General features: G+C 36.8%; 5 protein-coding genes and 2 pseudogenes across 7 annotated transcripts; 5 read left to right on the forward strand and 2 right to left on the reverse strand.

Moving 5' to 3' along the window:
- Window positions 1–2,309: 2,309 nt before the first annotated feature.
- LOC105058474 (uncharacterized) lies at window positions 2,310–5,258 on the reverse strand. The gene is made up of 2 exons (XM_010941422.4): window positions 4,817–5,258; window positions 2,310–3,197 (listed from the first exon to the last, which is right to left on the reverse strand). Exons 1-2 carry the CDS (start codon window positions 5,187–5,189, stop codon window positions 2,503–2,505), a joined length of 1,068 nt encoding a protein of 355 aa, XP_010939724.1. The 5' UTR covers window positions 5,190–5,258; the 3' UTR covers window positions 2,310–2,502.
- A 12,867-nt stretch (window positions 5,259–18,125) lies between these two features.
- Window positions 18,126–20,718, forward strand: LOC105058473 (glutathione transferase GST 23-like). Its single transcript, XM_010941421.3, has 2 exons — window positions 18,126–18,465; window positions 20,178–20,718. Exons 1-2 carry the CDS (start codon window positions 18,145–18,147, stop codon window positions 20,523–20,525), a joined length of 669 nt encoding a protein of 222 aa, XP_010939723.1. The 5' UTR covers window positions 18,126–18,144; the 3' UTR covers window positions 20,526–20,718.
- A 20,802-nt stretch (window positions 20,719–41,520) lies between these two features.
- Window positions 41,521–43,598, forward strand: LOC140853981 (uncharacterized; annotated as a pseudogene).
- A 4,790-nt stretch (window positions 43,599–48,388) lies between these two features.
- On the forward strand, window positions 48,389–51,401 carry LOC105058471 (glutathione transferase GST 23). Its single transcript, XM_010941420.4, has 2 exons — window positions 48,389–48,786; window positions 50,815–51,401. The coding sequence occupies exons 1-2, from the start codon at window positions 48,421–48,423 to the stop codon at window positions 51,160–51,162; spliced, it is 714 nt and encodes a 237-aa protein (XP_010939722.1). The 5' UTR covers window positions 48,389–48,420; the 3' UTR covers window positions 51,163–51,401.
- Window positions 51,402–54,067: 2,666 nt separating this feature from the next.
- On the forward strand, window positions 54,068–55,175 carry LOC105058539 (glutathione transferase GST 23-like; annotated as a pseudogene).
- A 261-nt stretch (window positions 55,176–55,436) lies between these two features.
- On the reverse strand, window positions 55,437–63,343 carry LOC105058470 (pentatricopeptide repeat-containing protein At5g09450, mitochondrial). 2 transcript variants are annotated; one of them, XM_073249375.1, is made up of 3 exons: window positions 62,857–63,343; window positions 56,212–57,130; window positions 55,437–55,835 (listed from the first exon to the last, which is right to left on the reverse strand). In XM_073249375.1, exons 1-2 carry the CDS (start codon window positions 63,190–63,192, stop codon window positions 56,237–56,239), a joined length of 1,230 nt encoding a protein of 409 aa, XP_073105476.1. In that variant the 5' UTR covers window positions 63,193–63,343; the 3' UTR covers window positions 55,437–55,835; window positions 56,212–56,236. The 2 variants fall into 2 exon arrangements, with proteins under 2 accessions (XP_073105476.1, XP_010939721.1); XM_010941419.4 differs by lacking the exon at window positions 55,437–55,835 and having other exon boundaries at window positions 56,093–57,130; window positions 62,857–63,342.
- A 1,909-nt stretch (window positions 63,344–65,252) lies between these two features.
- On the forward strand, window positions 65,253–95,108 carry LOC105058469 (chaperone protein dnaJ 1, mitochondrial). Of its 2 annotated transcripts, none has more exons than XM_010941417.4 (19): window positions 65,253–65,492; window positions 65,575–65,677; window positions 66,507–66,596; window positions 66,692–66,783; window positions 68,654–68,737; window positions 68,832–68,870; window positions 69,632–69,775; window positions 69,862–69,903; window positions 70,008–70,095; window positions 71,228–71,292; window positions 71,405–71,467; window positions 71,553–71,625; window positions 74,445–74,536; window positions 80,489–80,560; window positions 82,424–82,480; window positions 87,187–87,235; window positions 87,313–87,382; window positions 89,132–89,221; window positions 94,346–95,104. In XM_010941417.4, the coding sequence occupies exons 1-19, from the start codon at window positions 65,433–65,435 to the stop codon at window positions 94,371–94,373; spliced, it is 1,401 nt and encodes a 466-aa protein (XP_010939719.1). In that variant the 5' UTR covers window positions 65,253–65,432; the 3' UTR covers window positions 94,374–95,104. The 2 variants fall into 2 exon arrangements, with proteins under 2 accessions (XP_010939719.1, XP_010939718.1); XM_010941416.4 differs by having other exon boundaries at window positions 65,254–65,492; window positions 94,382–95,108.
- Window positions 95,109–118,414: the final 23,306 nt, after the last annotated feature.

Consider the following 118,414-nt stretch of genomic DNA (forward strand, 5'->3'; position numbering starts at 1 on the left):
AGTCCGGCTCCCGTAGGAGTCCGGACGAAGTCTGCTTGCGGTTGAAGTTGTTGGCGGAATCCGGCTCCCGTAGGAGTCCGGACGAAGTCTGCTTGCGGTTGAAATTGTTGGCGGAGTCCGGCTCCTGTAGGAGTCCGGACGAAGTCTGTCTGCAGCCGCTGGAGTCGAGGACGAAGTCCGGCTCCCGTAGGAGTTCGGGCGAAGTCTTCCTGCAATTAAAGTTAAAGGCGAGGTCCGGCTCCCGTAGGAGTCCGGACGGGGCTTACCAGCAGTTGATGTTGAGGACGGAGCCCGGCTCCCGTGGAAGTCCGGGCGGAGTCTACTTGCGGTTGAAGTTGTTGGCGGAGTCCGGCTCCCGTAGGAGTCCGGACGGAGTCCGTCTGCAGCCGCTGGAGTCGAGGATGAAGCCCGGCTCCCGTAGGAGTTCGGGCGAAGTCTTCCTGCAATTAAAGTTAAAGGCGAGGTCCGGCTCCCGTAGGAGTCCGGACGGGGCTTACCAGCAGTTGATGTTGAGGACGGAGCCCGGCTCCCGTGGGAGTCCGGGCGGAGTCTACTTGCGGTTGAAGTTGTTGGCGGAGTCCGGCTTCCGTAGGAGTCCGGACGAAGTCTGCTTGCGGTTGAAGTTGTTGGCGAAGTCCGATTCCCGTAGGAGTCCGGACGAAGTCTGCTTGCGGTTGAAATTGTTGGCGGAGTCCGGCTCCCGTAGGAGTCCGGACGAAGTCTGCTTGCGGTTGAAATTGTTGGCGGAGTCCGGCTCCCGTAGGAGTCCGGATGAAGTCTGTCTGCAGCCGCTGGAGTTGAGGACGAAGCCCGGCTCCCGTAGGAGTTCGGGCGAAGTCTTCCTGCAATTAAAGTTAAAGGCGAGGTCCGGCTCCCATAGGAGTCCGGACGGAGCTTCCTGGAGCCGATTCTACTGAGGACTTCGACTGTGGATATTTTATACCCAATAGATTTAAAATAATAATATTATAGCCATTATAACAGCCGCTATAATGATTCCAGATCCTACTATGAATTACATTATATTGGCAATAATGAAGGAGAAAAAAAGATAATAGCAAGTATAGCATGTGATTCAATATTATATAAGTCTATTATAATATATATAATAGTTACTATTACTTGTACCCTTTTTTCCAAATAAAATATTATCTATTGAAATTCAAATTTTTTGGATCAAATTTTCTTTCAAAAGTGATTGAACAGTCAAAATAAATATTTTCTGTCTAATGAAAATTAAATGAAAAATTAATGCTATTAATACTGACATAATAGATGTTATAACAGTGATCATTTTAATATATAAAAAACGAATGCCGCATTTTGAGGTAAATTAGAACTATAATAATGATTAATAATGGCTCACTGAGTTTTATTCAATAAAAAGTGAATAAAATGATAAAACTTTGTTATCACCCATTATTTTCTATAGAATTCAGTAGGTATAATACTATTATTTTAATATCAAAAATTTGAAATACTACTTTTGAGGCAAATAACAGCTACTACAATGGCCACTAACTGTTTCAGCAAGATCAATCATAAATAATGGAGGTCTCCAAAATATTAAATATTAAGATTTTATTTTTTGATTAAATAAGATATGTTTTTTAATGGCCCTCTTACTTTTAATATCCCATCTCCTTTCTGTTGCAATAACCCAGTATTATAATTAAAAAAATAATTAGAAATTATACAAAAAGCCGGCAAGACATTTTTCTGTAATATCCAAGCCTTCTAGCACTGCAATTTAGTATATGGTGATCAACTGATCACAAGGATGGCTAACAAGTCATAGTTGTCAAACTTGATATTGATTAACGTTAGATAAAAGAACTGACACTAGAAATCAAACTTACTACTAATATCAGCAAGAGTAAAAAAGTAACAGACAACAAAAATTTGGAGCGATATTCAGCTTTATCCTATTAGGCTACAATCCTGTTGCTAAAAGAAATTATAACAAAATCCAAAACCACCGTTCGAGCCCCCAACATGAAACCAGTTTATTCACAAAGTCATTTAAAGTAAATTATTTCTTAGCCCTATCATAGAGATGTCACCTGTAATGAATTTCGTATCCATAAAAATCAGAAGCAAATTATACGAGATTCCATAACCAACTTGTTGATGCATTATGACTTCACCGTAGAAACACCATATATTTGCCTTCCTACATGCATCGAAGGACATAATAAATAAAGAAGTGAAGTGTCTCAACATCAATGATACAGATACATAATATTAGGCAGAACACATCAAAGTGATGAAGCCAGCAAATCATTTAGATATTCTTATGTTATCATCGATTAATATAAACCTTCTATTTCCATTGATAGAAATGATAGTGCCGCTACCACTAACATTAATATATCACACACACAAATTTATAACTGGACGTCCCAAATAAGGAAAAAATCTGCTGACTTTTCATCATAGTTTCAAGAAAATCTCAATGGTACAGTACCTAACAAGAAAAACAAAATGAATCCATCCAACTACTTATACTATCATCCATGTCAAGTGCCGGCGTCGGACCCACTTGGCAGCAAGATGGATTCCAATAGACAGAGCAGCAAGCAGAAGAGGCAGTGGAAGTCTTCTACCAATGACCGGTGCATCTGTCCTTGCACTTTCTTCTGATAACTTAGAATACTGAACAATAGCAAGAGCCAGATATGAAGCTATAGCCAGGCCTCTTACCCAAGGCTCCCCTACAGCTGCCAACACAGCAGTGGATGGCAAAGCAGCCGAAACACCATCTCTCTTCTTGATAAAATGCGAGTAACAGAACATACCAGAGAGAAGCAACCAAAAGAGAAGCTCGGGAACAAAGCCATTCACAGCCCCAAATCCAATAATCCCAGCTAATGTGAGAAGATGTTGTTGGCTGTTCGCAGAGTCTGGAACTGTAGCTTCAGCAATGGCCACTATTGTTGATGTGAAAAGGATTATTCTTGTCAGCTCTGGAACAGGAGCAAATGCTACAATGCTGGAGTAGATGTATCTAGCAGAATAAAGAGCAAACTCCATGCATCTTATGAGAACAGTGATTGGTTCACCAATGAAATGAAAAACAAAAGCCAGTATAAGCTTGAATAGGTAACTAAAGAAACCTATGACCGCTAGCATTGACTTCTTCCAGTTTGCAAGTTCCCACAAGACAGTCCGCCAAGCATAAACAAGAAAAACCAGGGCTGCAAATTAGCAAACAAAATGTTAAAAAAATAAATGATTTTGCTCAGCGCAATGTAACATAACATAAAGAAATGGTATGGAGTAAAAAGCAAAGACTACCGACATTTTTTAAGAACATAAAAGCTTGCATGTGCAGAATAACTCATTCAAAAAAAAAAGATCCAAGAGAACTAATGAAAAGTCATATAAATAATGCGACTTTTTTGAGGCATAAAAGCTTATAAGGGAAAAGGCTATGGTTGTATGCACCCAGAATGTCAAGAACCGGCCTTCAGTGAAGAAGGCAGGATATGAAGCACATGAGTTTTTCACAATGTTGCAGATCTGACGAAATCCTACTGACGTAGAATCTGCTTTCCAGATAGTTCTTTTGATTCTTCATGTCCAAAAAGAACCTTTTAAGAGTACACTTCATTGTAACTTCTAACTCCAGACCCAGAGAACAATTTTTTTAACACTATGAATTAGATAGCTTGCGACAACAGCAAAATCCATAACCCTTAAAAATATATATATTAAAAAAAAAAAAAAAAGACAACAGCAAAATCCAAGAGATACTTCAGTAAGAGGCAAAATTGACCTTTCAGACCAATAAGTATGGACAGCAATTTCTATCTTCAGAACCCCTGAAAAGTACTGAATGGAAGGAAATAGGCACATGTAAGCAACAAACGTATGTTGCTGCCCATATACTAACAAAGGGACCTTATTATTGCATTTCATTGAAAGCTTGGTTAAACTAGAAACCAAATCAGATGCAATAAACAGGAATTAGTGCCATCAGCAACTAACTTAGCATTATAATGCTAGGTTTAGTTTTATTTATTTTTCCCATTAACCAGTAAAAGTAACCAGGATCAAAGAACCTGGAGCAAATACTGGAATTCAAGTCATAACCCATAAATAATGCAAGCCAAGAGAAAAAAGGAAAATTCATAAAAATTTCTAAGAACAAATATTGGCTTCATGCATGAATTAGATGAAATGCTTTACCATTAAACAAAATCTAAAATTGACTGAAAGATGAGACATCGAAGCAATAAACTCCTGTGCAGGCTTTCCAACATATCCATCCAATCACATTTCCTATAAGAAAACCGATTGTTGAACCTCTAGGCATTCATTCCCACCGTGTCCAATGAAAGATTCATCAGTTTATATCATTCCATAAGAGCGATCCCACTAAGAAACCCAATATTTTCTATCATTTCGAGTAAACCTGGGAAATTTGTCGATGCCGTAACAAAAATAGCAAGACTGAACAAGCGTTTCAATTCCATAAAAAACTCACGTAATAAGACCACCAAAAACAAAATAAACATAAGAATTCACTATCCAACATGTAGAATGTCGCAAACCCTAAAGATACCACCTTTACCTCACCGGCATCAAAACATGATAAAAAAGTAAGATAATTACATCAAACACACAATAAGACCACCAAAAACAAAATAAACATAAGAATGCACTAATCCAGCTTACAAAATGTCACAAATCCCAAAAACACCACCTTTAGCTCAACCGCATCAAAACATCAAACACAAGCAATGCTTGAAACGAAAACACTAGATTACTCCAAAATAACAAAATTTCACGATATTTATGTCTCTTTACTTACCTACAACCCACGGCCACCTCACCGGGCGATCGGGGGCTTCCTTGGTGAGGGGCCGGAACCTCTCAGGCATGGTGCTCTGCCCCCTCGCCGCGTCGGCCTCATCGACGGCGTCACTCTCGGGCGATTCTCCACCCCCATTCTTCCCAACACAGGATAGAAATCCTGGCTCTCTTCTAGGAGAAACTCCCAAAATTATCCAAGATGGAGAGGGCTTCGGAGGAGGGAAACGAACCAAGTCAAAAGCTTTGGAAGAGAAAAGTCTTAAAAGATGAGGAGACGATCTGGATTTAGGATTTAACAGAGGAGAAGTAGAGAGGCGTAGAGAGGTCGCCATGGCGAGAGAATTTAATGTGGAAAGAGAGGTTGAAGCCATGGCCCCATCAGAAGAGCCGGCGCCGGGAAGTAGAAAGAGGCAAGGCGGGAGGGATATTGGGGTATGGAAACATGAGATCGAAGGATTAAAGGGATTTTCCCTTGTGAACCATTAGATCTAGATCCAACGACAGGTTATCAATGGCTAGATCGGATATATCTATTGACAAATTCTAAAAATCGTACATATAAAAAAATGTTAAAATATAATGATTAATTATAAAACACATTATTTGAATAATTACAATATCCAATGCAATAGAATATATAATTATGCTTTTTATATTTTTAGTAATGTCGTGCTAAACATCTCTCACCTAGCCCTAGCTCATTTTGTGCTCGTCTGTAATTTGAGCTCAAAAATCTATCTCATGTTTATTGTGTTTAAATGTGGAGTGAATCAGATTTAAACTAAATATTGAGCAAGATATGAGTAGTTTGTGGACAACTCATTCAATTGACAACCCTCTAGTATAGATCATAAAATTGAATTTGATTGATTTAAAGAGAAAGTTTTGAGAGATTTTTGGCATTTTGGTTCATGGACCTAGAAGTCATCGAAATTATGAAATGATACGATGGTTATCCTACTATATGGCTTTTGAGGTGTCCCTTACATGCCATGAAAAGTTTAAATCCAATTACTTACCAAAAAAAACAAGAAGTTTAAATCCAATTATGTTTGGCAACAAATTGCCACTTACACTAATGTTTTAATTACAAAATTAACTTTCTGAGCTTTTGACAAATTTCGTGGATTTGAATGCGGAATCAGTAATACGTGGTGACTATTCTCCAATCTCCATGGCATTACTTACATTTGGGTCTACCAATCTATCTACGTATCATATGGGCGAACCTATCAACTGTTTTAGACATTATTCTTAGAATATTTTGTATTGAAACACATTAATTGGACATTGACTTTTCTAAAATTATAGTTTTTTTTTTTTTTTCTGGAGATGTCCTTATAAACTCCATCTACCTAGTGAGTCCCGCCAAGCAATCACGTTCTGATTTACTAATCTATATATACCCATCAACTATTTCAGTCACTATCTTTGGGGATATATATATATATATATATATATATATATATATATATATATATATATATATATATATATATATATATATATATATATATATAGTGACTGAAATAGTTGATGGGTATAATATATATATATATATATATATATATATATATATATATATATATATATATATATATATATATATATATATATATATATATATATATATATATATATATATATATATATTATACCCATCAACTATTTCAGTCACTATATATATATATATATGAAGCATGTAGTTAAACAGTTGTATAATATGTGGCTAAAAAAAAAAAAACTTGATCTTGCATCCATTTTTCTCTCCAAATGATGGAGAGAGGGTCGGCCCCTCAACTCTTTACTACCATGGTTACTCCGATAACATTGTTCACATTCTCAACTCACGCCCTCACAACTCTTTTGTGCGTTGCCACGACGCCATGCGGAAGAGGAGAAAGAAAAGATCTAACGCTAAATTCAGCAAGAAGGGGACAAGCGAAGAAACCTTGAGCCTCATCCGAGGAGTTGGAGAAATTTACAATTTTTTCCTCTAAGTTTCTTCTCCCCTCCCTCCTCTATCCAGCAAGCCCTCCAGAGAAAAAAATCCTCGCAACGAGAGCCTGACAACCGTTGGGCAGAGACGAACCAGGTTCGCACGAGCTAGGGGTGGGACGCCTTTGTTTTATTTTGGGCAGCGGAGCAATGGGAACTATTGAATTAGATGTTGCGAATCGATGACGTGGACCATTTGGATGGTAGATGTGGGTTTGAGTACGTTGTGTTTCTTTCTTTTTTTCTGAGTTGTGGTGGGGGACTTGGGAAAGTAGATAATATCGGTGGAGAAAGCGTGAGCTCCTCTCCATCGACAGCATAAAATCAATGATTAATGGGTGCATCTCTCCTCCCACCAGCAAATGGATGGGTGGTCACAGAGCTGTTAAGTGAAAAGATTTTAACAGAATGGTTGCATGGACATAAGGAGAGGCAAAGAGAAAGGTCAATACCTTTTCCCCCTTTGAAAGAAAGGTTAAAGAAGGCGTTGGAAGTTGCTCAGGCAGTGTAATATCTTCATGAACAAAAACCCATGGTCATCCACAAAGACTTGAAGCCAAGTAACGTACTCCTGGATGATTGTTCGCATGTTCGAGTGGCTGACTTTGGGCATGCTCGATTCCTACTTGAGGGAGAGGCAACACTGACAGGTGAAATAGGTAAAGGAAGGAGATGGGCCTAACGGATTCGGGTTTTGGGTCCCAATACGATCTGAAATCCGGCATAGATCCATTTATTTAAATAGAGAATCTTGCATTTAGGTCGTTGATAAAGGTTATATTCAATTTAGCCCTTTTGACAATTGACTGAACCAGACCATGTTGAGTTAATTTAGTTTAAAGGTGTTTTGCAATTAAACTCTAACAAAGTATTTATTATATAAAGATCCTTTTCTACTGAATCTCTACATTTTTGGCTTTGAATCCAAGGGCAAAAAAATATTAATTGGGATTGTCTCCATGGGTCAACTACTACAATCATGTATATAAATACAAATACAATATGACTACTGCCTACCTCCTACTACTACTTAACCATCTATTCTTAAATGCATACAAAATGAACACAAACTACTGATCTCAGATATGTATAGATCATCATTGTCTCTTAGTCATTCTGGACGAAATTCTGAGCTATTGGGACTAAGAAGTTATTAACAATTCAACTATCAGAAAATTTATCTCTACTTTTTCTTTGGAGTAAGTCTTTAATGATGACTGAAAATTCAATAAAATAAAAAATTATATAATAATAAAATATATATTATTTTTATTGATATAATATGAAAAAAAAAAGATATATGTGGGATGTAAATAGGTGGTCATGTTCTGCTTAATGATGAGGATTCCGGAACAATGGATGCTGAAAATGTTGATTCAAGAAATAATTTCTCTGTCAGTAAAAGACAGAAATGATTATGTTACTTCTTATTATTATGTTATTTAAATATTTTGAATTTATATTTTAATTTAAAATATTTGATATCATTTATGATGTCTTTTATATTATGTGAAATTTTTAATTTATAAAATTATTATTTAAAAAAATAAATACATGTTGTGCATCGCACGACGTTCTAAGCTAGTATATATTAAAACGGAGGTCTTTAAGTTGAGAGACTTCTGTCTGACACTTGGATTTTTAGAAGAAGGGAAGAGAGCCACGTGGACGCATGCGCTTCACCTAAGCATCGCTGTTCACCCGCTCTCATACACCCACTTCGCCTAAGCATTCCTAATCATAGCAGCCCCTTCATCCCAGACGATAAGCCAGACCCGAAGCTGCTGTCGAGGCAGTGCTTGGAGGCCGTGGTGGTGGAAGGAGAGGGGAAGGGGTCATTGGGGGCCACCTGAGTAGGATCCAAAGCTGATCACGAGGTGGCACTTGGAGGCCGCGGTGGAGGAAGGGGAGGGGAAGGGGCCGTTGGGAGCGCCGGTGAGTGTGGGGGGCGGCGCTTGGAGGCCAAAGCGGCGAAGGAAGGGGAGAGGAAAGGGCCATTTGGGTCACTGGAGGGGGGCTTGAGGAGCCAATGGAGACCAGCGTGTGGTGGCGGCAAGGAGAGATCTGTGGGAAGGAAAGCATCTAAAGGAGATTGGAGGAGGAGGGCCATCACCGTCTCCGGTTGGACACCATGCACATGGTCATCAATGATTTGCTTGTCTGTGTCATCCTTGTTAGGATTTGATACCTCGAGATTCAGTCTATATTGAGCCCACAGCGAGGTTCATGATGAAAAATGGAGTCCAATGAGCTCAAGATTACCTCAAACAGAGTCTGGATGGTCAAGATACGACCGATTGAAGTTGGCATAAAATTTGGAGCGACGAAGGACCACCGGCGGCCGACAACGGGCTGGCAGAGCGGCGATGGCGCAGCTGCGGGCGGGCGGGCATAGCCCAGGCCCACGCGAGCCCACGTTGGGAGCCCGTAGCCTGATCCATCGTGGACCGAATGGTGCACAGATGGGTCTGTGGACTGAGGGGATATTTTTTCTCAGTTTCTCGTGGTCCACCATGGACCGCATGGTGTTTCACGTACGTTTCTCACAGTCCATGGCTTATTTTGTAGACCGACGTATGATCGGGTGCTCTAGGATGCTTGCAGTCGTGATCCAACGGTCCAAGATCTTTTTCGGGGTGTTGTTAGGAGTCCTAATCATATTCTAAGTCAGTTTTAGCCCTTTAAAAGAGCCCTGATGCGAGAACCGAGTGCTGTGTGGCACGATTTTCTTCAGCAGAAAAAAATAGAGAACCCACGTGGAGAGAGAGGCAGCGTGACACTGAGAGAAGAAAGAACAAGGAGGCTCCTGGACAGCGGATAGCGGTCGCTTCAGGAGTTCAAGGGGTCTTCCTAGAGAGAGAGCTTTTGTGAGGGAGAACTTCCTGTGAGAGAGAAATTGGGTGTACGAGGGTTGAGGGTGAGATCTCTTCTTATAATATTTTTTTCTCATAGTAAAGTTTGCATGCCCCATGGAGGTGAGTCCTTTTTTGGTTGATCCACGTATTTGATTATTTTCTGCTTTATTTTTTCTTTCTTTCTGCTGCATAGTGCGGTATCGAAAAGGTCCTGAGAGGTGATGTCCTGGCCAGACATCCACTAACAATCTTTTGCTGCTGATCTAGCAAAACAAAGACATAATTTAATAGAAGCTAAATTCAAGCAGGGGAGTACATGCGATGGAATGCACAAATGGGGTGGAAGGAGAAAGGATTATCAAGAAATACCCCATCTCCTTTAGTTTTATCTTGCGGCATGACTTTCCCAAATGATATTTTGGAGAAGATCCAGCAGTTGACATGAAACAGCACCGTCTCTGTCTTTGCCTGATTTGCTTTGCCTTCTGCATTTTCTGAAAATCTGGACTACTGCTGCAGTCTGTCCATGATGTGCTCCCAATTTGAGAGGGGAAACTTCAAGCTCTGAACCTGACAGTGCATCCTCAACTTAACTCTTCTCCATTTTGGAGGTTGTGAAAATTTCATCTTCTTTAAAAGTATCCTCACACCCTTTCATCTTCTCCAGTATAATATCACCCAGTTTCACTTTCCTTCAAAATCCTAACTTATTCAGAGGAAATATTTTTTAAAAAAATGAAATATGATTTTTCAAAATTTTTTATCGAGAATGTAAGTAAGATGGGTAGAGACACAGGTAGCTCTAGAAAAATCTGGAATGAAGAAGTTCGATTCTAGATCTATATAATCCAATGAAAAATTAAAGAGAAACCCCATTTCCATCGCACTGAAAAAAGGACTAATTAGAAGAATGCTGATAAAATTGTTGCCACCAAGTTTCTTGCTCCGAGGGAGCAGAGTCTTCAAGTTGGTAGCAGCACTAGCCTGTTTGAACATTATCTTCCCTGATCCTTCCAATAGATGAAGTGAATCTTCCCTTCCCTATGAGCTCCAGGCGACAATGAGATCCTCCTGAATAAGAGTTTCATCAGTCATATGAATAGCATGAACCTGAACAGGCAAAGATATAGAAGCATAAACTAATAGAATGCTATAAAACTATCAGAAAAAAAAAAAACTAAGAAATTTTAAGCATATTGCATACTGTGCAAGTAGATAACCAAGCTGTATAGGTTGATAAAGCAATAGAAAAAATATAGTAAAAATTATTTCAATTTCATAATTATTTCCTCTAGATGTGTATCAAAAAGAGATCCACAACTACCATCATTTAACAGGAATCTGACCAGCCAAAGAAATACAAGTAATTCTTTCAGAGCTCTGACCAGTAATTTCAGAAAATAATGTATGTGAAAATTTGCAAAATTTAATAGGAAAGCACATTTGTATAGACCTTCCTAGGTTGACATTATCCAAATCTTCTATTAACTCCTCAGTAAAACATATAATAGGTCACTTTTACAATCAAATATGTTCATCACTATGCTGTTGGAATAACTGCGGACCAAGCTAGATCAAGTAAATGATTGCATGAAATTACTTTAAGTGTTAGTATCAAGCAAATAAAGAAATAAGTTTCATCAGATAAAATATGGGAAGTAAGAGGAATAGTGATGCTTTAAAAAGGGGAGAAAACAAAAGGGAGTGATTTTTTTTCCATTTGTTACAGGTACAGAACAAAGAAGGTGAAAATCACAGCAATATAACCAAATATCTGCTCGTTCAAAAGATACACACTTCATATATAATTATACATGCGATGCTGTCAGCAACATGAGCATGCATTGATACAAGACTCAAAGCAGAAAGCATGCCAAGAATATTAGGAAATTTTGAAGACCAGAATAAATTAGAAAGCAAGTTGTCGAAGTCTAATCCAATGAATGTTTGATGGAAGCTGGTTGTTGGACAACAGGCCAACAAATGAGAGCGCTATTTATTACAATGCTTTTATGTTGTTAGGTATCGGATCCATTTCAACTTTGAGAAAATAATTGAAAATTAATTTCTGAAAGATATTGTATATAAGCAGATACAGGTTGTCCAATTTGATCGATTATAATTGTCAGGATCACAGATAAAAAATTATGTGCTTCATGAAATTGAATAGCTATTAATTAAAGTTGATAGGTCTTTGAAAGATTTTTTTCAATTATTTTTATCAGATGCAAATCTTCTTGATCAGAAATAAAATCACTCTTGATTTAAGAAGAATTATCTTATAATATTAAAAAAATTATAAAAAAATATCAAAAATTATTTGCTGGTCTTAACACTAAATAATTGGTTATCTATGAAACTGTTATGGGAGCAATCTTGGCTAATAGTGGTAGTTTATTTTTTATTTATGGACATGGTGGCACTTAAAAAACTTATGTTTATAAGACTATTATCACTGCAATTGGAGCTGAAGAAAAAATTAATTGAGTATGTATTTAGAGAATATTCATGTTTAAAACTTGAATGTTAAAAGAAAAAATTTGGAGCTATTGATGCTTGAGTATCTATTTTGCTTAACATATAGTATATAATTTGTATAGAAATATATTATTATCTTTCTGATTTAATATGATGTTTTTGTAGGGAATTGAGGATAAAGATAACTCTCTGGAGTAATACTACATATTACATAAATGAAGCTGAAATTTTGTAGAGTTCCATTCATCCAATTCTAATTATAACATCAACAATGGTTAAAGCATTTTGAGGTATTTAAAAAATATTTTTAATTTTTTTTCTTGATATTAGAATTTTTATTCTTAATGAGATATTTATATTATAGGTGAGCATTATTTTTTCTCTATGAGTGCAATAAAAATTTATATCAACTTGGATATACCTGAAGTGGAAAGTTTTAATCATAGGTATCGTTTATTTATTCATTATCTTACTGTTAAATTACTTTACATAAGATAAACTACTAACTAAATTTGATAATTCTTTTAGTAAAGATTTATCATGTATAAATGATGTTCAAGATATTATATTCTAAAGCCAATTACAAGCTTTTTTTGCTGATCTATTATCTATTATAAGCATGATAATTCAAGAGATAAAATCTATCGAGTGGGATTATTATAGATAGGTCATTGAAATTATATAATACTAAAACTTCATTCGTATACCATATAAATTTTTTAAATTTGATATTTATATTTGAAGATATATAATTATAATTAAATATTGAACTATTTGATTTGTAGGATACTATTTTTAATTGTGAGACTTTAATTAATAATATCAAAATAAGATATGGATGGTGCTATACAGCTTGCTAAGTTTGTCAGAAAAAAATGAGATGCATTGATATTAAATTCTGATATAATCGATGCAATATAGAGCCTAAATATCTAATTTTAAGATTTGTTTCATATTTGATCCTGTGAATTTTCTGATAAAACATAAATATATACTTTAGATCATTAAAAAAAAATTATATATTAGATATTTTAATATCACATCTCTTACTCATGTCCATTACAATTTTTCATTTGTTAGTTATAAATTTTAATTTGGTTCTATTCTTTTTTGCTCTTTAGATATCGATTACAATTTTATGTAGAGGATTATATTAGATTTACATCATTTGTTAATGAATACAATCTCAAAGAAAGAGGACGAAGCTACACTGTTCTTAAAATAATTTCGAATGATGCATGCAACAAATTAGAAGGTAAGAGAAATCAAAAAAAATTTATTGTGTGTGATATATTTTTATTTTTTTATATATGGATAATTATATTTATATATTTTATTTTAATAATTAATAACTAAATTATTTTTACTGATTGAAGTAGGTAAGGATGAAATTTTTATTATTGATATGATTATAAAGAAGAGAGATGTATGTGGAATGCAAATAGATGGTCGTACTCTGCTTAATGATGAGGATTTCGAAATTACTAATGCTGAAAATATTAATTCAAGAAATGATTTCTCTATTAGCAAAAGACAGAAATGATTATGTTACTTCTTACTATCATGTTATTTAAATAATTTAACTTTATATTTTTATTTAAAATATTTGATATCATCTATGATGTCTTTTATGTTATGTTGGATTTTTAATTTATATAAATATTATTTCAAGAAATAAACATATGTCGTGTATCACATGGGGTTCTAAGCTAGTATATATATTAAAATAGAGACTTTTCAACAGAGAGACCTCCGTTTGATACGAGGGATTTTAGGAGTGAAAAAAAGCCACATGGCAAAAAAAAAATTTTCAACGCACTTTGAATTCGAAGACCATAGGAGTGGACACCTCCATGTCAATGGAATCCGATCACGATCTAGCCACCGCCAACCACCATAACAACCCATTGGAGTCTGCCTCTTCATCGGGGCTGGTTCCTCCATAGGGGCCGTCGTCTCAGCAGACCTACTCGGTGGTGAACGCGATCATCAAGAAGGAGGACGGGTCGGGATCCCGATGCGGGCACACGCTCACCGCCGCCGCTGCTGTTGGAGAGGAAGGCACGCCCGGGATAGGGGTTCTGTGAAATCTTCTAAGATTTAATTGGTAGAGGTAGTGGAACTGGGTTGAATGTAATCTCCTAAATTAAAGTATGACTCAAATTCAAAGCTTGATTTATATTTTCAGTCAAAACTAAAACATGTTTCAGCCGCTATTTAGCTTTTACAATTTAAGTCTTAACATATGGTATCGTTGCCTCTCCCTCTCCCTAATCCAAGATCTAACTGATGTGATGAGTATCGAAAACTGATAATCTAATTTAAAAGTCCTCTAAATATTATCTTATTTGATCAGCCTGCTGAAACCTATAATAAAACTTTGAGCGGTCATCAGGAGTATAGATAAATAGCAACATCATTAGCATACCTTAGCACGGGAACAGACATAGAACTGACAACCTATATTTGGGCCTTTCTTCACAGACCGTGCAATACAAGGTTCACGATGACCCTTGCAGAGTGATAAGTTCTTCTTCATTTTCTCTTGAATCCTTTGCCACTCCAATATTGCAATACTATCTTTATCTTTTTTATCAGAGAAGGATGGATATGAATAGTCCTATTTTTAAACATGTGGACTTATGCTAAAGTCATTCCATTCAGAACTATCTTCGACATTTTGGATAAATTTTTTACCTGACCCTTCTATTACATGGGATAAATCATCTCTCGATTGTTCAGTATCCTCTAGAGTAAATGAGCTACTAGCATTCACAGTCTCTATGCCAATGGTCCTAACTACATTAGGTTTCTGAAAAAAGGATGTCAGTGTCAGTTGAGAGTTGGTACCATATCCACCTTTTTTTCTTTAATTTCAATTTACAATGAGATAGAGATCTTGCTATATTGGTCTTTAGCCCAAGTGACGTATTTTGAGTACCATCAACAATGATACCTAAATGTTGAGCTATATTTGAGTTGAGAGAAAAATTGGTCAGAGAGAGACTGAAGGGATGACATCAGCGTAGCCAAGTCAGGGACCAGCAAAGTGCTCTACTTTTAGTTAGAATTTCTAAAACTAGGGGCCTACACCGAACTTTAACTCTAATGACGGTGTGAGACATATGGTAGCAATTGTTCTCGCCAAAAAAAAATGGTAGCGATTTGAACCCATAACCCTCACAGTTTTGATGATAAGACTGAAAATTCTATAAATGTTATGAATAAAATTATAGAATTATAGATTGAATTAGATTTATATTCATAGACCTACTTCACATCAGTCCATTCTGAAGTTATTTCTAGATATCAAAAAGGTTTTAGGTAAGTGAAATTTCTAATTAAAAAGGGTAAATTTGAAAACTCTTATTTTCATATAATTCTAGGAAGGATATATTTTTTTCATGGTGAGTTTGATTTTCTATATATTTTTAAGATTTTTTTTTTAAAATTTGAATAAAGTAGAGCTTTCTTTCTTCTATCTATTCAATAGATATAGAGATTATTACTATAACTTTAGGAATGTCTCATATAAATAAAAGTGTTTTAAGAATATTCTCACATAAAGGGCTCGGGAAGGTTCGAAGCAAGAAAAAGAAAAAAAAAACTCCTAGCATTGTGCGGGTTAATATACTAGTATATATATTAAAATAGAGGCCTCTGCATTGACAGGGCCTCCGTCTGCTAAGTGGCACCAATGTAGAGGTCTCCATCCATCATGTAAAAAAAAAAATACAGTGATAATGTGGGCGCCATCCAACCACTACAACAAAAATGGCCATTAACGACATTTTTAAGTACTGTTATAGGCCATAAAGAATGCCGCAAATGTTTTTATCGATATGTTTATGGTATTTTCTTATGTGCCATCTTAAGATGGTGTCGGAAATTAATTATCAATATTTAAAAAAAATATTGATAAAAATTTTTATTTTAGTGATATTTATAAATGCTTTTAAATTTTAATTTCATCGTATAAAAGTATCTTTGAAATTTTAATATTGGTATTTTTATATACCAATAAAAATTATCAAAAAATAAACTGTTTTAAAAATTTTAGTGGCATTTGTAAGTGCTTTTAAATTTTAATTCCATCATGTATAAGTACTTTTAAAATTTCAATATCAATATTTTTATATGTCAATAAAAAATATCAAAAAATAAATTATTTATCTTAGAATTAGAAGATGGTGTCGGCAATTAATTATTGATATTTTTAAAAAAATATCGATAAAAATTTTTATTTTAGTGGCATTGTTAGTGCTTTTAAATTTTAATTCCGTCATATATAAGTACCTTTAAAATTTTAATATCGATATTTTTATATGTAGATAAAAATTATCAAAAAATAAATTATTTTAAAAATTTTAGTGGCATTTGTAAGTGCTTTTAAATTTTAATTCCATCATATATAAGTAGCTTTAAAATTTTAACGTCAGCATTTTTATATGCCAATAAAAAATATCAAAAAATAAAATATTTATTTTAGAATTAGAATAAAGGATGGATTCAAACCAATAACCTCTTATTTGAATGGTAAGCTCTTAATCACCAAACTATAAGTTATTTTACTAACCTATAAAATAGTTTATTTAACTTATTTAATATTCATTTATGTCATTAAATAAGTAATACTAAGAATATATATGTATAATAACATATTTTATGAGATTGGTATGACTAAATTAAGCTCTATATAAAAGTTAATAATTTAAGATTTAATGGTAATTTTTTAAAATTTTATGAATTATGATATTATTTACCGACATATTAGTTAAATTTCATAATAATAGTTTTGATTTCCGACATTTTAAGTTATATACCATAAAATAAAAATTTATAATGATATTTATAATAAAATATCACTAATAAAAAAATAATTATTAAAAAAAAATAATATTTTTATTTAATATAATAAAAAAATTAACAGTATATAATAAAAAATATTATAAATAGTTTACTGTCAAAAATTATTTTTATTGCAGTGAACGAACGGTGTCATCAAAGAATATCAACCGTTCCATGTGAAAGATACGATTCGAACCCGTCCAAAGTTGTCGAATCAATGGAGATGCCAACGCTAGAGCCTTCCTCCCCCGCATCTCCCCTACCACCATTCGCATCGTGATGTCCATGCGACCGCCACCGCAGCCTATGAACACCCCTGTGATATTTGCCAACATCTTCGGGACCTCCAATAGCAACGCCTCCACTTCCGCCATCAACTTCTCAAGCTCCTACATTCACTCCACTTCCCTCTCCTATCTCCCTCCTCTTCTCTGGTCCTCGGCCTCGGCCATCATCTTCTTGCTGGCCTTGATGAACTTACCAAGAGCCTTCTGGACGGCATTGCGGCCACCGATGAGGAGGTGGGCGATGACTTTGGGGTTGCGCTCGAAGCAGGCGTTCTCCCAATGGACGTCCCACCGTGAGATACCGTACATGGTACGGAGTTATGAACTAGTTTTATATGAAAAGGGTAGCACTGGAGATGGACTTTTTCTGAAATTGGTGACTTTTTTCGGCCTTGTCGATTCCATCCACCTAATGAGTGACGCCAAGCATTTGGCTTAGAAGGAGTACATAGCCCAACATTCCTGGATAAACCCACCATTCAACATCTGACACATCATCTTGTACAAAAAAACATCTGACACATCATCAGCCATGCCAAATTTAAATGATTAAACCATTCAAAATAATGCACACGTATCGGTTCCATCCATGCTATTGTAAAAAATTTCTCCAACAATGATCAGAGGCAAACCCATCGGAGAATGACCCACTTATAAGAAGCCAAGTTTGACACGCAAAACACTCGTACTCGTCAGAAGCAGCTCTTCCTCTTTCTTCTACATACGTGCTTTTGACTTTTTTTTTTTTTCGGTAACATACGTGCTTTTGACTTTGTTGCAACGCCCTTGTACAAGAGTAGAAGTGGGCATGAATTGTTGTTCATTGAGGAATCGGAGAGAGAGAAGGAGTAGTAGGAGCAATGGCTGAGAAGGGAGTGAAGTTATTTGGGATGTGGTGCAGCCCCATCGCCTTGAGGGTGGAATGGGCTCTCAAGCTAAAAGGGGTGGAGTATGAGTATGTGGAGGAGGACCTCTTCCATAAAAAGAGCGAGGAGCTCCTTCGCTACAACCCGGTGACCAAGAAGATCCCTGTTCTCGTGCATGACGGGAAGCCGTTGGCAGAGTCGCTAGTGATCGTCGAGTACGTCGATGAGGTGTGGAAGGATGGGTTCCCTATCATGCCCAAGGATCCCTATGAAAGGGCGCAGGCTCGGTTCTGGGCTAAGTTTGCAGAAGATAAGGTGCCATGCATGATGAACCATAAGATTTTTTTTTTTTTTTTAATGAAACATTTCCTCCTTGTCCCATGATATTTGTTATACCCTTTCTTTTCTTTATAATCCTTGGAATATTTAAAATTTTATACAAACAAGCATACTATATTTCTCAACTGTTTAAGTATAAATATATTTGACATATTTGGTTAGGGGGAGTTGGATTCTGGAATAGAAATGGAAATGTGAATGACTCCCGTTCCAACCCATTTCAATCTTGGAGGAAATGGGAAGGCTCCAATCCCTAATCTTCTTTAGTATTCAAATTTTATTTCAATTTTGATTTTGATTTTGGTCAAAAATAAAATATATTGGAGGATATTATCATTTCGGTTTTTATTCCAATTCATTGCGATTTTGATTTCAGTCATAAACCAAACACACCATTGATATTCTGTAAACAAAAAAAGCATCAATAGAGTTTTATAATAAAAACAATTTACAACAATAGATTGATATGGGTTTTCTTTACTTCAAAGGAGACTATCCCATCGATAGGAAGCCGGCCTGCTAATTTTTGATAGTCAAAATTAGCCATTTCTGCTATACAATTCTATGGAATTGAAAAAAAAAAATATTATTAGTAATAATTTAATTTTGAAAACCCAAAGATTGTGAATACATGAAGATCAAATTTTGGAAAAAAAAAATGATATCCACTGCATCGATCATTGACTCTTGCTTAACCATAATATGTAGCTCTTTTTTCTCAAATGAACTACTATACGTAGCTCTTTGTTATTTGAGCCTTGTTAACCAGTGGGCACTGGTGCAGTCCTCAAGGAGACAGGATCCTCCCCAGTATGGGCTTGAAAGGGAGCTAGAGGTCTAATCTTTCAATCACTGTTGTTTATATACAGTGTGATGACCGTAGTTGATTGGATCCCATATGATAAAAATACTTATTATCTTGAATGACATGTTACCATTTGATCAGATGTTTAATTTGAATTTTTCATAATAACCTTCAATTTTTTTCGACCAACAGTTTTGGAAAAAATATTCATGGTGATACCACGTCAAATCTATAACAAATCAATGAAAATCTTTATATTTTATCGATTATCGTATATTTTATAGATTTTTTTGGATAACATTCCACACTCTCCCTGTATTTCACCTATTTTCGACTGTTGATTGATTTGTTACAATGATGACGTGGTATCAAACAAAAATTTACTCCCAGTTTTGTGAATGCAAAGAGATCACTGTATCATATGGCATAAGATAATTGGTGCAACTCTTGGAAATGCAGTGCGATATATAAGGAATAGTTAATTGCTAGGTTTCTAAGCCAACATGTTGTTGGCAGAAGAAATTTTTTATTTGAACTAGAGGGAGTCATGACAAAGCATGTTCTTTTTCTTTGTTTTCTAGCATTAACAATCCCAAAACTATTTGTTATACTTCATTGAAAAAGGAATGATTGCAATATATTGGTTGGTTGGCAATATTGTGATTGATATGAAGATCTCTGCGCGCAGAAAGCTAGCTGACTAACATATATACTATATTAACTGTTGAGTCTGCAATTAATCAATCGATAAGAATATAGCAGGTTGCTGATGATAAATGATGGCAGTCAACTTAGATAATGTCTGGGGGTATTCATTACTATCTTCTTCATTATTTTGAAGAAAATATAGTAGCTGGTTGCTGACAGATTTCTTTCTTCACAGATAAGCCCAGCAACGTTTGCTGTATACTCCACGACTGGAGAGCAGCAGCAGAAGGCCTTACAAGAAGCTCAGGAGCTCTTCAAGACTCTAGAAGAGGCCCTCAAGGGCAAGAAGTTTTTTGGAGGGGAGACCATTGGGTTTGTAGATATTGCAGCAGGTTGGTTGCCTTGTTGGGTTCGAATAATCGAGGAGATCGTCAGCGTCAGCATAGTGAATGAGAACAATCTGCCTTTGATCAACGCATGGTTTGATGATTTCATGGAATTGGAATTGGTGAAGGGGAGCCTGCCCCCTAAAGATAAGCTCTATGCTTTAAACAAGGCTCGCCGAGAAAAATTACTTGCATGAGAAATCTGCTATCGAACTTGCTGCTCCCTAAAGCTCATATAGGACCATGGAAGGATGTTTGTATTTTGTGTGACATATTGAATAAAAACTAGAAAGTACTTAGTAAATAAAATAAGGAAGAATATGCTCCTCTGTCATGAATGACTTTTTGGGTTATATTTGAAATGAATGAGCAACGCACTCTTTTATACTATTTGACAAAATTGTGGATGAATTAATCGGGTCAATATATTTTTCCATTTGAAAAAATAATTTATATTGATGAAGGATCCAAATTTAGACATTCTTCTAGTTGGGAAGTCCCAAATTTGCTTACTTTAGAATATGTGAAAAGAAAATGATGATTAAGAGTGCTTCTTATTATCCACTTCTAATGTAATGCTCAAGTTCTGCTGAAATGATACAAAACAATATGAATCCCTGAATATGAATCAAATTTATCCTACGCCATCCACATCAATCACCTCTTAACAGATCAGCACCAATAGTAAGACACATCTGAATTGAATAATAAATCTTAATTTCATTTTTTTTTATTTAAAGATAATGTGAGCAAGAAATTAGAACTGTGCATAAAAATAATTCTTAAAAATCATGCTCATGTGTAGAGCTACAAATGAAAAGTATAATCAAAATGATTATCACTGAAGTAGAAAATTCTACTTGAATAACATATTTGTCAAGCAAACCTCTCTTCTAAATAATTGAGTCAATCAACTGTTTGTGTCACCTCATTAAGGAAAAAGTAACAACATGATTGAAGGAAAAAAATGTTAAAAAGGAAAAAAATATTAAGAGCGAAAAAAAAGACTGCGAGGCCAACCCTATTATCAAAAATTTCCTTAGCACTATTGGCTTGCCGTAAGGAACAAAAGATTAATGCTTTATACCATCTATTGCTGTGAAGCTCCAATCGAGTAATAATATGGCTGGAGCTAGGTGTCATCCGGAATCTAAGACGCTGGAGGAAACCTGCAAAAAAAGTTTGTATTATTCGGAGGTTTTTCAATGGGAGATTCTTCGATACCTAAGTTAGTTGGAGCTTGAGAATAGTATAGGAAAAGAGAAAAATGATGAAAGAATGGTAGCTTTTTTCTTTGAAAGTTATTCCTTTTTTCTTGAGGGTCCGCTTCATTCCTCTTTTATAAGGAGGCCAAATCGTGGATTGTTAGCTGGAATCTAGGTTATTAGATCTGATGTTTTAAACCATTGGACTCCATTCTGGCAATTTGTTGGAGAGAAAAATCCATCCACTAATCTTCAAATCAAGATTGTTAATTATGGATGTCAGTTACGAGCTTCATTCATATGGATAATTGAGTTAGCGGCCTGAAATGAACATGAGATTGAGATTTCGAGCCTGTATTCGGTGCAATTTCATTGAGTCACCCTAGACACACCCCTAAAAGAGATGTTATTCTAGCCAGTAGGTTACCTTCACGACACCACCAATTCCTGGTGAATCACATTAGTACTATGTATTGCACCACATGAATACTGCGAATCTCAGCGGTCACCAATCATCCCATCCCACATGGAATGTCGTATGAAACTTTTGGTACTAGTGCTGACTTTCCAACGTTACTATGTTTTGATTATACGTTCCAGTAGACACAACTTTTACCATTTTCTGACTCCAATCCTAACCAGTATAACGTTAGCGTTGGGCATGATGATCAGTCTGACGCCTTGAACACCAATCCAAGTTAATTCTGCTGGAGAAAATTCAAATAGAAAATTTAAAATTTTTCTAAATTCTTCTCCAAAAATTTTAATATTTTTTAATTTTATAATTTAATTTTTTTAATTATCATACTTTTAATGTTTTGATCGTTGGGCCCCTTATTAAGATCTTAATGGGTCAATAAAAATCACAACAGTCACAACGGTCACAAACGGTCATTTTGGATGACTATAAAAAGATTATCTTGAGACTTGATTTTGAACATCCCCATCTAATCCTCTTTCCCTCTTCATTCTATATTTTTCTCTTCAAATATTTTTCTTTATGATTATTGTTCTTGGTGCTGAAAAAGTCTTCATCTACCTCCTTCACGGTCGTGCTCGTAGAGAGAGGATACTGGTCGTATTTTGGAGTGGTATTTCTCGAATTCCTGCACGAAGGATGGAAATGTCTTAAGATAGTGCCTTACATGCTTCCGGTTTGATCAATTTTAATTTTTGTCATTATATTGTATTTAGATTCTTATTAGTCTTCTTAAATCACATCTAATTTTTAAATATTATTCTAACAATCTAAGGCATATCTCCAATTTCGAATGTGATTTAATAAAGGAAGACATGATTTCATCCACAATATATCTTGTAAGCTTTTTTTTTTTTTTTTTTCAGTATTGGACTGCACTATGTTTTTATTCAAACCATTATTAAGCTAATATTGCACTGTTTTCTGCGCGTCCTTAGGCTGTAGTAATATACGTACAGATTTCTTGGGCTTAGTTTTAAAAGAAAAATAGCTTTTACTAACAGTATTTGTTTTCTCTGGTGAGGATTCTGAACCATCATTTCAATCCAATTGTATATGTTGATCTGTCCCTTATGTTTTACTTTATTTTTGCCATGTTCAAGAAACTGTGTTAATGCTTTGAGTTCTGGTGCTTTATATTGCCTTCATTTGGATAGTTGTTTTTCACCTAGTGCTAAGCAAGTATTAGTGAGATTGCAGTCAAGTTGGGTAGCTACTAATTGGAGCAAATCCTGAAAGAAATTGAATGTGATTATGCTGTAAACTTTCTCATCATGCATCAGTCAAATAATAATAAAAAAAAATCACTTATTCTATGATGTAGTAATAAATCATGAAGGGAAACGATAACTGCTTATTTAGATAATGGCCGTTATTTGACCACTGCTATATTATAACCGTCATTTTATAAATAATAGATGCTATTTGACAGTTGCCCTTTTTTGATCCTTAATAAAATAATTATTTATGAATCTTATACTTTTATATTATTTTTCTTCCTAAAATAACTTCTATCATCTGAATTTTCTTAATGGGTGAATAATGTTTTAGACAATAATACCATTATGGTTATTGATTACTGCTATAAGCTGAATTATTTAGCCATAGCATTCAACAAACTTGATCTGTAAATCATTCTAGGCCATAACCCTGTTTGTTGTTTAACTATTAAGATGAATCTATAATCAGTACTCTTTTCTATAAATGGTGCTAAATCTCTGTTCAGTCTTGAGGTTTGAAACTGTTAAAAGTCAAGTCCCACTTAGATATTTGTGAATGTATAGCTGTAACATCAGAAGAGCATGGATCTGTCCTTGAAACACTAATTGCCTTTTGTTAGGCACTTGCTTTTCTATACATGACCATATATCGTAGAGGCTTCAACACCGAATCTCTTAGTTTGCAGAGGTCTTAGGGTGTTTCTAGTAGTATGATTTCAGAAATGCTTATGGATCTTTGGCATGGCTTAATATATTTGCAAATGAATTACATAAAGACATAGAATACTTCATAAAGTTGTATAGAACTATAATTCATAATCAGATTCTCAGAATCATTTGGGGGTTATATTCCATAATCAGATTCTCATAAGATATTTATTTAGCTTCCAAATTTCTTTTCGGCAGAAGTTCTGGTTCTATGTACTATATATGTTTATTTGTTGTCATTTAATCAGATGTTTTGTGTTTTGATGGAGATTCTAACAGATTGTCATTGATAGAATATTTGATTTTCTCTTCATTGGTATTCTTCCATTTCTGAGGTAATTGTTCTTTTGACAATATATTAGGCAAAAGAGCCTTATTATGCTTGAAACATAACTTGAGGGAATTACTAATCTTGGAAAAGCCCATCTTAAAACCGCTATAGCAGTCGCCATGGTTTATGATATTCTAGCCCTTGATTGGAAGATATGACAAAGAAGATTCACAAAGCTGTGATAAGTGTGATAGCTTGTTGGTTTTTATTTTCTTAACCTTAATGATACATAAATACCTCATGAGTACGACATATTGATAGTGGTAGTGTATTTATAATTTGGATCATTTGATTATAAAATCTTGGTTTTGTAAAATAAATAAATAAATAAATAAAAATTAATTAATTATAGCAACTATATGATTAAGTATTGTGCCTTTTTGTACTACCACTGCATAGGCAAAGGAACATCTGGGAGTTACAGTTGTATGTTGATTCAAGTTAAACAATTTACAGACTTAATCAACATATTTCTAATTACAAAAAATAGTACTGTGGCTTAACTGATCAAATATAATGCTTCTGTATATTAAGATTTGATGTCTTGAGATTCGGTCCACATTGAGCCCATAACGAGGTTCACAACGAAAAACGGAGTCCAACGAGACTAAGATCATCCCAAACGGAGTTTGAACAGAGGAGATACGAGCGATCGAAGTGGTGGCACAATGCACGAGGTGGCAGCGGCCAGCGGGGACCGGCAGAGCGCCACCCGGCCCGGTGGAGACACGCCCAGCGCGCGGCCGCGCACAGCCCAGCACAGGCGCATGCGGCCCTGGCGTGGTCGGGCCCAGGCACGCGCGAGCCCAGGTGCGTGCCCGGCCCAGGCACAGGGGGGCCCAACGTGGGTGAGAGCACGGGCTGGCCCAGTGCATGCGGACGGGCCAGCCCAGCGTGCACGGGCGCCAAGCCTAGCGCTCACACGGTCCACCATGGACCACGGGGCGTTGGCAGTCTACGGGAGCCGCGTGAACTGAAGTCACGGTCCACGCATGGTTCAGGGGTCTTTGTGCGCGATCCAACGGTCCAGGAAGCTTTCGGTTGAGATCCAACGGTCCAAAAAAATCTTTGGTTGATCTTAGGACTCATAATCACGTTCTAATACGGATTTTAAGCCTTTTTAAGGCCTGATCTAGGAACAGAGAAGCGTGTGGTGGCTGGTGATCTCGTGGACGCGCAAAGGCTTCAGCAGGAGACCAAACCCGTGGAGAAAAAGAGGGACGCGTAGCGTCAATAGGAGAAGGAGCAGAGGCTTCTGAATAGTGGATAGCGGTCGCTTCAGAAGTTCAGGGGGTCATTCAGAAAAAAGAGCTTTTGTGAGGGAGAACTTCCTGTGAGAGAGAAATTGGGTGTACGAGAGTTAAGGATGAGATCTCCTCTTGTAAAATTTCTTTTCTCATAGTGAAGTTTTCATGCCCCATGGAGGCGAGCCCTTTTTAGCTGATCCACGTATTTTGATTGTTTTCTGTTTTATTTCTTCTTTCTTCCTGCTGCATCTGCAGTACCGAAAAAGTCTTGGAAGGTGGTGTCCTGGCCAGACATCCACCCAACAAGTGGTATCAGAGTGAGATGGTACAAGGATGCAGATTGCAGCGATGGTGAGCAAGACTGAAGATAGAGAAGATAGGAACAATCAAGATGGAGATCAATAAGTTTGATGGTAAGAGCAATTTCTCCTTATGGCAGGCAAGGGTGAAGGATGTGCTCATCCAATAAGGGTTGATCGATGCTCTCTTGTGCGATGAGAAGCCGACCATCGTGGAGGTGCAGATTTGAAAATAGCTACAGATGCAGACGGTGAGTACCATCTGCATGTACCTAGCGGATGAGGTGGTGATTCATGTGCTTAGCGAGACTTCTCCGACGGTGCTATGGTCGAAGCTCGAGGAGTTGTATATAGCGAAGTCTCTCATCAATACTCTTTTCCTCTGGAGGCAGTTCTACCAGCTGTGGATGACTGAGGGACAGAGCATGCAGGAGCATCTCAGCCATTTTCAGAAGATTCTCACCGACCTCCTCAGCATTGGTGAGAATGTTGAAGAAAAGATCAGAGCGTTGGTTTTGCTTGCGTCACTTTTTTCTTTGTACGAGTCTTTGGTGACTGCTCTTCTAGCGGGAAAGAGCACCATCAAGATGGATGAGGTCACCGTGACGATACTCCAGAACAAGGTTCTTAGGAGGGAGAATCCGACTTCGAGCTCAAGTGGTGATAGCTCAGCTTTGGTTGCTTTTGAAGGTGTAGGAGGTGGTAGACGGAGCGACAGGAGATCGCGACGAGGACAGTCCAAGTCCAGAAGGAACTTGAGTAAGACCAGATGTTACCGGTGTGACGAGTTGGGGCATCTAGCTAGAGATTGCTCTCAACTCAAAAATTGAATGATGGCTGCTGTGGCGATGGCCAGCAATGATTCAAAAGGAGATATCCTGGAGATATCTGATGAGGTATCTATTTCTTTCCAATAGTGGATATTAGATTCTGCATGCACCCATCATGTATGTTGCAGAGAGGAGCAGTTTTACCCTTGGAGAACAGTGAGGGCACGTTTACCTACCAGATGGATCGAGCTGTGCGATCAGAAGCATCGAGACGGTCAACTAGAGGACACATGATGGTGCAGTGAGGAAATTGAGGGAGGTCCGATATATATCCGATTTCAGGTAGAATCTTATCTCACTGAGCAGACTGAGATTCGAGAGGCTACAGGACGGTCGCTGGTGAAGGAATCCTAAAGATGCTACGCGGTGATAGGATTGCTCTGGAGGGGAAGAAGGGGAGAAGAGGACATTATTACCTGACGGAAAGTCCAGTGTGAGGTGGAGCTTCAGAAGTCAGGTGGAGCTTTAGGTAGAGGTGGATCGGCCACGAGACAGCAAACTCGGGAGGACGAGAGGCGATGTCGCAAGGTGAGATTCTTATTGCTGCAGGATGATGCTCCGAGCAGATCTTAAGTCAAGAGAAGTACAGCATACGATAGAGATGGGATCAAGCAGCCTGACTCGACTCCCATATTTGCCCATCTATGATCAGCAGGTGATTGTCCCAGGACATGGGGGTGAGGAGATTCAGAATCTCTCAGAGTTAGGAGGAGGCTGAATATCGAGTCAAGATGGAGATTGTTAGGATTTGACGTCTCAAGATTTTCGGTTCACATTGAGCTTACAGTAAAGTTCGCGATGAAAAATAAAGTTCAACAAGATCAAGATCATCCCAAATAGAGATCGGACGGAGGAGATACGAGCGATCGAAGCGGTGGCATGATGCACGAGGCGACAGCGACCGACGGAGATCGACGGAGTGCCGCCCGACCCGACGGAGATGAGCCCAGCGCACAGGCACGCACGGACAGGCCCAGTGCTGGCGTGAGCAACCCAAGCGCAATCGGGCCCAGGCATGCATGCGGCCCAAGCGCGGGCAGGCCCAGTGCAGGTGAGCGTGCGGGCTGGCCCAGTGCACGCAGTCGGGCCGGACCAGCACGCGCAGGCACCCAGCCCAGCGCTCGCACGGTCCACCATGGATCGTGGGGCGCTAGTGGTCTACGGGAGCCGCGTGGACCGAAGTCGCGGTCCACGCATGGTTCAGGGGTCTTTGTGCACGATCTGACGGTCCAGAAAGCTTCCGATTGAGATCCAACGGTCCAGAAAAGTCTTTGGTTGATCTTAGGACTCCTAATCATGTTCTAATATGGATTTTAAGCTTTTTTAAGGCCTGATCTGGGAACAAAGAAATGTGTGGTGGCTGGTGATCTCGTGGACGTGCAGGGGCTTCAGCAGGAGACCGAACCCGTGGAGAAAAAGAGGGACGCGCAACGCCAAGAGGAGAAGGAGCAGAGGCTCCGGAACAGTGGACAGCGGTCGCTTCAGTGGTTCATGGGATCTTTCAGGAAAAAGAACTTTTGTGAGGGAGAACTTCCTGTGAGAGAGAAATTGGGTGTACAAGGATTGAGGGTGAGATCTCCTCTTGTAAAATTTCTTTTCTCATAGTGAAGTTTGCATGCCCCATAGAAATGAGCCCTTTTTGGTTTATGTATTTTGATTATTTTTTATTTTTTTTTTTTTCTGCTACATTGTGTAGTACCGAAAAAGTCTTCAGATGTGGTGTCCTGGCCAGACATTCACCCAACATCTGTACACACATTTATCCTCTGAAAATTAATTTTGCTCCTTGTCCAAATTACCATAATGGACTGCAATACATTTTCTAGCATGCATCTGTACATATCTGATAGGATAATTAGTATCATCAACGTGGCAGCTGATTGTCAAAAGGAAGAGGTTTAGAATATGAAATAGATCTTGTAGGTTGTTTGTTCACTTGAATGATTTGCTTATAGAAACAATTCATGTATTATGATGTAAATCTGTTTTGTTGGCATCCGTAGCTACAATTGCTTATTTTCCAAATTCAACTCTAGCTTTACGGTCATGCCTAATGAGCATTGATATGTTTATTGTGTAGCATATTATTGCAGAGTTATTTTACTGACAAAACTATTGGAGTGTTAGTTTGTTATTTTCAGATCTGCACTTTCAGCTGTCATGGTAGCATCAAAAGCTGAAAATAAGTTCTGTAACTTATCAATATTCCACACACTTCTATCATGCACTGCAGATACTAGATTTCTTTGGATTGCTAATGCAACAAAGTTATGTTTATCTATTGCTCAATGCCATCCAGTTTAATGTCTTGTAATGAATCATTTGTTGGGATCATTCTAATTGGTAAACATCCATTAACCATTGCAGATACTGGTTAACCTTGTTGTTTTAATATGTACAATCTTAATCTTATGTTTCTTGTTTGAGCATTATATTCTGAAATAGTCAACTCTATAAGTTCTAATATACCTCAGAAATTGGAGGGGGAGACCTTATAATATCAGTATGCCTTACAAAAGCTTGAATAGAACTAAGATCCTGGAGTCATCGAGAGGGATGGAGCTTAGTCTATAATGGACCTTTCAATAGTGAGAACCCACTCTTTATGATAGAAAATCCTTTGAAGGAGGTTCAATATGGTAATAACAATCTAATTGGTTAGTCAAAAGAGCACATGTGGTTTATTTAATATAGGAATCATAGACTCTATCCCATCCCTATGATGATTAGTACTCTTATGTAGTAGTTAGGAAGAGCTGTAGCTCTGAATAAGATCCAAGGTGATAATTTCCACGAGATGTGATACTACACGCATCCCTAGAGGAGCTCATCTATATGGTAGTATTCGTACATGACCGCGGATATGAGATTTGAGCAATCTCTAGCAACTCTCATGAAAAATTAAGATACTTGTGCAGGACCACTAATGCACAAACTAGTGATGAAGAAACTCTGTACTATATGTATGATAGTTGAAATCTGGGTCAAAAGAATGTAATTCAAGATCTGGTTCACTCTGTTTTCTTCAAATGAAAACTATTCACACTAAGTAAAATTAAATCACCTTATCCATTGCATGGTATAAGCATCCAAAAAATTATTTTATTTTATTTTACTATTATTTGAAAAATTTTGAGTTTTGTGGGGAATTATTGGAGAAAATTCAAATGGAAAACTCAAAATTTTTCTAAATTCTCCTCCAAGAATTTTAATATTCTTTTAATTTTATAACTTAATTTCTTTATTATCATGCTTTTAATGTTTTGATCGTTGGGCTCCTTATTAAGATCTTAATGGGTCAATGAAAGCCACAACAGTCATAACAATCACAAACGATCATTTTAGATTACTATAAAAAGACCATCTTGAGATCTGATTTCGAACATCCCCATCTAATCCTCTTTCCCTCTTCATTCTATATTTTTCTCTTCAAATATTTTTCTTTATGGTTCTTGTTCTAGGTGCTGAAAGAGTTTTCATCAACCTCTTTCACGGTTGTGCTCACAAGAAGAGAATATTGGTCGTATCTTAGGGTGGTATTTTTGGGGTTCCAGCATGAAGAATGGAAATATGCTTTAGGGCAGTGCCTTGCACGCTTCTGAATTGATCAATTTTAATTTTTATCATTATATTATATTTAGATTCTTATTAGTCTTCTTAAATCACATCTGATTTTTAAATATTATTCCAATAAATTCTTTCAATACTCTCACTGCAAGAAATTTGATCTTTTATGATGAAATTTTTTCATTGCTAAAGATGAAATTTTCGTCTCTAAAACTATTAGCGACAAAAATTTTTGTTGTAAAAAATTTATAGAGAAAATCTTGTAGCAAAAGGTCTTAGTGATGAAAAAATTTTATTTCGTCACCAAAAGTAGTCAGTCGCACTACGAAAAAATTCATAGCATTAGTGATAAAATATTTTCGTCGCAAAAGCTTAAACTTTCATCACTAAAATTATGATGAAAAATATTTTTATCATCAAAAATAAATATTATTCATTTGAAATTTTTATTATTATTTTTTTAAATTTAGGGATGAAAAATAGAATTTCATCGTAAAATTTAGTGATGAAAAAAATTTCGTCGCTAATTTAGCGACGAAATATGAAATTTCATCGCTAAATTTATGATGAAAAAAAGAATTCATCGTAATTTTTGCAATGGAAAAAAAAAAATTCATCATAATTTTTGTGATGAAAAAAAATTTCATCATAATTTTTTTAATGAAAAAAAATTTCATCGCTAAAAAAAAATAAAAAAATAAAATTTATGATAAAAAAATATTTTTAGCGATGAAAATTTATTTCATCATAATTTTAGTGATGAAATAATATATTTCATCATAATACATAGTGAAAATTTAAATATTTTAGAGTGACAAAAATTTTTAATTATTTTTTATGATGAAATTAATATTTCATCACTAAATTAAGTTAGAGATGAAATAAAATATTTTTTACTATTTTTACCATGAAAGCACCTATTTAAATATAAATTTTCATCAGATCAAACATATTTTACATAAAAATATATGAACACAATAAAAATATTTAAATTCTAAAGAATAATAAGTTTCATAGCTATCATTATTAGATACAAAAGTATGAGTTCATACATCATTTAAAATTTTAAAAAAAAACTACAAACTATTCATCATCAAAGTCGTTGGCCTCATTCCCTCCTCCAAGCATCGATCCCTGACCCGATGTGTGTCGCGATAGCTGTGCAAAGACGGCATCATGCGGCTGTAGAGGTGCTAACTCAGATGCATCGATAACGAGCCATCCCGCCATCGCAGCCACGATCCTCTCGAGCGTCTGACTATGATTCATCCAATAAGTAATTTCATCCTGCATCATGCTTAGCGATGTCCTGATTGCCTCTGGCACCGAGACATCATCAGACCGGCCAGACAATGAACTGTGGGATTTTTTTGAGCGCATGCTATGCCCAGACTCTAGCTGCCGTCCGAGGACGGCATCCAAGATCACATCATCTGTCATCGAACAAACAGACTGTGATCCAGCATCGCTGTCAGATCCAACCTCCCTCATCGCCTGCTCTCTCAATTGTAATATTTTTTCTTCACAATAGACCAAGTAACATCATAAATTTGTTTCAAAGGCTTTAAAAGCATTCAAAATGCAGTACCATACTTACATGACACTGCCTCACCTCCTCGATCACAAACTCATCACTTTTGTTCTGATAGAATTTACCATAAGCATCGATCCCGGATAGTTCCTATTCAAATAAAAAAAAAGAAGAAAAAAATATCAAAGTAATTTAAATATTCAATAAGAACTTACAGCATGCAATTGCAAATGTAGTTATGTACCATCCTCTTCATTCCTTGTGCAAAAGAGGTACTTCCTTGCATGTGAATAGAATCAATCTTACTCCTATTCACCTGATTCACCTTCGATCATCACTAAAAAATACATACAATTATAATCAATAAAGGGCATAACAATATCAAAATAATTTGAAACACTAAATATACCTTAAATACCTCACTCCCAAAATGCTCCAATAACCACCGCCAATCATCACTAGACCCAGCTCAATTTCTATAAGATTGGGTCACAGGATCAATCCCCTTCGTTTGCAGCTGATTGCAGTACTTATGAAGCCTACATCGCTAATCTCTATATATGTTTGTAGCCATTTTGAAAATACATGCCATCACTTATTCGTCGGTGCAGTTTTCAAAGTTAATATTATCCGGCACATATGAACATTCATCATAACAAGAAACAAAGATATAGAATTATTCATGCAATAAAGAATTATCCATATAACAAAAAATTATCCATGTAACATCCTTGAAGTGTAACAAAAGAGACTAGAGAAAAGATAATATGGACCATGTAATGATGTGCAAGACATTCGAAGCTAATTCTTACCTTGATGTGAGAGACAAGGGCACCGTGATATCGAGGGACGACATGCTTGAAACTTTCAACGGCCCATGAAAAATGATTTCACATATACAGACTGATCTCATTGGCGACTATACTAGCCTTTGTGCCAATCGGATGATCCCAAAATATATGTATTTTTGGCTTTTCATTGTGTGTATGCACGTATTTCTCTAAACCGAGGTCTCTACTAGGACCACGCACTGTGCATCGCTATTGTGTTCCTACATATGAAAATTCATGAAATGAACATATATCATCTACCAATGGATGTGTATAACAAAAAAATATACATAATTTATAAATTTGATAGAGATGTACCTACAGGGGATGATGCTGCGATGCCATGACCCTTGCTCTTTTTTCTCCAATTTTTTCAATATGAAAGATTGAACAACTTGGTCCTTTTTCTCCAATTTTTGATTCTTGTTCGCATGCCTACTTGGCTGATCGGACCCTTATCAAATATGACATCCTGTGGGTCGGATAGTTGATTTGAAATACTGTTCATAGACCAGAACCTTGGCTGGGCACGTCGTTCATACTTGCCGTTGAACTTAAAACTTCTCCTCCATCTATGATCATCTGACAAGAAACGTCGATGGCTGGTGAAACAAATCTTTCCACAAATACGGTCTAATGTAATATCATCGTTATAAGTTGGGCATGCTTTATACTCTTTTGTATACCACTCAGAAATATCGTTATATGTAAACAAATCGTTAACTGTCCAAAACAGTGCCGCATACATACGAAAGATGCCTCCTGCAATATGATGATATGTTTCACACCCTTCTTCCCACAAATATTGCAACTCTTCGATCAATAGTTCTAAAAATATGTCTGTCTCTTTCAGGAGCATGGAGATCGAGGATCAATAAAACCAGTAGATTAAAAGATGATTTTATGCACTTTCAAGGTGGTAAATTATAAGAAAACACCACAACAGGCCACATACTGTATGTAGTGCTAAGATTATCATATGGATTAAATTCGTCTGTTGCCAACCCTAGCTTGATATTTTTTGAATCAGCTGCAAACCATGGATGTTCACGATCGAAATGTTTCCATGCATCTCCATCTGATGGATGTTTCATGACACCGTCATTGATGTTGTTTCCCTCCTTATACCATCGCATGTCACAGGCAGTATGCCTTGACATGAATAATCGATGCAATCATGGCGTAATCAAAAAGTACCGCAAAATTTTGTAAGGTATTTTTTTTATCCTTATTACGACTTTCTTTCCATCTGCTTGAATGACAAATTGGACATGCTTGTAGATCTTTTTTGTCCTTCTGAAACAAAATACAATCATTCGGACATGCATATATTTTTTCGCAGCATAGGCCCAAGTCATCAACTCCCAACTCGAGTCCTTTCAACAATTTTTTGGCTTCGTAATGACTTGACAGAAGTAATTCTCCCTCAGGTAATAGGTCCTTCAAAAATTTGAGCAGCCAATTAAATGAGTTGTTTGACCACTTACCAAGTATCTTCATATATAATAACTTTATTACGATGAACAATATAGAGTACTTCTTACAATCAGGATAAACGTCACTTTGTGTATTTCTTAATAGATGCTCGAATCTATCATTCACAAGCATGTTACTGTCCTTTTCAGCTTCTTGTCTTGGGATGGAATGTTGATGTTCTGATTCTGCTTCCGTATTTGCTTCAAATAACTCTGGATGGAGATCCTCCAGAATTTTTCTATCTTCTGCATTGAGTGTTTGCCTTTCACGACTGGATGATCCGCCTACTGACGATGTATTTATGGAACTTCTGGACAACATGCTCGAGCCAGTCGACAAATCTTCACCATGACAAGTCCATCTCTTGTAAGTCACATCTATATCGTATTCGTATCAATAATTTTGAGTATTTGATAGGGTACATCAAAATAAATTTCTATATCGACGACATGGACAACGAGCTTTCCATCTTCTCTAGTGTGATTGGATGTCACATTCATGAAAGACGTCATATCCGCAATATACTCGGGACAAAACTTATTGCGCAATAACATCCAACTACGATCCATGCCTACATATTTATGATGCAAACTATACAGTCAATTTTATGTAATAATAGTTGACTAATGCCTTATATCCCCTACCTATAGGATGATGGTCCTATCCCATTCAGGAACACAAGAATTTAATATTGCCATACATATCTTCTACACCAAAAAAATTTTGATAGCATTTTGACGCAGTTCCTCAGATACACAAATGCTAAAATTGTGCTATGTACCCAGAGAACATGATCGAAAATACTGACGAAACTCTTCGATGTAGAAGCACATGGTATGCAATATAAAATTTACTCACATGCCCAAACTATCCACAAGGATAATTCGAGGATAGTGTGTACGATACCAATATTTTTTTTCATTAAAAGATAAATATTAGTTCATACATGCTATCCTCGAACGAAAATTCTAAGATTTATAGATTTGTTATGCTAAGATTAATATATTATTATAACTATTTTTATTTTTAAACTATTTTCAGATCGTGAACTATGCTTCGTATAAAGAGTAGACCAATAAAATCAATGACAAAAAGAAAAAGAAAAACTAAAAAGGAGAACAAAAATTAAAAAAATTATAAAAATTAAAAATTATGGCCTGTTGATCTTCTAACTCTCCCGTAAATCTCACACAAAGAGAGAGAGATGGGTATCGAGATGGAAGTGGACAACGACAGCTGTGCAGCAATAGCAACGGTGATGGTGGTGCGACGACGGCGACGACCTGCAGGTGGATTGTGAGAGAGAGAGCGCCAGAGAGAGAGCCAGAGAGTGCTAGAGAGAGCTGTACTTGAGAGAGAGAGAGATCCTGACGGACTTCAAAAAGGGACGGCGATGGAGGCAGAGGTGGTGGTGGACTGTGGCGGCCTTAAGGGAAGCAAAAATCGTAAGAGAGGGAGAGGGGGAGAGAGAGAGAGAGAGAAAGTGAAGGAGGGAGAGGGAGAGAGCCGTACCTGAAAGAGAGGGAGAGATTTCGACAAACTTCAAAGAGGGATGGCGGCGGAGGCAGAGGCGGACTGTGGCGGCCCTAGGAGAAGCAAAAATCGTAAGAGAGGGAGAGGGAGAGGGGGAAAGAGAGAGAAAAAGTGAGGGAGGGAGAGAGAGAAATCGGGGAGGGAGGACGACGATCAATGCGGTGGCGTGGAGGGAGGACAATGATCGGAGAGGGCTCAATCGACCGACTGATGGCACGGAGGGATGATGCCGATCGAGGGACGACGATCGAGGGATGGCTTCAATCGATCAAAGAGGGGGATGGCTTCAATCGATGGCCAGTGGCATGCTCGATGGCATGAGAGAGCGAGAGAGAGACGCGTGTGAAGGATTTTGGGGCACGATTTTGCCCTAAAACCTCTTTTTTTTGATAAAAAATATTTTAGTGATGAAATATTTTCATCGCTAAACATAAAAAATTTTATCGCAAAAAATTATTTTTTTGCAACGAAAGTTATTTCATCACAAATAATTGATTTTTAGCAAAAAAAATTATTTCATCACAAATAATTAATTTTTGATGATGAAAAATTTATTTCATCGTAAAAAAATAAAAACTCTAGCGATAAAAAAAATTATCATTAAAAATTTACTTCTAGCAATAAAATTTAACATTTCATCATAAAAAATTCAACAAAAATTTTTCATTACCCTAAAACCTTCTTTTTTTTTCAACAAAAAATATTTTAGTGATAAAATATTTTCGTCGCCAAACATAAAAAATTTTGTCACAAAAAAGTATTTTTTACAACGAAGGTTTTTTCATCACAAATAATTAATTTTTAGTGATAAAAAATTATTTCATCATAAATAATTAATTTTTGATGATGAAAAATTTATTTCATCGTAAAAAAATAAAAACTCTAGTGATAAAAAAAAATTCATCGTTAAACATTTACTTCTAGCAACGAAAATTAACATTTCATCGTAAAAAATTCAACTTTTAATGATTAAAATTTTTTCATCATAAATACTTAATTTTTGGTAATAAATTTTTTTTCATCATAAAAACATACTTATTTGTGATAAAAAAAATTTTCATCGCTAAAATTTCGTCACAAAAAATTAGATTTCTTGTAGTGTCTCCTACCATGTTGAATAGGGACTAAGCAAGGAACATAATGATGCAGCATATATATATATAGAGAGAGAGAGAGATTTAGATACGGTCGGTCAAATTTGGACTCAGATTTGATCAGATCAAAACTAGACAATATGAGTTCTACATCGGTGATCCAAACTGTTAGATGTAATCTACTATCTGAAAATTATTTGCACATCAAAAATTATATGATTTGAAGATCTCTAACCTATGCATCAAGTGATCAAAAAATATATCTAATTTAATTTTATTTAGACTGTTCAATTTTGACTACTTGATGCATAAGTTAGAAATCTCCAAATCATATAATTTTTTGTATGCAAGCAGTTTTAAGCTAGTGGATCATATTCAATTTTATAAGAGTTTTATCTGATCGGATCTGAGTCCAAATCTGATCGATCTGATTCTGTTCTGACTCTCTCTCTCTATATATATAAATAGTATCTTAATTTTTAGATCTTAGTTTTTTTTTTAAGAAAAAGTTAAGAAAATCTCTTTCATTCTTGGTTCTTGTAGAATATCAGGACTGGAGCAAAATCCATCTCATGTTTAGTGTGTTTAATAGTTGAGTGAGTTAGCACTACAGCAAAAGGGGGGGTTGCTGACCATTTTTTGCCGATGCTTTTTGAAAGCGTCGGCAAGTTGCGCTGACTTGCCAACACTTTTAAAAAGTATCGTGATTCAATGATGCTTAAAAGCATCATAAAATTTTATCATTTTCAATGCCGACGCTTATAGCAAAAGCATCGTTAAATACAGGAAATGCCGATGTTTTTTGCGTCATTATTTAACGACGCTAAAAAATATCGTTAGGTTCGATTAATACCCCCATTCTCCCGTGCCCTGATCTATCTGCCGCCGCCCCCTCCCACCCATTCCTCCATCTCCATCTCTGCCGGTTCTTCGCCACCGGCACCGCACCCGCCGTCCATGCCGCACCGCCGTCCGCCGCTCCCCTCTGCTGTCGTGTCCGTCCATGCCGCACTCGCTGTCGCTGCCATCATCATCACTGTTCGCCCAATCTCCCACTTCTTTATCTCGTCTCGCGCCAGCCTCGGCCTCTACATCTTTGTTATCATTCTCCCCTTCATTGGTACTCCCCTTCTTTTCCTTTTCTTCTTTCCTTAATTTCTTGAAATTTATAGAATCATATGGGTTTATAGATTTTTTTTTTCTCGATTTTCTTGAAAATTTCTGGCATATGCCTGGAGGATATCTATCTTATTTTTGTTCCAATGTTATGCCCTCTGTATTACTACCATCAGACGCACCCGATGAATTATCCACTCCTTGGAATTTTTACAGTGTCTACATTCACCCGGCTTGTTCCTCAGCCGGGTGAATGAATACGATCCAATCAGCAAGCAGAGACATGCATGGTTTGGATCCTATTGATTTGAAATCAATTTTCAAATTAAAATAATTTGAATTGATTTTTTAAAATTAAAATTAAAATCAAATATACTATATATAAAAATCTATTTCAATCGAATCAAAAAAATTAGTTCGATTTAATTTGATTTTATCAGATTGTAGACTATTGAACTTCTGTCAAATAAAATTTTTAATATTCATCAAAATAGTAAATGGACTTTTTACATTCATCAAAACGGCAAATGTAGAAGAATTCTTTATGTGGACATACAATAAGTAATTTATTAAAGACGTGTTTCTAACATTCATCAAGACAGTAAAATGCAGATAATATAAAAGTAATATACTTCCAAGCGACAACTATGAAAATTGGCCTAGATTGAACTAAAGTAGCATCCTCTCCAATCTGGAGGTGGATAAATGATCAGAATATTATGGTAAATCAGAATTTAGCTGAATGCATATAAAATTTGGTGTGAGTGTACTAGATAGAGCATGGCCGGTTCATTTATAGTTAATAGACTGTTAAACAGGATGAGATGAACTAATAACACTCAATTAGAAAGTAGGAAACGAAAATATATGACTACATTTAAAGGATATTTTGAGAAAAACTTGGACAATTTGTCGCCCATAATAATGATTGGTAAAGAATTATCCATCAGCCTTGCACCATTTACAATATTTTAAAATCAAATAATCAAAATCAATCAACTTCAGTATAAATAATAGTATAATAATAACCTGACAGTGATCACATTTTCAATGTTACATCAACATCGCCCAACAAAATAAATAGATTAAGAGAATCAAAAAAGAAAAAAAAAACATCCAATTGTTTAGCCAAACGCATGGTTGGTAGACCATACTAACTGTAGCAATTGAACTAGAACTAATTCTTTTCTTTTCTATATGTTTTCAATAAGAAACTTTTACCTGATGCCATTCTTTAGCTGAAAGCATGGTTGGTAGATTATACTAACTGTAGCAATTGAACTAGAAGGATGTTACCTTATCTTATTATCCCTATGGAGTGGAAAATGCTTACAACTTTATAAGCATAATGAATATTTCAAGGCTAAATTAGAAGGATATTTTGGACAGAGAGAGGGGTTTTATATGGTGTAAAATTTGTGATTCAACAAAAATAGGAACCATGATCTAGTGACACCTAGAGTATCAATCAATTTATATGATGAAAAATCCTCCTCGAGCCAAAGCCAGCAACTGATGCCAGCGTAAGGGGAGATCTCCTAGAAGAAATAGACCAAATTTATGGGAATACTTATAGATATTAAGAAGAAATGGTGCAGAAAATTAGGATTTTGAATGAATCAATTAATGTTCCTTAGGACTGCCGCAGAGAAGAGCCACATAAGGTTTAGTACTCCTCACCTGCTCTCTTTGGGAGGTCTCTCCATTTGCCTTCGCCATGGGCTTTTATGTAATCAGCGAGGATCTTATCCTCTTGAGCAGACCATGATCCTCGATTGAGTCCCACCTTGGAGCAACAAAGTCCAAGCATATTCTCTAGCCTCCCCAAATTGTGCTTGTTTCACTCTAAAAGATGATACAACCATAAGGAGTTTGTGATTAACCTTGTACATAGCAGAATCCCTAGCATTTCTACTCCAAGCATGGGCAATAACATCCCTTGCCAGAGGATACTCCCTTGGAAAAATCTCAAAAGACAAATGTTTAGAACATCTATGCCTACCAGAGTCAAGATGAAGCAACAAGGGGGCATTGAAGGCATTGTGATCAATATGGGACCCCATAGTATTAGAAAAGAATTGTAACTAACTAGAGTTATTTAAAGCATGGTCAAGCTGGCCCTGACCTAGCAAGCCCTAGGTGATTGCTACACCAAGGGGGACCAAAGAAACCAAGTTCATGAAACTCTTGATCAGCCACAAAATTATGAAATTGATGCACTTTCCAAGAGATTTTGAAGTCCCTACCACCCCTGTCATCATGCATGGAGAGAACAACATTAAAACCACCTATTGTAAGAGAAGGAATGTTGAGAAAAATTACTTTACCAAGCTCTCTCTACAATACTTGATACTAAATTGACCTCTTTTTCCATGCCACAATTATCCCACTGAGAAATAGGGGTGGCAATCAGATCGAGCCCGATCATAAACGGATTGGATCAAAAATAGGCTGGGTTAGAAATGTCTAAATCTAAATCTGATCAGTTGATTAAATATGTCAGATTTTGAAATTTGAACCAACCCCATTTAATAAACAAGTTAGCTGATCCAACTCATTTAATCTATTTATTAAATGAGTAACTTGTTTATATAACCAACCTAAGCTGTTTTATCTGTTTAAAAAATAGTTGAATTTATAACTACCGGAGCTATTAACCCAACCCAAAATTGAATCTGTTTAACCCGTTACACACATCAACAAAACAACATTCAAATGAAACATTAATGTACATATTCTATTGCATACATACATCGAACCATAGACCCATCTTTTGATTAATATATATATTCTATTATATCCGTATATTTATTTATTTTTATATGGGTAAAAGAATTATGTACATTGGTCAATTGATTGTCCAATATGAACAGTTTAAAAAATGTGAGTAATTCTATAGGTCATTACAATAATCAAATAGTATGCTGAGGGTTCGAAAAAAATTTCGGACGGTATTTTTCTTTTGTTCTCTCTATACGGAAGAACTAAGAGAAAATACTGTCGAAAATTTTTTCGACTCTTGTTGCATATCATTTGATTACTGTAATTGATCTATAGAATTAATGTATTTTCTGAATGGAATAGGACCTTCTTTACCTATTAGTTGATGATAGCAAGTATTTACTATGTAAACAATATCATATCTAGATGTATTTTTGAGTCTTCAAGTTATATAATAAACTACAATAGCTATTATTTTTTTGAATTTTATGAAATGACTGATATTTTTTACTCATTGTATTAATATAGATTGTATAATTTTTTTTATTTTTAGATAAGTTGCAAGTTCGGTTATTTTTATCCTACAATGGACAAAAGTTGGATAAATAAACCAAGGAATAGTAAAGAATATTTAGATGGAGTTCATGACTTCATTAAATTTGGTATGGAGAAAAGTAGTTTGAATGGAAAGATTTTATGTCCATGTCGAAAATGTGTAAATAGTTCTTCTTTAGATCTACAAATTGTTGAAAAACATTTGGTATGGAATAATTTTTTAAGAGGTTATACCGACTGGATTTTTCATGGAGAATCTATGTTGCCATCATCATGTAACCAACCCCTGACTCATTTTGGATCCACTAGCCTATAAGACAATTCTGCAAGAGATGATGATATAAGGAGTTTGATCACAGATGCTTTTGGACTTGGTGTTCAAAATTTAGGAGAATCCAGTAGTATACAAGAAACAGTTAGAATGTTTGATGGATGTACGCATACGGAACGTATGCATGTTGAGGAGCCTATACATACATCTAATGATGAGACAGCTCGTTATCACACATTAATGAAAGATACAGATGAAGAATTATATCCGGGTTGTACGAAATTTTCTAAGATTTTTTTCTTGTACATTTATTCCATTTCAAATATTTGAATGGATGGTCTGGGAAGAGTTTTACCATGCTGCTCAAGTTATTAAAGGATGTATTTTCAGAAAGCACTCGTTTACCACCATCGTATTATGAAGCCAAGAAAGTAGTAAAGGAATTGGATCTTGGATACGAAAAGATTCATAGTTGTCCGAAAGATTGTATGTTATATCGGGGTGAAAATGCTAATCAAGAGTCATGCAATGTATGTGGATCTTCAAGATGGATAACACAAAAAGAAGATCGAGATGATGTACTGAATGAATTGGATGCAACACGGAGTAAAAAAAAATCGACGAAGGTATTGCGTTACTTTCCTCTTATACCTAGATTGAAAAAGATTTATACATCATCAAAAATAGCTTCATCAATGAGATGGCATGATGAAGGACGTACAAAGGATGGAATGTTGAGACATCCAGCAGATAGTCTTCAATGAAAAGTATTTGATGATAGGCATCCTGATTTTGCCTCTGATGTTCACAGTGTTAGGTTTGGCTTAGCTTCTGATGGCTTTAATCCATTTTGGACCCTGAGTTCTACCTACAATACTTGGTCAGTCATTTTGATACCTTACAATTTGCCACCGTGGATGTGCATGAAACAATCATCACTTATCTTGTCAATGGTTATTCCAGGAGATAAGGGTCCAGGCAATAATATTGATATTTTTCTACAGCCTTTAATAAAGGAATTGAAACAGTTGTGGGAGGGTATTGATGCATTTGACACTTCCAACGGCCAAATATTTAAACTACGAGCAGCTTTGTTATGGACTATTAATGATTTTTCAGCATATGCCAATTTATCTGGCTGGAGTACAAAGAGATGGGTCGCATGTCCTTGTTGTGGAGATTCAACACATTCAATTTGATTAAAACATGGAGGTAAATTTTGTTATATGGGACATCGTCGATGGTTGGAAGCAAATCATCCGTTTCGATTTCAGAAAGATTTGTTTGATGGTACTATAGAATTAGGATGTGCCCCTATTCCACCTTCTGGAACTGATGTTCATAGATAAATGGATGGCATCAATTACAGCTATGGTAAGCACTCAAAGTCCTCTAAAAAAAGAAGAATGGATGATGTTGAAAGCTCAATGCACGAAGGGTTACCAGAGGAAGTCAGTATCAGTACTATAGATGTAGAGGTATTTCAAGATCCAGACAATTATTTTGAGGATGAAAATGAGGAAGACACACAGATAGCATCTACACAACAGTCCAGTAAATATTTATGAAAAAAATGAAGTATCTTTTTTGACTTACCTTATTGGAAACATAATCTTATTCGGCACAATCTTGATGTTATGCATATAGAGAAGAATATTTGTGATAATTTACTTGGAACATTTTTAAACCTTGATGGAAAGAGCAAAGATAACATGAAGGCGCATCTTGATTTAAAAGAAATGGGTATCCAACAGGAGCTTCATCCTAAAATGCTTGCTAATGATAGAATTTATGTGCCTCCTGCATGTTACACAATGTCTGCTCGAGAAAAGAATAATTTTTTGGGAGTTTTGAAAAGTATCAAGGTACCTGATGGATATGCATCAAATATTTCACGATGTGTGCATCTAAAGGATCGAAAACTTTCAAATCTTAAAAGTCATGATGGTCACATATTGATGCAAGATATCTTTCCAATAGCTTTAAGATCGTCATTGCCGAAATAAGTTGTTGCAATTGTACTTCGATTATCGTCATTCTTTAAGGCATTATGTTCAAAAGTTATTGATCTTCGGAAACTTGATCAGTTAGAATTCGATATTGTAATTACACTTTACCAGATGGAAAAGATTTTTCCTTCTGAATTTTTCACTATTATGGTACATCTGCTCATTCACCTAGCTTCAGAAGTTAAAGTTGGTGGACCGGTACATTATAGATGGATGTATCCTATTGAGAAGTATTATTGCAAACCTTAAATCTTTTGATAATTTTATTAGAAACAATAACATACTGATATTTTAATAAATATTTAATTCTTCAAGGTATCTTGTGCATCTTAAAGATTATGTGCGAAATAGAGCCTATCTCGAGGGCTCGATTGCTGAAGGATATATTGCGGATGAATGTTTGACATTTTGTTCAAGATATCTTCAAGGTGTAGTGACTATTTTTAGTCGACCTCAACAGCATAATAACTTTATGGAGAATGCAGAACTGTATAAGTTCTCAACTGAAAAATTCTTGGGAAGAGCTGAAAGTATTGTACTTGATCAAAATCTTAGTACAAGCACATCGTTATGTGTTACTTCATAGTGATATAATATCTGACCATCACAGGTTAGTATATTTAAGGCATGACATCAAGATTTAAATTTTATATTAGATATAATATTCTAAATGATATATTTATATTTTATGCAGTAAATTTTTAATTTATCATAGACGAGCCAATCATAACATTCATCCTAATGCAATGATTGAACAGCGATGGTTGGTCGAGTTATTCCCTATGTGGCTTTCGAATCAGGTATGATTTATATTTAATTATGGGATACATTAATTTTTGATATATATTTAATATCAGATAACTCAACAGCACTTCATATCATTTTTTTTAGGTATCAAAGATGATGGAGAGAAATAATTTAGATGAACTAATAGCTCTTGCTTGAGGACCTAACAAGATTGTGAATAGATATAACGGTTTCATAATTAATGGCTTTAAATTTCATACTAGAGAATGGGAGAAATTTAGAAAAACACAGAATAGCGGTGTTATGGTGGAAGCAGATGAAAAATCCTATTATGGTGCACTTAAAGATATCTATGAGTTGGATTATTATGAAAAATTTAAAGTAGTATTGTTTAGATGTGATTGGGTAGACATAAACTCATCAAGAGGTTTGAAACAAGATGCAAATGGATTTACACTTGTAAATTTTTCAAGGTTGATACACACTGGTATGTTATTGAAGGATGATCCATTCATTTTTTCATCTCAAGCTCGTCAAGTATTTTATGTACAAGACGCAAAAGATAAAGATTGGTTTACTGTCATCAAAACAAAACCTAGAGACTTATATGATATGGAAAACCAAGTGGAGGATGATGACGATGACACTTATACACAATGTATGCCCTACAATTTTGTGCCAGCTGATGATTTAAATGCTACGACGATGTTGGTTAGGACAGAATTTGAAGAAAATACTACTGCTTGATTGTTACTGGTAATAATTATTTATGATGTATATAATTTACATTAATTATTATATTATTTTACTCCATATATTAACTGATTCTACCTTTTATTTATATAAATGCTAGGTGACATTATGCATCGCAGGGGACGATATGCTGGTGTGCAGTTCCAGTTTTCACAGACAGAGACCGATATGTTTTCTTCAATACAGCAGTCTAAGGCCAGTTCAGCTGCACAGCATTCCGAGCCCTGTCCTTCTTCATCATCAGCACAGCACGATCCTCCTGTTCATCAACCAGATGATGAGATACACGTGCAGGGTATATATTATCTTTCATGTAATTTTATTTTTATTTCATTTTATGTATATTTATGATATCGTTACTTTTATGTATTTTTTGTAGACGGATCCGAAAAAGTATGCCCCAGACGCGGACCCACAGTAGTACGAGATGTGTGGCAGATGCGTGAGGGTGAGAGAATTATTGTGGAGTGCAATCAGCTAGGTCAGCCAATTAAGAAAGCTACCTGCTTATTGACTTCATTTTTGGGGACTGTTGCTCGGAGGCCTCAGCTATGTCCATTGGGCTATGCAAAATGGAATGACATGCTTCCAACGTACAAAGTTGAGCTCCTCCGAGTTATAGAGGTAATGAATTGATATTCATACTGTATATTAATTGTTAATCACTTATATAATTTATTTCATTTAACTTTTTTTTTTGTATAGAGCAAGTTTGTTCTCCCTCCATCCACTCATGATTTCGTAATGAAGTCTCTCAACCGCAAATGGAAAGAATATAGAGTACAATTGAAGAGGGACTATATGAGACAGGGTATGACAGAGGAGGAGGTTGCTAGGAATTATCCTCCTGATGTACCCCCTCATCAGTGGATGGAGTTGGTTCATTATTGGTTCTCCGAGAGGGCACAGGTATATTATCTGCTCATTATCTTTTCTTTTAAATATTTTATAAAAATATTTATTTATATTATATATTATATATTATACATATAACAAATTCTTTACTTTATTTTACAGACTTATTCTGCTATTGGTAGAGCTGAACGAGCAGCTCAGTCTGTTCCTCATACATCGGGGTCGAAGAGTTATGCACGACTCCGACAGGAGTTTGTATGTTCCTTAAACTTTCATAATTAACTTCTAATTTTTATGTTAAAATATTTATATAACTAATATCATTATGTATCATGGATCATGTCTGTATCATGATACTCATATATTTTTTTAAATTATTATAATTATTTGCTTAAAATTAAAATTATTTGTGTAGGTGGATGAGCATGGGAGGGAACCCGGTAAAGTGGAGTTTTACCGGATGACTCATACTCATCAGGATGGTACTTTTGTTCGAGATGAGTCGAGAGATTTATATGTACGGTATTATTAATATTTTATTTTTTACAATGATTTTAATTTAATTTTGTTAGCTATTAATGTATAACTCTTGTTTTCAAAATAAATACAGGAGAGGGCTACATCTCTCATTGCGGAGCGTGACAACGAGTCCGCAGCATCTACGCAGCAGAGCTGTATCGAGGTCGAGGTATTCACAGAGTTAATGGGACCAGAGCACTACGGCCGAGTGAGGGGTTATGGAGTAGGAGTCACTCCCACTCAGTTATCTGAGGTTAGTAGATATACGCAGCATGCTGCAGCAGATGCTCAGGATTCACGCATCTGCAGACTCGAGGTAGAGATACAGGAGATTAGACAGAGTCGTGTTGCTGAGATGGAGGAGATGCGACAGAGCCGTGTCGAGATGCAGACCATGAGGGGACAGATTGATCGGCTTACATCTTTATTAGAGATGTATGGCCCATCTCAGGTAAACACATATTATTAAATATATATTTTTATATTAATTTAATGATCTATATATTTTTATTTATAGATATGCAAATCATGCTTTTGATATGTTTCTTGTAGGCTTCTGGCACATCAAGCACCCGTCGAGACAGTGGCACGTCACGTGGAGACAGCGGCCATCCGCCTGCAGATTGATATTATTTTATTTTTATTGTATTCTTATATTTATTTATATTACTCTTGATTGTAATGGACGATTAGTACTTTATTTTTATTTATATAAAATAATATCTTTTGGTTGGGTTAAATTTGCTATTGAAGTTTGCTTTTGGTGTGAATGGTGGTGATTGTATAGGTTTATATTTGAATAATTGATATAATTTTGTACAGGAATGTATGCATTTTTTTTTGTATATAAAATCTGTATATTTTTTTTTCTGTTAAAAAATTTAACGACGCTTATAAGCGTCGTTAATACACTGTTTAACGACGCTTATAAGTATCGCTAATGACTTAGCTGCGATGCTTCAAAAAGCGTTTTGATAGAGTGGAGGACGCGTTGTCATTAACGACGCTAAAAAGCACCGTTAAAATTTAATTTTATGATGCTTTAAAGCGTCGTTAGAAAATATTGCGATGCTTTTAAAAAGTGTTGGTGCTTTTCGTCTCCACTCTTACATAGGCGATGCTTTCGCAATGCTTTTTGAAGCGTCTTATTGACGACGCTTATTAGCATTATAAAATGCCTTTTATAGCGTCGCCTTTTATCATTATCACTGTAGTGTAGACTTAAACTACATATTAAGTACCATATGTGTAGTCTGTGGATCGCTAAACTAATAACCCTCCAGTAGAGATCACATATTTGAATTGCATTGATTAAAAGACAGTTTTGAGAGATTTTTGGCATTTTGGTTCATGGGCCTAGAAGTCATCAAAATTATAAAATGATATAATTATTGTTTACTATATGCTTTTTGACGTGTCCCTTGTGTTCCATCTAAAGTTTAAATCCAATTATGTTTGGCAACAAATTGCCAATGTCACTAATTGTTTCATTAGAAAATTAACTTTCCAAGTTTTTGACGAATTTCATGGACTTGAATGCCGAAGCAGGAATATGCTGTGACCATTCTGCATAGCATTACTTCAGGCATTATTCTTAGGATATTTTGTAAAATAAACATTAATTGGATGTTGGCTTTTCTCGAATCATAGACTTCCCCCTCCCCCCCCACCACGAGTCATCCTTATCAACTGCAATTACGTAATGTGTCCCGCCAAGTATTCAACTCTGATTTACTAAAGATATTTATACCCATCAACCATTTCAGTCATTATCCTTGGGATATGTTGTTTGAAAAATATAGCACTGGATATGGACTTTTCTGAAATTGGTGACATTTTTCGCCGCATGGACCTTGTCAACCCCCTCAACCTAATCAGTGACGCCAAGCATTTGGCTGAGAAGGAATACATAGCCCACCATTCTTGGATAAACCCACCATTCAACATCTGACACATCATCAGCCATGCCATTTAAATGATTAAACCATTCAAAATAATGCACACGTATCGGTTCCATCCATGCTATTGTAAAACATTTCTCCAACAATGATCAGAGGCAAACCTATCGGAGAAGGACCCACTACTATCTAGCCAAGTTTGACAGGCAAAACGCTCATACTCATCAGAAGCAGGTCCTCTCCTTCTTTCTTCTACATATGTACTTTTGCCTTCGTTGCAACCCCCTATATAAGTGGAAATGAACATTTCTTCATTGAGGAATTGGGGAGAGATAGTAGAAGCAATGGCTGAGAAAAGAGTGAAGTTATTTGGGATGTGGTGCAGCCCCTTTGCCTTGAGGGCGGAATGGGCTCTGAAGCTAAAAGGGGTCGAGTACGAGTATGTGGAGGAGGACCTCTTCCATAAAAAGAGTGAGGAGCTCCTTCGCTACAATCCGGTGACCAAGAAGGTCCCTGTTCTCGTGCATGACGGGAAGCCGATAGCAGAGTCGCTTGTGATCATCGAATACGTCGATGAGGTGTGGAAGGATGGGTACCCCATCCTGCCCAAGGATCCCTATGAAAGGGCGCAGGCTCGGTTCTGGGCTAAGTTTGCAGAAGATAAGGTACCATAATAACCATAAGATTGCTATGTTATGGAAGATTACTGCCTTCTCCCATAATTGTTGTTATACCCTTTTTTTTTTCTTTATAACACTTGAAATTTTTAAAATTTTATGAAAACTAGCATACTCTATTTCTCAACTATTTAAGTGTAAATGTATTTGGATATATTTGGTTAGGAGGAGTTGGACTCTGGAATGGGAATGGGCTAATTGTTTGGTTGGAGGGAGTTTCACTCCCATTCTGATTTTAGAAAAGAATGAAAAAATCTCAATTTCTATTTATTTTTAGTATTTAAATTTTATTTCAATTTTGATATTAATTTCAATCATGAACCAAATACGCCATTGACATTTTACAGACGAAGAAGCACCAATAGAGTTCTATAATGAAAACAACTCAGAAGAACGGATTGTTATAGAATTTCTTTCCTTCGAAGGAAACTAACTTATTGATAGGAAGTCGGCCTGTTAATTTTTGATGGTCAAAATTGGGTATTTCTACTATACAACTCTATGAAATTGGAAAGGAAAAATATTATTAGTGATAATTAATTTTGAATACCCATGGATTGTGAATACATGAAGATCAAATTTTGGATAAAAAATGATATCTGCTGCATCATTTATTATTGCTGAACTACAATAGGTAGCTATTTTTCCTCAAAAGAACTACCATACGTATCTCTTTGCTATTTGAGCCTTGTTAACCAATGAGCACTGGTGCAATCCTTAAGTGATCCTCCCCAGAATGGGCTTGAAGGGAGTTAGATAGGGGTAAAAATGGAGTATGGATATTATTCGTTCGGATCTATTTTCATATCTGAATTAATTCGGATATGAATAGAAATTTGAGGATCCGACTAATATTTATATCCGTATCCATATCTATAAAAAAAAAATGGATATGGATATGGATAAACAACTATATATCCAATTCATATCTGAATATCTAAATCTACATGTAATCCTACAAAATTTTATATAGCACTTATTAGTTTTTAAGATAAATATATAACCATATAAATATGTTATTAACTTAATTTATCATCTATTTAATAATATCTTTGACTATGTAGTCATAAAGTTTAATTATCTAAGTAATATCTATAATTGTATCCATACTACCGGTATTCGAATTGTATCCATATTTATTTAGAACGTATATGGATATGAACTTTTACATCCGAATAATATATGTATCTATATTTGTATTCGTCAGGCAAATAAAATATAGATATGGATATGGTGGTATCCGATCCGTATTCAATTTAATTTCAGCCCCAGAGCTAGAGGTTTAATCTTTCAATCACTGTTGTTTGTATCCCGTGTGATGGCCGTAGTTGATTGGATCCCATATGATAAAAGTCCTTATTATCTCGAATGACATGTTAAGATTTGATCAAATGTTTAATTTGAATTTTCTATTAACAACCTATAGTTTTTTTTCGACCATCAGTTTTGTGCCTGCAAAAAGATCACCATCTCATATGGCATGAGATAATTGGTGCAACTCCAGGAAAACTACGGCGGTATTTATAAGGGGTAATTTCTTGCTAAGTTTCTAAGCCAACATGTTGTTGGCAGAATAAATTTTTGGTTTGTACCGGAGGGCATCACAGATTCACAAAGCATTTTTTTTTCTTTGTTTTCTAGTATTAACAATTTCAAGCCTATCGGTCATTGAAATAAATTTTAACCAATCATATAAAAATTTTACACCCCCCCCCCCCCCCAAAAAAAAAGAGAGACAATCATATAAAAACAAGAACAGAAAAAGGAATGACTGCAATATATTGGTAGGTTGGTAATTTTGCGATTGATATGAATGTCTCTGCAGAAAGCTAGATGTCTAACATACTATATTAACTATAGATTCTGTAGTTAATCAACCTATAAGAATATAACAGGTTGCTAATGATAAATGATAACAGTCAACTTAGATCATGTCTGGGGATATTCATTAATATTTTCTTCATTGTTTTGAGGAAAAATATAGTAGCTGGTTGCTAACAACTTCTTTCTTCACAGATAAACCCAGCAACATTTGCCGTATACTCCACAACCGGAGAGCAGCAGCAGAAGGCCTTACAAGATGCTCAGGAGGTCTTCAAGACTCTAGAAGAGGCCCTCAAGGGCAAGAAGTTTTTTGGAGGGGAGACCATTGGGTTTGTAGATATTGCAGCAGGTTGGTTGCCCTGTTGGGTTCGAATAATCGAGGAGATCGTCGGCATCAACATAGTGAATGAGAACAACCTGCCTTTGATCAACGCATGGTTTGATGATTTCATGGAATTGGAATTGGTGAAGGGGAGCTTGCCTCCTAAAGATAAGCTCTATGCTTTCAGCAAGGCTCGCCGAGAAAAATTTCTTGCATGAGAAAGCTCCTATAGGACTTGCTGCTGGTTATACATTTTGCCTCCCTAAAGCTTATATGGGACCATGGAAGGATGTTTGTATTTTGAGTGGCATACCTAATAAAAACTAGAAAGTACCTAGTAAATGAAATTAGGAAGAATATGCTCTCTGTCATGAATGATTTTTCTGGTTATATTTAAAATGAATTATAAGCAAGGTGTACTGTTTTATACTATTTGATATATTTGTGTTCGGATTAATCGAGTCAATATATGTTTCCTTTGAAAAATGATTTATATTGATAAAGGATCCAAATTTAGACATTCTTCTAGTTGGGAAGTCCCAAATTTGCTTAGTTTAGAAGTTACGAAAAGAATGCAATAATTTAGAGTGCTACTTGTTATCCACTTCTAATGTGGTGCCCAAGTTCTACTGAAATGATGCAAAAACAATATGAGTCGCCGAACATGTATCCAATCTATCTTACACCATTCACATCAATCACCTCTTAACACGTCAACACCAAGAGTAAGACACATGTGACATGAACAATGAATATTAATCTCTTTTTTCTTTTTTTTTTTTTTTGATTTAAAGATAACGTGACCGAGAAATTAGGTCTGTAAAACATAAAAATAATACTTAAAATCATACCCATATGTAGAGCTATAAATGAAAAATATAATCAAAATGCCTATCACTAAAGTAAAAAATTATACTGGATAAACATATTTGTCAAGCAAACCTCTCTTCTAAATGATTGAGTCAATCAACTGTTTGCGTCACCTCATAAAAGGAAAAGGTAATAGAATGAGTGAAGGAAAAAAAATATTAAGAGCGGAAAAAAAAAATTTGCTAGGAGAACCCTAGAATCAAAAATTTCCTTGGCACCGCTGGCTTGCCGTAAGGAACAAAGGATTAGCGCTTCATACCAGCGATCCTTTGTGAATCACACTAATACTATGAATTGCACCACACTAATACTACGAATTAATCTCACCAGTCACCAATCATCCCATCCCACATGGAACGCCATAGGAAACTTGTGGTGGTAGTGTTGGCCTTCCAACGTTACTGTTTTTTGATGATCGGTTCTAGTAGACAAAACTCTTGTCATTTTGTTACGCCAATTCTGATGAGTATAACATTAGCGCTGGGCATGATGACAGCCCAATTAACGCCTCGAACACCAATCCCAGTTAATTCCGCCATACTCTCCTATCATGTTTACTATAAAGTTTGATTATCATTGCAAATAGTAATTAAAATTTATATCTTATTCAGTTATAAATAAATTTTTTACGATAATAAATTAGCCATCGTAAATAAATCTGTCGTAAAATTTTTTTTTCTTATAGTGAAATATAATTCATGTATATGTGGGCATTCTTAGAATTGGCTTTACTGAATGGTGGCAATCTTAAATATTTTTTGGGAATACGGTTTTTTGTTTTTATATAAACAGCATTATAATTTTTAGATCTCAGTAAAAAAAAAATAATAAAATAAAAAGTTAAGAAAATCTCTTTCAGGCTTGGCTTGTAGCATAGAAGGATGAAACATGTGTTTCCGGGTCGGACACTTCCAAACTTATCAATTTACTGGTTTGGAAAATGGAAGATTCCTTCACCACCCAAGAGTACTTCAAAGTTGCTTTGGCTTCAGGAGACTTCGCATCTCCGAGCTTCTTGACACAATACGTAAAATAGGAATCTCTCTCCAAAAGAGAACATGGGACGTTCCATTGGACGGTATGAGAACAAGATATTCCATGATAGTGCAAGTGAACCCCCCAAAACAAAGAAACAAACAAAAAAGAATGAATGAGTAAAACAAGTCCATGCACATTCAAGCATATTTTTATATGTTTTGTCTTGAAAAATTAGTATAGCTAGGCATCGTCAGCCCAAATCGAGTATAATACTCTGTATAAAAAAATGCTTAAGTAACTGGAACATATCACCCAAGAAGTCACTGCTCAGCTGGTGTGGTGTGCTCTCGTTGCTCTCCTCGAATTGGTCAGCGAAGTGTGCCATTTGATGAATCCAGGTGATTGGCGCAAAACATCTGAGTGACTTCTTTGAGCGACTTCTCTGAGTCACCATAGCATTGCTCTATTCTGCATGTAATGTGGTTACTAAGCTCTCAATCTGCTAATGGGACAAGAAATATCTTGTCTCCAGACTCGTTTATCTTTGCACGTTGCATAACATAGAAAGGTCATGAATTAAGAGTGCATTTGGTTAGTCATTAAAAAAAAATATTTTTTTATTTTTTAATTTTTAAAAAATAAAAATTCAAAAATAATATTTAATAATATTTTGAAAAGTAAAAATTAAAAAATCAAAATAATTATTTTATATATAAAATAAAAATTTTTTGCTTTCCAAAACTTACTATTTTATTTTTTTTTTCTTCCTCACGTCTAAAACGCAAACCAAAAAGTAAAGAGTCCGAATCCTTTTATCTCGTCAAGCTCTTCACTTTCTCACCCTTTTCTCTTTCTCTTTTCAAACTTTTTTCTCTCGAATTCTTCACCTACCGTTTCCAGACGTTGTTTTTTGCTTTATAACAACGTAATTATCAAATATACTTTTTATTTTTTTATTTTTACTCAATAGTAAAAATTAAAAAAAATATTTTTTTTTTAAAAAAAATTAAAAATTAAAAAGTGTAACCACACGCACCTTAAGCATATGACTTGTGTTTTGCCTATCGTCCTCTAAAGATTGGAGACTGGTATTTGAGAATAACGGCATCTTTTGACACATCATCAGAATGCAGAAGTACGTGGGTCAGCTCCACGTATATATAGTCTTGCAAAAGTTTCTTCAAAAAATTTGACACGCAAAACGCTCTGCAATGACCGGTACGAAGCCTGTGAAATCTCTGCTCTGATAAAGGAGTCCACCATCCTCTATAAGCAATGGCTGAGAAGGGAGTAAAGGAATTTGGAGTGTGGGCTAGCCCCTTCGCCTTAAGGGTGGAATGGGCTCTCAAGCTCAAGAGAGTGGGGTACGAGTATGTGAACGAAGACCCTGCCCCACAGGAAGAGCGACAAGCTCCACCACTCCAATAGGGATGGAAGGATGGGTACACCATCATGCCCAGGGATCCCTGTGAGAGGGCGCAGGCTCGGTTCTGGGCCAAGTTTTTGGAAGATAAGGTGCGGTGATGAATCACAAGTTTTTGGAAAATTAACTAATTGTCTAGTAGTGGTGGCTACAAATTTCCTTTCAGTCCTCAGCATTTTTATAATTGTAGGGGGAGTGGTATATGGTTTCCTGATCTGCAGTCATTGAAGATGCATATATATATATATGTTTCTCTTCTTATGATCATTTTGGGTTTAACGGCAAGTTTCTGGAAATAAGAGAGGGTAAAAAGAAAATTTAATAATGATAAATAAAGGTTTAAAAAATAAGGATTTTATGAAGATATTCCATTAATTTTTCATGTTGGGCAAAACAAGATTGTTCCCCTCCTATAGGAACAGTCCACTTCTGTCATGAGCCCAGGACATGATGGTCAAGAGAAGTCTAGAAAAGAATATTTCCAAGAAAAACAACAAAAAAAAAAAAAACCGGCCATTTTTAACAAATTGTTAGAATTGTTGGGTTTATTCCCTAAAATTCTCAAAATGAATTGGCAATTGGGAAAAGATACCAACTTCAGTGTTACATTTTATGGCTTTTGTTTTTCCTGGAAACTTTGTCAATTAGCTTGTTCTGGGTGGGAGAAAAGGTATTGCATGCAGCTAGTTATTGACGACTTTATTTTGTTACAGTTACTACCTGCGATCTTTCTTATATCCTCCACAGCTAGGAAGCAACAACAAAAAGCCTTACAATAGTGCTTCAAGACTCTAGACATTGCAGCAGGTTGGTTTCCTTGCTGGGTCCGAATGATCGAGGAGATCACCAGTGTCAGTGGTAAATGAGAACAGCCTGCCTTTGATCAATCCATGGTTTGATAATTTCCCTGACTTGGAAGTGTTGAAGGAGAGGTTGCCCCCTAAAGCTCTATGCTCTTAAGAGGGCCATGAAGAACAACTTCTCTCCAGACAAATCTCCTCGACGGTTTGATGGCTGGGCACATGTAATTGCCTTGGTAACCTAGAAAGCTTGATGGCTGGTGAAGGGCTTTTGCATTGTGCATGGCATATTTAAGAGACTAATTTGCAGAGCATGCCAGAATCTTGGAAATGTATCATGGAACTTGTAGTAAGATCTTTACTCTCTCTTACCATTAAAAAAATCATTACAAGCATCCATATTACTGAACTTGCTGACACATTGAATAAGTTCCACCATGTACATTCTTTATTTTAAAAAGATTGGTGGCAAATGGAGGAATTACCTCATAAGCCTCCATTTTTATCAAGAAAAAAAAAGAAAAAAAAGGTTCTCTTAAATGCTCTAAGATAAAACTATTATAACCGCAAATTCATGAGTTGTAAACGGTGAAGAACCTTCACCAACGTCTCTATCCCGAATATTTCCCTGCTCCTCAAAATATTTGGCAATGGCCATCGAAATAGCAGAAGGGGGTGGGGTCTCCAATCACAAGCTTTCAAATGGAGATACCTTTCTTCATGGCCTCCCCAGCCTTCTCCAATCGCATGTTTTGTAGCTTGGGCAAGCACCTTTCTCCAAAGTATGCAGATGCACACTTTTCGTGAGAATTTTCGCAGGCTGTATCAGATTATTAACGAAGTGAGTTTTTAGTGAGGACTTGGACAAGTAGACCAGGTTTATAAGAAATTCAAACAAATTAATCTGTACTACTGAAAATGCTCTTTTTTGTACTCCCTCTTTCACAAACAAAAGCAGATTGGACATTTCCAATCTTGTTTCCTCAAAAAACAAAAGCATTAATACCCTGGCAGACGATTGCAATTAAGATGCTAGAGGAATGCATTTTTGTTGATAATTCATAAAACAGTCAGAAGGAACACATAAAATCGAAGATTTCATACATTTATTTAGAAGCAGGAGTTGAAGTCTCAAGTTTCAGCTATAATTGTTACATAAAGGGAGAATAAAAACATTGATGAGTAATATCTTTCACCTGGTTTCCTCTGATGTGAACCAAATTACACCCTACTTCTGAGTTCACAGTTTTTCTGTAGCATTAGCCCTCGAAAGGTCTCTGCAGTATCCATCAAGCCAGCCTTCATAAATGCACCGAAAAGCCTATTGCAGGCAGAGATGTCAAAATCCAGGACTTTAGAGTTTCTCCACTCATCAATAACCTCTCCAGCTTCCTTCAACTGCCCAAGCATGAGATAGGAAGAAAGAATACAGATGTAGTTTCTGCTCGTCATTTTCTGCGAAGTCAATCGCAAAGATTTCCATATTTCATTTATTCTTTGTGTATTCCCTAGACCAGCATGTAGAATGATGAGAAAATCATAAGTTATCCATTCTCTCTGGCTAATCTTTGCGTCTGCCTCAACAAGAGAAAAATCTGAATTCACAAGATGACCAGCAGTAACATAGATGTCAGCCAATGTCCTGTAGGTTATCCAGCCCTTATCAGAGTTTGTATCATGTGCCATTTCATCAAGAATCCTTCTCACACCATCAATATCCATGGTTGCAGCGGAAGCACTTATCCAGAGATTATAAGTGAATAGATCTGGTGAAACTTTTCGCCTTTTCAGTTCTTCAACAATTATGGAAACCTTATCCAGCTGTCCGACTGACATATACAAGGTCATCATTTCATTATAGGTCAAAGCACTTGCAGAGAAATTTGATTCTTTGATTCTCTCAAAGAGGTCCTCAGCCTGCTCTGTCAGTTTTGCTGCAGCATAAGAATGGAGGAGGGCCGTATATACTTCACAGGATTTTGCACTCGGGGGGAGCCCTTGGAAAAAATTTTCAGCAGAGTTAACACCAAAAACTTTAGTTATTAAGTCTATGCGCATTGCATAGTCACTATCTGATAACTCAGATTCTTGATGAGTTTTCATCCACTCTGATATCTGCAAACTTGTAACATTTTCAGGATGAGATAAATGCAGCATGATTTATTGAACCACACAAAAGAAAGAAGAAGAAAAAGGTACTTTGCATCATTATATGGATCATGCGTATTGCTCATGTCAATCAAGTACACTGGATAAATAGATAATACCCATGATGATAAAGCAAGAAAGAATTAAGATCAGACAATTTAGTGACATATTTGCCTTCACTAATAGCAATGTACCCTACAGCAGAGTGGCCGACAGACAGTGATCTAGGGACTAGTAGTTTATTTATTAGCATTTTCTTTCACCAACAGAGACTGAGAAGAATGATTTACCTTTTTACCAATGTCTCTATATCAGAGGTCGAACATGGTGGTTAGAGCCAAAATTTGATGATAAGATCTACATAGCAGTTTTTCAGTTTTGTCAGGAGCTTTAGCCAAACAGTTTTTTGAGACAGACTTGAACATGTCATATACAAACTGTACAAGAAAAGACAAATGAAAAGTATCAAGTCTACTTTCATGACTTCATCTTAGATAGGCAAGAGAAAGTCAAGACTTCAGAACTATTAGCAACTCTTGGGCTCATACAAGGTGACCTCCAACGTGACAGTTAACAGTATTGTGGTGGTTATGAGAAACAGCATCTCTAAAAATCGGAACCTTTTCTTTTAAATTTTGAAGAGAGGCAAATTGTAGATGGCATAGGTGACTTAACATATTGGCATAGGAAATAGAAGAAATAAAGAGGAAATTGACAGGAGAAAATTTTCCTTCTTATGTTATACAAAGAGAATGAGGAATATTGCTGTCATGCTTATAACCCTATGTTTTTTTTATTAAACAAAGCTAAATATCAATTAACCATAATTTGTTATAACCATGAAGAATACCACTTTAAGTCAATCAACTGGTTACATGAATTAACAAAAACATTTCTCTTTGCTTATTTTGTGGAGGATTCCACCATAAGTTTTGCTCCCCATAACTTCCTCTTCTATCTATTAAATTCTTTTTTGTATTGCTTAGAAAGTTGTGATATTTAAATATGTCTCTGCTAATTGATGTTGCAACACTTGAAGGTTCTCGTTGTAGATAAGGGCTCAGCTCGACACATGAGGTATTGTCCGCTTTGGCCCATGAGCCTCACGGTTTTACTTTCAAAAGACGCCTCATGTGGGAAAGATGTTCTTCTTCTTATAAGGGTGGATCTCTCTTGAATCACAACCGATGTGGGACTATTGGTGCCCTCCACATTATTAGAACCACAACAGAACCCCCCAGTCAAGGGAGACTCCGATATGTACAGTCCGAGAAGCCCCACAGTCAGCCAAAGCGGATCTCGACCCTTCCTGATGCGCCATTGTTGTGGATAAGAGCTAAGCCCGACACATGAGGTATTGTCCGCTCTAACTCATGGACCTCATGGTTTTGCCCTTCAAAAGATACCTCATGTGGGAAGAATGATCCTCTCCTTACAAGCGCGAGTCCCCCTTGACTCACAACGGATGTGGGACTATTAGTATTCTCCACATTATTAGAACCACAACAGTTCCCAAACTCAAAAAGAATATAAACAAAGAGGAGAGGAAATGATTTGACATAGAAAACTACAATCTCTCAATATAACAAATATAGACTAACAAGCCAATAATTACAGAGCAAAATATCCAATTCAACACAATGTGACTGCCTAACGACCATTACCGTATGCAGTAGAAACCACCCAATAGAGAGCACTCTAGTATCCTCATTGAAATTTGTCCTTATTGTCGGACTGAGATGTGATTCATGTGAATGGGACACCTAAGTTGAGAGTATCTTAAAAAAAATGTCATATCAGTGAGCAAATCTTATGTTTGAATATCCAATTTCAGATGTTTCTCGAGAAACCTTTGATGATAACAAGACCAAGAATTTATTGCAGAAAGATCTTCATTGCCAGCTAACTAATATTTCAATTGGTTCAGCCACACTCATAATATGAGAAAAACGTCGACAGCATCTTCATTTTTTTATATAATTTATGCCACAATGAGGATTTAAAAATCAAGGTATAGAGCTATATTGGTCACTGGTAAGATGGTACCTACTGCAGAACAGAGGCAGCATGAGGCCAATAACAGCCAGTACATGACCGCCTTGAGGGAGTAAAGGAAACCAAAAAAGGTGTATCAAACAGTACAACATCAGCACAGGGAGATACCCAGAAGTCCAGGGTGGTACGGGTTTAGTGTGGGGTCAGGGGCATACCGATGGTACCATGCAACATACCAGCCAACAGAGATGCTTCCTCCACAATGTCAAGTACGAAAGACTTATCAAGTTAACAAGCATAAAAGACGTGTTGCAGCAATTTCAGCAAATGCAGTTGTATGCAGCTGTCTGGCTGCGTATGCAACTGGCTTTTGTAACTCAATTTTACATGTTTGTTAGCTGTAACTGGCTCATAAAAACACCTATATGATGTATCTCAGTGGTCATTTTTGCAGCCTCAGTCATTTGGAGCTCATCCTCCAGTCAAATTGGCCCATAGGACTAAAAAGTTTTTGAAAATTTCAGCTACTTGCTTGCAACCAAATTACATCAACCTAAACAAAGGAAGTGGCTCACTTATAGTAAGCGGTGCAACTACATTTCCTGTTACATGTATTCAAATAGGCAATAAAATTGAGCATAAGAGATATTAAACCGATAGGCATTCTTTCTCAAGAAAGGCATGATTTCATTAGTTGTTTATTTAACAAATTAAAAGCAGAAACATCCAAGGAGAAAAACATATGATGCACCTTCAGATGATGATTTCTAAAAAATAAAAAATATATATACTTCCGGTGTCAAGGTTATATCATTTGAAGAACATAACAAAGTTGCACCCAATTCACCTATGCTAACTCCGATCCAGCTACAACAAAAGCCAGCTTTCAAAGGTGTTTCCTTACAATCACATCCACAACTTCAAACTTCTTTTGAATAAGAATAATGTTATGATCATTGCATCACCAAAAGAAATAGCACAAGAAGTAAATTTTACATACAATATCCTTAAGATAATCTGCAAAAATATCAGGTCATCATAGCCTTCACTTCAGAGAAATGGATACCAGAAAAATCCAGACTATCATTTGTAATTGATTCAGTGCTATTTGTAATTCCACCTAAAAGAAATGAAAATAACTATCTAATATCTACTTAATTTTACAAACACCAAATCAATGAAACAATTTCATATTATCTGTATCATTCATAAAGTCCTGATGAACCTATAAAGCACTGTCAATCAAAATCCTTGTCTCCAATATCAAGTCCCTTCATTTTTGACTACCTCACCATTATCGGTGTTTTCATGGATCTCCATTACATAATGATCTGGACAACCTTATAATCGTTGATACTTATTCAAACAATCATATCATCTTCCAAGTTTTTGATTTTCATACTATGTTTCATAAACTGCTATATTGTGCAATCTAGAGAATAAATAGTTATTGAAACTGCTGTGCAATGTGTTCCAGTTATATGTCATCCCTCATGCTAGATGCCTCAATATACAAATATTACAAATTCATACATGATCTTCTACAAGCTTTATGTCATTTGACAAACAAGTAAAAGTTCATATTATCTAATAGCCCTCAATGGATCTTGTTTTTAATGCCCAGCCAAGTAAACAGCTAATAACCCTTTCCTTGAGATCTTGTCTAAATATTTTACCTATAAACAAGTCCAACACTTAGCATGTCATCAAAAGAAACATCCATATAGTTGACCATTTTGCTAGGATGGACTTCGAACATGTCACCGTTGAACTTTTTCTTAATTTTAGGACTTCATGGATCCTAATATCCCTCCCCATGTTGTTTTAGTGAACGAAAACACACTCCCAAATCAACTTAGCATCCTGGATTCCTTAACATGAGATAAATTCTCATTGTGCTCAACATAATTCAAATCAAACCCTACTTGAACCATGCAACTTCCCTCACAAATACCCATGCAATAACGAAAGGAAAGGAAATGTTACACTCACCAATCTGCAAACAGTTATATCCCTATAACAAGACATCCTTAATTCTTAGCAACAAAACCTCATTCACAGAAAAGTCAATCACATATCACTACATTGGGACAGAGGCTTAAAAACACAAAGCATGGAAAAGAAATTACCAAATTTCTTTTCCTTCCTAAAGACATCGAGGGGCTAAAATACAATGGACCTAAAACATTTTATTTCAAGGAATCAGTCCTTACCAGACCATGACAAGAGAGCAAGTCTTAGCACAATGGTAAGGTTGCTCCATTGTGACTTTGATGTCATGGGTTTGAAACATGAAAAATCCCTCTCTGCACATGGCCATACTGCTTACATCTGACCCTCATCAAATCCTATAGTGGTGGAGGCTCATTCATTGGGATGCCTTGTAGAGTTCTTACAATACCATAACATATGATACATATCTAGGTTGGCCTCGAAAACATGCTAACACTCTGTAATTTATAGTGTTATATAGCAAATTGGCAATAGAGCTCATGGCAATACACATCATGTTCAAATCTTTGAAATGTATATTTTAAGATTTGGTTGCCTAAAAATGATACACGTCATATGTGGTTGATACTTGGTATTCTATAGTAAGGCAGTGCTCTTGGTAATATCTATTGGAGAAAAAAAACTGAACACAAAGGATAATTCATAATATTCAATAAATTTATGAGAACAAATCTTCAAAGATTATCCATCCAATAAGAAGCTAGAAGAAATTATCTATATTGGAAAAAATGAAGTATCACTGCTACTGCATCTTCTATACTTTTGGTATATACATCAACACAACTGACAATTTTTTATTTTGACATATGAGAAATGCTAGCATGGTAAAATGTAAATTCTAGTGGTACAAGCATTATCACTCTTTATCCTTTTGAACAACTTTATGCTCTTCAAATTGTTTTGCAAGTTATAGAATGAAGGCACGCACTCCTAGTAATATCTTTTAGCAAATCCAAAGCCAATGTTTCCTTGCATATCAACAGTTGTGAAAATAGTCCCTTTTACCCAACTATTAATTTTGCATAATTTCTCAGGTTCAGACATGAGTCTAGAGTGAAAAAACACACGTGCCACTGCTACAATGATAGCATCTGAAGTTATGGTTTCTTCATAAACTTGTTAAATCAGGCAATTTCGACAGTTCTGACAAGACCTTCTCGAGTTAACAATCAAAGAGATGTGAAAATGATATAAAATATCAATTAAAGCATCCTCTAGGCAAACTACATGCTAGCTAACTCCTCTTTATCCCACATCTCTTTGCATTCGTTTTCATGCTATTGGATGTATAGATGATTCCATGTAATTCTCACTCAAGAACATAAGTTTATGCATAATTAGTATCACATACACGGGCACGCATAAATATGCTCAAGAATCAGTAGCCAATGTTAAATCAATAGAAGATCACGATTCCAGAATGACAAAAAAAAAAAAAAAAATCCAGAGACTGGCAGCCCTCTCAATAGCAAGAAATATTAAAAAAAGCACAAACTTCGTCGAAATTGCTTTGGTTCTAAAAATTCCTTTTTTCTTAGCTTTTTTTTACTTCAATCCAAGTTGCCCACTCTTTGATTCAGATTCAAACGCAAAAACTCAAACCCGAACACAAACCGGAGAAAACCTTAGGCAGAAGAAGAGCAAAGAGTTCAGTAGGAAAAAAAAAAAGAGGAATATGTCCCGACCTCGAGGGCATGCTTGTAGCGCTGCGATCGCTTGAGGTCTTTGGCGATCTGGCGGAGCTCCGAGGCCGTCACCTTCCTCCCTTCGCCGACCCACTTGTCAAGGGCGGCCGTCGCGCTCCGCTTGGGGAACCGGAGCCGGAAGAGGCGGCTCCTCAGATCGTCCGGCGAGGCGGCGGGCTCCTCTTCGACGGCGAGGGCTTCGCCCCTCGAGGGGCTTGAGGAGAAGCACCTAAGGCTTTCGAGGTGGGAGAAGGGGAGTCCCCGGAGGTGGGTAGCCATGGGATTTCTACGGCCGGATCGCCTAAGGAGGCCGGTCAAGAGACAGCCCGTCGCCATTTCCGAGCTCTACCAGAGAACGGGAGACAGGAGGGCTGGATCTCTATGGCATGGCCTGGCCGCAATCTGTGAACCCGATGCCGATTAATATTTCGTTTGGATCGCCATTTCGCATTCCTTCTGCTTTCATTCTCAAAAATCCAAGAAAATAAATAGACTGAACAATGTTGGAAACTTTTTTTAGTTTTCAAAATATACCTAAAACCACTATAGATTTAATTCTTTGAAAAAAAAAGATTTTTTAATAAAGAAAAATTGCTCTCAAATACTGTCTTCAGCATCAATCTACGTATGCTAATTCATTGATGGATACATTTTTAAAACTTTGAGATGTTTTGCTCCGTGTCATAAATACTTTTGTATGACAATGTCCTGTGATTGAGCTAAGCTTGGGAATAGCTCAATTTAGAGTCTAACAAATCAAGTTTGAACCAACAAACCCAATTTGAAACTAATTTCAAATCAAGTCAAAAGTTAGTATTTAGATTCAATTCCCATAACTCAAACCTGAAAGCTCCACTTGTATATGATAAATAGATGTGACTGCTTAAAAATAGGCAACCTTACTTCCACTTGGAATCAATTAATTATTAATTCAGGTCTGAACCAATCTCAAGTCAAGCTTGAGTTGAGTTATGATTGAAGCTTAAATTTAGTTTGATTTCAATGGAATTGAAGATTATCAAATTGATTTATTTGACTCATGTAGCCATGTTTTAAGTTAGTTGGAAGTTAATCTCAAATGCACCAATGGTAATGCTCGATCATAAACTTGAAAAATTTTTAAAGATAAACTTATGTTCTCTCAAGTCTTATAGAATTGTGGAAGGTCTCCGATATGGTGTGGTGTGGAAGAAGATGCTAAAGTAGAGGCTGGATTGGCTGATCAGACTAAATCATTGCAACTCAAAATCAATATATGCAAGATAAATGATAAATTGTATCGTAAAAGGCTCAGATATTAGTAGCCATATTATCGATTGGACTTTGAACTCTCTTGTCGAATTCGACCATGAGCCATATTGCTTCTCCTCGTAGAGATGACAGTTGGGTTGGATTTTTCGGATACCTGCATTCCAAATACTAATAGAATTTGTTTATCAATTATTTTAGAATTTAAAGTGAAAGCATGTTCAGATTTGAGATTTGCTTTTCGGATCCTGACTATAAAAAATGCTAAATCTTTAGATAACCTGATCACTACTTGACCAACAAGATACAATTTGTGCATATTTTTAAATTGATTGATAATATATTTATACTATTTAAACTTTTATATAAGAATGAAAAAAAAATAGAAAAAATATTAGAAAAAATAAAAAAAATCAAAGAAAACAAAAAAAAAGAAAAAAAATTAAAAGCTAAATCTTTTCCTACGTGGATTGATTATTTTTTTCTTTTTCACTTTTTTTTCTTTTCATTCTATTCTCTTTTTCAGAGTATGTGGCTAAGGAGAGCACATGAGGTAGATTGGAGGGGTTTCTTAGGTTTCATTTGAGGTTTTTTTTCGAGCAAAGATTTTGTGCGAGTTGTGGTGGTGTGAGTTGATCTTTTGATGCATTGAGAGCGTAATCTCTATAGAAGCATGATATGTTGTGAGGTTTGGAGATTTTTGATGAAAATGATTCTTCTTCGATTACAAAATTTTCAATTTTATGAAATTCTGTTCTTATTAAGATATGAATATGATATCGAAATGATGGTATCTCAATTTTAAATGGGTTAATCTTCTTCGGTTACAAAATTTTCAATTTAATGGAATTCTATTCTTAGCATGATATGAATATGATACCGCAACGATGGTATCCTAATTTTAAATGGGTTAATCGGGTGGATTGGAGCGGATATACCACTTCAAAATGGATCAAGTTTGGGATATTTGGTTAATTTTGTAATTGGGTTTGGAATGGATTTGGATGGTAAGATTTTAAATGGGTTTGGATTTTTGGTTAATTTTATAGTTGGGCTTGGGACAGGTTTGGATGGTAAGATTTTAAATGAGTTCGGATGCGGGTAGGATAAATTTTGCGGGTATCCATCGTATAAATCTAGATGGACCGCTCGCCAAGTTTTCTCCCAAGCTCGCCACAGACGACCCAAAATCCAACCCGCCTCCTGCCACAACCGGCTTCCATTTTTCTCTCTGTTCCCATCCCGTTCTCCTTTCTTAATCTTGTTGGTGTCGGAGGACGTCCCGGCATGCAGCGGCGGTGGTGACCTGTTGTTTTCGTCGATCGCAGATGGGCAGAATCGGCTGGCTAGGGTTTTCCCCGCGATCGTTCTTGCTGCGCTTCAGGAGGGTAGACATTGATGGCTCTCAGCTCTCAAACCCATTTCCATCTGATCGATGAATTTATGTTTCATTTTATACTTTTTTTGCAGTCTTGTGGCAATTCACCGATCACGGGCGTGCGATTGGATCTTCTCAGGGGGAGGACTGAAGAGGCTTTGCCATTTTTAAGATCTTTTTCTCACCTATCGCTATGTAATTTTTGCTCTTTAGATGTCCAAGACGTTGATTTTGTTGCATTTCTTGAATTACTGTGGCGCAATAAGTAGACACACTATTTTAGCTGACAAATTTTCTCCGGAGCTTATTTTGATATTATGTTGAGTAACAAGTCTCTAATCTAGACGAAGCACAAGAAACTTTCTTTGAAGGTGTGAGACATCATGTGTTGAGCGATAGACCAGGTCAAGGACCTGTATGAAAAGATCATAGTGATTAAGGATGGCAGCTTAAGATTAGAAATATATAAGTGCTTGGGCAGAAAGAAGTTAATTTAGCAACCTGTTCACTCGTGTAAAGGCATAAATGTAGTAGGTCTTTACGCTGTCTGGAGAGGAATAATACACCATTATATTTGTTTGGCGAAATGCTGATAGTTCCTCTTTCATTGTTGTTATGTACAATGAAGTTTGAGAAGAAATCCAATGGGAACATGAGGATGTCCTAAGTTTTTGAAAGAAAAAAAAATCTTTTTATTGAAAGCCTCTGGAAGATTGAAATGTCAACTACGAGTGCTGTATGTAAAATTCTTTATTTAAAGCTTGAGCATTGTATAACTAACTATAAATGATTGATAATGGCACAGATAGATAGTCTTTATTCGTAGGTCTTTCATCTACTTTGAATCATTTAATATCTTAGAAGTACCTGTCTCCGTGATGGTGTTGCTTCATCCCTCTCGATAATTGTGATTTGTTCGTTAAATGTTTTCCTTTAATTTCTCTATGAATTATGTCGTTTCTTGATAGAAATTCTTGATCTTCGATGACATTATCTTGATTCCTTTAACAATCTATATTCCCAGTATACAAATACAATTTGGACATTGTTGAAAGACCTCACAATATCTATAGATCAAGTGCATCTTCCTTAAACCGGTCTTTTCATGCTACAGGTATTTTTGTTTTTTTTTTTTAGTCATTCATCATTCACAATATCCATGATTGAAGATATATGTTAAGGTTGGCCTTCAAAATTTTTCCCTTGCAGCACTACGTTATGCGACAGATAGAGACTATTATGAAATTCTTGGTGTCCCTAAAGATGCCACACGGGAGGACATCAAAAAGGCTTTTCATGCAGTAAGTGTGTCATACAGGTCTACAGGGCTATGATCTAGTTATTCTTGAATTAGCTGTGTTTGCATTTTGTGCAGTTTTGGTAGAAAAACTTGTGCAAAATAGAAACTCTTCTCCTATCGTATTCTAGGCATATGCAGAACAGTTATGCAATTGATGATATATGTTTTTTTTTTTTTTTGGCTTTCTTAGTGTTTTGAAATAAATGTAGTGGCAAAATAAATTCAAATTCCATAATTCGTGATGGCCTTGACCTTGAAGATCTCCATCTAGCTTGATATAGGAGAGGCTAGATGAAGCTGTGGCAGACAATCGCTGAGTGATGTTTTTTCTGTATCACAATGTTTAACATCTTTTGAAGGTGGTTTCATATGATTAAGTAATTCTGTTATGAAGATTTGATGTAGTTGACTTTGAAGTAGCCTCTCTTCCTATTGCTTGAATATTCAGCAAATAGCTAAAATTTCTGGTTTTTTTTAACAACTCAATCTGTAAAAAAAATCTTGAATTATTGTGAGAATATTGATCAATTATGCTACCAGATAATAAGTAGAATTTCCCCCAAGTCATGATGTTCTTAAAGTCATCTTCCTCTTTCTTTTGCAGAGGTTTCTATTCTTGATATATCTCTAAACATAATGCATTCAATTTTTTTGTTTCTCTGTCACAAAAATTGCAAGGATAAATAGATGATGGGGATCCATATTGCAATCCTTTGTATAAGTCTGAATATCGTAGAACTTGTTTTCCTTAACATTTTCTATGTAAGTGTGGTGATCACAAATTCTTGATGATGTTTGTCACTGTAGCATCACCTTTGAGGCCACATCCTTGTGAAAGCCCCCTCCATCTTCTCCTAAGCAACATTATGGCCTATCTTGTAGGTTTCAGGTTTTGTTGTAGTGACTTCGTTCCATGACTGTTATGAACAATAGATACCCAGTGGATCATTCCTTAAATTTGTCATGGCTCTCGATATGCCTAAGGGCATCACATGATCGAGGTGCTTAAGGCAATCTTGTTCATCCCATTTACTTGTGGAAATGGAAGTTCTTTTCAGTTATGAGGATTTCATTCTTCACAATTTGCCAATGATTCGCAAAGGTATCACTTGTTTTACGGTTAATTCAAGCTTGGGGATGCTTGGAGGGGGAGGAGGTGAGAGTAGGGATGAATAAAAGAGGAGAGGTATGGTGGTGGCTGATGGGAATTTCTATAAGACAAGGGTCATGTGGTGGTGGTCATTGGTGAAATAAATGGGAGACTTCTTGAAGAGAGAGAGAGGAGAGAATGAGCGAGAACAGAGAGGAGTGAAGGAGAAGAGTGCTACTACCTAGCGGCGATGGAGAGAGAGAGGAGGGCTGGTAGAAGAGAGAGGGCAAGAGAAGAGAGGGATGGGGGATCTTGATGGGATGGACAAGGAATAAGATCAGGTCTGACCCTTCTTCTTTCTTACCATCGAAGCCAGGATCAGTTGTTGGGTTAGATCCAACAGTTGATTATATGTATAATTGTATGCTAGCCAATTTCAGGCCTTATTCTGAGCTTGGTCGAGCTCTCTCTCTCCCCCCCTCTTCCTCTCTCTCTTCTTGTTCTTAAAAAATTAGTCTTGAGCATATGAACTGGGTTCAACGTTGGCTCAGTTGCCTGATTTGAAATAATTTGGAGCCAAGCTTGACATGAGCTTAAGCCGCAGAGATCAGTTGGCAGCTCTAATTTTAAACCTTACTAACAAGCCTTATGTCAACATTTTATGCCAGCATACAATAGTTATACATATGCATGCACATAATTCACACATGCATTCTTGTTTTATCCCTTTTTTTGAATATTTCTTTAATTCATTTTTTTTAACTGCACTATCAATTTACAGCTTGCAAAGAAATACCATCCAGATGCAAATAAAAATAACCCTGCTGCAAAGAGAAAATTCCAGGAGATAAGAGATGCGTACGAGGCTAGTTATACTAAAACCAGTAAAAGCTTACATCTTTTTTGTGATTTAGTTAAGATTAACAACTTATTTATCTTATGTGAAAGGTGTATTACAGACATTGCGGGATCCTGAGAAAAGAGCGCAGTATGACAGGGTAACTGCTTATGTACTATATATAGATTGTAATGGTCTTTCTTGTTTAGTCTTTTTTTGTTTTTTAAAATACCGTGCTGCCATTTGCACCTCTAATCACTTTTCTGTGAAGTAGTGCCGTGCTAACCTTTTTTGTCTTTCTAGAATAATTATTATGCTGATATTTGACAAGCTTTCCAAGTCCAGTATGGTCTAAATGTGCAAGTTGGACTGTTTGGATTGGGTTATTGGTGCCTAATAAAATGCTTGATCAGGACCTGGCCCAACTCGATAATGCATTTGGCAATTTAAACTGAAATACAATGCAACTGCAAAATTCTTGACCCCTACAATATAGGTTGGGTCAAGTTTAGGTCTTGCCAGTCGGATGAGTTTTAAGTTGGGTAATGGTAGAGGCTCTGCTATGCTATAGAATGGGTTAGGTTCAGGTTTAGAGTTCTTAAGATGGGTTAGTTTTGGGCTGGGTTGGATTAGGAGCCCTATTGGGTTCAGGCTGAGCTGTGATGAATGATAATATTGGGCTACCCAAGTCTCTTTTCCAAACCTGGTCCAGCTTGAAATTGGATTTGACTTACCAACACAAGCTGACCTAAAGATATCCTGTATGGATATATTTCATACTATGAGTTAAGTTCAGGTTAACCCAGCTTGACTTGCATCCCTAGGTTCAATATTGCCCAGCTGCTAATTTGAGTGCTAAATTAGAAGTCAGCCTATATATTAAAAAACTATTTACTATTGCTCCTTGTACTGTGATTGAAGGAGTTCTCTGAAGGAGCAGAGAAAGTTAGATATGCTGGTGATGATGCAAGTGGATGCCGCAGCACCTATGAAGATCCTTTCTCTGGGTTCTATAGAGCCAATCAAGATCCTTTCTCTGATACGTTCTATAAAATATTCTCAGAGGTGATTTTTATTCTTTTTTATGCTATTTTCATATCATTCTTCAAATCATTTAATAGAAAGTGATGTGATTGCTGATGCTGCTTTAGGTCTTTGAAAATGAGAGAGACATATATGCAGCTGATATACAGGTTTGGTTTCCTCTTCTGGACCCGTAGTTTGTAATCAAGTTCTTGACTTGCAACCATGCATAAACTTTGAGAAACCTATGCTTATCTATTGGCATATCATGCAGGTTGAGTTGAATCTTTCTTTTTCTGAAGCTGCTAGAGGATGCAAAAAACAGGTGTCTTTTAGTGCACAAGTTCCTTGTGATTCATGCTGTGAGTAGATATTATACATTTGAAGCCTCTCATTTCTTTTTCTCTGGCCATAATATTCCCATGAACATCTTGACTATATTGTGGCTACAGCTTCCAGTGATTTAGTTGAAGTTCTGTCTTCAGTTTCTTAATATGCAGTAGTTGGATCTTAGTTACTTGGTAAAAATGTTCTCATCAAATCAAATGTAGTCATGTGAAATTTGGCATCAGATTGGTCTTCCTTTTTTGTTTTTGTATTGCATTAAGATGACCCTTTTGTTATTATTTTGCTAATCATAAAGCCTGCTATTCTTTTCCATGATAGCTGCATTTTGGATAACTATGAAGGTATTGCTCTTGTCTATGATGCGCGACCATCTGAGTTAAAGTTGATTCAATGTTATAAGAGATGATACTCCATCAATCCTAAGCAAACTTTTCATGTAGATACATGCATCAAGTTTAATTCCACTAGAGATTCCTGGTAGAAGGGTGTGGTGTGGATCATTAAATTGTTCAAACAAATGCACATCTATGGAAAAAAAACTCCACTGTCTAAATTAGTGAAAAGTTTGCAGTCCAATCTCCTTCTATGTGCTTGGACCATATTTCAAATACATGTGATTGGTAATGATATGCAACGTTCAAAATGCCTAGTTATCAAAAATCAAATAGTTTGGAAATTTTATACCTTTTCATTTAGTGAACATGAAATGGAAAATACTAGCAGAGGCAAGAAATGAAATAATGCATGGTGGGCATAAGGATTGAGAACACACAAATTGTTCATTAAGTATGCAAACTGAAATACATGAGGACTAAAATAAATTTAGCCAATGCTAAGATATATTGGTTTAAGTTGTGGTTTAGAAGCATAGAAATTGCTGAACGAGGGGCCATTTGTGTTTTTAAGTACTGTAAACAATGAAGGCTGTGAATGAAGGATATGAAACTAATTAAGACTATGTAACTCTTGATAAGACTGAATTACTAAGGAATCAGGTAACTGGCCATTTCTTTTTTTCCTGGGCCAATAATCTTGCTGGCGGTCATATATGAATATGATATGGACCTTCTTCATTTTGGTATAGTTGTTCCTATTTGTCTTTTCCACGGGGTCTGATTTTCCTTTTTGGCTTGTTATGAGATGCAGATGGAAGGGGTCATTCGGTAAATGCAAAGCCAATAAAATGCCCTACTTGTAATGGTGTCGGAAGAGTGAGCTCCTCCTTTGTGCTTTTGTTCTTATAACAATTGTAAGAGTGACTTCCAACCATAAAGATGTTTAATCTGTCTGTTCTTATTCATGTTGCATATTGTCTTGCTTTAGGTTACAGTTTTTCCATTCACATCTACATGCCGTTCCTGCAAAGGATTGGGGAAAATAATTAAGGTTGAAATTGGTGCAAATACTAGCTGATTTCATATGGCTTCATTGTGTTTCATGTCCAACTAATGAACATTTGGTACGCATGAAGGATTACTGCCTAGTATGCAAAGGGTCAGGGGTGGTTGATGGCGTGAAGAATGTTAATGTTACCATCCCAGCAGGTTAGATATTTCCCTGTATCTCTAAATTTGCTACTTGAGGCTCACCTTTTTCTGTCTCTCATTTCCTCAAGTTCTACTTATGACTATTGAATGCCATTTTACTGGATGTAGGTCTTCCTTTGCAATACATTCTTGTTATGCCCACCTCACGCTTAATTTGCTCTTTTCTTTGACTGTTCAACAGTCAAACTGTAATTATCTAAGGCTGGGCTGCTTTCCTATCTCTTTGGTTACTCCTCCCTACATTATAGGTCACTACTGTGTGCTGCTGCTTCATATGCATGATCATAAATTTATTTATTTTTTTCCCCATAGAGCAGTAGGTGAAACATGTCTATGCAATAGTGAGAAGCTTGCTGTTGGATTTAGATAGATTGATGCTGGCAATGGTTTAAGTAAATCCAAGTCTAATTAGCCTGTTTGCAATTTCCGCTTATTGAGGAGAACAAATCCAAAGGAAATCTCTGTTGCATTTTGTTATAAGAGAGTGCTTTATTTAATGGGTCTTATGGTTAAAAGTGAGGACTACAAAAACTATCACTTATACTCGTTTTACATGGTCAGCAAAGCCCCGTAGGCACGATAGTTGATCAGCCTATTTCAGAAGTTTTTTCACTTGTTCTAACTGATCTCTGTAAAATACATAAGAATTAACCTTGGCTTTTACATGATCACCAAATTGGCCCTATACTAAAACTATTCTGAAGCTAATGCTCTTAATAGCCAACATTGTGCTTATAGATAGGTTTCAGTTTATAGTGTGTATTAGTTTTTTCTATACCTTGTTTATCTACACCTTCTCCCTGCAATCAGATATCACACTCATAATGCATTATAGATCCTCTATGGATATCCTCAGGTTGAGCTGCTTCCTGATGTAGAGTGCTACAGCTGAAGACATCTTTATCCTGGTTCATAAAATATCCAAGCTACAGGTTATTCTTCATGTGCTTTATGTGTTTTACAGCACCGGGCTATCTGAATGATGGGGCTGAGATCTGAGGATATGAAGGTTGGCTTATAGATCTGGAAGATGATTGATTGCTCAAGTAGTGTCATAATTTCAGAACAGTTTGGAGAGGGCTAGTTCAATCTATGCAACATCATGAAACTTTTCAGATAAACATGGATGAAAACTGATGGTTTTAGAGCACCACCTTGATTTTTTGGTTTGTGTGTATATCCATGCATATGTGAAGTATTCTTGCATCTGTGTCTGTTGAATTCATTCAAGTGTTACAAACAATAAGTTCTAGTTTTAATGATCAAGGAATAGCTAGATATGCATAAACAATTATTAGCTATTTGATTTTTTTGATTATCTATGTTGTTATAATTGTTCGACATGGCTCTTTCATATAGCAAGAATAGGTTACTGGAGATGTGATTTGAAGTCTCTGCAAGCCAAAATTCGTAGGTCCTGATATACCTGGATCCCTGGGGGGTTCTGGGTATAAATTTTACCCATCCATCAATCAAATTGTATCTGGATCTTGGTTCAAGTAGGAATTAAATTGCAAGATTTGTTGTGTATATGGGTCTGGTATGGATGGAGTATGGATCAGTTGTAGTTTTGGGTGTCCAACATGTCCACAGGTGCAATAGCAAAGGTAATGAGTAAAAGAACAGAGATGATGATGTATGATGGCTGTAATGGAGCCTGTGTGTAGAAGTTGACATGACAAGCCAAGTGGTGGTGGTGAGGGGTGAACTTAGGATTTTTTTTTAAAAAAACTTTATATGGAAATTAGGTGTAGAGCGCAGTCATATAATCTACACATTATATAATAAGTATTTTGAGTTGGGTATGTCTGGAGTTGGATTTGAAATTCTTTATGGGTTTACCTTGACTCACCCATAGCTGATCCATAATAATAAACATAACCATCTAGCCTTGTGGATCTTCATCTTCATGTAGTCGTATTTTAGGCTACCTTGGATCTTATTCTAATTTTCTCCATATCCTTCCTCACAACATCCTCTCCTTTTCTTATCGCTTATAATATAAATTAAATTACCTGTCGTTACTGGAGCCTCCTTAGATCTTTGTTGTACATGTCTGTGTGATCTTTATTGATTTTTCATTATTTTATCCTTAAAATGTGCCACTCTTACAGCTCTTTTAATATATTTATTTCTCATTTATATATTTTAGTTTTACCATATATCCATTTCAACATTTTCATTTCTTCTATGCTTATTGTTTTTATGTACTTTCTTTATTTTCCAGCACTGAGCCACACAACATGGTGGGCCTTATTGTTCTATAAAATTTTCCTTTGGGTCACCTAGGGGATGTGCTTACAAGTGGTATAGCAAATTCTTTTTTGATTGGATGGAGTTCACTGGTTAAGGGAAGGGAGGTTAAGTGTGTTTCAAATGTTTTTCCATTCTTTGACAGCCCTCCTGTTTTATTTCATAGATTAGCATTATATTTTCACAAATTAAAGAACCTCATAAATTAGTTGCAACATCTAAGAGAGGTATAAGGATACATAAACTTGATGCAGAACTTTGCTGTAGGCCACAAATAAATAGATAGCTCCCACTTCATTAATGATGGATTTTGCAAATTTCATGATTCCTCTTATTATACGTAGCATAATTAATAGGCTGACACTTCCTACACTTTCTTGATGATTTTGAGGTCTGTCGCTATCTGTTTTTGACAGATTTAAATTTTGCTGTCACTTTGTTTATCTTCATCTTTGTTTTCTTCTTCTCATCAATGTGTTCGTTGCTTGTTCTAATTCTTCTCGTGTCACATACACTATGGTGCTTTCTGGATTCAATTTTGAATTTCATTTTGCTTGATGTAGGAGTTGATTGCGGGGATACAATTCATGTGCCAAGGGCCGGAAATCAAGGGGGACATGGTGCCCAGCCTGGAAATTTATACATTAAGATGCAGGTGCACTTTTCCTCAATTTCCTTCTTTTCTCTAAGCTGTGTATTGAAATTTATAATTTTTATTGATTTGGCAACCTAATATGTTTTGTTTCCATGTCTGTGACAAGATTATGTACTTTTGTCCCTGAGCATCTGCATAGGGCTGTTTAATTTCTGTAGAACTTTTTTTAATGCGCTAAAGAAAACTATGGAAGAATGCAAGATAAAACCCCCAATGGGAAGTTAAAAGCTGCAAATGTGATTACTAATGAATTTAATAGATTAAATTGTTTGGCCCTGAAACTATGCAGAAAGTTTAAATCAACTTTTAATGATTTATGAGGTCTTTAGAATCCTGCTAGATTGATTTATTAGAAATGACAGATATTTTATTTATTTTACCCTTGAAAGTATGTCTTCTGCATGTATGCCTTGCAAAGTTACAATTTGCATGTATACCCTTGTGAATTGCTTTTTTTTTTTTTGTTATACACTTATAGCTGATATCCATCAAATGACATTGGGTTAGGTATAATTCAACAAGGTTAAACTGTAACCCACCCTACAACCTATTTGAAGTTGGCCGTATGAAATTTAGAAGAGCAGTTAAACAAATTTAGAATGATATTTTAGGATTTTCATACCTGGACAAACACTAGAATGGTATATATAAACAACAGACAAACTACAGGTTTATGGCCGCACAATAAAGCATTTTACAGAGATATGCATGCAAATTTAAGTTTACAAGAGCAAACATGCATGAAGGGCATATTTTGGAGGTTAAATATGTGAGAAACCTATTTTACTGTAATGATTTCAAGCTTTTCTTTTTATCATTTTTATTTGTAAAATAGTAAGGACTCCTTGTTGTCCTGGGTACCTTTTGTTGTATGGATATTAATGCCTTGTAGACTTCAACATATTATGTTCATCTTCATTTTTGGGAAAAGTGCTTACTAGGGAAGACCTCCAAAACTAGGAGCTTCTAACTGATTGGAGATCTTTTCAATCATCATTCTTCTATTGTTGTTGTAGGTCTCGCAAGATTCCGTTGGTTGAAAATGTGAAAGGAGATGACTATTAGAATTTTTTAGAAATTCTTATTTGAGTTAGCATGCATGTTGTTCATGTGCCAGTATAGTTTGGTGTGCGTTGCTACATTGTGCCAATTAAAGAAGTAATGTATGCATTGGCAGACAAAGAAAGAGACACCCTTGGCATACTAATTGTTTTTGCTTCCTCTATACTATAGAGATGGTTTGCCGAACCGCCCCGAACCAGATGGTTCGAACTGTGCCGAACCTTTTCGGCGGCTAACCAGTGCGGTTTGGGCGTTTCATTCGAAACGCGGGCAAAACGGAGTGAGTGAGAAGGAAAGAGAGGAAGAGAGAGAGGAGGGGAGGGAAAGAAAGGGAAAGGCCGGCGGTGGCCCATTGATGCCGTCGGAGGACCGTTGAGGCCTTCGGGACTCCTTGTCCTCTGCGAGATGCAAGAAGAGAGAGAGGAGAGGAGGGAGGGAAAGGCAGTGGGGAGGCCGTCATAGAGCCGTCGGACGGTCTAAAACAACCTCATGGCTGCTGTGGGTTCGAAACAGACGTTCGTCCTTGTTTCATCGTGTTTTTTTAAAAACATGATACATTATGCATCGTGTTTTTTAAAAAATATGACGAAATAAAGATGAACTTCTGTTTCGAACCTGCGACAGCCGCGAGGATATTTTGTGCCGTTCGGCGACCACTTGGCGGCCCTCTGGCAGCCTCCTTGTTGTCTTCCACTCCCTCCTCTTTTCTCTCATCCCCTTTCTCTACTCTCTTTGCTCTCATTTTCTCTCATGGAGGATCGTGGAGATCGGGAGTCCTCAGTGGCCCTTTGATAGCCTCTACACTTCTCCGGTGGCCACCGTCGGCGTCTTTGCCAGCCTCTCTTTCCTTCCCCCCCTCTTTCTTCCTCCCCTCCCTCTCTCTTTTTCTCTCCGGTTCATCCTTTATTTCTGTATCGGTTTGGATTCGGTATGGTTTGGTATGGGGGCGTACCAATTCGTACTACCTGTTGGTCTGGTTCCAAATCGGCGATCCTTGTTGTAGACCATTCTTATTTTAACATTTTTTGGAGTTCTAATTGTTGTCGTACACTTTTTCTTATTTATTAATAATTTTTATTAAAAACTAGACTAAGTAAAGAGGTAGTTTGGTCATCGTTTGTAGATTGGTATTTTGTAGATTGATCATAGTTTTCTAATGCTCAAAAGGCAAATTCATGTGGATTGGTTTATTTTTAAAATTTCCAAATTCTATGGGGTCCTGCTGCTTGTTTGCTTGCTTTTTTGATCAAGCATTCCTGGGCTTAGCGAAGAGGTAGTAGCATTTGGGGTGGAAAGAATTTCATTATTGAACACTTGCTCTCACTTTAAGGATGGATTAATGGGTTAGTTGAAAACTTTTGAGATTAATTTTCCTTAAGTCTTATTTTTTCATTGGTGAAAATAATCATTATTAAGTGTTTTTTAAATATTTTGAGATCTCAAAAAGCTTATCTCTTTTATTCTAAGATTATTTTCTTTGTTTGTTTTAATTAGTTTATTTTTTTTCAGTGGTTGAGTATCTAGAAGTTTGAGGAGAAATGAGTGTGGAAAGGTTTTTGAGGGTGATAGGGTTGTTGCAAATGAATTAAAGTGATTATGTTCAGTTTATTTGGATGCTTTTTATATCTAAATTTATTATTATGGTTAGCATGCTTATTTAGTACGCTACTATATGGTTTGATAGGTTTTGATGTTGTGCATGATCGAGATGCACTGTACTGTATATTGCAGGCATTCTAGTTAGCATTGCAGGATAAGGTGGGGATCAAGAAGTTTTCTTTACTGCTTGGCTGATGGATACAATCTTTCCTTTTGTCACTGCCTTTGTAGAGAGTAGGAAATACCATTGGTTTAAAGAGTGAGTTTTCATTGATTTGGGGTGCCTTTGTTTTTGACCTTTTTCTTTTTTTGGTGCTGTATTTTTTTCATGGAAAATATGGGGAGTATGCCAGAACTAGGGTTTGAGCCCTTGACCTCTTCCAAGAGGAGAGGATGCCAATTAGCTGAGGTAAGGTTGGTGGGCCAAGGGTGTTTGTATGATCATCTCATCTCTCAATGAATATAAAAGGAAAAAAAAGCTTATGAATAAGGCCCGATATACATGAACCTTGGAAAGTTGAAAACTCCAAGCTGGATTTAGTGTATAATAAATAATTATTGAGCAAAAAAATGAGCACTTAATGAAACATTGGACTTTTATTAGTAAGGACTAAGTGTGGTTCCTATAGATAATTGCATCAGCGTCCAATTAAAATCTTGGGAAGGTTCTACAGGGAGAGGGACTTGGATGTGGAAAGACTTAAGATGTTATGAAGTTGCTGGAAAGACCTTAGATAATATGGTTGTCATACGTAAGTAGCGCTTAATAAAAATGAATGGTGAAGAAGGAATAATGTGAGAAGCATGATAGGTATGGAGAATAGATCTATGAATTAGAACTCAGATAATCCATGGAAACCTGTTTCTATGTACCATAGTGATGCAACCCTTTTATCGGGAAGATCTAATAATTTTCTTTATAAAGAACAAACAATACTAAATAAAAGGTAATTTAAGAGAGGTAAGCAAAGGGATGGGGGCAGAGTAGAAGAGGAAAAGAAGTTGAGAGAGACAAGACTTGAGGAAAAATCTCGACAACTAAGCTAATTCATTCAAAATAATGCACATATTATACAAAATACTTCACTCTTGATCAAGGTCTACAGTATCGATTTTGGTATCCATACCAAATACCCAACTGGTATAGTTGGTACGATCTGATTCTTGGTACCAACAGTCATAGGGGTGGCATACCAAGTATGGGTCCCATATCGATATGACTCAATATGCCCGGTACGGAATTGTATGGTTCGGTGTTGCAAATTATGCTTGTGATAGATCCTTAATTCTAAACCCTTGAACATCTCCAAAACAAAGATTTTTTTTTTCTCTCTGTCAAAAGAACTCCAAACCTACCTATATTAATTGTAGGGTTTTAACTTACATTATTTCACTCAAAATTGGACCCCTAATCAATCTAAGACTTCATTACTTCAAAAGTGTTCTCGTTCCTAATAAGTAATACAACTGAACTTAGCTAAACCTTAATCCCAAACTAGTTGGGGTCAACTACATGGATCATTTTCCTCCATTCTGTTCTATTTAGGGCCCCACATTCCGCAAGATGTAGCAGCATCAAGTCTTTCCTTACTACTTCATCCTATATGATTTTTGATCTTACCACTACCTTGTCTTTCCTTCTATATGCATCAAATCACTCATGCGCACTAATGCATCCCTTGGTGTACATTATACATATCTAAACCATCCAAGTTGCCATTCTCTCAATTTGTCCTCAATGGGTGCTACCTCTATGTTTTTATGAATGACTTCATTTCTTATTCCATCTTTTTTTGTACTATGCTCAAGATTCTATACCATAAAGCATAGTTGCTCATATGGCTATCCTATAAAATTTTTTTCTTAAACTTGGTGGGTATCCTATGATTACATAATATCCCAATTGCACTTCTCCATTTTATCCACCTTGCTTAATCTGGGCTTATAGTTTTATAAATTCATGTTTGTAGGATGCGACTAATAATTTTATGTTGGCGCCAACCAACCACAACCCTCCTTTATCCAGGCTTGGGATTAGCTCTGTATAAAACATAGATGGAGTTGTTCCTGATAGAAATATCCTCCAAAAATAGCGAAATTTGTATTTTTAAGGAACCAAGGTTTGGAAACTTGGTTTTGGTTTCTAGACTTAACCCAAGGATTAGTTTGAAAGTTGCTAGAAAATAAAATATAAATTCTAGAAAAATACTAAAGTATAAATTTCTGCAGATCGAATCTTCGATGACCTGATAGCATCACATAAAATGATAGATTTATGTAGGTATCATTTTAGCCACTCCCACCATCTCATAGTTTTTCACTCAACCACTACCTACTACCTATTAGCACTGCATGTTATAAGGGTTAAATGCACCCCTAATGAAAATACTCTTATTATAGGTGGCCTCATGACAATTTGACATTGCCTACAGTTTATCACCTTGACAAAACAAGAAAGCATTTTCTTGTAGTGACTTAAAGTGGCAAGTGCTTACTGGTGTTAAATAAGCCTTGTAGGTTACATTATGGTTTTCTTTTTTCTCCTGTTAAAAGATCTCATTCACTGTTATTTAGGAGTGCAACGTATGATCCTCTGCTTGATATGGGATTTGATTTTCATCAAAACCTTATCATGTTTCAATCTTTTTTTTTCAAAAAGGCCTTTCCAGAAGGATGCCATGAGCTCATTTTGGGACTGCAAACATGAGATTGTTTTATCTCTTTGGTGGTTCATCTGAAATTACTGTTAGTTATATTTATAAGTGACCTCTTGATACTAATCACCTCTGAAAGAACTCATTGCAATATATAAGAGCATTGTGATCATTCTTGCTTTTACTGAAGCAAATGATAGTACTATAATTTTTTTTCCCTTTTTTCTGAGTTCAAGCAAAGGGAGAGTGTATAAATCATTAAGCTTTCTCTGCATAATGTGGTGGATGTTTGGTCCTTGCAGTCTGCAGTTGGTGCATGGAGATTTTCTGATGCCTCTGGGAAATAGAATTGCATCATTAGTTATTGAATCATGAGTGAGAAATGGTAGAACAACTGAAATTGATTCTGTCTTCTTCATTGGATCATGTTTTTGCCTTTATGATCTTGGGTTGGTGAACCTTTGCCACACAAATTGATTTAAAGGTTAAATGTTTGACCTTGTAATGTTATCTTGCAGCATTTGAATATATAATTTGAGTACCAGATTTGTTACATCAATGCAGCTTGAGTTATTTGGTAATTTTTATTCTTTTGTTGTTGTTGTTGACATTTTTTTGATGCGTGGGTTGTGTTTAGGTAGCCAAGGATCCTGTTTTCCTTCGAGATGGTGCTGATATTTATGTGGACGCCCAGATAAGATTCACACAGGCAATGACAGTCTTATGTTGTTTCTGCTCACTGAGAACATTTTTTAATTCCTAAACTACATTGGTCCTTTGAATAGAACTGTGTTCAGTTTCTTTGTCTCTGTACAACCTGTGACTAGTGAACTTTGAACCACATCGTTAAATTCTTTTTGGACATTATATTGATCCTTAAATTGCTCTGATAAATCTCTTGCGATATAGCTTTTACTTAGAATGGTACGATCACATTGTGCATTTAAACAATGCTGATTGCTCTGCTAGCTCCACTCATTTAATTGATCATGCAGTACTTCAGGTTTAGTAATGCCTAGAAAGAAGGCATATTCATCTCTTGCCTATGGGAAATGTAGTGTAAGAATTTTAACCCATCCACTTTTAGATAATTTTTGAGACTACTTGCAGGACCAATTTTGGAGAGCTCTTTATGAGCTCTGTGCAGGTTTGTTGGGATTTTTCATAGGTCACCCATTTTTTCAAAGTGCTTTCATAAAGATAGTTCCAGATGCAGTTTAAAAACAGAAGGATATACTAGAATATTTTATGGAAGTGTAAATTTGGTAGGGTTTAAGATCCTAAGATATGATGGTTAAGCAGATATTTTGAGATGTGATCATCTAATAGGTTCAGCTAGAGTGCTTTCAAGAGTTAAAATATGTCGAGTCATCATGCTGGGTTGTGTAGTTTATTAATGAAAGATGATCTTTGGATTGTTATTTTCAAATAATCATTAATTCTTATATCCTTTCTCTCTTGGTTATTTGTGATTCACTGTGATTATCTGATCTTTTCCCAATTCTCTCCCTACTTTTCACAATGATGTAAATTTTGCATAAAATTCCACTAAATTATTGATTTTGCAAGTCAGATTATTATTTTTGCAGAACAAGACACATTTAAAGGTCATTGACAATTTTGTCCCTGCATATAAGTATGAGGCGGGCAGTTGTCTAAACAAATGATGTTGGATATTCAAAATATATGTATTGGATTTTCAATAAATGTATATCAAACATTACTGAATGTGTATCTTTCATTTTGTACTTCGGGGCAAAATTATCTGGAGACCGTTGAATGTCTATGGTATTTTTTATGGAAAATTCACAACATCAATAATTGATATTGAAAAAGTTTGAACAGATTTTTTTACCTATCATGTGACTACTTGATTTTAAATTGTTGGACTACTTGTGAATGTTTATGGCCAAGTTTAGTTTCTGAGAACCTATTTACGAAAAGCCATCGCAAATAGCATACCATGACGGTGCATCTTTTGGATTATCTGTAAGCGCTTTGGTGTAAAAAAGGGAGGCATAAGGAGGTAGGTACCTGGCACTAACTTTTATCCGTACATTTGCCTTCGACCCATATGTGGCCTGCAATGCTGTGATTTGCATTATTGCAGAAATACCTTATTGAGTTTTGTTCCATGGAATGGTAACACTCTGGCCTTCATGAATAGAGTTGCCTGCCTCACACTATGTGGTTATAGGTATGGCATGCTGGCCAGCCCCCATGGGATTTAGGTGATAAACTATCAAAGCAAAAAAAAGGTCTAGATCAGGATAGAAAAAAGTTTCTGCTTATAGTTAGCAATTTCATAATATCTCACAACTTTGGTTCTTTCCAGATGCTTTAGCATTACCACCTGTCTGTATGGACTGTGTTTTGTAAAGAATATCTACATAATGATCTCTTTAGTCAGCATTTTCTTTGGTTTTCCTCTGAGAGTTTGCTCATTGTCCTGCTGTAATGTATTGCAGTTAATTGATTTTTCTGCATCATGAAATTCATTCTCCAAACATGAAGTTACAAACTGCTAACATTTTCTAAATTCTAAGATCTTCTAGTTGTTTGAGTTTTGCAGGCTATTCTTGGTGGTAAGATTGAAGTACCTACCTTGTTTGGAAAAACACATGTAAAGGTATTACTTTCTGGCTTTTCATCTAGTTGAATGTGTTCGATCCATCTCTCCCTCTCAATATGCTCTCATGTTGGCAAACATGTGCATGGTTTGCACTCCCGCATGCCTGCAGATGCGTGTGTGCGCTTCTTTTGTGTTTTAATTATGAGATCATTTTGAGTATGATTAAGGTGTGATTCAGCCCTCAAGGGTCAAACCTTGATCCTGATCTCACATGTAAATGGGTGTTAAGATCCAACAGGTTTGACATTTACATGAATGTAATACATAGATTTGACATTTACATGAATGCAATACATAGAGGCATCATTTCCTGAGTGAAAATATGTCCTCCAACAACATTGGCATTTATGAAGAAAAGAGGAAAAAATGAGGGTATATGTGCAAAGAGTAAATTCACAAGGGTTTACATGAAAAAGATGCTTTTAAGAGGGTATATTTGAAAATATGCTTTGTAATAGCCACAAATTTTTGATGAAGGATAACTACACATGATTATTTTATCTTTTAAATGAATCTGTAATCCTGAATTTAGTTGCTCAACCGTCTACTTTCCCCCCTCTTCTTCTATCTTCTTCCTCTTAATCCTCTTTTCTACTCTGTATTCTCCACAAAATCTCTGTTTTTTTTTCTTTCTTTTCTTCACTGATTTCACGCTAGCTTTCCATCAATATTTCAGGGCTGTTTGAACCCCTGCAGTTCAATCTACTTGGGTGAACTTGCAGATGTGGTCCAACCTGCCTGTTTGGTCTCCTGTGTCTGGACCACATGCTGCAAGTTGAGATGCAGTTAGGTTGCTGCTTCTCAGGGCTGAAATGCTACAGCTCGATCTGCAGCCAAGATGGGCGCATGATGAGCTGCGGCCTCTCGAGTTTTGCTCTTTCCAAAATGTCCCCAAGGCTCTTGTTGTGTGTTTTCCACCTCCAAAGTGGCCTTTCGAGGCCCCTCTCCCACTCTCTCTTTCTCTCTGTCTACCCATGACCTCTCCACCCATTCTCAACTCCATCCATCCTCGATTCCAGCCACTCATTGCCATCTCCATTGCCTCCTGCCTTGGCTCCCCTCCCTCTATCATCACGGCTTGTCATCTCCCCCTTTACCTCCCTTACCCCACTCCCCCTGCCAATACTCTCTATCTCCACCTCCTTCAACTCCCTTGCCTTCTGCTCCGGTCCCCTTCTCTGGTTGCTGGTGCTCATTGCTTCCCCCTTCGCTTCCCTTGGCCCTCCACTCCCCTCCATTGCTGCCCTTCATCACTCCTTTCACCTCCCCCGTCTCTTGCCTCAGCCCCCATTCCTCTGCCATTGCCACCCTCTCCCACCTTACTACATGCAACTCAAGTTATGAAACTTGGGCTGCACTGCAACACCACTTACAGGGCTCCAAACAAACTCTTAGATCTAAAATCTGATCTGAACCTACTGACGTTGTTGTAGTCTTTAATTCTAAGTGGAGGGTATGTGAGTTTGGTATTCAATCATGGGGGTGGTTTTGGTTTATGCTATTGAGAAGTGGATGACCAACAGAGCTTGCTTAGACTCTATCGAGACGTGGTTTCAAAATCACAACAGATTTGATTGATTGGAGAAGAAGATAGTTGATTCAGTGGCGGAGTTTACATCTCTAGTGGGGTCAATAAAAGGGGTAGCTATTCAATGATGGTGAAGCATCTACTTCAGCAAACTCAAATTCCACCAGATATCCACATAGGTATCTAACTCATTACACTTACAATTTTAGAAGATAATAGATATCGGGTGCCTCGTAGGGATCATATGCTGGATTCCATACCTAGTTTGGGTGATTTGGGACAGCAAAATATGGTATCTAAATTTTCATGATGGCAAGATGCTAAATTCAATCTACAAGGACAGTGGGTCTTTGCATATGAAGAAAGAGGATAGCAAGATGCTTCTTATGTTCCTATGGTGCCGGCTTATCATGCTTACAGTTCTCCTCAAACTTATGATCCCTCCTTGGTGGTTGAAAAGGGGGTTAAGCTTCAGGTGGCAGTTTTTTATGGGGAGTATGAATCTCGAAAGCTTTCTTGACTGAGTGAGAGAAGAAACATCCATTTTCTGGAGCAAACTTGAAGGGCATTGCTCATATTTGGTGGAGTTGATTACAAGAATCGAATCGACACTCTGATTGAGGAATGATTGCTACTAGTTGGAGATGAAAGATCATATACGCAACAAATTTCTTCCTGTTGACTACACCCTACAATTATGCATCAGATTCCATCAGTTGCAGCAAAAGGAGAAGCCTCTGATGGCCTACACTGAAAAGATCTTTGAATTAGCCTTCAGGACAGGTATTGGTAAGACTGATTACATCCTGGCAGCTCGGCATCTTGTAGGTCTGAAAGTAGAAATCCAGGATGAACTTGTCACACAAAGGTTGTGGACAGTGGAAGAAGTCTGCTAAGTTGTGTTGCAGATAGAAGAAAAATTAAATAGAACAACAATCTATAGCTGCACATTGTCAAGCGGTCACTTTGAAGTGAGCTTGGCTCCTCCTAAGTTGTTCATATGGTATTCGAAAGCAAACAGAAGGATGCGAGTGTAAGATGCTATCCTTGTGGGATGAGTGGATATATTGCAAGGATGTGTCCTATGTAACAGGCACTAATTGAAGAATGTTCAGAGTAGGCTGAGTCAGAAGATGATGAGATGCGAAAGATAGATCTTGAACGTGACAAAGGAGGTGAAGTTTTATTTATCCACAGAGTATACATACACACAAAAAAAAAAAAAAAAACCAACAGGACGAGCCTGATTGGAGGAGGAACAACATATTCAGAATGACTGCTACTTGTCAAGGGAAATTATGTGGGCTGATTATCGATTGCGGCGGCACAGAGAATGCTGTCTCTTCCGAACTTATGGAAAATGTTAACCTGAAAATGGAATGGATAGAGCATTCATATCAGCTGGCATGGCTGGACAACTATGATAGAGTTGTTGTGAGGATCAGTGTTTGTTGATATTTTCATTGGGCCATGACTACATTGATGAGGTTCTTTGTGATGCTGTTCCAATGTCTGCAACCCATGTTTCGCTATGTAGTCCTTGAATGTGTGATAGGAATTCAACAGCATCTATTCTTCATTTATAACAAGAAACGATTGATCATGCATCCATAGAAGCTAAAAGCAGCAATAGTGAAGCACATGAGGTTAGGACTTGCACGTAAAATGTCCAAAGTGTAGAAGATGGAATTTGGGGCCTTATCCTGGATGCCAAACCAATTCAGCAATCGCTTCAAGCTCAAGGGCGAGCCTATGAGCAACGGAAGCGAATTAGTGCAGCAAAGAAGCCAAAATAAGGCTAAAAGTACCCCACTGGCTGTACACTGGTGGTGTTCATGCTAAAGTACCATGAAAAATATTCTGGTCAATTTAGGGTCTTCAGTCACAACTTTAGTTAGTTTCAATTCTTGTTTACGAGTCCTATTTGCTGCTAAATTGTAGATCAGCTGGTATTTTTCCTATTTAGGATTTAGCAGTTGTTGGATTGGTTCATTTGCTTTAAAAAAGGATCTTAATAGGGTTAGAATAGGGGGCTGGCTGAGGTTAAATAATTGTGTATGCTGCTGGATACACATGCAGGGATTACTTGATTTATTAACAGTTGCCAAAGGCCTTCTTCTTTCTACCTTCACTTCTGTTTTTCTTCCTGTTTATCCTTTTTTCTGCTTTCTGTTATCCACAAAACCTTTGCTGTTTTTTTCCCCCTCTTTTCTCCATTGATTGTACATTTAGTTTTCTACTGATTTTCAGATCTGAAATCTGATGTGAACATATTTACCTTGCTGTTACCTCTAATCCAATTTGAGGTTACATCATGATGCTTGCGAGTTGTTCCAGACTCACATAACCATAACCATAACTTTAACCACCAATCCTTCTCTCAACTATTTGTAGTCAGCTTTGTGCATCATTTTCGAATAATTCCTAATTTCCTATTCAGGGCTGTCTCTAATGGTTTTTCAAGCTTTTTGATATCCTTTCAATTTATGTATTCAATATCTACCTTGCAAATACTTCAAACCATGGTGTCAAAAATTGCTGAAACAGGAGAATACGATGGGTATGTACCATTCTGACACAAGACCAGCACTAGCATAGGTGCCAGGATATTGAAACAGTGGTACCCATATGTACCAGCTGTACTAGTCTATACGGGTGATACTGTACAAGTCAATATGGTTGGTTTTTCGATTTTTTAGAATATGTTAGTTTCAGTACATACTGTCAATACCAAAATCATACCGATACCATATTATTTCGTTGAAAAAATGGTATGAAACTTGGTACCTATATCTAAAATTGTGCTTCAAATTATCGCACAAGTTCTCTATTTTGCTTCATATATACTCTAATTTCACTAGTATCAACTAAATAAGTGCTTCTTGCAGATTTCTGTTTTCCTACATATGTTGCACAAATACTTCAGTTTAAGTTATTTTTACAACATCTCAGGCTTCTTATTTCAAAGATGACTAGCATTACTGCATGCATAATCTTAGTCACAATCATCAAGCCACATCCCAACTATTTGTGGTTGGTTCTACGAATCTTCATTGAGCAAGAATTCCTATATGTGGTTATTTCTAATATTTATTGAGAAGCTGATAAGCAGAACAGCATGCCTCTTAAGAGATTTCTTTTAACATATTTTAATGTGGCTTCTGTGTTTGGTCAGATACCTGAAGGAGTGCAGCCAGGGCAACTTTTGGTTTTAAGAGGCAGAGGTATAAACAATTTCATAACATGCTTTTATATTTTCTTTCTTTCCTTAATATATTAAGAAATATGGTGATTTTGTTAGGATTACCAAAACAAGTTGGCTTAGTAGACCATGGCGACCAATATGTTCGATTCCGTGTGAATTTTCCATCGTAAGTTTTTGCTTATTAATCAGTTGATCTTTTTTGTATTCTCTTTTGCCCCAGCAATGCATATGGTTCTGATTCATTTTGCAAGACTTGCAGCAATTTTATTCCTATTTTGGCTAACAAATGATAACAACTGATTCCCATTTTGGCTGATTATTTGGCTTATGTTTTTCCATGGTTCACACTGTCACATATGAAGAGATTTGAACCCAAGCCTAAGCTTTGATATCACTTGTTGGGAAAAGATGCCTTTCTATTTTGTGTATTTATTGATGGGATGCTGAATTACAAAGATAAATAAAAGTACACTCTAGGTTTCTATGGAGGAACCCTTTGATGAGAGGGAAAAAATCACAGGTGATGAGAAAATCAATCCGTTAATCAAGTAACACTAAGAATAAGGTTATTACCCTACTTGACCTCTATCTTAAGCTGATTGGTCATGCATCGAGCTAAACAGATTATGCAGAATAGGCAGGAGACAACACAGTTGTAAAGAGAATGAGAAAGGGCTGTGGTGAGAAAGAAAACAAGGCATGGAGCCAGACAATATACTCGTGGCATTACAAAAGCCCAGATGAATGACAGTGGGTAGCAAAGCTCCAGAAAGGAGAAACTAGAAAATCTCATCCAATAACCATAAAGAAATTTGTTCCCTTCTCCTTCACTCCCTCCTTCCATCTTCACCCCCTCCACTCCCATAGTTTCCCTGCCTTTAGCATGCGCTTCAACCTAGTTCTCATAGGATGAGGTGTATACTTCATTAAAACCTTTCTTTCACCTAATTGAACTAGGAAAGGAGAGGACTATGGAATTAACTGTGAGAAATCAATAAAGGGGGCCCTAAACTGGGCTGTCTTCCCCTTAATATAGGCACATTTGAATGCTCAAGTAAACAGGAAGATTTATGGTAACATCAAATGAAGTTGTAAGAAAAGGATATTAAAAAGGTTTCAATATCAATAGAGGTAGCTGTTAATTTTGTCTTTAAAAGTTGGCTTGGGTTGTACTGGCTAGTGGTTGGTACAGCATGTGCCATGCCATGCCTTGCCGAAACAAAAAGAAAAGGAATTAGTTCCTTTTCAATTAAAAATCAATAAAAGAATCCACAGGTGCCATACTGACCCAATCCTTCAACTTGCTTGGCATGGTACTTGCTGGCTGCAATGGTCCAACACTAGAAACCATGCTTTTGCTAGGAGTGATTGGCAAGTATGGATTTAGAGCCTATGCTTAGTTGAAAAAAGACTTGATAGTTATGATCATTTTGCATACGTAATTGATACATGCATGCACAAATTAAAATCTTTATTCAATGACCAGAAGTATTCGTAAGCACAAAACTCCTTATCAAACTTGGAATAATATAGCTTACAGTAAACCTTTTTTACTTATATTTTAGAAGTGGTTGCAAAATCTGACGTGATTACATTGTCAAAACAGAGGTGGTTTATTAAATGTTTCTCGCACCATGTTCCTTTAGTCATTGTCATGCATGATCAGTTGGCTCTTTGTTGTGTTTAGCATTTATTAAAAAAAAAAAAATCTAGGTAGACGTAGAAATATCCTTTTCTTTCAAGATAGCTAACTTAGCTGAAAGAAAATTGATTTCTTGATTTGTTCTTTGAATAAACTCAATAGAAATATGCTTCCTAGCAACAAAAATATATCTGGTCTTTCTCATAAAGATTATACAGAAGGCATTTCATTTTTTTAGTTAGTAAATGAGTTATGTCTTTTCATTATCTTTAGGTCAGTCAATGAACGTCAGAGAGAATTGTTGGAAGAATTTGCTAAGGAGGAAGCAATTCAAGAAAGCAGTGGATCAGCTGAAGGAAACTGGTAGGTTTTTCTCTAACATTTATAAGTTCAAAATTAGAACGTAAGGGTCCTTATTACTTCAAGATTATGATTGATTTTTCAATTTTTTAATTGATTGTGATCATCATAGTACTAGTGTAATTTTTCTGCAAAGTTGGTTCCTTCTGATTAGTTTATGGTTAGTTATTTGCGTAATGGGCCTTGTGATCAAGTCTAATGTTTTCATTTAACATTGTATATATTATTTATAAAACTGTTGATTCTTCTACAAGTTTTAGTAGAAGATTTTATCTTAAACCTTTAAATTTCTTCTAGATTTGAAACATTTAATTGTTGATTCCATAGTTGTAGTCTGGGCAGACTACATGCTTCTTTTGTTAGTTTATTGGTTAACATGTGCTTTTATTTGTGTTGATTTTTGAATGAACATAATCCTCTAGTAAGCCTTTTCTTTGTGACTGATAATATCTAATAGTTTGGCATGGGAATTTAAGAGCATACCAAGAAAGTGACCTGATAGATGCGCTTAATTTGTAAATGTTGAAAAGACCTTTCCTATGATGTACTGGACATCCTTAATATACACAAAATATGAAGTTTTGCAGCCATGTCAACAAGATGGTTGTGAGCAGAATAGATCAGTTGAAACTGAGAGTTAACTTACAATATAGTTAAACCTGCAAGCAAGTGTACGAGTTTGGTATCAAACAAAAACCTCATTGACTAAGACATGAGGACTAAAATAGTCATCATTTGGAATATCACCTATACCTGCTACCAAGGTGTTTGAGTACTAGTTTTGGCCATCTCAGTTCAGACCAAAGATTTCTTTTGTATGATTTTGTTGCTTAAAGGAGAATATAGTCATGATTAGCTTACAGAGACTTTGCTTTGATGGCCAGATTCTGTTCTCCACAGAGCAAGTGAACGAAATCGACCTTACTTCAGTTTTTAAAAATAATGATGAAAATGGTAATTTTTGCAGAGGTTTCAAGGGTCATAACCCATTTGAAATAAAGAGCATGTGAAGCTAAATTTGATTTTGGTATGGCTCCACTTTTGCAAAGGCTGAGATCTAGTCTAATAAAAATCAAATAGCTAGGATTCCCCCTAATTTCATTCAAAATTCTGCTGATTATAATCGACACAAAGGAGATGGTCATTCCAGTGGCTAGAGATCATATTATCGTGGAGGTTATCCCTATCTGATGGCCACACGTGATCACAATATGAAATGTGAAGAATAGGTTTAGCTAACCTTGTTTAGATGAAGGATGCAGTTTAAGTTGACATGCAATATATACAAAGAGGTAAGATCAATTGGAAACTTGTTAATTGAAGGGTTTGAATTCCTTCCAGAAATTATTTGAAGGGTTGGGGTTTTAAAAAATTAACTGTTGCTGCAACTGTCTTGCTGTTCATCAGATCGTCATGATTATACGTATCTCTATATTGAACTTATAAGTCATCATAGGGGTTGCCATCATTTGGTGCTTGATATCAAACTAAATGACCATGATACAACCCACACATTTAAAGGTATGGCTGTGCCATAAATCAAAGTAGAAATTCTAGCACTTGGTCTCCAACTCAGATGAAGGAAAGAGGAAATATTGTCTCAGGCCTGTCCTAACTATATTTGGCAATGGTTAAAGATGGACAAAGCCACATAGGAGGGCTTTTACCCTGCTAGTTGTAAGGAAGTGACAGACCTGTTCTTGTGAAGTGGAGAGGTTGTCCATATAATCTTATTAAAAGGCTTCCAGATGTTATCTTATTCTCCTAATAGCAGATTTGTGATCCCACAAAAGGTAACTTCAATATTTGATGCCAAATTTGTTGCCCAGAAAGGTAGCAACCCAAGAGGTTGTTTAAAAAATTTCAAGCAAATCTGAAATCTAAGCAATGATGTGCTTCAAATTAAAACTAACTTGAGTGCTTGTAAAGTGTAAACAATGTGCAGCAATAGAATTAAGGAATAAATAAAACTATGCAAGAATTAAAATAATGTAAAGTAAGAATGAAAGGCACAATCACAAACACAAAGCAATTTATAGTGATTTGGTGCAATCCTGTATCTACGTCCACTCTCCAAGCTTTGCTTGGGATTCCTACTATAATCAGTCCGATTACAGCGTGTTTGTTTTATCCGGGATTACAAACAAATCCAGTTAGTTTTATGGGATTGGCAACTCCAATCTATACACTGATTGTTTTTCGGATTTACAATCAATCTAGTTGGTTTTATGGGTTTATCAATCAAAATCTATAATATCCAATTTCGGACTTCAACGGGCCTTCACCTCAAGTTTCTTTTTTCCGAAAAAATTTGTAAAGAAAATAAAATACAAGAATGAGAATTTTAGCATAGAATAAAAACAAAAAAATAGAACTCTTTTTAAGTACGAAGAAGCAGCTAAAGGATGGCTCTTTTGAAGCTTGATTTCTCTTTTTTGATGCTCGAGAGGATGTTATTGATGGTGGTGAAGATTACACTTGAGAGCTCATTAAAATTTTTGCATACAATCATGGAAAACTTTGCACACAATCCCTCTCTTTTTTCCTTTCTCAAGGATATTCGATAATCTGTCACATAAATGATATGTTTTTCTCTTTTAATTCCTTCCTCTTACTTTTCAAATGATTCTCTAGCCTTTTGTAAGTTTAAAAGTGGCTGGAGAGTGAGTTTTGGCTATTGGAAGGGCTCAAGTGGTCATTTGAGAAGTGCAGAAAACTAATCGTTATTGTTGTTCCCATGCCAGGGGTCGACCTCAATTTCTCAAAGGTTGACTCTTGGTGTCCTAGAATCGACTCCAGCTCTTCAGGGGTCGATCCGAGTTGGGATCCTGAAAATGGAGTTTTCTGTCTTCTTTGAGAGAGTCGACTCTTGCTGTTCACGAGTCGACTCGCCGATTGTGCCCGTGCATTTCGACGTGCCAGAGTCGACTCCTGAACATCTTGAAGTTGATTTTTTTCAATTTTCAATCGATTTTTATTCAGGGGTCAGCTCGTATGCTTCTGGGGTCAATTCCACTAAGTTAGAAATTTGAAATTTCTTCTTGAATTGTCTTGACTTAGCTTCTTTTGAGGAGATTTTTTTCATGGATGAATTTTTTAATTTAAGCACCTTGAAAATCTTACAATCATCTTTGAAACACATGATTAGTATCATTTATACTCAATATTTTGGAATTATCAAAATCAATCATAGGATCAACAAAATTGCCAAAAACTGATGGCAATATAATATCTCCAGTGATGTGTGAATCATAGTGTTGCATGGTCTGAGTTGAATTCGGACAGATGTCAATGAGTACAACCAGGAGCTATGGCTAAGTTTTCTATGAACCTAGAAAGCACCTGCTCTAATCAACTTTACAAATGGTAACGTAGTCCTTAATCTTTGCCTATATTTGACAATGGCTAGTCACTAAAATTTGCTATCATTTACGTGCTTCTTATGCTTCTCTTTTACAAACAAGTAGAACAATCCTTTGATACAACTTCTATGCGAGCAACTAGGGTCTAGTTCACTTTAGACCAAAGCTGCCCTCATTTTGCTGCGTGGTTAATAACTATCTGATTTGTCATCAAACTTGATACAGGATAAGTAGTTGCTACGTATTTATTTTTCTTGGCAACTATCTTCTTCATAAATGATAAAGAATAACCTATTGATAAATAGTTGAAGCAGGTATAATTCTCCTGTATCTGTACTTGCTGAAATGTTGAAGGTCAAATGTCACAAGTTTTTAAGTTATTCACCATACATCATTCAATGCTATCTAGCCATAATCAGGATGCAAGTGATGCAACCAAGTTACCTTGGGGAAAATGGATGAACAATTACATTCATGAAAAAAAAAAAAGATGGATTCCTTATTCTCACTCTATCATATGCTTGTATGATGATGTTTTCATCAATTCAGTATTTCGAAACTTAAAGGCTCCCCTTTGCTATTGGCTTTGTATGTTTTTGAAAGATGCCTGCAGGGGACTGCTAATTATAGTTGTGAAATGGTTAGTCCCCATACTCTTCAGCTATCGTTTGCTCTTGATGATGAGTATCCAACTGATATTCCACCTCCCCCTCCCCCCCCCCCGCATTTTCTCAAACTTCCAGTACTCCATGCTTTAAATGCTTGTGAAGGATGCCTGCAAGAGGACTTAGATGTGGAAAGAAAACAGTTGGATAAGATTTACTCCAAGATTTAATTGCTATGCATATATAGAATTCAGACGGATGAAAAAAATCAACTATATCACATTAGGCTGCTAAATGCCTTCTCCAAAGCCAATTTGTAATTCATAGTAGAGCTGGCCAAATTTGAGCTATAACCCCTAAATTATTACATTTTTTAAATCAGATAGCTTCTACGTGGCAGGACTTAGATCCTAGTGCATTTTGGTTTCTCTCTGTTATAAATATGCACTTGTACATGTATACATGCATATGAAATTTAATATTCGAATTTTCTCTTCAGTCCATCTTATGCTTTATAGGGAAGAGATTTGGATCCCGGAGTGCCAAGAAATAAATTGAGAATCTTTGTTACCTGGATTATGTGCAGCTCCTAGAGTCATATATATCCTCATTGGATAGATATGGTTCAGACACTCGGATACTTGTCTAATTTCAATAGCAGCTTTTAGAAATTGGTTGAGTTGGACTCCAACAATGAATTCAAATGCATTATAATAATGTCAAAAGTGAGCTTTTGTTCTTTTTAGAGATTTGCCAAGATGCAGGTATGAAAATAAATTTATAAAATATTATCTAAAATCTGGAATTTAATTGGGAAGTTTGGATGAGAAAAATATATATAATATCTCTTAATATTTTCTTTTATACCATCTGAATATATATTTCAATTAAAATTCATCTCTTAATAATTTCTTTTATAACATTCTAATATATATTTCAATCAAAATTATGCTTTTTATGTATCCTTGAATTTCCTTTCTGTTCCCTCTTGCTTACACTTGGACATATGTCTAAATCTGAGTCTCGTCTGTCGCTGCATGTTATTACATTGCATCACTAGGAAATTTTTGATAGCATTTTGTTCTGGTTTGATTCCTGTAGATCATTTACTATATAATGATGTTTATGAGTGTAATTAAGATGTTGGAAATGGATAACAGGCTTTATGAGAAGCTATCTACTGGTTGAACTTACAGGTGGCAGCAAATAATCGATCATCTGACTGGTCCTAAGTTCATGCTTGGTATCGCCTTCCTGATGTTGCTTCATTTGCTTCTCAGCAAGAGTCTGAGCTAAGTGCTGACATATAAGATGATAGACGAGATCATGCAGTGGGGACAGGTGGATATGACCATATTTCATCCAATTGCTCGTACATTCGAGATATTCCTCTTTGGCTGGTATACAATTCTACTATGCAGTGTTATCAGCCAAGTCGCAGAATTCCAAAGGATCTTATCTTGCTGGACCAGAGGACCACAAAAGTGTCATCTCATCATTGTTTCATGTATAAAACGTTATTCTGTTTTGTTAATTAGTGGGGCTCAAGAGAGAGCAAAGCGAAAGCGGGGTATTCACTGACTTGACTGATTGAGGTCCTCTGACATTGATCTGCCGACCTCTTTCCTTTCCTTCCTGCTCACAATTTTTGATGAAGCATCACCAATTTTTGATGAAGCATCACCAAACTAAAAGAAGAACAAGAGAAAAAACTCTGATGAGTTTGGTAGAATAACGGATTGTACCATGCATACTGCAAGTGTAGTACAGTATCATCCATATGGAAATATTACTGTTTTTCTTTCTACCTCAACTTTCTTTATTGCGGGAAGCTGAGGACATGAACACGCTATTTATTGGGGGATCTAATGCTGCAGTCTTCTGCAGTAAAACAGTATATAAAAATATATATTGTCAAAGGTATGTTGCCCTGAGAAATCATTCTCCACCCTCTGTTGCCTTGTTAGATGTGATCGAACATTCAACTGGTTTTGAGCTCTTGCGATGCATCATGCATATGAGATGGGTAACTGGCTGTGATTCCGTATGACTTCTAACTTTTTCGAATACGCATGGCCAGCGTTGAGAGACTCCAAGATCCGGGTCTTATGGCAAGTGCGAAGACGTTGCTGTTGGACGTCAGAAGTCGGTGAAGAGGAGGCCCTGAGAGAGAGTTTCGCGTCATGTAATAACTGAAGGTTGACATGGTGCCATCCGATGCCATCAAAGGTAAGCAACCGTCCGGCTAATTTTTGATGTTAAAAAAAAAAAAATCCATTCCGGTTTTATCTTAGCATATGTAAATCCATTCCGGTTTTACCAGTCAAGAATCCTAATTTTGCCCAAGGATGTTATCAAAGATAACCAATTTTGAGAGCCATGATCACCAGTCATGCGTCTCAAGGTGGTAGCTTCAAGTATATCAGTCATTCCTAAAGGTTGGGGTGGCACAGATGGATGCGGAGAAGATACGAGAAAAAGAAGGAAAAAAAATATTTTTTAAAATAATAAAAAATATAATAAATAAATAAATAAAATATTAAAAAAAGAAAAAGCATCTCGTGTGTCGCATGGGGCCATAAACTAGTGGCTCTCAAAATTAGTATCTTTGATAAGATCTTTGGACAAACTTAGGATTTTTGGCTGATAAAATTGGGATGGATTTACATATATTAAGAGAATGTCTCGCACAGTCCCGGATGAACTATTGGGACCACTCTTTATGACATCATCTGTCTTTTCTCTATCGTTGGCCGACGCTCCCCATGAAGCGGTGGAGTTGGTGGAGTGGATACCCTGCCTCAACAAACTCGAGCTCCTCACCGCCATGGCCTCTGCCGTCTCGAACGTCTTTCAGACATGCTCTGACCTCTTTCGGCGTCTCACCTCTTTCAGTGTAGTTGATTTCAATCCCGCACCCACTGCCTCATCTTCTCCGGCGTCAACAACTTCAGCCCCAGAGATCAATGGAGCATCATCGGCTATTATTTTATTATTTTATTGAGCATGCCAGCACCGTGTTTCAGTATTTTTTTTTTGTGGATGAGTGGCGTGCAGACGGGCGGTACTGCAGGACGTCGCGCGAAGACTGTGCTTCTGATTTTTTTGAACAAGTGACATGCAAATGGATTAGAAACGTGAGACGGAGGTATCGTTGCGGTGCCTCCATTTTTTTATATATACATTAGATTAGCACCAACCATACGTGTTGGGATACTAGCTGTAAGTATAGAGAGAGGGGTGGGCAGGACTCGATGGAGAGAGATTTGGTAACAGAAGCGGATGTGAGAGAGACGGGATAGGGGGATAGAGAGACGTATGCGTAAATCCATCCCAATTTTATCGGTCAAGAATCCTAAGTTTGTCCAATGACCTTGTCAAAGATATTGACGGTTGGACGGCATAGAGCGGGAGAGAGAGATTGGATGGAAAGAGAGGATGTGAGAGAGATGGGATGGAGGGAGAAAGATATTCTCTTAGCATACGTAAATCCATCCCAGTTTTATCAGTCCAGAATCCTAAATTTGCCCAATAATCTAATCAAAGATCCTGATATGAGAGAGACGGGATTGGGGGATAGAGAGACATTCTTTAAGTATACGTAAATCCTTCTCAATTTTATTGGTCAAGAATTCTAAGTTTGTCCAATCAGGGCCATATTATTTCAGCTGATGTCTTCGAAACTCAAGAATGAAATTTGACTAGGTCTGAAAATGGATCGGATTTGGATCAGATAGTGGTATATTCATATTTGTATCTATATTTTTTAATGAATACGGATACAGATATTAAACAGATATTAAAATTAATATTCATATTTATTTTAAACGAAAATGGGTATAAATCTGATATCAAGCATATCCATATTTTTTATAAATGGATATGGATATGAATCGGATATCAAGCATATCCGTATTTTTTATAAACGGATACGAATCGGATATCAAGCATATCCATATTTATTATATCTGGATACGGATATATATCGGATATTATTTTAGATATTAATCAAATTTTAAACAAAATTCAATGATGAAAACTAGATATAATGATATGATCATTAAGAATTTAAGATAATCATAATCATAATGACATGCAAGAAAAATAATTATAATCCAAAGCTCCATTGAAGGTAAAAAGTAAAAAATAAAAATTTAAAATATTTAGAAATGAAGGTGATATGTACCTTATATTGAGAATCTAAATGATTAGCAACACCCTCTCTAGTTAATATGAACATATGTTTATCCATACTCGTAATGAAAGTACCTAAATACAAATAAAAAAAATAAAAAAAATTAATTAAGATACATCAATATGTCAAAACAATAATTATTCAAAAAAATAAATATATACTTATTTTCTCACTAGGGCTCTAAAATTTTGACTTCATCATAACAAGAATCATAATATTATTTTAGATCCATGGCTTTCATTTATTAAAAGAGTAAGAATTCAAATGATAAATGATTCAAATAAGTAGCATAAACTTCATAAGATAAATGATATAAGATAAATGATATAAGAGTAATAATTTAAATGCATAAGTAGTATTAAAAAATACAACCACCATCCACCATAGTTAATCTTATTCAAAGATAAACCTTAATTATATCCTATAAACTCAAATATCTTTAAAAATTTTTTATAAACTATTAAGTAAAATAGTTCAACTTAGTTGATAACATCATGTAACAAGCTTCAATGCTCCAATCGACAATCACCTTGAAATAAAAAAGATGATATTAATATATAAATAAAAATAATAACTAAATTTTTTAAAACTGTATATTATACTCATTTACCTTATCATAATATATGAATTGATGTTGATTTGTTTGAGTCTTCAACAAAGATAGAATAGCTATTCGATGCAACAGGAGAATCAAGATCATGAACAACAGAAGCAACAGGATTTAAAACAAAATAAAAAAATAACTAGTAAAATATTATAAATAAGTTAAACTTAATAAAAATTTTATGTAAAATACGGCAAGTTATCTTTTGTCTCAAATCTTAGTCAATCTTGAAGACAAATCACAGCTTCAATAATATTAGGATCTAATGAACTTCGGAATGCATCTATCATTCGTCCATTGGTACTAAATATTGATTTTGAAGCTACAGTAGATACTACAATTGCGAAAATATCTTTGCAATCCAAGATAGGATGGGATACTTTGAACCATTAGATTTCCACCAGCCTAAAATATCAAAAACATCACCTTCAACCCATGGCCAAATAGGTTCCTCTATATATATATATCCAAATCTATTTTAATTTATTGCTGCTGTGCATTCTCCTTCATAAATTGTGTAAACTTTTTTTTCTTTCTTTCACCTCATCAAACTCATCAGAAATATATCCACTATCCCTTGATGAACCAATATTATGAGTAAGTGGAATAGAAGATGAAGGAAATTTGCTTTCATACTTACTATAAAGTTTTCGAATAATATTATAAACATTATTGACCTCTTTTTCTTTATTTAAAGAATAGATTTGTGAGTAATAAAATTTTATCATTTTCATTTTGTAGCGAGGATTTAGGAATGAGCCCACTGCTAGCATAGGATTTGATTGTTGTCAATATTTATTAAATTTTTTTTATTGATAATGCCATAGCGAGAAAAAGTTGATCCTTAGGATTTGTGCACCACTCAATAATTTGCAATTGAATTTCATAAAATTTTAAAAAAAAGAGATTTGCAGTTGGATATGTTATGCTTGAAAAGAGCTCAATGATGTTATAGAAGTTTTTCAATGCTTGATAAAATATTTTTACCTTTTTCTATTGATCATTTGTTAGACACATATCGAATTTGTATGGATCAACACATTGCAATCTCTTGAAAGTCTCTTTATAATAATAAGCATCCCTAAGCATCATATATGTAGGGTTCCACCATGTAGGAACATCAAGTGACAAACCTCTGCGTGTCTCTAAATTACATTCTGTGGTCTTCTTCTCAAACTTTTTTAATTGTAATGGAGAGTTTCGAATAATTTTCACCATTTTTTGGATATTTTCAATTGTCATATTAATTTTTTTCAGTCCATCTTGTACAACTAAGTTAATAATATGTGCCGCACATCTCATATGAAAGAACTGGTCATTGCATATTAGTGGTACTTGAAGCCTTTCCACGATTTCTCTAATACAAACATCATTGGCACGATCATTGTCCAAGGTTAATACAAATAATTTATGACCAATGTTCCAATCTATCATATTTTTCATAAATGTATTGCATAAATTGACTCCTGTATGTTTTCCTCCCATATGCATAAACTTAATTTTTTTTTTCAAATTTTAATCATCATCAATAAAATATATTGTCGCACATAAATAAGATTTATTTTGTGAAGTCCATAAATCCATAGTTGTGCTTATCTGAGAAGAAAGTAGACCAAATATATCATAGACCTTTTTTCTTTCCTCTAAATATGTCTCCATAATCTCCTTTCTAAGATTTATGCGATTCTTTAATTCAAAAGATGGTCATAAAGATTTAACAAAATCAACAAATCTATCATACCCAACCATAAAAAATAGATATTCATGCATAACAAACATTTGCATAAGTTTCTTACAGCTAATCTCTTCATCATATGCATATATGTCCAAAGAACAAGTACCATCTTCTTCTTTCAATGATGCTTGCAATATTTGTTGGCCTTTAGCAGTAGCATTCTTAAAAAATGAATGACATTTGTCAAGATGTTTTTTAAAATGTATTGTCCCTAAGTTACTGGCTCTATTAAATATTCTTTTACAGTGATTGCATCTTGCCTCTTCTTTTTTAATAATTTTTTAATCTATATCTTTTTGTAATTTATATTTTATAAAATCATCTCAAATTTTAGATGTTAGCTTTTTCTTTTTTCTTTGTCCCTCTATTTGATTTGGTAGGCTCAACTGATTTAATGTTTATATCTTCAATTATCTCATGAGAAGATATGGTGTATAACAACTGCATTCAAAATACAAAAAAATTATCTTATATATCAAGTTATGATCAAATAAAATAAAAAATAATTGTCAGAAAAAAAAGATCAAAATATCTATATATAAGTTTTTGACTAATAAAATATAATAAATGATATGTAAAATTTTTTTTTTATAATAATATTAAAATAATAATAACAAATAATATTATTGTTATGTAAAGATATTGTTTTCCTAATAGAAAGGTGAGGGAGCAGGAATGAATACAGATGACCAGTCAAGAAGGGAACAAAGGTCCTGCTCACAGGTCAACATATAATTTTATTTAGTTGGCATTGGAAGCATGAGCCATTCTTCCACGGTAGTTTGGGAGGAGAAGCTCTTTCTTGAAGTCAAGGTACAGTACCTTCTTTGTATAAAAAAAGTACAGTACTTTTCTCATTAATAAATTAACATACGCGTTTGTTCTTATTCCACTGGAGCACATGCCTTTTGTTCTGTTCTCTTTATTTATTTTGTTGTGTTGGGGCCCAAGAATATTGCCCAAAAACCTCACAGTTTCGAAGAGAGCAGCAATAAGAGAAAATTGCTGAAAGAAATGCTTGTTTTGTCTAGATTTTCCTGATTCGAAAGAACATGCTCTGTTCTCTCATCTGTGATTTTTCTATACTATTTTTATCTACCACGGAATTCTCAGAGACTCAAGGAAGACCATGAGAGAAGAGCGGGCCTGCTAAGGAAGCAAGAGGCATAGGGAGTGGACTGCGTGAGAGTTGAGAAGAATAGGAAGGAGATTCATAGACTGGAGTCCCAGATGTTGGTGTCCTCTCAGGCCATAGCGACCACCACCTCTGAGATCATCAGGCTGAGGAAGTCCGAATTGTTTCCCCGGCTCCTTGAGCTGAGGGAGGCTAAAAGCAAGCATTGGCCCATGGGAGATGTTGTTCTCTAAGGATGGAAAGGTGAGGGAGCAGGGATGGGTACGGACGACCACCGGGGCACATTGGATGACACTGGGTCTTTGGGAAAGCTTTGATTGGTAACGAAGTCTCAGGGCCCCAAGCAACAGAAAAAGCAAAGCGAAAAAATACCAAGATCAAAGGCCAAAGCTAAAGCAAAAGCGACATCCTGCTCCACCTGTCACCGGAAGCCGTTCACCGGAAAGGACTCTTGATGGAAAGGACTCTTATCAGAAAGGACTCTTGTCATCGGAAGATGGTCAAGAAGCTAGGAAGAAGAAGAACCCTTGTCAGCGAATGATTTGGGAACGATATGCTTGCCGTCGAAGTGTCGAACGTTGATTGAAAAGGACCTCGTCGTCACCAGTTGCCCATTGAGAAGTATGCTGATCATCGGTTGTCGGTCATTGGTCAAGATTCCTTGTGGTGGTGTGGAAGGAGGAAAGCAAAACCTTAGCTGTCGGTCGGGATGGAGAAGAAAGACTCGTAGTCGAAGAGCTGAAGGGTCGGGGAATATCGTGATGGGAAGAAAATAGGATTATTAATTGACGGGTTCACGGATGCGGATAGTCGAGGGAACTAGATCTGAATCTGAGATATGGATTGTATTATGTGGGTATCCGCATCTAAATTCAAAAAAATAAGTAGAATTTATATTCGAATCTGTATCCGAATATTTTCATACCTAAATATCCGGATCTGTATTCGAATCCGATCAGATTCAATAAAATATATCTGAATTCGACCCAAATCGGATGCGGATACAGATACAATCGGATCAAATCCAATCCATTTTCAGCCCTAAGCTTGACTATGGAGGTCATCAGAAAGCCGACCTTAATAGAAGGCTGATATCATTATAAAGCCGACTTGAACGGAAGGTTGAGATCATCATAAATCTGATCTTATCAGAAGGCTGTCCTTATTAAAAGGCTGAATGCTGACCTGATTCAATTTAGCTCAACTAAATACCGGCCTGTTTCAACTCAGCTCATCTAAATATCGGTTTGAGCTAATCTGAATTAGCTTCTGATGAAGTATTATGATCAGTTTGGTTATCTACCGACTTGCCATATGAGATATCGGTCTGGAATCGATGTGATCCCAAAATACAGATGATTATTTTACAGCTGTCCTCCAGCTTTGCTACAGCCATGCTATAACTCATCCCCAACTGACACATACAGCTAAGTATGACATTACTTCCAGTTAATACATACAGCTATACTCTAGCTTATTTGCAGCTAGCTATAATCGTCTAATAAACTCCTCTAATGGCTTAACAAACTCTGTCACGGTCCAGCACATTGGGCTCTTGGGCCTGGCAAATCTTATAGAGCCCAACAAGAAGCCCGATAAGGGGGAGAAAGACTCCTAATCGGAGTCCTCTTCCTCTCCGGCTCCGGCAAAATCGGATCGATAGAGTCCGATTAGGGGTAGAAAATCACCTCTATAAAGTCCCCCTTCCCTCCTCTAAGGCTAGCTCCAACGAGCATCAGATTTTTCCTCTTATTTTTCTCAAATTTTTTCGTTGAAGCTACGGATGTCCTCAGCGTGTTCGTCTCAAATTCTCGTCGGAGATCTCACCAGAGATGGAGGTAAGCCCCGACCCTCCTTCCTCTCTTCCTTCCTCTCCTTTTCATGGCTTCGTGCACCCTCGTCAGCCGTCGGGATCGTTAGAAAATCTACAAAACATCATGACCCTGTTTTGCTCTGTTCGATCGGGCCACCTTCCTTTCTTTTTCGGCCATCGACGCCACCAGTTGCGGTGTCTCACCCCTAGGATAGGACCCTCATCCCTTTATCTCTCTTTCCTGAGGGTCTTGGCTGTCGGTGACCAGCCAATGATCAGAAAACAAAAGAAAAAATGGCGGTTCCTTATTTTTTTCGATCTCTTCTTAATTTCTTGCCGGCCGAATTTTGCCACCGACCATCCCTTGCTCCACCGCCGCTTCCACCTGCTGTCGGACATCCGGCCATGCCACCACCCTTCGTCGAAGCCGAGCCACTGAGCCTCCCCTCGGTCTGTTCTCTGTTCGATCGGAAAGTGAAAGAAGAAAAGAAAGAAGAAGAAGAAGAAAAGAAAAGGAAAAAGAAAAAGAAAAAGAAAAAAAAAGAGGGGAAAAGAAAAAGAAAAAGAGAAAAAGAAAAATAGAAAAAAATAAAAAAAAAGAGAAAATTTTTTCTCTCTCCTTTCTCTCTCTTTCCTCTCTCTTCTCTCTACTTTTTCCTCCATCTTCTCTCTCTAGATTCTCTCTCTATTTTCTCTCTCTTTATGGATTTTATCTCTCTAAGGTCATATTCTCTCTTTGATTGCATCACGGACCCTAGGATAAACTTGAAATAAAAATAAGATGATCTGAGAGTACTTCGAAAGTTGTGCAGTAGATTGGATCCCAGTCTGATTTTTATTCGAAATTGATAACATAAATCATGGTTAATTTATATTAAATCATCCTGATAGGACCTCTGATGATCTCGATCATGATTGCCTCATTTAGAGGGTACAAAAATTTTTTCTGTATTTTTTCTCTCTAAAATTTTCTCTTTCTAGAAATCTTATGGATCAGTGGAGGGTTCTGATACATAGATAAATCTTAATCTTGGTTAATCTTAAGAGAGGTCCTAGATTTATGTTATTAGGATCGATTATCGATAATTTTCTTCATATATAATTTTTATATTTGATCAGGGTCATAAAGAGATATAATTGTCTGCATAAGATGTCAAGTGGAATATCTTGTTAGAGAAATTCATAAATCAAAGAAGAACATTGATTCTATGCTTGGATCAATCATCGATAATGGTAAGAATTTCTGTACATGATCATCATTATATATATACTATTTTATCGTGGATCTTGCATCATTGGTTTTGCATCGTTAAATTTAAGATCGATGAATTTGCTATATCCGAGACACCATTATTTGCTTATATGATTTTGAGCTCGAATATGTTATGTCAATATATATGTATCAGAGATTGATGGTATGATTATATAGATATGACATATCTAAATTGATCATAATGTAAGTCAGAATTGATTTGATGAAATCAACATATAATAATTAAATAAAAAAGAAAGATATGGTATGGACTAGCTTTGTCATGTGGAACAGCCGGTCAGGAGCTTATGCCTGGAACAGTCCGTCATGAGCTTATGCCTGGATAGCCTCCACTAGCTTATAGGTGGATCAACCGGCCAGGAGCTTATGCCTGGGACAGCCCATCAGGAGTTTATGCATGGGACAGTCTCTCACAGATTTTTGTACGTGAGACAGTCGGCCAGGAGCTCATCCTGAGACAGTCTTGAAAGGCTTTTAAGTGAAAATTGATTCAGATAATGACTAAGGTATAGACTTGATTAGTCCAAAGTCAAAAAAAAAAAGATTAAAGATCATATGATAATCAAAAGAGAAATGAAAGACAAGACATGAAACAATTGTTGAACAAAAGTATTTCACCCATTAATATATGATAATGCATCTCTTTTGACAAGACAAATAATTTATAGATGTTTGAATTATTTCGGATATTAAACATAGAATTTTATATTTTATTATTTATTTTTATTTTTAGATTATATTATTATATCGATGTGATATAGAAATTCTTACTGGACTGTAAAGCTCATATTCCTTCATCTTTCTTTTTCTTCTCAGAGTTACAAGACACTCATGATTGGCTATAGTTTGGACTGCGGGTGAGTAGATGAATAAATAGAATGTCATGATATCTGATCAGAGGATTGAAAGAATTTTAATTATAATTATGTAAGTTTTACTAGTAATTATTGAAATCAGATATTATGGATGTTGAGGTTGTAAGAAATTATTTTTGACCTTGCATATTCTTTAGGGCTTGCTCTAAGGAGTGTGCGGCCATCACATATCCAAATCGACTGTTGGGTTCGGAGCGTGACAGAATTATATCAGAGCTTAGATTATGATCATTTGGAGACTATGACATAAGTAATTAGGATATGATAGAATAATATCAGAGTTTAGGTTTAAGATCATTAGGATTATGAAGTGATATCAAAACTTTATGTATGATCAATAAGATATATGTTAGGATTTGACGCCTCGAGATTTAGCCCACATTGAGTCCACAGTGAGGTTCGTGGTAAAAAATGAAGTCCAACGAGATCAAGATCACCCGAAACGGAGCTCGGATGGAGGAGATACGAGCTTTTGAAGTCGGCATGAGAATCGAGGCCGTGGAGGACCGCCGGCGACCGGCGGCGCGCGGGACGCGCGACCCAGGCCCGCGCGGGACGCGCGACCCAGGCCCGCGGCCCAGGCAGGTGCGCGGCCCAGCGGGGCGTGCGGCCCAGGCGGGCGCACGGCCCAGCCGGGCGCGCGGCTCAGGCGGGCGCACGGCCCAGCGGGGCGCGCGGCCCAGGCGCGCGCAGGCCCGGGCGCAGGCGCGACCCAGGCCCGCGCGCGCGGGCCGGCCTAGGCCAGCGGCCTGCTGGCCCCCTTGCCCCGGTCCACCGTGGACCGGGTGGTCCACAGCGCGGCCTGTGGACCGCGTGGGCGTTTCCCACGCGTTTCTCACGGTCCACGGCACGATTTCGTGGACCGGAGCACGATCCAACGGCCCAGGTGGCTTCCGGTCTTGATCCGACGGTCTGGGACGTTGATTTGGCTTGTTTAGGACTCTCAAACCTAATCTAATTAGGTTTTAAACCCTGTTTAAGCCTTTAAAAAGGCATGTGACGAATAAACAGTGGTGTGGTTGATTTTCTCGCCGCCGTACGAACCAGAGGAGAGAGAGAGGCGTGAGGCTACTGTGAGAGAAGGAGCAGGAGGCTCCTGGACAGCGGTCGCCAGGCTCTTCAGGGGTTCAGGTGGATCTCCAAGAGAGAGAGAGCTTTTGTGAGGGAAGCTTCAGGTGAGAGAGAATTGGGTGTACAAGGGTTGAGGGTGAGGTCTCCTCTTGTAAAATTTTCTTTTCATAGTGAAGTTTGCATGCCCCGTGGAGGCGAGCCCTTTTGTGGCTGATCCACGTATTTTTATTGTTTTTCTTTTGTTTTGTTTCTTCTTTCTTCCTGCTGCATCGCGTGGTACTGAAAGGATTTTGGGAGGTGGTGTCCTGGCCAGACATCTACCCAACAAGTGGTATCAGAGCAAGGCGGTACAAGGACGCAGATTGTAGTGGTGGTGAGCAAGACTGAAGATGGAGAAAACAGGAACAATCAAGATGGAGATCAATAAGTTCGATGGTAAGAGCAATTTCTCCTTGTGGCAGGCAAGGGTGAAGGACGTGCTCATCCAACAAGGGTTGATCGAAGCTCTCTTGTGCGATGAGAAGCCGACCACCATGGAGGTGCGGGATTGGAAACGGCTACAGATGCAGACGGTGAGTACCATCCGCATGTACCTGGCGGATGAGGTGGTGATCCATGTACTGAGCGAGACTCTCTGACGGTGCTGTGGTCGAAGCTCGAGGAGTTGTACATGGCGAAGTCTCTCACCAACACTCTTTTCCTCTGGAGGCAGTTTTACCAACTGTGGATGACTGAGGGACAGAGCGTGCAGGAGCATCTGAGCCACTTTCAGAAGATCCTCACCGACCTTCTCAGCATTGGCGAAAACGTTGAGGAGAAGACCAGGGCGCTGGTTTTGCTGGCGTCGCTTCCCTCTTCGTATGAGTCCTTGGTGACTGCTCTTCTAGTGGGGAAGAGCACTATCAAGATGGACGAGGTCACCGTGGCGATACTTCAGAATGAGGTTCTCAGGAGGGAGAACCCAGCTTCGAGCTTAAGTGGCAGTAGCTCAGCTTTGGTGGCTTCTGGAGGAGCAAGAGGCGGTAGACGGAGTGACAGGAGATCGCAACGAGGGCGGTCCAAGTCCAGGAGGGACTTGAGCAAAACCAGGTGTTACCGGTGTGAGGAGTTGGGGCATCTAGCTAGAGATTGCCCTCAACTGAAAAATCGAACGGTGGCTGCTGTAGCGACGGCCGGCAGCAATTCAGATGGAGATGTCCTGAAGATATCTGACGAGGTATCTACTTCTTCCCAACAGTGGATATTAGATTCTGCATGCCCCTATCATGTGTGTTGCAGAGAGGAGCAGTTTGACTCCCTGGAGAACAGTGAGAGCACTGTATATTTGCCGGATGGATCGAGCTGTGCGATCAGAGGCATTGGGACGGTCAGCTGGAGGACACATGATGGTGCAGTGAGGAGATTGGGGGAGGTCCGATACATATCCGATTTTAGGCGGAATCTTATCTCACTTAGCAGACTGGATTCGAGAGGATACAGGATGGTAGCTGGTGGAGGAATCCTGAGGGTGCTACGCGGCGATAGGATTGTGCTGGAGGGGAAGAAGGGGAGCAGAGGATATTATTATCTGGCAGGGAGCCCAGTGCGAGGTGGAGCTTCGGGAGCCAGGTGGAGCCCAGAGCGAGGTGGAGCTCCAGGAGGCGGATCGGACACGAGACAAGAGACTCGGGAGGATGAGAGGCGATGTCGCAAGGTAAGATTCCTATTGCCGCAGGATGATGCCCCGAGCAAGTCTCAGGTCAGGAGGAGCACAGCATACGACGGAGATGGGATCGAGCAGCCTGGCTCGACTCCCATGTTTGCCCATCCATGATCAGTAGACGATTGCCCCAGGGCATGGGGGCGAGGAGATCCAGAAGCTCTCGAAGTTTGGAGGAGGCCGAATATCGAGTCGAGGTGGAGATTGTTAGGATTTGATGCCTTGAGATTCAGCCCACATTGAGCCCACAGCGAGGTTCGCGGTGAAAAATGGAGTCCAACGAGACCAAGATCACCCGAAACAAAGCTCGGATGGAGGAGATACGAGCTTTTGAAGTCGGCATGAGAATCGAGGCGGTGGAGGACCGCCGGCGATCGGCGGTGGGTGGCGGCGGCGCACGGGACGCGCGACCCAAGCTCGTGGCCCAGGCATGTGCAGGCGCGACCCAGGCCCGCGCACGGGGCCGGCTGAGGCCAGCGGCCTGCTGGCCCCCTTGCCTCGGTCCACCGTGGACCAGGTGATCCACGGCGCGGCCTGTGGACCGCGTGGGCGTTTCCCATGCGTTTCTCGCGGTCCATGGTACTATTTTATGGATCGGAGCGCGATCCAACGGCCCAGGTGGCTCCCGGTCTTGATCCGACGGTCTGGGATGTTGATTTGGCTTATTTAGGACTCTTAAACCTAATCTAATTAGGTTTTAAACCCTGTTTAAGCCTTTAAAAAGGCCTGTGACGAACAAACAGTGGTGTGGTTGATTTTCTCGCCACCGTACGAACCAGAGGAGAGAGAGAGGTGTGAGGCTGTTGTGAAAGAACAAGCAGGAGGCTCCTGGACAGTGGTCGCCAGGCTCTTCAGGGGTTCAGGGGGGTCTCCAAGAGAGAGAGAGCTTTTGTGAGGAAAACTTCAGGTGAGAGAGAATTGGGTGTACAAGGGTTGAGGGTGAGGTCTCCTCTTATAAAATTTTCTTTTCATAGTGAAGTTTGCATGCCCCGTGGAGGCGAGCCCTTTTGTGGCTGATCCACGTATTTTGATTGTTTTTCTTTTCTTTTGTTTCTTCTTTCTTCCTGCTGCATCGCGTGGTACTGAAAGGATCTTGGGTGGTGGTGTCCTGACCAGACATCCACCCAACAATATAACCAAATGATATCCGAGCTTGGTTATGATCATTTGGAGACTATGATACAAGTAATTAGAATATGACAGAACAGTAGTATAGCTCAGGTTTAAGGTCACTGGGGATTGTGACATAAGTGATATCAAAACTCTAGGATTATAAGCTATAGAGTATGATAGATAATATCAGAGTTTAAGATTATGATCATTAAGGATATGATAGAATGATATTAGAGTTTAGGTTATGATCACCAGAGAATATGACTTAAGTGATATTTGAGCTTAAGGTTATAATTATTTAGGATTATGACTTTAGTAATATTTGAACTTGAGGCTATGATCATGAGGAACATGATAGACATAAAAGCAAGGATTCAATATTTGAATTTTGAATCAATAGATACTATGATGAATTTATGCATAAGTGGCATATGATGTCCATAATAAAATTGATGAGTTATATCTTGGATTTCAATTAGTAAGGTTGACCTAAGTATGAGAAGAGTTGATCCTGGAATAAAGTGCAAGGTATTGATAAGTTATGTTGAGTATACTAGATAATTTTAGAATGTTAAACTTATATGATTGAGGATCATGATATTTTTTTTAATTTCGATGATAATTGTCTGAGCATTATAAATTTTGGACTTATTAAAAAGGAAGTTAATTAGGGTATAGTCTAAGAAAGAATTATATCATATGAGAGAGAAATATTTTGGAGTATTGAATCTATAAGAGGATCATATATGAAACTTGAATTTAGATAAAAAATATATTTAAATTTTATTATGAGAATATGAGATACACATCTGGGTGAAATATTTGGTTATTCAAAATATCATATTTGGATCTGATTTTTTGATCTTTCAAGTTGTATAGAATTTCAAGTCAAAAGCTTGCTTTTCTAAGTGGATCTGGGATGTTTTGATATTGTTGTTAAATTAAATATAAAGAATTAGTTTTGTTAGAATATGATATATACGTTATGATGACATCTTTAATAATTCATATTATCATCTTTAGATTAGATTCTTTAATTTTTTTTATGATTGTTGAAGATTGTGAAGTGTATTAATTTTTCAAATCAAAGTTTGGATTTCTGAATTGAACTAAGATATCTTGCTAGTGTTAAATTTTGAATGACTTATACAAGGGATAAGATTTTGTATGGATTTATCGATTAATATTGAGGGTTATGATGAAGATAGCTCTATAAGAAATAACCAAGTTGATTGTACTTACAAAAATGTTGACTTGAGTTCTTCTAGTTTGTTCAAGTTGAAGTTAATTCTTTTGTAAAGAAAAGTTGGTTTGGAAGTTGTCTAAATGATTGTAAGGTAAATCGAAGGTTAACTCAAATTATTTTTAGACATATTGGATTCTTGAGGAGTGGTAAAGCTTATGTAATAAGTTCAAACATAAAAGATGGATGAAAATTTAATTTTGATGTGCTATGCCTAAGAGATAGTAAAAATAAAGAAACTTAAAATTTTGCTCTAAGATCTATGTAAGAAATTTAAATGTTGGATCTATCTTTGATTGATCTAACATATAAGGATATCTTTTGATAAACCTATATAATTTGATAAATTAAGATCAGAGTGCGCAGCAAAAGCATGGTGGTTTAATCGATTAGAAATATTAATCTTTTAAATCAAAACATATTATGGAATACATTAATTGCAAATAAAGAAAAATTTTATTGATAATGATAGGATGCTACAGATTTTGACCTAATCTGATCATAGCCGGATAATTTTTGCTAGTAGGTTATTTCATTGCAGATAATACCAAGAAGAACCCTAGATATTTCAAATATATTGTTAATAGCTTGATAGTTCTGTTATTAGTCCAAAATATTACGGTTCTTCGAAAAAGTTTAAAAATCAATAAGAAGGGATGAGTTTGAGATTTTAAATAATTTTTATTATAACAAGATAATGAGAAATAAATAATATGTAAGACATTATTGGAAGCATGAGAATGACATGATGCATGTATATATATATATTTTTAGAATATATTTTAAACAATAAAATTTAATTTTGAGGATGAAATTATTTGAAGGAGGAGAGAATGTCACGGCCCAGCCCATCGGGCTCTTGGGCCTGGTAAATCTTGTAAAGCCCAACAAGAAGCCCGACAGGAGGGAGAAAGACTCCTAACCGGAGTCCTCTTCCTCTCCGGCTCCGACAAAATCGGATCGATGGAGTTTAATTAGGGGTAGAAAATCACCTCTATAAAATCTTCCTTCCCTCCTCTAAGGCTAGCCACGACGAGCACCAGATTTCTCCTCTTATTTTTCTCAAATTTTTTCATTGAAGCCGTAGATGTCCTCATTGTGTTCATCTCAAATTCTCGTTGGAGACCTCATTGGAGATGGAGGTAAGCTCCGACCCTCCTTCCTTTCTTCGTTCCCCTCCTTTTCATGGCTTCGTGCATCCTCGTTGATCGTCAGGATCGTCTGAAAATTCACAAAACATCATGACCCTATTTTGCTCCATTCGATTGGGCCACCTTCCTTTCTTTTTCAATCATCGGCATCATCGGTTGCGGTATCTCATCCTTAGCATAGGACCCTCATCCCTTTATCTCTCTTTCTTGAGGGTCTTGGCCGTCGGTGACCGGCCAATGACCAGAAAACAAAAGAAAAAGTGGCGGTCTCCTATTTTTTCGATCTCTTCTTAATATCTCGTCGGCCGAACCTTGCCGCCGGCCATCCCTTGCTCCACCGCCGCCTTCACCTGCTGTCGGACATCCGACCATACCGTCGCCCTTCGTCGGAGCTGAGCCACTGAGCCTCCCCTCGGTCCGTCCTCTGTTCGATCGGGAAGCGAAAGAAGAAAAGAAAGAAGAAGAAGAAAAGAAAAGGAAAAAGAAAAAGAAAAAGAAAAAAAGGAGAAGAAAAAGAAAAAGAGAGAGAAAAAGAAAAAAATTAAAAAAGAAGAAGAAAAATTTTTTCTCTCTCTCCTTTCTCTCTCTTTCCTCTCTCCTCTTTCTACTTTCTTTTTCCATCTTCTCTTTCTAGATTCTCTCTCTATTTTCTCTCTCTTTATGGATTTTATTTCTCTAGGGTCATATTTTTTCTTTGATTGCATCATGGATCCTAGGATAAAATTGAAATGAAAATAAGATGATCTGAGAGTGCTTCGAAATTCGTGCAGTAGATTGGATCCCACTTCGATCTTTATTCAAAATTAATAATATCAATCATGATTAATTCATATTAAGTCACCTTGATAGGATCTCTGATGATCTCGATCATGATTGCCTCATTTAGAGGGTATAAAAATTCTCTCTTCACTTTCTCTCTCTAAAATTTTCTCTCTCTTCATGGATTTTCTCTTTCTAAAAATCTTATGGAGCAGTGGAGGGTCCTGATACATAGACAAATCTTAATTTTGGTTAATCCTAAGAGAGATTCTAGATTTATGTTATTAAGATCGATTATCAATAATTTTATTCATATATGATTTTTATATTTGATCAGGGTCATGAAGAGATATGATTGTCTGCATAAGATGTCAAGTGGAATATCTTATTAGAGAAATTCATAAATCAAAGAAGAACATTGATTCTATGCTTAGATCAGTCATCGATAAAAATAAAAATTTCTGTACATGATCACCATTATATATATGCTATTTTATCGTTGATCTTGCATTATTGGTTTTGCATTGTTGGATTTGAGATCGATGAATTTGCTATATCTGAGACACCATTATTTACTTATATAATTTTGAGCATGAGTATGTTATGTCAATATATATGTATCAGAGATTGATGGCATGATTATCTGGATACGATGTATCTAAATTGATCATAATGTAAGTCAGAATTAATTTGATGAAACCAATATATAATGATTAAATAAAAAAGAGAGATATGGTATAGACTAGCCTTGTCATGTGGAACAGTCGGTCAGGAGCTTATGTCTAGGACAACCCGTTAGGAGCTTATACCTGGGACAGCCCCCACTGGCTTACAGGTGGATTAATCGGCCAGGAGCTCATGCCTAGGACAGTCCGTCAGGAGCTTATGCCTGGGATAGCCTCTCATGGACTTTCGTACGTGGGACAGCTGGCCAGGAGCTCATTCTGGGACAGCCTTAAAAGGTTTTTAAGTGAAAATTGATTCGGATGATGATTGAGGTATAGACTTGGTTAGTCCAAAGCCAAAAAGAAAAATGTTAAAGATCATATGATAATCAAAAGAGAAATGAAAGATAAGACATGAAATAATTATTGAACAAAAGTATTTCACCCACTAATATATGATGATGCATCTCTTTTGACAAGATAGATAATTTATAGATGTTTGAATTATTCCAGATATTGAATATGAAATTTTATGTTTTATTACTTATTTTTATTTTTAGATTATATTATTATATCGGTGTGATATGAAAATTTTTATTGGGCTGTAAAGCTCACACCTCTTCATCTTTCTTTTTCTTCTCAGAGTTATAGGACCCTCTTGATTGGCTATAGTTTGAATTGCAGGTGAGTAGATGAATAAATAGAATGTCATGATATCTGATCAGAGGATTGAAAAAATTTTAATTATAATTATGCAAGTTTTACTAGTTATTATTGAAATTAGATATTATGGATGTTGAGGTTGTAAGGAATTATTTTTGACCTTGCATATTTTTTAGGACTTGCTCTAAGAAGTGTGCGGCCATCACGTATCCAAATCGGTTGTTGGGTTCGGAGCATGACAAACTCTATAACGGCCTCATTAGCCCCTCTATAAATAGAGGGACAGAGATCCTCCAATGGTAAGTTTAGACTCCTAAGTTTCAAGCTCTAAACTCAAAACTAGTGCTCAAACTAGAGGAAGACCATGCCGATGGAAACTTTGCTAGTTCTTAAACAAGAACTCTAGTTCCCAGTCAGTCCAAACTCTCTAGTTCCATGCCAACTCTCCTGTTCTCTTTTATTTTGTTCACCTCTTATTTTTGAGGCTCAAACTAACTTAAGCATTAGAGGGTCAAGAATTAGAAGATTCCCATCCAGTTTTTGACTTGTTTTACAGATTTTTCTGAAGAAGATTCAAATCGAACTACCACGGCCACTCCAGCTTGGCTTCATCCAACTTCTCCTGTTTCAGATTTTGAATCTTACAGCAATAGATTGGCGCTAGAGGAAGGGTCTTTGTCCAAAAATTTTATAGAAAAATGATGAATCAGACAGCACAAAATGACTCTATGCCTTCACTTCTCCCCCTGGATATGTGCCAGAAGCAGTCTCACCTCCACTTTAATGTATCACAAAATAGCAACCAGGGATAGTTCTTCAAGAAACTCTGTCTCAATACAATCAGCAACACAATCCATCACAATCTGTCTATTACTGGGATCATCAACATAATGTCAAATCTTGCTGGAGATTGGGGGACAGATGAAAGTTCTTTCCCGAAAAGGTCATATTACTCTACCACACCATCCTCGGAGCCTTTAGCTGTCAACTCATGGTATTAATGAAGATGGCCCCCACGTACTATGAGGTGACAACACTCACCAATTCAAAAAACTAAAGGTCCGGGCTCAGTGCTCAAGAACATGATGAGAGGCAAAAATATCCTTTCTGACCTCATCTTTTTTCAAGACTCTCAAATAGAACTTATAACCTCTGTGGTAATAGACTCTCAAGCCCTATCTACTATTCTATTTCTTTCTTGCAGGACAACAGATTTTTGAGCACATGAGTCGAAAAAAAATTAAATAAAGATCAGAAAGTCTGTCCAAACAAGATACCTATTTGAGGAAACTCAAGTTCTAAGGAAAAAGATTGTGACATCGACACAAAAAAAGGAGGAGAAAATCCTCGCACGTCTGGCCTTGGATGTGGCTGAAGTCACCTATAAACAAACTGCGAGTGGCTCATAATTTTCTCCTTACAGGTAACATGTCGAGACAAGAAGAAGAAGAAGAAAAGAAAAAGAAAATAAAAGAAAAGATAAAAGGAAGAAAGAGGGGAGAAGGAAGTTAGCTCCCCCTTCGTCTGAGGTCACCTGCAGGCCACCTGCACCCTCTCGGAGCCAAGAGCCGCCAACTTCGTTGGATCGGTGGCCTCTCGACGTCAACCCTGGTGGATCGGTGGCCTCCCGACACCCACTCCATCGGATTGGTGGCCTCCAACCATCAAACCCCATCTGATTGGGGCCTCTTGTGCTCCTGAGCACCTCTCGACATCAAAGTGCGACAGATTGGTAATCTACTGAGCTCCTGACGTAGGATCAGTAGTCCATTTGAGCTCTCGTGAACCTCCAGATGTTAAATCCTGCGGATCGGTGCTCTCCCAAGCTCTCGTGCACCTCCTGGCATCAAACCACGTTGGATCGATAACCTCTCGCGGTCTCGTGCACCTGCCTAAGTTGAGCCCTACCAGATCGACGGCCTGAGCTTCTTCGTCACACACCAGGATCGAGATAGGATAGCCCGAGTCCCTGACGCTTTCGTGCACTCACAGCTTCTATTAGCTATCGCAGAGACCTCTCGTTTAGGCTCCGTCTTCAGCCGACTTCTCTGCATGCATTGTCCCCCCTCTGCTTGAGGTCTCCATATGCATATGGCCTCGGAAAATGCCGAGGAAGCCTATGGGTGTCTCCAAAACCCAAGATTGATCCAGCTAAAAAAAAAGAGAGGGGAGAGAGCCTGATCTCTAGCCAAAATTAAAATGACCCAGAGCACAAATTAAGCCCAAGCCGAATGTCAAGGAGTTAAGTAGAACTTGCGAGTTCTCAAATAAAAACTCATGGTAAAAGGCTCAGAAAGGCTCTTAAACTTTCATTCACTCTTTCCTCTCTTTTCCTTCTTGTAGGATCATAGGAGCAAAATAGGATCAAGCCGAAGTCAATATTGCGGCTAAATCGAAGTCAAAATTTGGTCAATATAAAGCAAAAATAAGTCCAAATTGAGGCAAAACTTAAGTCCAAGCTGGGCAAAGAGCAGGAAGGAGTTAAACAGAATCCAAAAGCTCTCAAATAGACTCATAACCTCCATGGTAATAAACTCTTAAGCCCCATCTACTATTCTATTCCTCTCTTGTAGGACAACAAGTTCTTGAGTACATGAGCCGAAATAAAAATTAAACAAAGCCATGGTAAGTATCAAGCCCAAAGATAAGGTGAAAACTAAGCTGAGGTAAAGATAGTCCAAAATCCATGTCATCAAAAGGCCGACCTCATCAAGAGGCCGAGTTCATCAGAAAGCTTTCATCAGGAGGCTAAAAGGTGACCTTATTAGGAGGCCGAGCTCATTAAAAAATCAATCTCATTAGAAGGGATCATAATAAGACCAAGCTCATTAGAAGGTCGAGCTCATCAGATGGCCGAGATCATCAAAAAATTGATCTCTAGATCGGTAGAACCTCGAAGGGCATGAGGATAAGATCGTCGGATCAACAAAAATTCGATCTTTGGATTGGCAGAATCTCAAAAGATATGGAGATAAGATCTTCGGATCGACAAAAGTCTGATCTCCAGATCGATAGAGTCCCGAAGGGCATGAAGATAGAATCTCTAAATCAATAAAAATTTGATCTTTGGATCGATAGAGTCCCAAAGGGCATGAAGATAAGATCTCCGGATCAACAAAAGTTCGATCTCCAGATTAGCAAAACCCCGAAGGGCATGGAGATGAGATCTTCAGATTGATGAAAATCCGGTCTCCTGATTGGTAAAGTTTTGAAAAGTTAGTATAGAGATAAGATCTCCTGATATATTATCTTCAGATCAAATGATGAAGTTCCATTAAATATCAATCTATGGATCAAGATTATCTTGAAGTTCTATCAAATGCCAATCTATGGATCTAGATTATCTTGAAGTTCTATCAAATATCAATTTACAGATCGAGATTATCTTAAAGTTCTATCAAATATTGATCTACGGATCGAGGTTATCTTAAAGTTCTAGTCAATATCGATCTATAGATCGAGGTTATCTTGAAGTTCTAGCAATTATCGATCTATGGATCGAGGTTATCTTGAAGTTCAATCAAATACCGATCTCCAAATCGAGATTATCTTGAAGTTCTAATAAAAATCTGATCTACTCAAAGCTACATTGGATAAAGGTACATTCATACATTGATCTTCAATTACTTATTAACTGGTAAGGTTAAATTGTTAATTTTTTAGTTTAGATTGAACTATGATCTTATGAGTGATGCATGAAGTCCTTTTACTTTGAAAAAGTTATGAAAATTTATCCAAGAGACAGAAATACACAGCTCAAATCAAAAGATGCTAAGAAATGCCCTTGAAAGGGAAGGAACCTCAAGATTAAGCTTCTGACGCATGGGAGACTCGGTCTACCCATTATGATATCGAACAGAATCTGAGTAGTTCACTTGAAGAACCAAATGGTATAGATTTGCTACCTCGGACAAGTTGAGAATTATTTTTTTAGGCTACTTCTTTTGTCCAAAATAACTTCTTCAGACTCAGAAGTGTGGAACAAGTATTGTGGGGGTCATACCACCTCAGCTAATATCCTTGGGACTCAAAAATGAAGCTTGACTATAGAGGTCATCAAAAAGTGGACCTCAACAAAAGGCTGAGATCACTATAAATCTGACCTCACCAGATGGCCGAGGTCATTAAAAAGCCGACCTCAACGGAAGGCTGAGATCATTATAAAGCCGATCTGAATGGAAGATTGAGATCATCATAAATCCGACTTCATCAGAAGACTGACCTCATTAGAAGGCTAAATGCCAATCTGATTCAATTCAGCTCAACTAAATACTGATCTGTTTCAACTCAGCTCATCTAAACACCGATCTGAGCTAACCTGAATTAGCTTCTGATGAAGTATTGTGATCAGTTTGGTTATTTACCGACCTGCCATATGGGATATCGGTCCGAAATCAATATGACCTCAAAATACTGACGGTTATTTTACAGCTATCCTCCAGCTTTACTATAATCATGCTATAACTCATTTCCAGCTGACACATACAGCTAAGTCTGACATCACTTTTGGCTAATACATATAGCTACACTCTAGCTCATTTGCAGCTGGCTATAACCACCTAACAAACTCTCTAACGATCTAACAAACTCTGTAATGACCTCATTAGCTTCTTTATAAATAGAGGGCCAAGGATCCTCCAATAGTAAGTTCGGACTCCTAAGTTCCAAGCTCTAAACTCAAAACAAGAGGTCAAAATAGAGGGAGACCATGCCGGTGAGAATTTTATCAGTTCTTGAACAAGAACTCTAGTTCCCACTCAATCTAAACTCTCTAATTCTACACTAACCCTCCTATTCTTTTTTTCTTTTTCATCTTTTGTTCTCGAGACTCAAATTGATTTAAGCATCGGAGGGTCAAGAATCGAAAAATTTTCATCCGATTTTTGACTTGTTTTGCAGATTTTTTTGAAGAAGATTTCAATTGGACTGCACGGCCACTCTAGCTCAGCTTCATCCAACTTTTCCTATTTCAAAATTTGAGTCTCGCAGTAACAATACCAATTTTGAGAGCCATTATCACCAATAATACTGATACTACCTCTAAGTATATCAGTCATTCCCAAAGGAGGGGGGATGGCATAGAGAGAGATTGGATAGAAAGAGGGGATTGGAAATAGAGGTGGATGTGAGGGACATGGGATGGGGGGAGAGAGACATTATATGATCAAGATTGCGGATGTTGTTTTGGTAGAGGTGGAAGTGCAGCAAATATTATTGATCCGGATGTGATAGAAA

The sequence above is a fragment of the Elaeis guineensis genome, chromosome 15, assembly GCF_000442705.2.
Source record: "Elaeis guineensis isolate ETL-2024a chromosome 15, EG11, whole genome shotgun sequence".
Taxonomy (NCBI): Eukaryota; Viridiplantae; Streptophyta; class Magnoliopsida; order Arecales; family Arecaceae; genus Elaeis; species Elaeis guineensis.

Bases quoted from the DNA above. Each gene is read 5' to 3' on its own strand.
- LOC105058469 (XM_010941416.4), top strand. From the start codon at position 65,433: ATGGGCAGAATCGGCTGGCTAGGGTTTTCCCCGCGATCGTTCTTGCTG. The intron at 68,738-68,831 runs GCTAGTTATACT...GGTGTATTACAG, and splicing joins AGATAAGAGATGCGTACGAG to ACATTGCGGGATCCTGAGAA. The intron at 87,383-89,131 runs GTAAGTTTTTGC...CATTATCTTTAG, and splicing joins TTCCGTGTGAATTTTCCATC to GTCAGTCAATGAACGTCAGA.
- LOC105058471 (XM_010941420.4), top strand. From the start codon at position 48,421: ATGAACATTTCTTCATTGAGGAATTGGGGAGAGATAGTAGAAGCAATG. The intron at 48,787-50,814 runs GTACCATAATAA...CTTTCTTCACAG, and splicing joins CTAAGTTTGCAGAAGATAAG to ATAAACCCAGCAACATTTGC.
- LOC105058473 (XM_010941421.3), top strand. From the start codon at position 18,145: ATGGCTGAGAAGGGAGTGAAGTTATTTGGGATGTGGTGCAGCCCCATC. The intron at 18,466-20,177 runs GTGCCATGCATG...CTTTCTTCACAG, and splicing joins CTAAGTTTGCAGAAGATAAG to ATAAGCCCAGCAACGTTTGC.
- LOC105058470 (XM_073249375.1), bottom strand. From the start codon at position 63,192: ATGGCGACGGGCTGTCTCTTGACCGGCCTCCTTAGGCGATCCGGCCGT. The intron at 57,131-62,856 runs GTCGGGACATAT...ACAAGTTTGCAG, and splicing joins GCTACAAGCATGCCCTCGAG to ATATCAGAGTGGATGAAAAC.
- LOC105058474 (XM_010941422.4), bottom strand. From the start codon at position 5,189: ATGGCTTCAACCTCTCTTTCCACATTAAATTCTCTCGCCATGGCGACC. The intron at 3,198-4,816 runs GTAAGTAAAGAG...GCTAATTTGCAG, and splicing joins GAGGTGGCCGTGGGTTGTAG to CCCTGGTTTTTCTTGTTTAT.